A 144,179-nucleotide genomic window follows, 5' to 3' on the forward strand; every position below is an offset into this window, starting at 1 on the left:
ATGGAGTAGCAATAAGAGCTTGTGGTTGTGGTGTCTCTGGAGTAGCATTTTCAGTGCCAGGAGCATGAGCTTCACCTTGATAGCTCAGATCGAAGCGGTGATAGAATTTGAGGGCTGTATGTCTAGGTTTTCCACATACTTGACATGTGGGACGATTGGCAGTGTTGTTTCCATGACCAGAAAAGGATCGTCCTCCTCGTCTATGATTCTGGTAGCCATGACCACGAGATCCCTTATTAGAAGGGGGAAATGTTTGATTTCCATTCTTTCTGTTGGCAAAGGCATAGTTAGCTGATGGATTTTGGAGATCCATAGTTGCAACAGCATTGTGTTGTTCGATCCTCATCTCATGATTCTGGAGAGTAAACTGCAATTAAGGAAATGTAACGTTCTCTCTAGATGTCAGATTAACCACAACCAATTCATACTCTGGACCTAAGCCTCCCAATATATACAAGATCAACTCCTCATCAGTGATCACTTGTCCTGCTGCCATGAGAACATCAGCGATGCATCGCATTTTGAGAATGTATTCATCAACGGCAGTGGAACCTTTCTTGGTCATTTGAAGGTGAGTTGTGAGTTGAAGAATGCACGCACGTGAATGACTAGAGAAGAGTTGAGTGAGTTCATACCAGATTTCAGCAGAGGAATTGCATCGAGCCACATGTCCAAGCATATTTTCTGAGATTGAGTTGAACAACCAGCTCATAAGGAATTGATCAAGCCTTAACCAGTTGCTGAAGTCTGGATTGGGAATTAGATGAGTAGGATCGGTAAGGTCAGTAATCGTCACAGGAGGTCTGATGCGATCGCCGGTAAGAAAGCCTTCCAAATCTTGAGCACGAACAGATGGAAGCACCTGAGAATGCCAATACGGATAGTTCGTACGAGTTAGACGAAGGTTGAGAGGCGCCATGTTTTCTGGAACAGCGAATCCAGGAGTAATAGGAAGATTGGCCTGAGCCGGAGGTTGAGTTGCAGGCTGATTCGTCGGAGTTGGAGTGCTGGAGGACACCATTGGAGAGAGATCTGAAAGATACGATGAGAATCGAAGAAAGAAATCGACCTAGGTGCTCGGATACCAGTTGTGAAAATAGAAAGAATCAAGAAAATGGTTTGACTGAAAAGTATATTCGTCTTTATTGAATGAGATGAATATATATAGTACAAGTGTGAGCTGTTATTACAGCTGTAAGAAAACTAACAATCTGTTAGAATGAGTAACCATCTAACTGAATACCAAAATGACAGCTGGAACTAAGACTCAAGAATGGAATTTGTTATATTCCTAACATGTACAGAGCATCTTAAGAGTAATATAAAGCACTATTTCATACTCTCTTTGTTTTCCATAGTCATCTCTTATAGTTCTTCATCACTCTAAGTCTTTATATACTCCACTTTGAGGATCATTTGGGATTGGGAAGGTAGACTTAGTATAACGAACTGTGCTAAGTGTCGCACAATTACTAGTTAAAGGCAAGGAGCGTGACAGTTGGTACCAGAGCTAGGTTGAGCGATTCGTTACTCTGAAGCTTTGCTACTTTGAGGCTTTAAATAATTATGGCTCCTAAGGAAGCTCCCAAGACCTCAGAGGCGCTATCTAGCTTGGAGGGATGAATGGAGAACTTGCATTATGTAAATGTGCATTGGCTTTGGGGCTAAACACAACCACCGTTGTTGATGCGAAAAAGGTTGAAATGCCCAAGCCAAAGACCTTTAATGGTGTAAGGAATGCTAGGGAAGTTGAAAATTTCCTATGGGGTCTTGAGCAGTATTTTGAGGCCACAAGCATGATGGGTGATGTTGGAAAGATTGGCACTGCAGCCATGTACTTGGCCGATACAATTATGTTATGGTAGATACGTAGACATGGTGATATGCAACGAGGATTGTACACTGTAAACTCCTTTGAGGACTTCAAGGAGTTTAGAGGACAATTTAGCCTGATAAATGCTGAAGAGGAGGCTAGGGTTCGTCTTCGATGTTTGAAGAAATCGGGAAGCATAAGAGACTATGATAAGGGCAATTTGGATATTATATTTTTTATCCTTCCACATTTAGATAATGTTAATTTCTAGTTTTTTTAGGTGTTCTTAACTTTGTTTTAAGAGTCTTTGATTTTTAAGCCATAAAATATTTTATAAGGTATTATTGATGAATTTGATGTATTTTTGTGGTTAGGAATTGATGTGCAACTATAGGACTCAAGAAAATGAAGTTTAGGATGAGTTTGAAGTGTTTTAGAAGTCTCTACACCCGAGGTTCGAGCTTAAAGTTGAAGATTACGAAGAAAAAGCATGCAAGCAGAAAAAGGCCTATGGCCGCGGCCATCAAGAATCACTGGCCCTTGCCTCTTCAGAGAGAAAGTCGAGGTCGAGAGGCTTGTTTAACTTCCATATCTAATAGAAGCAGTTGAAGCAGATTTCTTCGTAACAAGCCAGATCAGCTTCCTTGTCTTATTTCAACTCTTCATTCTCTAGTTTTTTTTTTCCAGCTCATCTGTCAACATCTTGTTGCCCTGGATTTGCTTGTTGTTCTCATCATCCAACTCTTTCAGAGATCTATCCCGGTCAGCAACTGCTTTTTCTGCCTGCTCAGTTTTTTCTTGGAGATATTTCTCAGACTTTGTCAGAATTTCAATATTTGCCTAGGCTTCCACCAATTGATCATTTAAGACTCTGACTAGCTCCTTATAGTCAACTTCTCGGCGTTGAGCATGACTAACAGTGATGAGTCCCTGAAATAGATAACAGAAAGAGTATTCAAAATAAGAACAATCAATAAGAAAGTAGATGCTTTTTATGATAAGATACTTACACTCATTATTGTAGTGAGGCCTTTGTGAAGGACAACTTCAATGCTTTGTCGGGGTAAAGTCTCAAATGTCTGAGTTTTCGTTGCATGGTGAAGAGTGTGGTCTAATAACTATTTTCCATACTCACCACCAATGTGAAGGAGCTCACTCAAGCCGATTGGTAGGGTAGTTTTTAGGCTAGCAGAAGGTGGAATAGACGGAGGAGTCAAGCGTGGGATAGAGACTAACTGGTCAGATGGTCTCCCCTGGTTGGGTGGTACAATTCTCACGACCTTGCTTGGAGGATTCAAGCTGCTACCTTCACCGATTTTCCTCTTTTGGGCAGAGGAAATGTTGAACTGCTTGAACATGGTAGGATCTGTAAAAAAGTAAAGCAAAATCCTGATCAATGGAAACAAGAAATAAATATAAGTGAATGAAAGTTTTACTGTGACTACATGACTCTACAAACTTTCATCATAATCATTTTCAATATGTAATCGTGGTTACTGTCAGTAGAAAAATATGAGTTTAGAATTTCATCAAAAATGTCGTCCTCGTCTTTCGACGATGAGCTGTCTTCTCTGAGGACCTCAATGATTTCTCCTTTCCTAGGCATGATAGGAAAGGCGGGTCGGTGAGGGTTTTCAGGAAGAGATTCTCTAATGATAAGATCACCTAGAAAAAGTTTTCGACCTGCGACATGAAAAACATGACATAATATGATTGATGCAACAGATCAGCATTGTTTGGCACGAGTGTTGGTTATTATAATACGTAAGAGTTGAACAATATATATAAAAACAAAAGTAAAGCAATTGTTTAGTAAGTTAATGACATGGTCGGATCTATACTTTGTTGGAAAAAACACTGTTTATATGGAGAAAAGTATATATATATATATATATATTTCTAAGGTTGTTATATATTTTGAGACATCAACTACGACATTTCTATTTTCCAACCAAATAAGTTAATTGGAACGTGCAAACAAGTAGTGACGTTGGGTTGTTTTGTTCTATTGTTCTTACATTTTTATAAAGAGAAAAGAAGAAGAAAAAAATGTATGTTGTTTTTAAGCCAGCTTAATTTCTTAAATTCAAACAAAACAAAAACGATATATAGAAAAAAAAAAAAAAGAGAAACAACTATTTTCTTAATTATAAATTAATTGTCAAACTTGTTTTTTTTTAATTAAGAAAAATTGACATTCTATGCTCCCAAATACACACAATTAAATAAATATTTTGTCAACATTAAACATTATAGATAAAAGATACATTTGGAATAAAAATAGACAAAATTGTTCCTTTTATTTAAAGCTTTCTCTGATTGTATCTCTCTTTCTTATTTCTCCTTCACCTTCTCTCCTTTATCTTTCTCTGTACCAACGACTATTAAAAAAAAAAAAAGAGATGATGAAGGAGAAAGAAGAAAAAGAGATAAGGAGAAAAACTTTGAATGGAAAGAATAAATTTGTCTCTTTTTCTTCTCACAAATGTATATTTTGACTATAATATAAGCATATTTATTTAATTGTAGTTATTTGAGTGCATAGAGTGTCAAAATTTCCCTTCAATTAATCATCAATCTGAAATCAATATATAGATATATATTAATACTATTAACGCTTTAAATCGGTCAGTAAACTCATGAATTTGTTAAAGTTGCTATTGTTAGTGTATAATGTAAATGAATAATAATAATAATAAAGTAAAATTAGTATAACCATGTATATAGATCGAGTTACTGAATCAACGATCAAGTAAAAATGTACAAAAATCAAAATGTAATTTTTCTACCAAATACAAAATCTGCTAATTATTTTATTCAATTACTTTTTTTTTTCCAATAGTCTGTCCATATATATTTATATGGACTTAAATTATTGCATATACATTTATATTCCGCATACTTTATTAAGAGCCTTAATCAGCTCTCTCTGAATAGAAATAATTAAGAAGCCAAATCCTCTGTTCAAAGGGGAAAAAAGTATAAAATAGTTTCCTTATTATAAAATGATTCTATTTGATTTTATTTTAATGAAATAATATTGTTTTAGTCATTAATTTGATGACTAATAAACCAGGAATATTCCACATATACCTAGAACATATAAAGAAAAAACAAAGAAAAGTTTTCAAGTTTTATCGTATTGTGGCCCGAATAAACCAATATTTGAATTTCCTCTTCCATATCAACCACTACTCATACTTTTTTTTTTAGTTTTAAAATTATAAATATGTATTTATTTTTATTATTTTTTAATTATCATATTAATTTTAAATAAATAAACAATATTATAAAAATAAATAAATAAAATATATTTAATATAATATATAATATAAATATATTAAAAAAATTATAGCAAAACATTATTCATAATTTTAATAAAAACCGGTTCATTTTTTTTCAATATATAATAGAATAAATTATATTTCTATAGTATATATAAATATTTATATTAATAATTTCTACATATATGACATCTAAACACAGCACTGACATAAATATATATTTTACATAACTACATGACAGATATATAAATTACGAAAATATTTAAAAAAAAATTAATAATAAAATAAAATAATAATAGAAAAAGTCATAGTGTAGAGTAGTATACATACATCAACTATTTTTAGTTTTTAATGTAACTCACAATGTCTTTTGCTGAATTTGATGAAGAAAAAGAGTTCCAATCACTTGACAAAAAATAAACTATTACACAAATTTATAAGATTAAAAAATTATATGTATGACTTTATTATTTTTAAATAAATATGATTTAATTATTTAAATTATCATAAAATATCTTATTTTAATTTATTTATTTTTGTTGAAGTTTAGTATTGTTGATATAATATACTAAGAATAGTAGATTATATTATGTTATATGTTTAATATGATACTATTATAATAAGTGAAGTTTAAGTTTAAATTTAATTAAATTTTCTTTAAATTATAAAACATATAGTTTTATTAATTTTAAATAATTGTTATTGTAAAACATCATAATTATATCATATTTTAATTTGTATAATAATTTATTTAATTTAATTTAAATTTAAATTATATTTAAAATATAAGTATATTTTATTATATATAAAAATATTTCATTAAAATTACCGAAAAAATAAAAAAATCTTTATAATCAAGAATGTGCTAGTTATATAATAGAAATAATTCTGCCCTATACATCAAAGTTTGGAACATATGGCCATTATGTACACGTGTCCGGACAAGCCACGTGTAACATACGTATATATATGGAATATCCCATAACGTTTAATTAGCCAATGGTCACGATCAGCGCATGATATGAAATCTGACCGCCATTAAATTTTCTGCATAAATGTTCACACGAGAAAAAGGACAAATGTAACTAGCAAATCCGATACTATATATATATATATATTTTTTTTTTTGATAAAAGCAAATCCGAGAATATTACCAACAATTATTATATAAAATGAAACTCTGTGGGTAGCGCTACCGCCACCGGTTGCTCCACTAGGGAGAGAGTTTTATTCTTCTCCTCCTTAACTATTCTTTATTTTTTGTTTTTGAATTCGAAAAAACCAGTAATACTAATAATTATGAAGATTATTGGAAAACAAAAAATGGTTCCGCTGTTTCTGGCGTTGGCTATGGCTTGCGCGATCTTGCTCTCCGGCAGTGTACACTCGTACAACCGCCCACCGCCACGAGAAGATATTAGGGTTGATTACACCAAAGACGATGATGAGCCTGATTCTTCTCCACAACAGGTACATATTTATTTTTTCTGGTTAGTATTTTTTTTTTTCATTTGATTTGGTTCGTAAATTTGTTCTTGCGATCAGTTGGATAGAGACTTGAGTACATTTTTGTTTGCTCTATTTTTCTTTTCATAGAAAAAATGGTATGTAATTAATGTTGGAAAGGTTAGGTTAACCAAATCAGTTTCATTTTCAAACTTTTGGTATGGAAAAGAGATCATTGGCCGTTATTATTTCTTATGTATTGTAATATCTATTGAATTTTGATCAACTACGATACAATATTCTTAAAATGGAGCCAGTATGCCAATCTTTCGATTTTTTTTTTTTCATTTATCAATCAATTTTGTGACATCAGTTCAATATTTTCTCGTCTGTTTCTTTGCAAGGATTCGAATTTTTTGTCAAGTATAAAAAGACACCTTGCCAACTATTTTGATTTTCCCCCCTCAAATTTGGGTCTTTTTCTTTGTTTTAATTTTTTTTATTTTAATACATAGAGAAATTTGTGAAAATAGCCTTTTTATTAGTAGTAGTTTGCACTTTTGATAATTTTTTGCAAAATGACATTTATCTAAAATTTGACTAGTTGTCTAAATTTTTCGATCAGTTGTCTAAAATTTTTGATCTAAATTGTCGACTAACTCTCTAAATTATGAGATGTCATTTTGCAAAGAATTATTAAAACTAGACTAGAGTGCAAAATGACTTTAAAAAATAGGTCATTTTGCAAAAAAAAAAAACCAATTTTAATATTGTTTATAGTACTAGTTATTTATAGGTGAGCGTCAACTTAACAAGACAAAAGATGCGCCTGTATAGGATTTCAGTATAATCTAATAATTTGGTGTATATTAATATCTCTTCTGTATAATAAGTGTGTAGATAAATGAAATTTTTTATTTTAACGATTTTTTATTTTTTTATGTTAACTTTAAATGAATATTTTTATATTTAATAGAATATTATGTTTGTAAACATCACTTAAACTTAAATAAAATAAAATAATTAATTAAAAATAAATAAAATGAGATATTTTTGAGATATTTTATAATGATAATTATTTAAAAATAATAAATAATTAAACAAATTAATAATATAATATTTTTGGGATATTAATATATATTAGTTATAAGCAACATGCAATACACACGTTTGCTTAGTTTTATTTATAGAATTTATTAATTATTTTTATTAAATTTATATTAATGTCATAAAAATTTCAAATAAATATCCTATTTTAATTAAACAATCCATTTATTTTTGTTTAAGTTTATGTTTGTTCTAGTTTTTGAATTTGGGAGTGACAACAAGAGATTATATATTATATGTTTAATGTAATATTAAATATTCAACGTGGATTTTAAATTTAAGTTTTTCGCTAGTTTTTTTAAAAAAAAAACAATTTGTTGCTAATTCATAGTAAATTATACTATATGTTTAATACGATATTATTCTAATAAGTAAGTTTAAGTTTAATTAAATTTTATTTAAGTTATAAAACGTATGATTTTATTATTTTTAAATATTTATCATTGTAAAATATCTCAAAAATATTAAAAATTAATGTGTTTAATTATTAATTATTTTTAAATAATTATCATTCTAAAATATCTCAAAAATATCATATTTTAATTTGTTTAATTATTTATTATTTTTAAATAATTATTATTGTAAAATATCTCAAAAATATCATATTTTCATTTTTTTAATAATTTATTTTATTTAAGTTTAAATGTTTACAAATTAAGTATAAAAATATTATGTTAAATATAAGAATATTTCATTAAAGTTAACATTAAAAAAATAAAAAACTGTTAAAAGAACTTCCATTATCCATTACCTAGGCAGTTATTATATAGAAGAGATATTCCATATCCAACTATCTTTTTAATTGTTGGGTTTGAGTGCATGTCACTAAAACATTGGTCTAAATAATGTGGAAATTGTTTTTCTCTTCGAGTGAAGCTTAATTTTCTGCTATTGTTTATTCTATATGAATATTGATATTCTAGCTAATAATTAAGAGAATGTAATAGGTCCAATGATTTTGTCAATGCAGGGCCCGGTGAAAGGCCCATGAGAGTACTCATTCAATTCTTGAACTGAGAAATAGTCTTGTTATTTATGGATTAATAAAAGTAGATTATATATGGTGTATATTTTTAGGTACATATATCTTTGGTTGGAGAAGACCAAATGAGAATATCATGGATAACACAGGGGTCAGGTCCAGCAACAGTAGAATATGGTGTATCTCCTGGGGTTTATGGATATACCAAGAGTGGATCTACTTCTTCGTACCGCTACGCAACGTACGAGTCAGGTTCCATTCATGATGTGGTGATTGGTCCCTTAAGCCCAAACACTGTATATTACTATCGATGTGGCGATGCCTCTTCTCCTGAATTCACTCTCAAAACCCCACCAGCTGCCTTCCCCATCAAATTTGTACTTGCAGGTATACCTACCTACCTATTAATTTACTACACTTCAATTCATTTATTCCTGCTTATTATTCCATGCCATTAAAGATTTGCATGTGTTCGTCTTGCTTTACAAGTAATATCTTTTTATAAGACATAATATATTAGTACTATAAGATTAGAGGGTTAATAATTTTTTGAAATAAAATATATATATAGATGTAGTGCGTAAATATTAATAAATAAATGCATGCATATGTAAATGTATATATACGCAGGTGATCTTGGGCAAACCGGTTGGACAACTTCAACTCTGGATCACATAGCAAAATCAAACTACGACATTTTGGTACTTCCGGGAGACCTCTCCTACGCCGACATCATTCAGCCCAGGTGGGACTCCTTCGGCCGCCTGGTGGAGCCACTCGCGCGCCAGCGCCCATGGATGGTCACCCAAGGAAATCACGAGATCGAGAAGATCCCCGTCGTCCACAACACCCCCTTCACTGCCTACAACGCCCGCTGGCCCATGCCCTTCCAGGAGAGCGCCTCCGACTCCAACCTCTACTATTCCTTCGACGCGGCGGCGCGTGGTGTCCACGTCATCATGCTTGGGTCGTACACCGATTTTGGCAAGGACTCCGCCCAGTACAAGTGGCTGGAGGGAGACTTGAGGAAGGTGGATAGGAAACAGACTCCGTGGTTGGTGGTTGTTCTCCACGCGCCTTGGTATAACTCGAATACTGCTCACCAGGGCGAACCCGAGTCAAACGACATGAAAGCTGCCATGGAGGAACTTCTCTATAGTGCACGCGTTGATGTCGTTTTTGCTGGTCACGTGCATGCCTACGAACGTTTTGTACGTATTCCTACATCTTATTTTCTTACTTTTTTTTACAACTATTTTATTTTTATTTTTACATATTCGCATACAACAATTTATTTATTTTTAAACAGAAAATTGCATTCCTTATAAGGATATTTAATTTGCAAACTAACATCTTTTCAAAAAAATAATCTACAAAGTTATTTTGTAAAATAAAATTAGTATAGGTAATTAATACCAATTTTATTTTAATTCTATGCGAAACTAACTTTTACTTTTCACCTTCTAACAAATTTTTTTCTCATTTATGGCCCGTTATAGTGTGCTACTTTGTGATATTTTTATGGGGTTTTTCTAAATTACATTTTTTTATACATTTTTATGATCTTTATTTTTTTTTCAATTTTATTAACTTATGTTTTAAAAATATGATTTTAAAGTTTCATAATTATAAAAATATAGTTTCAATAAAAATAATTAATAATCAACTAGAAAACAAATATACAACAATTTACTATATCAACTCAAAATAAATTAAAATACAACTTGAAAACATAACAAATAAAATAAAATAAAAAGTAAAACCGTAAAAATTTATTCAAAATAGTAAAATTGAAAAAAAAAAAACTGTGTTGAAATTTTTTTGGCAATTTTTTGTACATTTCCCTATTTTTATTATGTTTTTTCCCACTTTTTTAGCTCTATGCTTTTATTATATAGCTCGAAATTTTATATAATTAAAAGTTAAAGTTTAGATAGATATTCGAAACCAAAAAAAATATTACAATTTAACTCTAAATATAACAATGTTCTTTAAATGAGATTTTAATCTTTCTTTCTTTCTTTTTTTATAGACCCGTGTATATAATGACAAAGCCGATAAGTGTGGTCCAATATATATCACAATTGGAGATGGTGGCAACCGGGAAGGCCTTGCTACGAAGTAAGTTAGTTCTTTATTTGATTTTTTGTTTTATGCATACATTAAAAAAATTATTATTATTAATTAATATGTTTCTAGCTAATTGATTTGTTGAGTTAATTAATGAATTTACTGTTAGAATACTGTAATCTGAATTTAGCCCTAATTAATTCAAAAGAATCAAACAATAAATAGCCAAAGGTTAGCGGAAGCGTACCGGAGTCCATTGAATCGCTTGAAAAAGGGTATGATCTTCCAATTTTGCATCAAAACCTTTGAAGCCTTATTTTCCTGATGATGGGGATTCAGGGTTCTGAAAAATACGATACGATGCAAAAATGGGGACTATTACCCATTATATTACCAACTGCCAAAGGAGTTAGTAATATTTATTAACTATTTCTAATTTGGCCCCTCATCAAATCAGAAATTGTCTAATTGGTATCCACATATTAAAATCATGACAAATATACCCTTAAGTCATAAACTTTATTCCAAAATAGACCACATAAATTTGACTTATTTTATTTGATGACCCAACACACATTTTATATATACAATTGTGACCCCAATAAATTTCTAACAATCTCCCACTGGGCCACATATTTATATATATAAATGTGTTAACCTTATTGAGCTCATAACTTTGTCATCATAACCATAGGCATATGCAATCTCGTCCATTAACTATATCAACATAGGATCAAAGCGATTTTCGTTGTATCAATCACAACTAAACCCATCAATGGTCACATACATCAACATAGCCAAATGACATAGATCAATCATGATAATGTGGTATGAAAATTACATGCATGGTGATCTATTCATGTCAATTTTCAATTGGTCCTACTTTACTTTATAGAGATCAAAACTTTAGCTTAATGTACAAAGTGAAATAAACTTAATAACATAAAGTCTGATCAGAAAAATATCTAAATACATAAGTTTCATGAAACTAATAAAACACAAAGGATAATAAAGACAAACTCCCACTGAATCTAGATATCCTCATACTCTAAAACACCCATACGAGCAGTGTGCTCACGAAAGACCTTGGGTGGCAAACCCTTAGTAAGGGGGTCTGCAATCATGGAGTTTGTACCTAAGTGTTCTATACAAATCTGTCCACTCTGTACCCTTTCTTTAACAACAAGGAACTTGATGTCAATATGTTTTGACTTCGTCGAGCTCCTGTTGTTGTTGGAATATAATACAGCTGATTTATTGTCACAATACAACTTAAGTGGTCTTTCTATTCCATCCACAATGCGCAGCCCGGTGACAAAATTTCTCAGCCATATACCATGGTTGGATGCCTCATAACATGCAACAAACTCTACTGCCATGGTAGATGAAGCTATGAGTGTTTGTTTTGCACTCCTCCATGATATAGCTCCACCACCTAACAGATATATGTAGCCTGAAGTGGATCTCCTACTATCTTGGCATCCCGCAAAGTCGGAGTCAGAATATCCAATGATCTCAAAGTGATCTGACCTCCTATATGTGAGCATGTAATCTCTTGTTCTCTTCAAATATCTCATAACCTTTTTGGCTGCTTTCCAGTGATCAATTCCTGGATTGCTTAAGTATCTGCCTAATACTCCAACAATGTACGCTATATCTGGACGCGTACAAACTTGAGCATACATTAGACTCCCAACAGCTGAAGCGTAGGGAATCTTTTGCATTTCTTGAATTTCAAGGCTTCCTTTAGGGCATTGCTTAAGACAAAATTTGTCTCCTTTAACGACAGGGGTATCACCTGGTCTACAATCTTGCATGCCAAACCTTTTGAGTACTTTATCGATATAGCTCTTTTGTGATAATCCAAGAATACCCCGAGAACGGTCTCGATGTATTTGAATTCCTAAAACAAAAGAGGCATCACCAAGATCTTTCATCTCAAAATGCTTAGATAGAAATCTCTTGGTTTCGTGCAATAAGCCTATATCATTAGTGGCAAGCAATATGTCATCGACATATAGAACTAGAAATATGCACTTACTCCCACTAAACTTGTGATACACACAATCATCAACATCATTTATCTCAAAACCAAATGAGAGAATCACTTGATGAAATTTGTGGTACCATTGACGGGAAGCTTGCTTGAGTCCATAGATGGATTTTTTTAATTTGCAAACCATATTCTTTGGGTCACCACACACAAAGTTTTCTGGTTGCTCCATATAAATTGTCTCATCAATGTCGCCATTGAGAAACGTTGTTTTAACATCCATTTGATGTAACTCAAGATCAAAGTGAGCAACAAGTGCCATTATTATCCTAAAAGAGTCTTTCGATGAAACCGGAGAGAAAGTCTCTTTATAATCAATGCCTTGTTTCTGAGTATAGCCTTTTGCTACAAGACGTGCCTTAAACCTCACCACATTACCATTTTCATCCCTCTTGGTTTTTAATATCCATTTACAACCAATTGGTTTTACACCTTCTGGTAATGGGACAACTTCCCAAACTTTATTGTCTTGCATAGACTTATTCTCTTCATTCATGGCATCATTCCACTTTTGAGAGTTGGAACTTTTCATGGCTTGATGAAAGTTGATTGGATCATCCTCCATCATTCCAATGTCATCCTCATGTTCTTGAAGATACACTATGTATTCATCTGGATTAATAGCATTTCTTCTTTCTCTAGTGGATCGTCGCAAAAGCACTTGTTCTTGAGGTTGTTGAGTTTGTACCTCTGGGGTTTGATTGACTATGTTTGGTTGCTCTTGATCTAAAACTTGATCAATATCAGGATTGGAATCCTGAACATTGTCAAAAGCAACTAATGGAATAGAAATCAACTCATCTTCAAGAAGAGTGGTTGATTCTAAATCCTCCTCAAAAACAAAGTCCTTAACCGTATTTCTCCCCCCAAACTCAATATCCTCAAAAAACTTTGCAGTTCCCGTTTCAAATATATTCTTTACTTTGGGATCATAAAACTTGAAACCCCTAGATCGCTCAGAATATCCAATAAAGTAGCTGCTCACAGTTTTGGGTTCCAGCTTCTTTTCATTTGGCCTATAAGGCCTAGCTTCAGCTGGACATCCCCAAACGTGAAAGTGATTAAGACTAGGCTTTCGCCCCGTCCAAAGCTCATAAGGTGTTTTTGCAGTTGCTTTAGTTGGTACCCTATTCAAAATGTAGGCTGCTGTCTTAAGTGCCTCTCCCCAGAGTGATTCTGGTAAGGTTGAATGACTGATCATACTCCTTACCATATCTTTAAGAGTACGGTTTCGTCTTTCAGAAACACCATTCATGCTAGGAGATCCCGGCATAGTGTACTGTGGGACAATTCCACACTCCTCTAGATATCTGGCAAAAGGTCCTGGATGTTGTTCACCTGATCCGTCATATCTACCATAGTACTCACCACCACGGTCAGACCTGACTTGCTTTATTCTTTTGCTAAGTTGATTCTCAACTTCAGCCTTAAAAGATTTGAACACGTCCAAGACTTAAGACTTTTCATGAAGTAGAAATAGGTACGCATATCTCGAGTAATCATCTATGAATGATACAAAATATTGTTGACCATTCCAAGAAGGTGTAGGAAATGGCCCACAAATGTCCGTATGTATCAACTCTAAGACGTCCATAGCTCTTTTCGCACCTAATTTCTTTGTTTTGGTCTGTTTGCCTTTGATGCATTCAATGCAAACATCAAAGTCTGAAAAATCAATTGAATCCAAGATTCCATCAGACACAAGTCGCTCAACTCTATTTCTAGAGATGTGACCTAACCGTTTGTGCCATAAGGAACTTGATTTTTCATTATCTATTTTACGCTTAGTACCACGTGATTCCACATTTAAGGTTTCATTATAAGAAGCAACGGTGTCAAGCAAATATAAGTTGTCATAAACCATAAGAGAACCAGTTCCAACAGTATTTGAATTAATAGATAAACTAAAGCAGTTGTTTCCAAATGAACAACAATAACCTAATTTGTCCAAACAAGAAACAGAAACCAAATTCCGCCTAAATGATGGTACAACAAAAGTATCTATTAAGTCCAAATAGTAACCAGTACTTAACAACAACCTAAAATGCCCTATTGCTTCCACATTCATCGACTTGCCGTCTCCCACATAAATGCTTCTTTCAGCATCACTTGGCTTTCGGTAACTCAGGCAACCCTGCATTGAAACACTGATGTTAGTAGTAGCACCGGAATCTAACCACCAAGTGTTTCTTGGTACTGAAGCTAAATTTACCTCAGAACAGACCAAAGTAAGAAATGTACCTTTCTTTGCTCGCCATGCAATGTACTTAGCACATTCCTTCTTCACGTGTCCTTTCATGTTGCAAAAGAAACAACCACCATCGTTGTTGGCTTGAGTTTGTTTCTTATGTGTTGGACCCTTATCATTAGCAGCCTCATTCTTCCTTTTCTTGCCCTTATCTTTAGAGGTGCTTGCCAAATGAGCACTTTCAGTCTTCTCTTGCTTCAATCTTTCTTCCTCTTGAACACAAAATGAAATGAGCTCTGATACCAAATGTTAGAATACTGTAATCTGAATTTAGCCCTAATTAATTCAAAAGAATCAAACAATAAATAGCCAAAGGTTAGCGGAAGCGTACCGGAGTCCATTGAATCGCTTGAAAAAGGGTATGATCTTCCAATTTTGCATCAAAACCTTTGAAGCCTTATTTTCCTGATGATGGGGATTCAGGGTTCTGAAAAATACGATACGATGCAAAAATGGGGACCATTACCCATTATATTACCAACTGCCAAAGGAGTTAGTAATATTTATTAACTATTTCTAATTTGGCCCCTCATCAAATCAGAAATTGTCTAATTGGTATCCACATATTAAAATCATGACAAATATACCCTTAAGTCATAAACTTTATTCCAAAATAGACCACATAAATTTGACTTATTTTATTTGATGACCCAACACACATTTTATATATACAATTGTGACCCCAATAAATTTCTAACATTTACAGGTACATAGATCCAAAACCGGAAATTTCAATCTTCAGAGAGGCTAGTTTTGGACATGGACAACTGGAGTTTTTGAATGGGAGCCATGCACACTGGACGTGGCACCGGAATCAAGATGACGTGGCAGTTGAGAGTGACTCATTTTTGTTTACGAGTCTTTCATTTGATCCTACTTGTAAATTGTAATAATCAAAACTAGTTTGGTGAAACTGAACTTTAAATAGTTTTATATAATAATAATTTGCTGATGAAGTTTGGTTAGATATAGTAGCTGTATTGTTCTCGGACTAGTACTTGAATTGGACCACATTCAAAAACTGAAGTTGTTTAATAAAACAAATTCAATTTACATTTCTTTATTTAATTATTTATTTACGTCTTTTTCCAATCCAAGAGGAATGATTACTTCTTTTTTTTTTTTTTTTGAAATGGAAGACGAAAGATCTATTTTTTTTAAGGAACAAAAGTTCATTGACTAAAAGATGCTCATGGGAACCACAGGAGGGGTTCCATCCCTTTGGTTATATCCAACAATAGTGCTAGTCACTCTAGCATTTCTAGCCAGACCATCAGCCATTACATTGTTTTCACGATTAATGAAACTAAACCTACAACAATCGAAACTCTTAATCAAAGATAAAATTTCATAAAACACAGTCCATGTCTCACAATCCGGTGGTGTTTGCTTCTTGTTCACAGACTGCACTGCAATTTTAGCATCTGATAGAATGGCAATTGACTTCCACCCTTTCCTTGTTGCCAAATCCATTGTCAACTTGATGGCTAGAAGTTCAGTTTCCATAGCAGAACCTGCGCTATCAGAATTCTTTGAGATTGCTACCACTGCTAAGCCAAATCTCTTCCTTCCAAGCTGCATCACAGAACATAATGATGTTGACTTCCTCTGGTATTTTATCTTGCTCCACCATAGGTTGCTTGAGGCTTCCGTATGTTTCGTTCCATGCCCTTGCCGAATTAAGTTCTATATTTTTGTTTGCAATTACAGTGATCAAATCCTGGGCAGTTCGATGCTTCCCTTTGTATAGCCTGGTGTTTCTTTCAAGCCATATAGATTCAAATAGGCATCCTGCATGCATAGGCCAGTATTTCCATATCTATACTTACCTCATTACCTCTAACCAGTTTAGAAATGAACTCTTCCATTGTGGAAGCTTGAATATTGTTGGCCCGTACCTGGATAGGTAATGCAAACCAGAGAGCTCTAGCCAATGGACATTCTTTGAAAATATGAAGATGTGTTTCCTCATGTTCACTGCAGAAAATGCATTGCTTGTCCACTAAGAACTCGAGGTTACTCCTTGTGGGAAGTGATTCCGACATGACCCTCCACAACATCATACTTGTCCTGATATGAATCTGAGGCCTCCAAATAACATTCCAAATTCTGTTCGGTTTTCTGAATCTCGACTTTTGATCTTCTCTGTATGCAAATTTGTCAGAAAACTTTCCTTTAACTTCTCCTTCCAAACTAGAGTGTCTCTTCTCTCTTTATTTTTGCTATCTTCTCCCATGTGTCTTGTCCAAAAATCTTCCTCAACATTGTTAGGTTCCATTCATTCTTTATGGATACATCATCCACTGTGTTAGGCCTCCTATTCGGTTCACTTATGCTAGGAGAACCAAGTCCACGCACCAGGGGTAGTTTGGTCTATAGGAAGGGGCTGTTTAGTAATTGTAGATAATAATGAGGAGTAGCTTAATATATTGAGTGAGGAGGAAAGAGAAGGTTATGCATGTACTAGCTTTTGCTAATTACAGCTGGAGAGTCCCAGGCTCTCGAATCCCTGTGGACTCTGTATCAATTTGGTTGATTAATACACATTTCAAAGCTTCTTGATCAGCTTGGATTATTTGTTCTGTTCTTTCTGTTTTGGTACTGTTTTGTTGGGTTATTCCAGAATTGCAGGTAGTCGGGCCTAACAAATTGGTATCACAGCACTCGTCAGGGTGAATGACGAACACGCGGATGGATTCTCGACTTGAATCAGTTGAATCTCAGTTGTCTGCCCTTCAGGACACGGTGACATCGCAATCGCATGATATGGCGGTTCTTACCGAGAAATTGGAGTGGTGATTAAGGGCCAGGCTCTTATCGCCTCTGAGTTGGCCGCGGGCCGTTTTGGTGCTGACCGTCCCTCCGGCGCAGGCGAGCACTCTTCGGCCGGCTCTCCTCCATTGGGTGGGTCGTCTTTTCGTGGGGGCGAGGGTGGCCATCGATCGGATTTCCGAGCCCGGAAGATCGAGCTGCCTGTGTATGCGGGGGCTGACCCCGATGAGTGGACCTATCGGGCGGAGAGGTACTTTGGGTTGCAGCGGTTATCGGAGGCTGAACAATTGGAAGCTGCGGTGATGTGTTTGGAGGGGGCGGCCCTCCATTGGTTCCGTTGGGAGAATCTTCGGAGGCCGATTGCTTCATGGGAGGAGCTGAAGTCGTTGATTGCCAAACGGTTTCGGCCAGTCGCGGAGGGTTCCCTGTAGGACCGCTTGCTGAACCTTCGGCAGACATCCTCGGTCCAGAATTACAGACGGCAATTTGAATCCATTGTGTCCACGCTGGGGACGATGGAGGATTCCATGCTGGTGTCCACGTTCCTCAAGGGCCTGAAGATGGAGATTTAAGGCCCACTACACATCCTTAAACCCGCGGGCTTGGTCCAACTCATGGAATTGGCAGAGGTGATAGAGGCTAATTAGTCCTTGGTTCGGGCTTCTCGGTTTGGGCTTGGGCCACCCAAAACACACCCCAACCTTATTCGGCAATTGGGTCCCTTGCAGCTCGATACGTCCAGAGGTATTTTTCCCTCTTCGGCGGCTACATCGCCGCAGGCGACTTCTTCGACTACACCAGCGGCCGCCTATCGTCGCCTAACAGAAGCTGAGATTCAGGATCGGAAAACACGTGGAGTGTGTTTCAAATGTGAAGGCAAATGGCGTCGGGGGCATGAGTGCAAGTTCCCTGAGTTGCAGATTGTTTTGGTACAGGAGGATGCTCGGGTAGAGGAGGCCGACGAGCCGCTTGAGGAGCTGTTGGGTATGGGCGCTGCTACGCCACCGTCCACGGGGTTGGAGGCTCAATTGGTGGAGGTGTCACTGAACTCGGTATTTGGTTTGACTTCGCCCAAGACGATGAAGCTACTGGGCAGTATCCATGGACAGGACGTGGTCGTTCTTATTGATAGTGGGGCGACCCACAACTTCCTTACTGCTGAGTTAGCATCGAAGCTGCAACTTCCCATATCTCGCACTGAAGCGTATGGGGTCCAAATGGGGACGGGACAGGCAGTCAAGGGGGAAGGGGTGTGTCGCTCGGTTCCGTTGGCTTTGCAAGAGTTGGAGATTGTTGCTGATTTTCTACCACTACTGTTGGGCAGCACGGATGTAATTCTGGGAATTCAGTGGCTTGAGACATTGGGGGGCACGTACCATTACTGGAAGGACCACATTATGAAGCTGAACGTTGGCGGCAGAGCTTTTACGCTGCGGGGTGACCCCTCCCTGCATAAGACCAGAGTGTCCTTGAAGGCCATGCAGAAGATTTTGCAACAAGAACGACAGGGGGTTTGGGTAGAGTTGGGGATGTCCACGGTTGAGCCAAATGTGGGGGAGCTGCCGAGTAAAGCCAAGGCATTACTTCAGATGTACAGTTCATTCTTTGATGTGTCGTCGACACTACCACCACACCGAAGCCGTGACCATGCCATTTCCCTGCGTCCAGGCACCTTACCGATCAGCGTGCGGCCTTACCGTTACCCCCAAATTCAGAAAGACGAGATAGAACGATTGGTGGGCGAAATGTTAGCCACGGGGATAATCCGCCCCAGTACCAGTCCTTATTCCAGCCCCATTTTACTGGTTAAGAAGAAGGATGGCAGCTGGCTTTTCTGTGTTGATTACCGAGCACTTAACCGAGAGACAGTCACCGACAAGTTTCCTATTCCGGTTATTGACGAATTGTTGGATGAGTTGCATGGAGCCAAGATTTTTTCCAAGTTAGACTTACGTTCGGGCTACCACCAAATACGAGTGCGACCGGAAGATATTCACAAGACGGCTTTTCGCACCCACGAAGGCCATTATGAGTTTGTTGTCATGCCGTTTGGGCTGACGAATGCCCCTGCCAATTTTCAGTCCCTCATGAATGAAGTTTTCAGGCCGTTTTTGAGGCGATTTGTGCTGGTTTTCTTTGACGACATCTATGTTTACAGCCCGGACAGCGACACACACTTGGAGCATTTGGATTTGGTCTTCCAGACGTTAGCACAGCATCAGCTATATGCTAATCTCAAGAAGTGTTGTTTCTTCCAATCTCAATTGGAATACTTGGGACATATCATTTCAGCGGAGGGGGTCGCCGTTGACCCCACAAAAGTTCAAGCCATGGTTGAATGGCCGCTACCCACAACGCTTAAAGAGCTGCGGGGTTTCTTGGGGTTGACCGGTTATTACCGAAAGTTTGTCGCAGGTTATGGGACCATCGCACGGCCTCTCACGGACCAACTGAAAAAGGACCAATTTGGGTGGTCAACGGCTGCCACGGAAGCCTTCTTAGCACTCAAGACAACACTAGTATCCGTGCCCGTGCTGGCTCTTCCAGATTTTACCAAGCCTTTCGTGGTGGAGACAGATGCCTCAGGATATGGCATTGGGGCAGTACTCATGCAAGAGGGACGACCCCTTGCATATTTCAGTCAAGCACTTAAACCACGCGCCCAATTGAAGTCAATTTACGAGAAGGAGCTCATGGAAATTGTACTAGCCATTTTGAAGTGGCGATCTTACTTGTTGGGTAGGAAATTTACAGTGCGCACAGATCAGAAGAGCTTAAAGTTTCTGTTAGAGCAGCGTTTAGTGTCGCAAGAACATCAGAAGTGGTTGGTAAAAATATTGGGTTATGATTTTGAGGTTCAATTTCGGCCAGGGGTGAGTAATAGTGCGGCTGATGCACTTTCACGGCTGCCACAGGTGGATTGCGCTGTTTTGTCCTCTACTACTTGGTTGGATTGGGATGTGGTATCATGGGAAGTGCAGTAAGACAAACTGTTTGGGAGAGTGATTGCCGACCTTACCCAAGGGAAAGCAGTTCCGGGATTCGCTTGGGAGAGTGGGCGACTATTGTATAAGGACAGATTGGTTTTGACAGCCTCTTCTTCTTTGCTGCCAGAATTTTTGCGGGACTATCATTGCTCACCAATTGGAGGACACTCGGGTGAGTCGTGTACTTATCAGCGATTGCGACGGGATGTATATTTTCCGGGTATGAAGAAGGCAGTGATGGATTTTGTGCGTCAGTGTGAGAGGTATGTCAGCGGAACAAGAGCATGGCCATGTCCCCTGCGGGATTATTACAACCACTACTGCTGCCCGAGCGGGTTTGGGAAGATGTGTCCATGGATTTCATTGAGGGGCTGCCCAAGTCAGAAGGGGTGGATTCGATATTGGTAGTGGTGGATCGACTGAGTAAATATAGCCATTTTATTGGCCTAAAGCATCCTTTTAATGCCTGGATCGTTGCTGAGAAATTCCTTGACTTTGTGGTCAAGTTGCATGGAGTACCGCGCTCGATAGTATCTGACCGGGACCGCATTTTTCTCAGCAATTTTTGGACAAAATTGTTTCGTTTACAAGGTACCAAACTGAAGCGGAGTACCGTGTACCACCCCCAGACCGATGGCCAAACTGAAGTGGTAAATCGCTGCCTTGAGACATATTTACGCTGTTTGGCATCAGAGAAGCCGAGGGTGTGGGCGAAGTGGCTGTCTTGGGCTGAATATTGGTACAATACGACGTTTCACTCAGCTCTGGGGTGCACCCCTTTTTAAGTACTTTATGGCCGAGATCCTCCAACTTTGATTCGCTATGAGAATGGCAAAACAACGGCAGTGGCTGTCGAGCAGTTATTGGAGGACCGGAATGCATTTTTAGACGATTTAAAGATACATTTACTGTGGGCACAACAGAAGATGAAGACAGCGGCAGATTTGTCTAGGAGACATGTGGAGTTTCAAGAGGGGGATTTGGTGTTTGTGACACTTCGACCCTACCGACAGAAGTCCTTGGCCATTCGAAAGAATGAAAAACTGGCTGCACGTTTTTATGGTCCCTTTAAGGTGCTGTCTCAGATTGGGGCAGTAGCGTATCGCTTGGACCTGCCCGCTACTTCAGCCATCCACCCTATTTTCCATGTGTCTCAGCTCCGCGCTGCTGTCGGGGCGTCACACTCTTCGCCCACTTTTCCTCCAACATTGACTGCAGATTTAGAGCTGATTGTTGAACCTGAAGCGCTCCTCAATGTCCGTCATGCCAAGGACGACCCCAACCAGCAGCTCGAAGTGTTAATTCAGTGGAAAGACTTACCGCTGTTTGAAGCCACTTGGGAGAAGTTTGAGACCATTCGCCATCAATTTCTGTCTTTTAACCTTGAGGACAAGGTTAATGATATGGGCGGGGGTAATGTTAGGCCTCCTATTCGGTTCACTTATGCTAGGAGAACCAAGTCCACGCACCAGGGGTAGTTTGGTTTATAGGAAGGGGCTGTTTAGTAATTGTAGATAATAATGAGGAGTAGCTGAATATATTGAGTGAGGAGGAAAGAGAAGGTTATGCATGTACTAGCTTTTGCTAATTACAGCTGGAGAGTCCCAGGCTCTCGAATCTCTGTGGACTCTGTATCAATTTGGTTGATTAATACACATTTCAAAGCTTCTTGATCAGCTTGGATTATTTGTTCTGTTCTTTCTGTTTTGGTACTGTTTTATTGGGTTATTCCAGAATTGCAGGTAGTCGGGCCTAACACACTGCTTTAACATTAGGGGCCCTAACTCTACGAGCCTCCAAGAACTCTCTAAACTCAGTATAGCTTAACCATGGTATCCTTGGCTGGAACCAAGAATGAATTGAGGAGTCGTCCCCAATTACCATTTGACAACCTTTTTTCAAGATATTCTGAGCCTCAAGAATACCACGCCTCATGGGAGAGTTTGTGGTCTTGCTTTTAGCACCCTGGCAGTACTTTTCTCTTAGACAATCTATCCACAACTTCTTATCTCTTGAGGAGAGCTCTGTTTATGTCTTCAAACCTTCTAAAGCCAAGGCCACCTGAGATTTTTGGTTGGCACAACCGATCCCAATTCTTGAGAGCCTCGAATCTCTCTTTCTCCATGTTCCCCGTCCACCAAAAATTCTGCATTGCAACGTCCATTTCTCCGCAGATTGTAACTGGGACTCTAGTTGTGGACATGTTATAAAGAGGCAGACTCATAGCTACTGACTTAATGTGTATTGTTTTTCCCGCAAAGGACAATAGCTTTAACTTCCACCCTTCCAAACGTTGCATCAGCTTTTCTTTCAATCTTAGGTAATCCTCTCTTTTCTTTCTTTTAAAAATGAAAGGGCTCCCCAGGTATCGTTCGTCTCCTTGTGGAGGCGCTATCTTTAAAATCTGGTGCAAAAGTCTCCTTCTACTTGCTGGTAAGTTATCTAAAATAAGCACATTTGATTTGTTCTTGCTACACAATTGACCTTAGACTTCCTCATACTTATTGATGCACTCCATTAAATGTTGAGCCTCATCCTCATTAGCTCTTGCAAATAGGATTGTGTCATCAGCGAACATAAGGTGAGAAATAGAGGGAGCTCTCCTTGATACAGTGATTCCATGAATTAATCTTCTATCTTCTTTTCTTTGAATCAGCTTGGAGAGGATCTCATTGATAAGGGATACCCCTGTCGTAACTCTCTTTGAGGTTAAAACTTTCTCAAAGGCATCCCAATTAACAAAATTGAATAGGATACCATTGAAATACATGCCCATATCATCTTGCAAAAATGCGGGTCGAATACATTGGCTTCTAGCACCTTCATAATAAAGTTCCATTCCATTCTATCATATGCTTTGTGTATATCAAGTTTGATCGCCATCAACCCTCCTTGTTCCTTCTTTTTCCGAATTGTGTGAACTATTTCCTGAGTAATGATTCAGCAATCCATCTTCCTGGAATAAATGCCGACTGGTTGGATGAAATTAATTTATCCATCAAAGGATGCAATCTGTTTACTAGTACTTTGGAGATGACTTTATATGCGAAATTACACAGGCTTATGGGTCTAAAGAGCTCCACTCTTTCTGCATTTTCTGCTTTCGTAATGAGGCATATATACGTGAAGTTGAACTGATTTATCATCTCCCCTATAGTACAAAAGTCCTGGACTTCTTTTATCACATTGTCACCTACAATTTCCCAGTACCTCCTGTGGAAACAACCCAGCATCCCATCCAGGCCAAGTGCTTTGAGGGGGTGCATGCTTGCCACGACTTCCTCCACCTCCTCTTGAGACGGTATTGCACTTAATCTTGTATTATCCTCTGTGGTCACACCTCTCAGAATTAGTTTCACTATCTCTTCAGGAACAAACTGACTTCCTAATTTGAATAGAGGACTCCCATCCGTTGCTCTACTTCATCCTCCTCAAAACACACATTTTTCTATTTTGCCTCTAAGTTTTACATTTTACCATACATTAGATTCTCTATTTTTTTTCTCTATATCATTTAAATATTATATTTTCAAACATTTTTTATTCATTTAAAATATTTTCTATAACTATCAATAATATATTTATATATTTCAATGTTTACAATATCTACCCATATGTAATATCACATAATTATATTATAATTTAAAGTCATCCAAATTTATAAAATAAACTAAAATATCAATTATTCTAAAAAAAATTACAAATAAGAAATTTTATTATTCTCAAAATATATTTTGGGAGTTTTCATTGGAAATATTTAAATATAATATAATATTGAGAATATATTTTTTGGTATATTCTATAGATATTCTTCTTTAATATATATATATATAATATTTTGAAGATATTTTTTGGTATATTCCATGGATATTCTTCTATATTCTTCAGTATATACTAAGAATATTATTTTGATTTTCTCAAAACTTCACCTATAAATAATATCATTTTTTTTACAAAATTTTACAAACACTTTCATTTCTTTCTTTACACACTTTTTATTTTTCTTCTTTCTATATAGTTCCTATGGATCCCGACTTTGAGATATTTGACTCTTCGTCATTTGAGGAGGAGGAGGAGGAGGAAATAATTTTAGCTCTTGCTATTGAAGAAGAACGCTTGGGTAATGAAAGAGGCTCAACATCGCATCGTAGGTCTATTCCCCGACGTGCATTCATTCAAAGAAATTCGCTTGAAGGCCATCAACGCCTCTTTCAAGATTATTTTTCTGAGTCCCCGACGTATCCACCGAATTTATTCCGTAGGAGGTTTCGAATGCAACATCATCTTTTCTTGCGTATTCAAGCCAAAGTCGAAGCATATGAACCATATTTCGTCCAAAGAAGAGATGCTGCTAAAAGACTGGGTCATTCCTCGCTTCAAAAAATAACTGTTGCAATGAGAATATTAGCTTATGGAGTCTCTGGAGATTTTGTAGATGAATACTTGTGGATTGCAGAAAATACAGCAACCAAGTGTTTGAAAAAATTCATTAAGGCTATCATTGGCATATTCTCCCATGAATACTTAAGATCCCCAAATGAGAACGATATAGCTAGATTGTGCGCAGTTGGAGATAGTCGTGGGTTTCCTGGGATGTTAGGAAGTATTGATTGCATGCATTGGAAATGGAAAAATTGTCCAAGTTCTTGGAAAGGAATGTATTGTGGTCATATTCACGAGCCAACTATAATTTTAGAAGTTGTAGCGTCATATGGCCTCTGGATATGGCATGCATTTTTTTGATTGCCAGGCTGCCATAATGATATTAATGTCCTAGAACACTCTTATGTTTTTAGAGAGCTTGCTGAAGGACATGCTTCAAAGGTCAACTACTCAATAAATGGAAATGACTATTCGATGGGTTACTATCTTGCCGATGGTATATATCCTTCATGGTCGACGTTTGTCAAAACAATTCATGCTCCACATGTCCGTAAAAATAAACATTTTGCAGCAACTCAAGAATTAGCAAGAAAAGATGTAGAACGAGCTTTTGGAGTGCTTCAAGCTCGATTTGCTTTTGTACGTGGACCGGCACGATTTTATGATCGACAAACACTTAAGGAGATTATGATGGCATGCATTATTTTGCATAATATGATCATAGAAGACGAGCGACATACTTATCTTCGAGTAGAAGACTTTGTTTATGAACAAAGCGATGAAATAACCGAAGAGCCTATGTCCCATGAGCATACAAATGAATTTGTAAACTTCATTCAACGCCATCATCACATTCGAGATCGAGGAATTCATTTTCAACTTCAGTCGGATCTTATTGAACATTTATGGGAAATATATAGTAAATCTTAAGTATTTGCATTTTATATATTACTATGTTTAGGCTAATATTTGTGTTCATATTTTGAGGAAGATGTAACTTTAGTTTCTTTCTTTTCACTATGTTAAGCCTAATATTGTATTTTTGTCTTATTTTATTGTATTTCCTTGGGATATAAAATATGTAACCTTAAATTCAAGATATTAATCATCAAGTCAACAATATTGTCTTTTACATTAGGAAGCTTTTACAGCCAATATAAACTATTGCAATAAGCATTTTATGCAAAAAAGTTTCTTTTAAGAATAAAATTTTTCATCATTCAAGTGTTCTATACAAAAAAGTTATCAAAAGTAACCATCATTGAGCTTTTGTTTTGTACCGTGCAAATTTCTACATAGAAAAACTATGGGTAATTTTCAATACAAAAAAAAGAAGTTATTGGGCTGCTAGTTTATGCAAATTTATATGCAAAAAAACTATGATAAAAACCAGTAAAAGAGAATTCCCAAAAGTGGTTGCATTGTTACCTTTCAAGAATACCAAAAATACCAGCCCAAACACCATCTAAATCATGGCTTTCTAGACTTTTGTTTCTTAAGTATTTCCAATTGGAGGGTACGAAAATACTCTTGTTGCGTTGGAGATAAAGTTGATACATCTACTCTCATAATTTCTAACTTCCTCCTCATGATTTCATTCTCTTCTTTCTGTTTATCCAATTCAAGCCTTTCTTTTGCAATGCGGGCATACTCTTTCCTAATTTCTCCCTTCTCAACATTAGATTTGATTCTCTCCCCTTTTATTTCAATCACCAGATCAGTAAGATTGGTAGAGTTATCCTCTTGCCTCTTTCGCTTCTTTGCATCCTTCTTTCCAATTGGTCTCTCTAAATTCACATCTAAAGATGGTGCTGCAGTATCTTCATCTATGAACTCTGGTGCATGACCATCTCGAATTATTGATCTTCTTTTAGCTTTCATACTGCTACCCTCAGCCACAGATTCTTTCCATTTTGGATGGTGTCATAGAATAGTCCAACAATGAAGAAAGTTGATTGAAGTGGGATGGATACTTCGGTAGAACTCTTTGGCTTTCTCAATCTGAAAAATCAAGTAAAAGAGATGAGAAATATATAATTCAAAGTGTTATAAACAATATAAATTATATTATATTATTCATGCACCTTATCTTGCTCATTAGCCCCACTTGGAGACCTTCTTTCAATTTGAGCTAAGGCCCCACAAAACTTATTTGTAGCAAGTTGGATAGTAGACCATTTATTTCTAATAGAGCATGAACTACGTTCAGAAGATATAGATTTTTTGTTTTTCTCATAATATTCATGAACTCTAGACCAAAATGAATATTTTGATTGATCAACCCCATTGATTGAGTCCATACTAGTATTCAGCCAAGCTAAAACTAGCAAGTTGTCATCTTCTGTGCTAAAATTTCCTTCTCTAGATTTAGTTTTTCTACTACTCCCATCTTCTGGATTGGATGGAGTATATTGCGACTCTAAGTCATTCAAAGATGGGAGATAGTAATTGTAACGCCCCAGCTCCAGGGACCGTTACGGTGTGCCTTGTAAACAGTGCTAAACTCGCTAATCGAGTCATTTGGCCAAAAACGTGTAACTAAGTATGATTAGCGGTTTAGGGATTAAACATATTGGTTAGGGTGTAACATTTCACTAGAACGTTTAATATTTACATTGGGATCCCGAGAATAAAGTTTCAGAGTTTATTACAGAAAATATTTACAACAGGCCGTTCTAAGCGGCAAAACAGGGTTCAACCCTAGTTCCACTTTAAACCTCGGCCGTGGCGGACGAGCAGCTGCATATGTACACATCATCACCTAAGCTCTCCAACTCAAGGATGGTCCAGCTTCCTCTTGCCTTTACCTGCACCACATAGCACCCGTGAGCCGAAGCCCAGCAAGAAAACATAACACTATACATAAACATTATCAAATGATTATCATTAATCACACTAAGCATAAAGTTTTCAAACCAATGAGTGAACATCACATGATTCAAGTGGGAGAGTGGCTGCTAGGTAAGCCACTAGCCTCCAAGCACTTATTTCATTCATCGACCCTCGAGGTCGGTCTGGCATTAATGCTCTTTGAGTCATTCAATGATGATGGTCGATTAGATCTAATCTCTGTTGGCTTGCGTGATCCACGCTACGGCCGTTCTGACTAATAAGTCAGCGCTATGTGACCAGTGTCCAGTATCACTGCCGAACCTGACTAATAAGTCACAGCTTCACAGCTGATACTAACACCTTTGCCAATTCTGACTGACGAGTCAGTGCAACGTGACCAGTGCCCAGTACCACTTCCGAACCTGACTAATGAGTCACAACTTCACAGTTGATACTAGCACCTTTGCCAAATCTGACTAATTAGTCAGTACCATGCACAAGTAAGCAATGCTATCAATATGTATCATATGCCAGTTATCCAAGAATAGGGCATTCAGCATGCTTACTAAACAGTTGCTAACATAACCATGATCATGCACAAACCCAGAGACTCAAGCTCTGACCAATCTCATATTCATCATTCATGGCATGCCCTAATCACATGTTTCTCGTGCATCACATTTAATCACCCAGCATGCCTCAATGATAATCATATGCAAATAGGAAAGATTGCCAAGCATTCATTATGCTATCAATGTTTACATTTAAACATCCAACATGCATCAAACATAACCATGCATGTCACACATGGGGTGCAGTTTTCTTACCTTGGGTTCGAGCGAGAATTAATAAAAGAAACGACCTTTGAGAACGATCAGCTTTTAGTCCTTTAGCGGTCACCTAGTCATAACCAAACATATAGGATACCATTAATAAAAATGACCAACATAAGTTCCCAAACCAATATCTAGCCTCCGGGACATCAATCCACACTTAACCGAGTAGTAGGATCAACCCCGAGGCCTATGGCAAGCATCCCCACGTCAAAAACCCTATTCTGGCCAAATCAACCCTGATGGGTCGCGGCTCATCTCCCTGACAGAGGCATTTCTGCCTCTGAAGCCACCTTAGGTCGTGGCACACAAAAGCCAGGCCGCGGCTCATTACCCAGATCAACCAAAAATCAGCAACTCACCAGCTCGACCTCCCCTGTATATTCCCCTAGAACCATGCCTTCAAACTAGTTCCAAACCTTCTCCAAACACACAATTAAACCTCTAAACATCACCCATAACCTCCCCTCATCAAAACCCAATCTAACCATCAATCAAAACCCCTTTAAATCCGAACTTCCAACAAGAAATCAAAATTGAAAAACTAAAGAAGAAAATAGAGTACCACCTGAATTCAATGACTAAAACTCACCTCAAACACGGTTTTGAATCCCCTTTCATGGCTGAATCAAGTTCCTAAGCTCCCACCTTTGATCTCCTAGCTTTACTCCTCAATTTGGCCTCTCAAAATTTAAAGGGAAGTGAAGGGAGGAACATGTACGAGAGAGAAGAAAATGATGAGGTTGATGCTCTGTTTTATACTTTTCCACAGCCTTCCAAACTAAATGAGCTGATATAAATCCTTAAGGTCAAAAGACCATAATGCCCCTAGGCCAATTTAAAAGCTTCTAAACACTCCCAAGGGTAAATTCGTCATTTCCAACCTATACCGTTAATTATAATTAACGCTCTCCGATTCCCGCTAATCTCAACATTCTCAAATACCAATAAATCATAACCCATTACCCTTTAATTCCCGGTAATGCTCTAATCATTAACTTCACCCCGAGACTCAACCCGAGCCCCGAACTTAAACCCGTTATGACTAGACCGAACACTTACATCTCATGATCGTCTCATGTCGAAAAGCTCGAACCAATCCACCTTATAATGTGGCTATATTAATTAATCACAATCTTGCACCCAAAATACACAATTATGCCCACAGTGGCCAAATTACCAAAATACCCTCACAATAATAAATTCTCCCATATGCATGCACTCACCATCATATAATAATATAATTAAAGTAAACATGCATATAACCATTAAATACCATATTAAATCAATTATGGCCCTCCCGGCCTCCTAATCAAGGTCCTAAACCTTATTAGGAAATTTAGGGCATTACAGTAATTGTAGCTTTCTTCCCCCTCTTGTAACAGTGTAGTGAAGGAATGAACCCTATGGAGTTGTGAGTCCATCTTTCAAAATCTGACAAGAGATAATCCTAAATTTCATCCATATATAATATGTATGTTGCAATGCTTTAAATGCCAACTAATTCTCAATAATTTAAAAGAGAGAGAGAGGAGGATATGTGATAAAGTTAAACCAACTTTGTTATAGGAAGATTATGATCAATCTCATTTATTCTCTACATCAACAAATTCAAGAAGCTAAATAGTTTATAAATCAAATCCAAAAGCCCCAGACTTGAGCAATGTACTGCTAAACCTTCTATAAATTACTATATAAAATTTAAAATTTTAATTTGGCATTGAAATATTTATATATTGCAGGGTATTACATATGAAAAAGTCATAATCGAAATTTAATTAATAATGTGCTCAGAGATACCTTGGAAAGCGACATCTTTGATAACTTATTTAAGAGATCAATTTGGCTTTAAGCCTATACATATACATACACCATTTGCCATCTATATGTAAATATACATATATATACAGATATACTCAGTTGCATCATTTTGTACCCTTGAAATATATTATATATATATACATATATTATATAATGGACAATAAATTAATGACTTGTTCTTAAGCGAAATGTATGAATCTCATCCCACTGCATGAAAATGAGGTTAAAGACCATTTAATGATATGAAGAGAGAGATAAGTGGTAAGGAGATTCCCAACAACATTGGCTTCCATACAATTATTACTATGATCTTGAGGTGGGTGAAAGTTGTCTTTTATTGCATTAAGATAAAAACATATAAATATGGTTCTTTAAAAACAAAACTTGTTCATATAAGCAAGCAATAGAATACCAGCCCCAAAAAAGATGTCGGAAACTTTGTTTTTTCCCATTAAAAATGATGCTCTGCAATAATGACTTATTGATTAGGTGATATTACCATCAAATATCTAAGAAGAACTTTGCAGACGAGTTTTGATCCATGACTCCAGATACTTGAGCTCTTCAATGCTTATTGAATGAGTAAGACCAGAATAAGCCTGCAAATAATAAAGCAAAGTTTGTCACGGGTCAAATATTAGTACAAAAAGGAAAGGAAAAAAAAGAAGTCAATTAATCTATTGACCAGCAGTTATCTTACCTTAAACTCGCAGCTTATACCAGCTTTTTCAAGGAGAGGGGGGCCAGCTTGTCCTGCTTCCATCATCCATTCCATGTAACCACAAGATAGGTGTCTGCTTCAAATATTTATCTCAATATTACATATCAATATTGCACGTTATAAAATCTACCATAATTGTTGCCACCATTTTTCTAACGCTCATTTTTATTGCAGGGTATTACATATGAAAAATTCATAATCACATTAAGCTTATTTAGCTTATAGGGATTTTTATTGCAGAGGAAAAAGTCCTGAGACCAACACCATGAAAGCTAGGGGCCCAAGCTTCAACACTCAATATTTTTATATAAAAGATAAACCTTAGCCTTTTCCCCACTTAACAAGATCAAGCCATCATCCCCCTTTTAAACGCCAAAATCACCATCAAAACTACACAGCCCAAAGGATTACAATACTATTACCCAAATCCAAACAAAAGTAATTTTACCTTGAAGCACTATAGTCGAAACCTAGGGTAATTTTTTCCAAACATAAAATTCACGTCAAGAACCTATATGATAATCTATCCATTTAATAACATTAAAGATGATCAATCCTACATTGTTCTTGGGCACATTTGCATTGGCCTCTGCCAAATCTTACAATGATCCATATAATAAGAAAAGAGAGGCAGAAACAAGAAAAGTTTACAATGATCCATATAACAAGAAAGCTCCAAAATTTACAATGATCCATGTAACAAGAAAAGAGAGGCAGAAACATACACTTCAGTAGAGATGTATTCAATTCTCTTGTGCACATTTGCATTGGCCTCTGCCAAATCTTACTTCACAAGAGCTGAACCAATCAACTTGTACACATTTGCATCTTCTTTCAAAAGGTCTAACTCCTAAACCAAAAATAAAATAAAATCAGATTAACAATCAGAAACCACATATAAATATATAAATAAGTGCAAAAGAAAAAAATGATAACAAAACTGGGCATCTTCTTCATTTTTATCCTCAGTAATGGGTATTGAAGAATATAATTGTGAAAATCAATATAAAGCACTTCCAACTATGAAATATACCAATAGAACTGAATTGGGTAGAGCTCTAAATATAAAATATCACCTCAAAAACAATTATTTACACAGGAACCAAACATAAATTTTAAAATAGAAAATGAATTGGAAAGAGTGTAAATGACCTTGAAGACAAGCTCATTCTCGCCAAGCTGAATGGTGTACTTTCTCACTTGGTGATTCTTTGAAATATCTAATAAGCACTAAAGAAATACCATTTCAGATAATATTCCTACATAATGGTTTCCATGTGTTTGTATAAATGCATGAAAAGAAATTTCTAAGATAATTAGGTATAATGGTGAAATTTGAAGAGGGTAGAATCAAGTAGTTCCATAGTCAAATTACCAGTATATATATATTATATGCAAGACTTGCAGTACCAAAATAAGAACTTGAGTGTGCCAATTCCAAAATAAGAACTTGAAATGTGTAGAATTTGTGGTATGGTAACCTCCCCAAGATTGACACCCCTAAATGGTCTTCAAAACTCTCTATTTATAGCCAAAATGAGTATATTAAAATAATCAATTTAAATGAATTAAATTGATTAAATTAATTAACTTAATAATAATATGGCAAATATAGGTAAATTATAGGGTGTAATGATGATGTTTTGGGATAAAATGTGTAGAAAATTTTGTGTAAAAAGTTGGTATTTTGGAGAAAAGGAGACAAGGGAACAATGATGTTTTTTGTTGGCTCAAGAGAAAAGTGCAGCTGGACCGAATTGGCTTGGGTGTGTTGGGGGTTTTCTGGTGGACTGGGCATTGGCTTGGGTGCCTTTGGTGCTGGTAGTGGTGAGGCGGCTGGCAGGAGAGAAATGCTGGCGTTGGGAGGAGTGCTCGGCTAGGGGAAGACTGCAATGTTGAAGTGTTGATGGCTGGCCCAGGCATTGATTGGAGCTTCAAGAGGGCTGAAGAGGTTGGGTGAGCCATGGGGCTATTGGACTGGGCCAGATGTTGGGCTGGGCTGGTGGTCTTAAAAAATACCAGCTTTTCATTTCTCAAAAGTGCCACTCTTTATCCTCATCTTTATTACTTTTCAAGAGCAAATAAATTACAAAAAATTCCCTATAAAACAAACACAAATTAAATTAAAACTAAATATTTTCAATAATAAATATACAACAAAAGTTCCATGAAAATATTAATTAAAACTTAATTTACTTAAACATTTAAGCTCAAAATTACATCTTTTTCTCCTAACTTAACAATATTAATTTTAAATAATTAAACTATAACATTTTACAATAATGTAACTATAAAAATACAAAAAAATCTATAAAATTAAAATAAACCTAATAAATTCAAAATTACTTAAAAACTTAATTAATCAATTAAAAACTCAAGAATTAAGCAATAATTAACACATAAAAAGTGAAAAAATAACTCTATTTTGTAGAGTTATCAGATATTTATGTTTATTTTTGGTGCTGAGACTTATGAAGAAAGCAGAAGGAAAAGAAACAACAAGAACTCTCAGCTCACCCTCTCTCTCGCACATTTTTCTCTTTCCCTCTCATGGTGCTTGAGGAATTTGAAGAAACTTGAGGATCTTAGGTTGAAGAATTGAGGGGTCATGCTTGTTGTGCTTAAAGGAAAAAACTCCGGGGAGGAGATACCAAAGAGGTAAGTGTTAAATCTGACTTGTTTTTATTGAATTTTGTTGTTGAATTCTGCCATGGAGGGGAAGCTTGCATAAGAATTGAGTTTTGATTTGATTTTGAGTGTAGGTGAGGATTAGGAAGTTGTTTTTAAGTGGTTATGATGTCTTGGTTGTATGGAAAAGGAATCTAGGCTCAATTATGGGTTTAATTGGTGTTTGGGGTGAGAATTAATGGTTTAGGTTCAAGGAAATATGCAGAGAAAATGATGGTTTCTGGGTTTCGGAGGCCCGAGCCGCGACCCTGTTCTCCAGGTGTCGCGGCCCGCGTGTTTGAAGAGGCTGGAGAAGCCTCTGGTTTGCCCAAGTGTCGCGACATGGGAGAGCATGTCGCGGCCTGTGTCCTCCAGCAGGGAGGGCCTTGCCCTCTGACCAAGTAGCAGGTCGCGACCCTAAATGGAAAATAAGGGAGGTTAAGGTTTATAGCTCAGGAACTTGAATGTTAAGGCTCGGGAAGGATCCTACTATCCGGGTTAGTAGAATCCAAGCTCACGGAGGCTAGATTAATATTCCAAAGTTATTTATTTGTTTAGAACTTGATGGATGGTTATTATGAATGCATTGTGACTAGGTTTTCAATGAAGCTCGGGATAGAGGACTGTGCTCAAGATCGCGGTATTCAGAAAGCTCGAGACACAGGTAAGAAAACGGTTGTACCCGTAGAGCAAGGCGTGGCCCTATTGTTTGAATTGTAGGGTATTGACCCTCGATTTGGTCAACTGACACGAATTCAAACGCTTGAAGTGGATAGATGTGTTGGAATAGATTTAATGACAAAAACAGTAAAGAACACAGTAAATTATAGTGGTTCGGCCCCAAGAACTGGTAATGACCTACGTCCACTTATGCTATTATTGATATGAGCTGTCAAAGGAGTGATCAAAGAACTAGGGTTCTTTGAGTTTCACAAGCCTGAGAGAGATAAACAATACCATCGTAATACAATCACTCTAATTCTCTTGTAAGTGTATAGCTTTAATCAACTAAAAGCCAAAAAAAAGTCCCTCCCTTGAGCTATCTTTCCCTATTTATAGGCTCAAGGAGGATTACATGAATTTGTTACAGATATTCTCTCCTAATTAATCGGATAATCAGGAATCATAGGAGATAATCTCAGAATTGATTATGATTTACCCAAGATCATCTTGAAATATGCAGAGTGTACGACCATGCTGGTCATAAAGAAACTTCAAATGTTACGCCAGGAGAATCTTACTGGTCGATGGTTGAACAGAACTTCTGCCAGGTATCAGCCACATGTTTAAAAACGTCTGCCACATCACCCGTGCCTGATTTTTGGATAACATAGGGCGTGTCCCTAATGTTTATGTTTTGTATGCGTTTAATATCTATGTATGCTTATGAATGAACAACGAGGCCGAGAACAGCAAGGGCCGGGAACGACGAAGGTCAAGAACGGCAAGAAGCCGGGTACGGCAAGGGGTCAGGATTGTCATTGAGCACGCGGAGTGTGGGCCGTTAGGGCGAGACCCTCCTAGGGTGCTGCAGCCACCCTCTCGGTGAAGACCACGAACCCAGAGCCCGGTAAAGCACCTAGGATGGAGCCAACCGCTATATGTTTAGTCAGTTGGCTGTTTTGTTGTATACTGTGGATTGTCATATATATGTTAAATGTTTTGTGTTGAGTTTTCTTACTGGCCTTCAGCTCACAAGTGCTTTATGGTCCAGGTAAGGGCAAAGGAAAGGTCGACCAACCATGAGTACGGAGAGCATGGAGCGACGGGTACATGTTCAGCCTACCTGGTTGCCACGACTAGGGTTATTTTGTGGGATAATGTATTGTAATGTTTATTTTGTCGCCTACGTCGACTTTAATTGTATTTTTAAATTGTAAAGCATTTTCTAAACACTATTTTGGGATCCCGTTCGTACAACTTTTCTATAATTTCAATAAATGTCCAAATTTTATAATTTTTTTCATTAAACGAGTTTAACTTTAGTTTAGTCACACTTTTGACCTAAAACCTTTATTAGTGAGCTAATGGCACATTTATAACTCACATAGTAACGACTCTAAGGAAGTTGGGCATTACAATTAATGTGCCAATAATAATCGACAATTTATTTCAAATTATCCATAGTATATGCCTAAAATAATTTATAATAAGAACAAAATTCACAAAATTATAAAAGACATTTATAACAAAAGTATGGAAAACAAATCGAGATTGACCTTGTATGAGATTAAATTAATTAACAAGATTCCAAAATTTGTAAACCTAGACTCACGACAGATGAGTACACAAGGATAAAAGTTCGTCACAATTCTTACAATTTTATGATTGACAAGAATTGACATGCTCAAACTCACAATAGGTAAGTACATAAGCACTCAATTAATTATTTAATAACATAATAATATTTTCACAAAATGTCAATATCAAAAAATAATTTTCATGGCATGAATATAATTATGCTTATAATCAATGAATAATGCATGCTAAAATTGTGAGATGATAATTATTAGAAAATAATTTAGTTTAATTTAATTGTGTAATTATGTATCAATTAATCATTTAATTGACCAAACCTAAAATATAATTACACAATTAAGTGGGAAAATAAAAGAGAGTCAAAATGGTAAAAATTTGTTCCAAAAAAGACCATGCACGTGCCCCCACGTGCCATAAATCTTATGGTTTTTTTTTTAATTTGTCGCCTAGAAACGACATGTCGTTTTTCACAAAACAACGAGGACCCATGCGCCAAACGGCGTGCCATTTTTCGCTTGACATGGGCTAAACAACGAGTCATTTTGACTGTCTTCTATGCCTGGATGAGGCACACCGGTCGTGATTCGAGTCCTCTCGACCCAGTTTCCAATCCGCTCGTTATTGGGCTCTTCGACCACCCATTTCACCGATGACTATGGGGCTTTTCATCCCCGACCTATTTCTAATATTCCCCAAGCTCCAAAACAACCAATAAATGCCTAGAAAATTTAGTTTCAGATTAACATATTCAATGCAATTTTCATGCTTTAAAAACTGGATTTTTCCCATCTTCGCTTGTAATAATGCAAAAAAATACTTTTACCGAATTTGTTTCAACAACCCAAGAACATTAAACCCGAATAATGTCCGAAAAATTCAAAATTAATTTTTTTCTTTTTGCATATGGGTCTCTAACAAAACCGTGGGTATGGAAAAATTTGGAGAACAATAGGTGTTGACCCTCGATTTGGCCAACGACACGAAGTCAGAAATATGACAAGAAATTAAATAATAATCAAGAATGTAATCTAATGGTAAAGAATAGACACAGACGATTTATAGTGATTCGGCCCCAAAGAGTGGTAATGACCTACGTCCACTTAATGCTATTATTAATATTGAATCCCAGTGTCGTGATAAAAAAACTAGGGTTCTTGTGTTTCACAAACCTTGGGAGAATTACAACAAGATGATGGATAATCGCACTGTATGTTCTTTCTCTCAGTATTCAGGAAAAAGATTCAAAAGTCCAGAAGTCCCTTCCTTGAGCTATTTCATGCATATTTATAGGCTCAAGGGGGGTTACATGGGCCAATGGTCCTTAACTATCCTTAATATATGTGTATCAACTCAATAAAGAGGAAAATAATCCACGTAGTTATTACAAGATTACAATCTTTTAAGGATATAAACTGAATCATACGACCAGCCTGGTCGTATCTAATCGTGAGGTTTGACGAAGCAATGTGTAGGTGGTCGATAATCGAACACATCTCCTTATTTTGACTCTGCCACGTGTCAACCACGTGTGAGAAATCCTTGCCACGCCATCAGCAGCCATTTTTGGGTAAACATTTTCCCCCCAAGTTGACTTTACTGCGACCAACATAAAGTAAACTTAGGAAACTAACCCTTCGCTTACCCCACCAAATCTGTCAGAGTCGCCCATGCCTTCTTGAAAAAAGGTAACCAATCATGTCCAATCAAGTTTTTTCAATTTCCCAAAAAATTGTCTAACGGCTATTGCACTTCCCCATACTTTGAAAAAGGTAATTCCATAAGTACCTCTTTTACAGCGCCACGATCACTATAAATAATACCCCAAAATCACATTTTTACTTTTTACCTTTCACTCGCCTGCTCTTCTTCAAGAACTTTATAAAACTTCAACCTTCAGAGCTTAGAAAACCCAGAAGCTTTCATCGCTGATCTAAGGAACGTTCGCTCAAACGTTCAAAACATTCGTGCTCATACTCCAACTTTCATCCAAGTAAGTTTCCCAAATCTTTCAGTCGTTTGAGATGCCATGCAAAACCATTTTATATCTGTTTCATTTCTGAGCTCTTGAATGTTCTTGGCTAAAAAATTTTTGGGGTAAGTGGGCATACTGATCGATGTTCGATAAGGTAGTGAAATAATGTTTTATAGGTGATAGGAGTCAGTTTGGTAGTTAAGATTGTAGATTTAGGGCGTAAAATCAAAGTAAAAATTCGATTTTTAAGCTAGCTGAAAAACAGGGTTTTTCCCGCCCTTACAGTGTCGAAAAAGCTTTTCCTGAAAAAAATTTCACTTCTGCTTTTTAATTTATTTTCCAAACTGTTCACTTGAAATACAGTGTTTCTTATCATAATGCTGCTGGTCGAATAAAAGCTTAACTTTTATACACGAGTAGCGTTATTCCAACTTTTAAACACATGGTTTTAGGCCTTAAATTCCCATCTCCTCCTTTTTTGTTTGCAGCTTTTCATGCAAGATCCATGGGGAGGTGAGAGACCTATCGACGAAGACTTGCTAGCCCAATTGCTTGAGGACGAGGAGCAACCGTCGCTGTTGATACCAAAAATTCCCTTTTCTCGCGTCACTCCAAACACTCCATCGACCCACTTCAAAATATAGGTCGAGTAAAATCCAAAGCACAGAAAAAGAAACCACCCGCTTCCCCTTTAAATCAGCCTGATCCTCAGGCTGAAACTCCTTCAACCAGTGGTCGGGAAGAAAACACCCCTGACCCTGAAATCCAAACTCAAGCCCAACTTCGAAATGTCATTCAACCAGATGTTGAATGGTACGTTGCCCCTCCTAGCCGAGTAACAGTTAGGATGATTGCAAATTATATTAAGAAATACGGACTTCCTGGGGTGACCCTAGTCCAACCTACCAGAGACTATTGGGCGAATCTTCTGGAGGCACCTTCAACGTCTAGTTGAGATATCATATCGAGGTAGGAGCGATCCTGCCTCTCCATCCTTTTTTCCAAGGAGTGACCAACTACTTTGGGGTCGTTCCTTTTCAAATAACCCCAAACGGGTATGGAATGCTTTCTACACTCTATATCCTGTATAGCCATAAGAAATGTCCTATCCCCACACTACACGAGATCAACTATCTGTTCGACCTAAAATCCAACCTCAATCAAGAAAACACAGGGTTCTTCCACTTCTGCCACCAGGAAACGTCCCGCACTTTCCTGAGTGATACAACCTTTATATCCAATGTGGGGAAGTACCATTTAGAGTACTTTCTGACTATAGATATGGTTGCCAACAACCTGGCCTTCACCCAAGGAGGTAATATTCTTACTCCCCTGGTCGTTTATTTTTCTTTAATTCTTCATGCACTTCCCTTAGAATTTTAGTGCATTTCAAGCCCGTGGCTACAACCGGCTCCCACTCCAGACATGGAAGTCCGATCAGCACTCTTGGCCAACATGACTGATGTAGAAAAGAGGGTCAAGCATCTAGTCATAGAGGCTAACCTGAGGCTGGTCGGGCTATTGGCACCCCACCAGGATGTGAGGGAGTCAACAGCGGGAAGTGCCATCAACGAGGAGATTCCCAAGTAGCACCCAAACGTGTCGCAACCTCAAAGGAGGAGGACGACTGGAGTGACACTCAGGGAACCCTCCAACACCCCGCGAGCTGCTGCTCCCCCTACCCCACTAGGAAAGGGAAAAAAGAAAGCCACTGAACCCTCTGCTCCCATCGACGAGTCCTTAGATGTGAACGGTACTGTTTTCTCATTCTCAGATAGTTTTCCAATTCCCTGTCACTTATTTGATGGGGACGGTAACTTTAAGTATACTCCAAACTTAAATTCAGATTTCTTCTAGGCAGTAAGTAATGTAGCGACCAGTAGTTGTAGCATGGGTAATTTACTTAAAATCTCCTTACTTTCTTTTTTAGTTCTACCTATATATCTTGTCTCACTGCTCGTATTGTTTTCCTTTGTGTAGATATGTCGTCTGAAGACGTGTTCAAACATTACAAGGCTGCTACTACTTCCTCAAGCAGGAAGAAAGACAGCAAGAGGACTCGGGGAGAGAGCAGCAAAATTGCCTCATAGAAAGCCTAAACTGAGGGTCCTTCAGCAGCCATTCCTTCGAAGGAAACCACGCCACCTCCATCTCCACTCGACCAGCCAGCCTCAACGCCACCGGCCGACCAGCATTCCACTCCTCCAGCATTGGTCGATCAGCATTCCACTCCTCCAGCGCCTTCCAACCAGCCACATCGCACTCAGGCCGAAGGCTCTCTGTCTAGCACCGTGGTCAGCTCAGCCAGGGAGAGAATATACAAGCTCTCCAAACACAAACGCAGTCAAGAGGCCCTTGATGGTACCATCTCTATGGAAACCGACAAAATAATAAATCGAGGGTTGAATGAGATAGTTAGTGTAAGTTGCTTTCTGTTGTTGAGTAATTTACTTTTAATTTTCTGCCATCACCTTATTCTTCTCTTCTGGTTGTAAGGATGACCATGACTGCTAGTTGGCACCGCGCGGGTGCAATGGTCTCCTAGACCAAAATCTTTGACATCAGGCACGTTGAGGCAATGAAGGCGCTCGAGGGAAAGAATGTCGACCTGCTCAAGAAAAACACTGAACTGACCAAACAGAACAGTGAACTGCTTGAGGAAAACACAGAGCTGACCAAGCTGAATGATGAACTGCTCGAGCATAAAGCCACGCTGACCGAGGAGCTATTGGAAAGTCGGGGCGCCTTGAAGAAATCCAATGAAGATAAAGAAAAATTCAGGGAGAGTGCCAAACTTAACCACCAACAATCCAAACAGCTTGAGCTCGATCTGATTGCAAGCAGGAATGAGACGGAGGAGCTGGAAAGGCGCGTGAAGGAGCTTGAGGAAACTGATGCCAAAAACTTGGAGAAGTACAAGGAAGCCACCCACCTTTGCCTCTACGAATTTTGGAAGCACAACTGAAAGGCCAACTTTAGCTATATGTCTGAGCGCATGAGGCGGATTCTAATGTCTCAATGCGCCATTCGCCTGGAGGAAGAAGAAAGGGCTAGAATTCCTGCTTCCCCAGAGATTTCCCTGGAAACGGGGATAGACGGCGCGGACAATGAAGCTGGCGCTACTGTCGACCAGAACGCTCCTCAAGACCCTCCAACCTCGTAGTCTTTTTCCTTTTTTCTCTCTATCTTTTGACTACACGACCTACGGGTCATGATGTAAAGACAATTACTCTTTTAATTATTAATTTTTATTGCTGCATGGGCAGCTTTTACTTTTAACAAACAATTACATCCGAGCAGCGACTGCTCACGGTGTAAAGGAATTCCTCTAAATATTATAATATTTGCATTTTATCATAGCATTTGTTCGCATGACCGAACCTAGCATAGTACTTTGGTTTGATTTATCAAAATACAAAATTTTGAAGAATTACCCTATCATGCTTTCACTTATTTTTCTCATGTGTTTACATACCTTTCGATATGCTTTGCTTAATAGATGCCTTATATGCCCCCCAAGAGATTAAGGAGCTTTAGGTCCTTGGTCACTTACCTTGACCATAACCTGATCGAACATTACTGCTCGGAGCAAAGATTTTAAAACGATAATACAGCAAAACAACACATGTAATGAGCAAATACTTGTAATGAATACAATAATTGGCAAGAATGACTGGCTGCGTGTCACGGGCTAACATTTTGACAGCAGAAATGCCCGTGCGTCACCTTGACTCCTCTGAGCCAAGGTTAGCCTTCCAACCATTCGAATAACAATGGGCACATTTTTCGCGCGACCGTGTGCCTCTGCACACTTCCGTCTCTCGAACAACTCTCGCTGAGTCATGCTCTCAAGCATCTATGAGTGCAATCATGCATCAAGGCTATCTAGCCAAGACACTCACACTGTCCATAGGTTCTCACTATGGCAAGGAAAAATCCCAACACCGATGCTCACCCAAACATTCGCAAGTCAAGGTAGCATGTGTGGCTAAGAGTCAACACCAAGCTGACGGGCCAACACCTCCTATCATGTCCCATTCGATACTATTCGATTAGCTCATGTCACAGACCAAGGACTCCCATACGTCCATGGTCCAATCCTCAAGGCACCATACCATCAGGCATGTTGGCAGGCCCTCGAGACTGGCTGCCAGACTAGTAGCACACACCAGACCTCCGTCCTACTCAAGCATAGTGCACCTTCCAATGCTTGCATGCTAACAAGTCCCATGAATGACTTCCCGTGCCATCTCGTGTTGAGATTCGTGGCCATGGCACACCACGACATCTCTCGAAAGTTTGGGCCACGTTCCATGCAAGCGGCATCCCGGCAAGCCAAGAAAACCGTACCCTTAAACCTCTGGTAGCACACTTCGACGCACTACCAGGGCGGCCCGGTAATATCCATGAGTACTCCTACTCATGGAGACATATGAGTCCCCTCGTGGTCCTCATATGCCCGCCCTACTAGTCCTCCCAACTAGTAGTAGCTCACTTGACGCACCTGCGCCAGGGGGTGGTGGAGAGCTGACACCAGATGCTCCCCCTACGAAGAGCCTTCTGAGCTTTTAGCTTTCTACCAGGAACATATATGATTTTTGCTTGGGAGACATATTTGGCTTCCAGCTCGCCAATTCTCCGAATCTCCCAAATCTGATCATACCATTGCGTTCATTGACCCTTCAATATGGAACCTACCAAGTCCCGTCCATTTCCGGGCAATATTGAAGATATTTACAAAAATGCCATTGCCGTACAAACTAGGCATCAGCATGCTCACTAGCCTTCACCCTCGCGTGCGCATCTGACCGAGCGCCATCCTAGCTTGTAACGTGCCATCAAGGCCGGCACGTTACACTGCGCATAGTCCCTTATATTTCTCATAATAAATGGACAAAACATGTCTGTACGAGTGATCAATAAGATCTTACACTTATAAGCGACCAGTCACGTAAAATGACCAACCCTTTTTCATAACTTGTAAAAAGTAAAACTAATACAAGCCAATTCTTTAAGAAGAATTTTTTATTGATAGTACTTGCGCAGGTGTTCTCCATTCCAATAGCGAGGAATGAGATCTCGATTCAAGCAAGCAAGTTTATAGGTGCCTGGATGGAGGACTTCTTCAATCTGGTATGGTCATTCCCAATTAGGTCCGAGTACTCCAGCAGCCTGGTCGTGGGTGTTAAGGAAAACTCTTCGAAGTACTAGATCTCCGATATTGAATTTCCTTTCACGTACTTTAGAATTGAAATACCGAGCAACTTTTTGTTGGTAAGCAGCTGCTCGGAGTTGGGCTTGCTCACGTTTCTCATCGATTAAATCCAGGGATTCCATCAATAGTTGGCTATTAGAGCCTTGAGTGTACGTTATTCTGCGATGCGACGGCAGATCTAACTCAATAGGCAACATAGCCTCATACCCATAAGCCAAGGAAAATGGAGTATGCCATGTTGTTGTTCGGTGGGAAGTTCTGTACGACCAAAGGACTTAAGGCAATTGTTCTGGCCATGCCCCCTAGCTTCTTCAAGTCTTTTCTTCCGAGTATCCTTTAGCATTTTATTGACTGCTTCGACTTGTCCATTTTCTTGGGGATGAAAGACTGAAGAAAAGCTCTTGATAATTCCATGTCGTTTGCAAAAATCCATGAACAGATCACTATCAAACTGCATATCGTTGTATGAGACAATTTTTCTTGGTGATCCATAGCAACATGCGATGTTTTTTACCATAAAATCCAGCACTTTCTTGGTCGTTATGGTTGCGAGTGGCTTGGCTTCAGCCCATTTAGTTAAGTAATCGACAACAACCACAGCATACTTGATGACGCCCTTTCCTGTGGGTAGAGATCCAATCAAGTCTATACCCCAGACTGGGAATGGCCACAGACTTTGCATCTGTTTTAGCTCATTTAGGGCTGCTCGTGGAATTTTGGAGAACCTCTGGCACTTGTCGCACCTCCGCACAAATTCCATCGAGTCTTCATTCATTGTTGGCCAGAAGTATCCTTGCCTTAGGATCTTTTTTGATAAGCTTTGCCCCCCAGCATGGTCCCCACAAAAGCCTTCGTGTACCTCTTTCATCAATTCCTTGGCCTTCTCTTTCGAAATACAACTGAGGAATGGCATTGAGTATCCCCTTCGGTACAAGATTCCATCGACCAGGATATACCTAGCGGCCTGCCGCTGAAGGGTCCTGGCTTTGTTTCTGTCCATTGGTAACACGCCTTGTGTTAGATACTCTATGTATGGTGCCATCCATGTATCTGTCACCTGCATCACCAAAGTAGTCTCCTCTGTTTGGATGCTTGGCACAGAAAGTCGTTCAACTGGCACTATGTTTAGAGTATCAGCATCCTTCGCACTTGCTAATTTTTCCAAAGCATCAACATTTGAATTCTGGTCGCGAGGTACTTGTTGAAGGGTGTACTTGTCAAACTATGCTAATAAATCCTTCGTTTTGTTTAAGTAAGCGACCATCTTTAAGCCACGGGTCTGGTACTCTCCCATGACCTGATATACCACCAGCTGAGAGTCAATGTAGATGTTAAGTGCCTTTATGTTCATGTCCCTGGCCAATCGTAACCCAGCGAGCAATGCTTCATGCTTAGCCTCGCTGTTAGAATCAGTGAAGTCAAACCTGATTGCGCAGTGAAATTGATGCCCCTTAGGTGTTATCAGAATCACACCTACTCCTATGTGATGTTCATTAGAGGAGCCGTCCGTGAACAACTTCCATGAGGGAGTCTGGTTTTGAGGCTCAGGTTCTTCAGATGCTTCTGGCTGCTCGCTATCTGGAAGTCCAGTGAACTCTGCAATGAAGTCAGCCAGGGCTTGCCCTTTTATCGCAACTCATGGCAAGTAAGAGATATCGAACTGCCCAAGTTCAACCGCCCATTTCAATAATCTGTCTGCGGCTTCTGGATTTTGCAGAACTTGCCGTAGAGGCTGGTCAGTCAAAACCATAACTAGGGGAGCCTGAAAGTAAGGTCGCAGCTTCCTGGAGGCTAAAATTAAGCAATAGGCTAACTTTTCAATAGGTGGATATCGCAGCTCCACTCCAATTAGCCTCTTTCTTATATAATAAATAGCCTTCTGCACGCCTTCTTCTTCTCTTACTAAGACAGCACTAGCAGCGTATAATGTGATCGCCAAGTAGATGAACAAAGTTTCTCTATCAACCGGCTTTGATAAGGCCGGTGGTTGCGACATGTGCGTCTTCAATGCTTGAAAAGCCTGTTCGCACTCCTCTGTCCATTCAAATTTTTTGTTGCCTCTGAGTAGATTAAAGAATGGGATACATTTGTTCGTTGATTTGGAAATAAATCTACTTAGAGCAGCAATTCTTCCGGTCAAGCTTTGAACATTCTTAATCTTTGCTGGCGATTTCATATCGACCAGGCTTTGATTTTTTCGGGATTAGCCTCAATTCCTCGCGAGTTTACTATAAATCCAAAGAACTTCCCTGATCCTTCTCCGAAGGAGCACTTGAGGGGATTCAGCTTCATCTGATATTTGTTCAAGATGTTGAAGCATTCTTGCAAATCCCCTATATGCCCTTCTTCCCTCTTCGACTTAACCATCATGTCATCGATGTATACCTCCATGTTTGTCCTGGTCAGCTCCTTAAACATGTGGTTGACCAGTCACTGGTAAGTCGCACCAGCGCTTTTCAAACCGAAGGGCATTACTTTGTAACAGTAAAGCTCTGTGTCAGTCCGAAAGCTAGTGTGATCCTCGTCAGGAGGATGCATACTAATCTGGTAATACCCGGAGTATGCATCCATGAATGAGAGAATCTTGTGCCCTGCAGTGGCATCAACCAACTTATCGATTCTGGGGAGTGGGAAACAATCCTTAGGGCAGGCTTTATTAAGGTTTGTGAAATCTACGCATGTTCGCCATTTTCCATTCGGCTTGGGAACGAGCATGGGATTAGAGACCCACGACGGATAAAATGCTACCTTGATGAATCCATTCTCCTTCAGCTTCTCGACTTCCTCCTTTAGAGCCTTTGATCTATCTTTGTCGAGGAGCCTCCTTCTCTGTTACACTGGTAGAAATTTTTATCTATGTTCAGGACATGGATAATGACTGCAGGGTCTATTCCGACCATGTCTTTGTGCAACCAGGCAAAGACTTCCTGGTTTTCCTTCAAAAATTCCTCCAGTGCTTGTTTTGTTGTTGTCTCTAAGTTTTTACCGACTTTCACAACCCTGGTCGGATCTTCTTCATCGATTTGGACCTTTTCAAGGTCCTCGATGGGTCCCATCTCTTCATCAAAATCCCCAAAGCGAGGATATAAGTCTCTATCCTCCTTTGGGCAACGCCCTATTTGGTGACATTATCACCTTATTGGGTTTATACATCAACGACCATTTGCAACTCTTTTCCGAGAACTTCCTTCGATACACCTTTCTTCACCTTAATTATCGAGGCATTGTAGCACTCCCTCGCTTCCTGCTGATTTCCAAACATGTATCCTACCCCTGCATCTGTTGGGAACTTCATGGCAAGGTGCCATATTGAAGTGATGGCTCGCAGGTCGACCAGAATATACCTCCGAATTACAGCATTATATGCTGAAGGACAATCAACTACTATGAAAGTAGTAAGTAATGTCTTGTTAGCAGGTGCAGTACCTGCTGCAACTGGGAGCCTAATTGACCCAGTTGGGGCGAGCCCTTCGCCAGAAAAACCATAGATGGTTTGGTTGCATGGCTCCAAATCTTTAACGGACAACTTCATTCTTTCGAACGAGGACTTATATAGGATGTTGATCGAGCTTCCTGTGTCAACCAACACCCTCTTCACCATCATGTTGGCAATTTGCACGTCCACAACCAGCGGATCGAAGTGTGGGAATCATACGTGCTAGGCATCTTCTTCAGAGAAGGTTATCAATTCCTCTTCTGTTTGAGCCTTCTTTGGTGCTCGATCCTCCACACTCATCATCTCGATGTCCAGGTCGTGGCGTAGGGTTCGAGCGTATCGTTCCCTTGCCTTCCCACTATCCCCTGCAAGGTGTGGGAAATCACATATGGTAAGTAACGTGCCTACCACATGAGCTGGCTATAAAGGTGGCGAGCATTGGTGTGCAAGGGCCTGCTCGTTGCCACCTTGAGCCTCTCGCTGAGACCCTCCTGCGGCTCACGCATATCTCCTTAGATGTCCCTACCTGATCAGGAACTCAATTTCATCCTTCAATTGGTTACACTCATTAGTGTCGTGTCCGTAGTCGTTATGAGAACAACATAATTTTGTGGTATCTATCTTAGAGATATCCTTCCTTATAGGCACAGGTCGCTTATAAGGCACGTTAGAGCTGGTCGCCTGGTAGACTTCCGCTCGACTTTCAACAAGGGTCGTGTAGTTGGTGAATCTTGGCTCATATCGATTGCCTCTAGGGCGTTTATTCTCAGAAGCTGAGGGCTCATTGCTTGCCCGCTTTCCACCATTCCTGCCATTTTCGTTCCCGTTGCCCTTGTCGTTGCCATTGGGCTTCTCCAACCCGTTAGCGGCCTTGGCGGGTTCTTCCTTTGGCCCATTTTCCTTTGTTGGTGATTTCCCCTCATTGGCAATCGTGCCCTCAAACTTGATATATCGATCAGCTTGATCCAAAAACTCCTGGGTACTTCTTACCCCATTCTTTCTTAGGCTACTCCAAAGGGGGGAATGGCGCCTAACCCCAGCAGTTAGAGCCATCATCTTGCCTTCATCACCCACTGTCTTGGCTCCATCCGTTGCTCGCATAAAGCACTGGACATACTCCTTCAAGGGCTCAACCTCCTTCTGGCGTATCTCGACCAGCTGGTTGGCCTCTGTGGGGTGTACGCGACATGCATAAAATTTTTCATAAAATTTCTTCATGAACATCTCCCAGGATACTATGCTGGCATGAGAGACCTTAAAAAACCACTCCTGGGCAATATCGGACAGTGTTGTGGGGAAGATCCTGCAACGGGCATCATCTGACACCTTCTGAATGTCCATTTGTATCTCAAATTTTTTGACATGGGATACTAAGTCTCCGTACCCATCAAAGTTTGGCAGTACAAGCATTTTGAATTTGCTGGGGGTTTCTGCCACAGCAATTCTCTGTACAAACGGAGTGCCTCTCCTTCGATCGTACTCTATGTGGGACGTTCGACCCCTGACTAGCTGTTGTACCAGCTAGTTCAAAGCATCAATCTGAGCCTGAACCGCTTCTGAGATCACTGGGTCGACCAGTGCCAGGGGAGCATACTCATCGTGCCTCTCACGACGGTCATTGAGTACATCCCTTAAATCATCATCCCTACGTCTCTACTCACTAACTCCTAGCCGATCAAAGACGTTATGCTGCCTGGGTTGTCCCCCAGCGTTATGGCTTGCTGGCCTATTTTCTCTAAGTGGGGGGCTTCTTCCTCCACCTTTTTCCTCATTCTTCTGACCAGCATTCCCTCTGCCAGAAACGTCTTCATTATAGTCATGGCCATCTCTAAACTGGGGCCGACAACGGCGTGACCAACTATTCATGTTATTTCCTCCTCGGGCTAGAATTTCCCAAGCGTCAGGGGGAGGCCTGCGCTGGTCGTTGGGTCCCCGTGCATGGTTGTGCCGTGGGGGGCCCCTGACCGCAAAGCCTGACTTGTTGTTCCTTCTGTCGGCAGAAAGACGCTGCCCCTGCTTGATGGATTTGGCTCTTCGTCCCCCGGGCGTCTAGGGCTGCGGGAAGGGGGGCTACCCGGCCCTATTCTACCTCTGGCGCTGGGGATTGCCTCGACCAGCCTGAGATGAAGGCTGCTGCTCAGGATCCCTAGCTGGGACATCATCCTGAGCCACAGGCGGCTGCTCCAACCTTTGAGGGCTTGCTGGCTGGAGGGGAGGACTGGAATTGGGAGCTCGCTGTGGTGGCACGCTCAGTGGCTGATTCGGCTGAGAGGCCGGTGTAGCCTGTCCTCGAGCCATTTGAATGGCTGCTTCGAGAGCGTCCATGGAATCCCTTTGTCGACGGTCCATGTCCGCCTGCCGCTCACTCAGCTCCTGGTGCTGAAGTTCAATTTCTCTCTGCTACAGCGCCATTGTCTCCACTGTGTTCTCCTGATTGGCCCTCATATTGGCCAACTCATCCTGCAACACCCCCAGTGTTGCCCTTAGTGTTTCTGTATCCAACTCCTCCTCTTCAAACTCTAAATGTGGTTCATTCTCTGCCACATTTGGAGGAGGTGGCTGAGATGATGCAGCGCCAGCGGCTGGTCCAGCTTTCTTAGATGTCTTTGCCATTAGATTCTCTTACAGCTTCTTGATCAATCTCTCAATGAAAGCACTAGAATGTTGACCCTCGATTTGGCCAACGACACGAAGTCAGAAATATGACAAGAAATTAAATAATAATCAAGAATGTAATCTAATGGTAAAGAATAGACACAGATGATTTATAGTGGTTCGGCCCCAAAGAATGGTAATGACCTACGTCCACTTAATGCTATTATTAATATTTAATCCCAATGCCATGATCAAAGAACTAGGGTTCTTGAGTTTCACAAACGTTGGGAGAATTACAACAAGATGATGGATAATCGCATTGTATGTTCTTTCTCTCAGTATTCAGGAAAAAGATTCAAAAGTCCAAAAGTCCCTTCCTTGAGCTATTTCATACATATTTATAGGCTCAATGGGGGTTACATAGGCCAATGGGCCTTAACTATCCTTAATATCCGTGTATCAAGGCAGTAAAGAGGAAAATAATCAATGTAGTTATTACAAGATTACAATCTTTTAAGGAAATAAACCGAATCATACGACCAGCCTGGTCATATCTAATCATGAGGTTTGACGAAGCAATGTGTAGATGGTCGATAATCGAACAACATCACCTTATTTCGACTCTGCCACGTGTGAGAAATCCTTGCCACGTCATCAGCAGCCGTTTTTGGGTAAACAATAGGAAATATAAAACTAAAAATAGATGTGAGCCTTAAAATCAGATGACTTGGCTCCTGATACCATTTGTTGAAAATACATTGAGCATTAAAACATAATCAATGATCATGATCAAACAAATATGCTCATCAACATCAATCAATCTCATCTTATTTAAGGCATCAAATTTGATAGTAATAGAAGCATTGTTGCCTTATAATATTGGCAGTGAATCCTCAAGCTTCACCTTGTGCTCATCACATTCCATCAATCTACACAGACAAAAGGAAAACAAAAGTGCAAGGGTTTGATGAACACTACTCTCTCACTCTCTAAACACCTATTTATCATCTTCATACCACAATGAAAAGAGTATGTACCCTTTTATGAGGGGAAATTTCACTATTTATGCATAATAGTGGGTATAATTACTAAATAATACCAACACTAATAAATTTTTCAAATTGGTGCTAAACTTTCACCAAGTACCAAAAATACCCCTCTCATTTTTTTCCACTCAATATTTTTCCCACACAAACTCTCTTACACTATCTCTATTCAGTCTCTCAATCCCCGAAACCCAAACCCAAATCGAAAGAAACCCCAAAAACCAAAGAAAACCCAAACCCGTCGATCTCAAGCTCTCTCTTTCTCTTCTCCGAAGTCGGCCACCCAGCACTGTCGTCGAACCTGTCGAGCCAACGGTGACAACAAAGCTCGAAACCCACGTCGTTGAACCGGCCGAATCCATTTTCTCATTAAGTTATATTCTTGAACCCTCGTGATTATTTTTGTTGTTTTTATCCCTTTGAATCTGGTGGTGTGGAATGGGTATGGTAGTTCTTTGGTCTGGGTTTTTCTGTGTTTTTTTTCTGGGTTTGAACCAGTATCTCGATAGGTTAGATAGAAGCTCGATGTTATCCATGGTAATATATGAAACTAGCTCGATAGGCTCGATTATGGTTCGATAGTAGGCTCGATAGGGTAGTTTGAATGGTTCAATGGTGGATCGATAAGGGCTCGATGGATTGTAGTATTAGGTTAAAAGGGCCCGATAGGTTCGATAAGGGTTCGACAGTAGGCTCGATGGATCTGTGGTATTAGATTAAAAGGGCTTGATAGGTTCGATAATAGGCTCGAAGGTTATTTATGTAGATAGATTTTTCTTAGCTCGATAGGCTCGACACTGGCTCGATAGTGTATGTTTCTGCTCGATTATAGCTCGATAAAGCTCGATGACACCTTATTTTAGTTTTTTGATGAAATTTTTTTGAATTCTTTCCTGATTATGTTTAACATTCTTTTTTCGTACTAATTTTTTTTTCATGTGTTGTTGCAGATGCCTAAGTTGCTTATTTCGTTCAGTGATCACTTTCCTGGTCGAGTGACATATCGGGGTAGTAGTACTTTAAATCACATTAAGACTAGGTTTGTGGAGCTCGGGCTGCCTTAAAGGGCTAAGAAATCCCCTTTCAAGCAGTTATTTTTGGCTTCGGAGTTTAATTTCTCCGGAGTCTTGGTACATCAACTGTAGTTGAGGAAAATCACCAGCAACAACGAAGATGAGGTGCATTTCTTCTTGGGGTCGAATTCTTGTAGATTTGGAATGGGAGAGTTTGCCCTGGTGACGGGGTTGAATTTCAATACCTTCCTGTCACCAGAAGAGTTAAAAGGGCGTAATCTCAGCGACCGGTTGATAAAGGAGTATTTCAACGATGCTGAGAAAGTAAAACTCTCACAGGTGGACCATGCTTTCAAGACTTGTATTGTTGTGGAAGATGTGTACAAGCTTGGTCTATGTTTGTTGATTGAGGGGGTTCTGAATGCCATTGAGGGCAAGTTGCACATTTGGCGAGATATTCTGAAAATTGTTGAGGACGTAGAGTACTTCTTCAGCTATCCATGGGGAAAGTACTCTTATAGGAGGCTATTGCAGTCTTGTAAGAAGGATATGGTGAAGCAAAATGCCAACTATGATGCCAAGAAGGATGCCAAGGTGCAGCAAGAGTCCAAATACAGTATGTATGGTTATGCCCCGGCCTTACAGTACTAGGCATATGAGGCTATCCAGCATCTTGTGACGGAGTTTGTTGTGAGCTCGGGAAACATGGTCCCGAGGATGCTTAATTGGTCGCATCGGAGGAACAAGGATTTCACCAAGTCCGCCATCTCACCAATGTTATCGAAGAAGAATGTAAGTTATATTTTTTTTTATCTATATGCTTATCTTTTATCATTATTTGTGTTAACCAAATGTTTTATGTTGATTGTCCTTCTGATGTTGAAGCCTCAACCAGCAGAAAAAGACTATTATTTGTCTTTGGCAGAGGGAGATCTTCTCCTTTATCCTGGGCTTGGCCAGGATCCCTCGGAGGCTGATGAGGAGGAGGATGCCACTTTTGAGAAAATCGCAGAGATAGTTTCTCAAGCAAGAAAGGCAGCCAAGATATTTGATGATGCTGCATCGAGGGAGGAGGTTGCAGGTCGCACCCCTCTTGTTGCCCCAGCCTCAGCCCTAGCCTCAGCCTTCGCCCCAACATCAACCCCAGCCTCAGCCCCAACACCAGCCTCAGCCTTAGCCCCTAAGCTCGCCGACTTGATTGAGCGATTGGACAGAGCTGAGGGTCGACAGGAGACCCTCCTGAAGAACCAGTTAGTGATCTTGGACGTAGTCAGTCAGATCTGACATTTATTAAGGAGAAACCGAGGGGCTCCAATGAAGATTCACACTCAGAGTCATTAGATATTCCTCTGAACTATGTTGATGATCCAACTATGCCTCCTACTATCATTGTGACACCTGATGTTGGAACTCCGGGAGTCGTTATTGTCATCCCTAAGGATGTTGCTGGGGTTCGGTTTCAGAGGACTAGACAGATTAGTTTGAGGACTACACTGATCCCACGAGGAAAAGACCTCGCACTGATGCAGCTGCACTAGAAGAGGAGGCTACACAGGTGCTGGACCCTCTCAAGAAGCCAGATCGCAAACAATATAGGACAATGTGCAAGTGGCTGCTTGGAGAGATCCCCAACAAGTCCTCGAGGGATGTAAAGACTAGGAATCACGGTCCAGTGTGGTTTCTGAAGTGGAAGACACCCCAGTCGTGGCTTAATGATGGGTTAAGCCATTTATACCTAATGACTCGATAGTGGTAGAAATTATGTTTTGTTTTCAATTTTACAAGTTCTGTTTTTATTGACTCGATATGAGCTCGATAGGAGCTTGATGGGGGGTTCCAGGATCGATATGAACTCGATGGAGCTCGATAGGCATTCGATATGGGTGTTAAATTAGGGTTGTTGTTTACTGTTTGAGATTAGCTCGATGTGAGATCGATAGAGCTCGATAGTAGTTCAATATGGGTGTTAAATTAGGGTTGTTGTTTACTGTTTGATATTAGCTCGATGTTTGCTCGATGGAACTAAATTGTAGTTCAATATGAGTGTTAAAATAGGGTTGTTGTTTACTGTTGGAGATTAGCTTGATGTGAGCTCGATGGAGCTCGATAATAGTTCAATACGAATGTTAATTAGGGTTGTTGTTTACTGTTTGAGATTAGCTCGATGTGAGCTCGATGGAGCTCGATAGTAGTTTGATATGGGTGTTAAAGTAGGGTTGTTGTTTACTAATCGAGATTAGCTCGATGGAGCTCGACAGTTGCAATTTATGATGATCTTTGCTAACTTTTTATATCGTACTCTCTTTGTAGCATATTGATGCGGCAGAACACATGCTTCGTATGCGTCGCAAGTATTTTCCCAATATATATCGACAAAATGCAGTTGTGATGACCATGTATTTCTCACAAGTGATACCTGCCTGATATGATCAGTACAAGAAAATTGCCTACAAAACAAAGTATACGTGGGATTCTGACGTTATTTCCATGTTGACCGGCATCGAACAGCAGTTTCTGGCATCTTGGGGAGGAATTGAGGATGTATATTGGTGCCAGAACTATGGACAACAACATTGGTTTGCCATTGAGGCTTCCATTTCTAGTTGGACCCTCACTATTTACGATTCGGACAACTTGGTGATTAGTGACGCAAAGTTGGAAGAAATTATGAATCCATGGTGCTTTTTGCTTCCTTCTCTGTTAATGCAGAGTAAACTGTTTACTGATAGCTTGATGTTGAAGATTCCATCAGCAGGAAAGTGGCCGCATCAGTTCACATGGCATCGCAAACAGAAACACGAGCTCACTCAGTCAAAGAGAAGGTAACAAACATCATCTTCATACTAAATTTGTTTCTAACTAAAATTATAGTAATGTACACATAATGTTTACTTTTTTTTTACATTGGGGATTGTGGTGTGTATGCTGTTAAGCATATTGAGCATCTAATGGTCGGTCTTCCATTGGAAACTATCTGTGATGAAAATATGGAGGTGTTCAGGAACAAGTGGACCACAGACTTGTGGTATCAAAATTTGTTACCTTGATGGTTGTATATATACAGGATCTTTAATTGTGCAGTTTTTTGTTCCCATTTTTTTGTAACTTACATATGTCTGTTATCGAGTTCATATCGAACATTATCGAACTAATATTGAGCTATATCGAATTGTTATCGAACTAATATCGAGCTTCAATTGAGCAATATCATTTTCAAAACCATTATCTAGTTGTTATCGAACTAATATCGAGCCATATCGAACAACTATCGAGTTATGCCGAATCATTATCAAACTATTATCGAGTTATTTGAAGTTTAGAAGCTAACAAACTTATTATTGAGTTCATATCGAGCTACTGTCGAGTTAATGTCGAGCTACAATCGAGCTCATCGAGTTTACATCAAGCTTAACATAACTTTTAAGAAAAATTAAATAAGAAAGAAGGGAAAACAACATAGGTTATTAATACAACAAGTCCAAATGGGAAAAAAGAGTTTATAGTCTAGCTTTGCATGTAGCCTTGTTGTGACCAAGCCCACCACATATGCTACATTTGCGCTCTTTGCGAATGATTTTGCCACTACCCAATCATCCTTGTTGGTAGTTGGGTAAATTGTTTCTTTGTAAGACTCCCTCCACATCTCAGTAGTGTAATATGGTGAACACAGTGAGTAAATGTTGACACCGCGCAAGATGGCTGCAGCCACACCATGAACACAAGGGTAACCCATTATTTGAAACTGGCCATAGGAGCATGATTTGGTCATCAAATTCACCTCACCATCACCTTCTGGGTCTACCACATGAAATTCGAACTATCCAAGAGGATGGACTTTCAAGTACCTTGCATCATCCGCAATGCCTGAGACATCTTTCTCATATATTGTTGCTAATCTGGATGTGCACTTCTCTACCTCCTCACGACGCGCGGCAAACCATGACTGAATTATGAAAACGAATGAATTGCACAAAAGTAGTGACTGGGAAGGTTCTTGCGTCTCTGGTTTTGTTGTTGAAACTTTCAGCGTAGTTTCTTGTCATTACATTGTATCGATTCCCAGGAAAGTAAGCACGAGTCCACTTATCGAATCCAATACCCTCGAGATATTAAGCTATGGCATGATCCATTTGCTTTATATTGTTGAAGAACCTGTGAAATTTTGACTTCTGAAATGCATATGTCGCATTCCACATCTCCTTGTGACAGTGATCGGTCTTGAACTTAGCGATTACATTCATACTTATGTGATGGTAGCATGCGTCGTGGTAGGCATCAGGGAAGACCAACTCAAGAGCATGAATAATGCTAGCATGCCTGTCTGATACAAAAGACAGATTATCAACAACTTCAATGGCTTCCTTCAATTTCATCATGAAATACTTCCACGAAGCATGATTCTCACTGTCAACAATCGCGAACGCAATTGGATAAATTTGGTTATTCGCATCCAATGTGACAGCACACAACATGTGGCCACCATACCTTGACTTCAAGAAAGTGCCGTCCACACATATAAGAAGACGACATGATGTAAATCCCCTTCTACAAACTCCGAGTGAGAAGAAACAGTAAAGAAAGTGACCGTCATCTGTGACAAAATCAGTTATTGTACCTGGATTCTTTTGCTACAGCATGTACAAGTAAGAAGGTAACTTGGAGTACGATTCTTCAAGTGTCCCCCTGACACAACCAAGTGCCTTCTATCTGCATCTCCAAGCCTTCATATAACTCATATCGATCCCAAAATTATTCTTCATGTCCTCCTTTATGCTGTTTGGTGGGTAGCTAGTGCCATCAGTAGCATATTTGTTCTTGATAAGGGGCCCAATGACAGAAGGTGCTGCTTGATGGTGGTCTTTTTGTCACAATTCTAGTGAGCAAGTATGTACACTATTATAAACAGTGATCTCAAACATCTCCGATCGCTCTACTTTTTTCCCTCTTATTCTCCAACCACAATCAGGATCCTTGCAGGTGATATACAACACATCAGTACCAGACTTCTTAACCATAAACTCAAAATTATTCTTCATTGCAAAGAGAGCCGCTTTGGTTTTCAAATCCATCTTGTTCTCAAAGTCTTCCCAAGATGTAATTCCCCCAACGCTACATTGGATGATGGTGATTCAGAACGACTAGAAGCCATGATATCTTCTTTTGTAAACATGGGAGCACTCCATTTTTTGTGATCTTCTGTTGAACATATTGGAATGTTCCCTGTATAGTTATATTCTGTTCCACCAGGACGACTAGTGCTGGTGCCAGGTGTTCGAAGTCCTTGACTTGGTGGGTTCGCCCTGCAATATGACGTATTGGTTGTTCTTGTGCTTGTTCTACTTGCAAATGTTCAGCTACTGGATCGTCATTCACTGAATTGTATCCTAAGTCCTCATTATGTTCAGCTACTAGATCATTATTCACATAGGGGTTGTACTCATACTGGTTGTCCCTCAGGTCACCAATAGGACATACTAAAGTATTGGATGCTCCCTCAGGTCCAGGAGTGGAATATGGGTCTGCAATGACAATCTTTTTAACATGAGTGACACACAAGGCCAACCTTTCTTTAGATGCTACTCCTAAGAATGCACGGACACCAAGATCACTTTCAACATGATCGGGTGTAAACAGTTGGTCGCTGCATGTGTAAGGAACCTCCAATTTCAACTCATATATATGTTTATCAACTTTAAGCTCCTTGTGCAATATGTCAAGAAGTTTCAAGTAAGTTACAGTATCCTCCATCGGTATCACCATGCATTGAGGGTCCTTGAAAATCCACGTATTCCCTTGTAATTCCCAAACACCATTGTAGGATACAAAAACGTAGACAATAGAACCTGTGTTGGGAAAAAAAACATTGAAATTGTCAAGAAAACCGTCATTTTTTCAGAAATTCATGAAAAAAGAACATTATCGAGCTATCATCGAACTTTATTGAGTTAGCATCGAACCCATAATCGAGCTCTTATCGAGTTACTATCAAGCTACCATTTCATAAACCGAACATAAAATCTAACCAAAACCTTCATCAAACCCTATCGAGCACATATCGAGAAAACAACTACACTAAATATTCTAGGGTCCAATCGAGCCTTTATCGAGTTGCCATCGAGCACAATCGAGCAACAAAACCTAAACCTATCGAGCTATAATCGAGCTCACATCGAGCTACATAGAGCTCATAAAAGACCTTCTTCTACATACCATCGAGCTCATATCGAGCTACTATCGAGCAAAAAAGTAGCAGAAAACCCAAAAAAAACGCAGATCGCGAAATCTCTCTAAAAAACCCAAAAAACACACCAATATAAGCTCAGATCTGTTAAACATAGCTAAAAAATGTAAACAAATAATACCCAACACATAAAATGTACAATCTTATTACCCATGGTTTTTCTCCTCCAAAAACCCTCAAAATAGATGTTGCCTTTGATATTGACGACTTCACAGAGACAATGGAGATGACTAACAACGATTTTGACAAGAAAATCATACAAATCTGTAGGTTTTAGGGATGATTTTGTGAGAATGAAAGAGAGAGAGGGAAGAGAAGGTTTTAGGATTTTTGATATAATGGGAAGGGTATTTTGGGTATGAGAGGAATGTTTAGCATCAAATTGAAAAGATTAATAGTGCTAGGATTTTTTAGTAATATTAGGCATTATTAAGTATTATTTGTGAAATTTCCCTTTATGAGTCAAAATGGGCCTAGATACCCAATGAGAGAGAATTAGTTGTTTTGGCCCAATGGGTTGACCAAAGACGTTTTAGAGCATGTCCATGGGCCCCAAGCATGTTAGTATGTTATGTCCATCCCGTTATGACCTGATAGTAATATTATGCAATACTAATTATGCAGTCATCCTTATATACTAATAATGATACTACATGAGCAACACTTAATTATGTCAGTCCATATAAAATATTCTTACACATATGTGTTGGTAATTAGAGCCTGTGATATACACCCAATAGCCATTATCACAACTTTATCATGTAGCAAATAGCTAAAGAGAAAATTCAGCATAAAAACTATAATTCCCATAGTTTGTGCACACATGTTTTAAAAAAGAAATAGTTAAAATACCCTGAAAAGTATATACCTATAAGTAGACCTGTAAATGTGGGCCGGCCCGGCCCACATTTTCGTGCCTCTGAATAATTCGAGCCGAGCCAGGCCCATATTCAATTTGTGTCGGGCTGGGCCGGCCCATATTTGAAAGAGTAAGTCCAGCACGGCCCATGGGCCCAACCCATGTTGTGTTGGGCCCAAGTCGGGCCGACCCACTTTCCTTATTCGGGCCTAAATTTGGGCCCATTTTATTATTGCCAAAAAATGTGAGGATGTGGAATTGAACCCTCCACCTCCTCTTTAACAATCAATAAACTCACCGCCAATCAAAATACATTTCTTTGTTTAAATTATAGTTTTATATTTTTTTATATACTTTTTAACAATACTTTACACAAAATTATATCAAAGATAATTATTAGAATTTGAATACCTACTAATAAATGCTAAAAAATTTAACTTACAAATCTTAAAATAAATTAATATAATTATAAAAATATAAACATTGAGAAAAATAATAGACTTGTATTATCATTTTAATTTATAGATAATTGACAATAAAAATTTATTATCATTATTAATGTCAAAATATCGAGCTTTTTATTGTGTCGTGCTTTCAGGCTAGTTTGTTCGTGCTTTCGTGTCGTGCCTTCGGGCTTGTCGTGTCGTGTTGTGCTTAGGCTCATGTCGTGTCATATCGTGCTGTGCCAATTTCCAATTTGTGTCGTACCTGGCCGAAGCCCATATTTTCTCGTGCCGTGTCGTGCTTGTGCCTCCCGCACTCATGTCGTGCTAGAAAGCTCGGCCCGTATTTACAGCTCTCCCTATAACTGACCAAAGAAGTACATAGACAGTTAAAAACAAATATGGTTTATAAGGATGGTTCAATAATGGAAGGAAAAATAAGCATAGAAATAAAAATTGTAAACAAAAACAAATGGCCTCCCAAAAAAAATACATGCAAAAGTATTTTAATTTCAAATGGATTACATTATATAACAACATTATAGATTCAATTCTAAAATCAAAAGCAAGTTATACAAACCAAAAGTTTCAATAATTGAAGAACACATCGGTCATTTCTGTTTCGGATCTTTGTGCCACTAAACCAATATCCCACACACAAAAAAAAAAAAAAACTTACTCAGCCATCCATCCTTCTCCCTAAAATAAATATGTAAAGCAAAAAAATAAAAAAAATCTTGAGACAATATCCTCTCCGTCTTTCCTTGAAACCAAACTTTAATATGACTTGAATAAAATGAGGTCAAAGCTTGGTACTGTTGCTCTCATGGGTACTGTGTAACGACCCAAAATAACTAATATGGCTTAAGGGCCTTGATTAGTGTGTCAGGAGTGCATAATTGGTTTATGTGTGAATTTATTGATTTAATGCATAATTACATGATAAGCATGCTTGTATGATTATATGAATATAAATGTGATTAAATGTTATATTTGTGAGAACCACATTATTATGTGGGTAAATCTGCAGCAGGCGACTTGAGGCGATCTTAGGGAGCAAGATAGCGGGAAAGTCACGACGGGGCTTAATATTTGACTTTGGACAAGTCAAGGGGTGTTTCAGGTATCAGGTGGTTATTTAGATTATCGGTTTATGAAAATAAATAATTGGAGATATATTCGAGGTTAGGAAGTCTAGGTGGGAATATTGGGGAATTTTACCATTTTTCCCTCAGGGACGTTTCCGGTACCCCGAGCCTTGGAATTAACTTGATTGCTTAAGGATAGACTTAAGAATATTTTAGAAAACTATGGAATATAGCAAACCGACCCTCTCTTCCTTTCTCTCTTTCTCTCCCAAAGAAGAACACAGAAACTTAGAGGTCTTGGCTGGAATTCTAGGAATTGAAGCTGGAGTTTAGAGGATTATCTCAAGGATTATCAAAGGAACTTAATCAAGGATGAGGTAAGCATTGAATTCCATTTTTTGTGGTTGAAATTCTGTGATTTTGGTTGTGTTCTAAGTGGTTTTTGGGTTTTGGATTTGAAGATTAAATTGAGGCTGGAACCTTGGAAGTTAGGCCAGAAAACTCTTGGAGGATTGGTTCTGTAGCTGAGGTAAGCTCTAATTTAAGGTTTAAAGGTTGAGTTATAGTGTTTCCATGGCTGGGTTTTGAGTTCTTGAGTTAGAAAGTTTCAGTGATTGAAGTGGGTTTTTGATGGGTTTCTAGTCTAGGTTTCAGCTGGGTTGTGTTGTTGGAATCTTGTGGGAAGTTTTTGGGTAATTGAGGTAGTTTTGGGTGAGTTTTCATGAGGTTTGAGAGTTAAAAAATGGAAGTTTTTCTGGGTTCGAAGGGGTCGGGCCGCGGCATAGTTCTTAGTGAGCCGCGGCCCTTCGAAGCTGATGTGTGCTGAGGAAGGAGGACGGGCCACGCCATGGTCTGAGTAGGGCCGCGGCCCTTAGTTGTTTTTAGGCATTAGGAGGTCTCTGGTTGGGGCCATGCCACGGCATGGGTGGCTAATGGCGCAGCCCTTAAGGGATTTTGGGATTTTGAGATTCTAGACTTGGGAATTTAACCTAGGGTGCTCGGGATTGAATCTTTTACCATTTTGGTGAAGTTCAATGTTCCAGAGACTAGAACTTTGTCTAGAAGCTCATTTAAGGTTGTTGATGGTATCCTTTATCTTGGTTGTGACTAGGTGCTAAGCTAGGGCTCGGGGATCGGATCGCACTCAAGGAGCATCGCTCGTCACTAGTTCACTTGGAAGCCAAAGGTAAGAAAACTGCACCTGGTTGTGTATTTGTAATGGGACTAAGGGTTCCCTAATATGTGTGCATTGAAAAGGATGGTATTATGCCATGTAAATAGTAAGCCAACGGCCTAAGAGTGCCAAAGGTTACACTTGCGCACAGGGCGCGGCTCGGCCACTGGTAGCCGAGGACAGCTTATTATGCACTGAGCTTTGTTTAAGCGGGTCGGAGTTAGTGGGGTAAACAGAGGGTGCGGCCTAAAGTGTCGGCCCTAGTTATTATGGGATTTGACTATTATTAATGATTGGTTGCATCTTTGATTCTGATTACATGCTATGTGATTAATGTGGAATGTTAAGTGGTTGATCATGCTTGATGAATTATTCTTTTGATATGATTGTTGAGATGTGTAATATGTTTTCTTGCTGAGCCTTAGCTCATGGGTGCTACGTGGTGCAGGTAAAGGCAAGGGCAAACTTGATCAGCCCTAACTTGGAGAGCTCTGTGAGCGAAATGTACATGACCAGCTGCTCAACCACCACGGTTGAGAGGATAACAGGAACACAAAAGCTATAAATGTCTATTTTCCTTAGAATGGCTGATGGTAGTCTGTATTTTGGAAATTTTGAAACTAATATTTAACGCAGTTCCTTTTTGGGATCCCATATGTAAATTTGTTTAAGTATATGAAATGTATCTTTTGAGACCAAAACCATTTTATCCTTAGCACGTTTATGGTTTAGTGACACGTTTTGACTAAATGACTTGATTAGCAAGTCCTGCACCTTTATAAGTACACAGTGTAGCGGTCCTGGCTATCCAAGGCGTTACATACTGTTTTCTTGATTTTTAGACAATTTTTTCGTCCTTTCTTTTTTGTGGAATATTGATGTGTTTTATGTGTATAGTTTGCCATTTAGAGTGAGCAAAAGAAAGAAAGACTACTGACTTTTCTTTAAGCCCAGTCTACCTTTGAAAAGTATGATCACTGAGAGGTCTTCGTCCTTGTAACCCAGCGGATCTGGCGTGTGAGATAGTTTTGTGATTATTATCATAGTGATTTCATTCTCTCCTTCCTAGTCCTACTACCAACTCTCTTCGTGTCTATCCCATTGACATTAATTCTCTCTGAATCTTTGCTACTGATGGCTGCTTAAATTGTGGTGGGAGCTCTTGTGTTTGCTTCCTTGAACATTTTTCTTGAGAAGATTGCTTCTCCGTATGTGGTGGAGTTCTTAAAGGGGAAGAGACGATCTAGTTTTTCTAGTCGTCTCTACGACATGAAGAGGAACTTCTTGGCTCTGTCTGTAGTCAAGTTTCATTAGTTATTGATGAATTCAACGTACTTGATGCTCAAAACAGCTTTATTGTACAAGAAAGTGTTTGAACGATCAAAGCTACGTGATCCAAAGTATAAATGTCTACCATCAGAAAATGATTGGATTAGAGCTCAGAAATTATGTGAGAAGTTGGAAGTATTTTATGAGGTGACAGAGTTATTTTCTGGAACTAAGTATCCTACTGCTAATCTTTTTTTCCCAATGATATGTAAAATTAAGATGAAAATTGAAGCATGGATGACATCAGATGAGTTGTTTATTAAGAATATGGCAACTCAAATGATGTCTAAGTTTCAAAAGTATTGGGAAGAGATTCATGGACTTATGACTGTTGCAGTTGTTTTGGATCATAGGTACAAATTTATGTTGATCGAATATTTTTTTCATAAGCTTTATGGAAATGATCTATATGAGATTGAAATTGAGAAGGCCCGCAAGCCTTGTTATGATCTATTAGATGAGTATAAGTTTAAATGTCCTGATTTGAGCGAAAGAAGTCAGTAATTGGATAATGCATCAGCATATTTTTCAACACAGGATGATCTATCTAACTATGATACATATGTTATAGTTGCTTCTGGTGCAGAGATTGTGAAGTCAGAATTAGATGCCTATTTGGATGAGAAAGTGCTACCTAGGACTGATGAATTCTTGATATATGCAATTATTGGAAGGTAACAGGATTTAAATATCCCATGTTGAACAAGATTGCCAGAGACATATTTGTTGTGCCTATTAGTACTGTTACCTCAAAGTCTGCATTTATCACTAGTGGTAGACATGTGGGTTCACATCGATCGAGACTTCATCCAACTACATTGGAGGCATTTGTCTGTACTCAAAGTTGGTTGGTGAAAGACAAACAAGGTATTTATACTTATCTTTTATTTTATATATAACCATTTGGTCTGTACTCAAAGTTGGTTGGTGAAAGAGAAACAAGGTATTTATACTTATATTTTGTTTTAATATTTTTTATAGTTAATGTTTGATATATTTTTTTTGCAGGAGCGACTAAACTAGTCACCATTAATAATGAAGATAATGGCGTAGATCCAACTATGGTAATTATTTTAGTTTTTAAAATAAATCAAATAAATTATTAATACTTTTGTTTATTTTCTTTGCAGGACCCATACGTAATAGATCTTGAAGATTAGGGTAGTATATGAAAGTTTTATAATTGATTTAATGTAGTTAATGTACTTCATTATTAGTATATGTGGTGAATTCTTAATATAATTAATGATTTAATGACTTTGTTTTTAATGATATAATATACTTCATTAAAACTTTGTTTTTTTTTTAAATTTCATTTATACTTTAGTATTTTTTTAATAGTGCTATTGTGTGATTATTAAAAAAAAAAAAAAAAGCCTTGTCGGATCAGGTCGGATCAGATTCGATCCACTCCAAACACTTATCGGATCTGATTGGGGCGGGGCGGAAGTGTATTCGGATCGGGTCGGATCACTACCAGGGCGGATCAGATCCGCCCCATTTACATCCCTAAGTTTAAGAGAGACAAACAAAGTTTAAAAAAAAAAAGTGAACGATTTGTTGGTGTTTAAAGCTCAAACCGGCTATACATGGATCAATATTGTAATATTATGTAGCTACCCCTAAATTGTAGGCTGCAAATATCAGGTCAGGAATAATTTCAATTCCACTTCCCAACTACACGTAATAGTCGTTTGATTAAAAACAAGGGTTTATCCTTTTTTAGACATTATGTTTTGTCTCATTACCTGTTTGGACCTTATGTTTTAAAAAATTACTTTTTGGATCCTGTGTTTTCTAAAATAGTTCAAATAGACCTCTAAACCTAATTTTGATCAAAGTTTTTTAAACTAAAATCACAAATAATTCATCAAACTAACAACTAAGAACAAAAATACAGTCATTCTGCCTAAGAACTGTGATGTTATATTTAATTTTTTGTTCATCAAAATCATGTTTAGGGGCTTATTTGAACCATTTTACAAAACACAAGGTCCAAAAAATAATTTGTCAAAACACAGGGTCCAAACAGATAATGAACTAAAACACAGGGTCTAAAAAAGTATAAACCCTAAAAACAATATAATTGATGGATGTACGAACAGGACATCATCTTGGTCCCTATATTTATATGTACATATATAAAACTAGATAATATATTATATATATATTAAAAAAAAAGCTTATTTTGTTTATTATTATTAATATTACGTTTTAGTTAAATAGTCTAATTAAATTGGAATTTCAATTATATATATTGTTGAGATATATTTCGTAAATTATCTTAATTAATTAATAATTATAAATTAGAAAATGTATAATAACAAAAGGAAAAATAAATAAATAAAGTAAATTGTAGAAATATAGATAGATAGATAGTGCCCCTTCAAAATTATATTATATCATGTAATATTTTAGAATAAATTTTGGGCCCTATTTGTTATTTTTTTATCCAATTATTTTTAACATGTCCGATGGATCAACTTTGTAATAACTAAATTATTGTGTAATAATTTATTGGAGAAAAATTAATATAAAAGGTATATTAAAAAATAAAAATAAAATTATTAGTTTGGTAGTCTTGGAAAATTTTGTTTTAAAAATATAATTTTTAGGTATTTTTTATTTAAAAATTATTATACCTTAAAATTCGAGTTTATTTACATTTAGCCCAAGGGGTTTATTCTTAGCTCGGATATTTCTTTAACACAAGAAGTAGTATATTATCAATCTTGGACACTTAGCCAAACATAAAATATGTTCAAGACTTCACAAGGCACTCATGTCATTATTCATCTATTTAGTTAAGGATCGATTTTGAATCGCGACAATGACCTGAAGATCTATATTCAGTTCGCGACAAGGATCTATAGGAAAGATTGAAAGCTTCTTGACCGAAGGATTTAACAAGAAACAATCCAATCAAAGGTAATTTAAGCTTTAAGTTTTGAGTTTTAAAGTTTCTAAGCTTTGATTTGTATTTTGTGTATCGATGAGTTTTTGATTCGTTTAAGCCTCGGGATAAGATGATTTTGGATCATTGGGAAGTTTGGGAAGTTTGATTTTTGGATTTGGAGATGTTTAGGTATGTTTTTGGAAGGTTTAAAATGGGAGAAAATGGAGTTATGGCAGGTTTCCCAGGCCCTGTTATTGGGCGCCGCAGCCCAAGCTCGAAGATGAAGACGGTGGGGTTTTGTGTGTTCTGGGGGTCGCGGCACTGAGTAGAGTGCGCCACATCGCTTGCTGGCTGGGGACCGCGACTCATGGGGATTTTTGAGGCCAATTGGGTATTTTGATCATGGGAACTCAATTTTAGGCATCGGGATCGTTCCTACTACCCGATTTAGTGGGGTTCGATGTCCCGGAGGCTAGATCTTGGTTCAGGAACCTTTGTTATTCATTTTATTGATGTAATCTCATATTTGGTTATGACTAAGTGACCGCTAAATGACTTAAAAGTTGATCGATCTCAAGGGTCGTTCTTTTACTCATTCTCGCTCGAACCAGAGGTAAGAAAAATGCACCCTGTGTATATGACATGCGTGGCTGTTATAGAGGCATGTTGGCTGTTAAATGTGGACATTGATTGCATATTAAATGCTTAGCAAGTCTTGCTTACTTGTGTATGGAAGTGACTATTCAGAATCGGCACTGGTCGTGTTTTACTGACCTGGGAGTCAGAATCGGCATAAGCGTCTTGAACGCAGAGCCGATAAAAGATTAAATCTAATCGACATTAGCGTTGAATGACTCTAAGAGCATTAATGCTGGACCGACCCTAAGGTCGATGAAAATTATAAGCGCTTGACTAGTCTAAGGCTAGTTACTCAGAGCCAGGACCTAAGGCCTAGGTGACTATTTGTCACGTGGCTAGGGAGTGGATTCCCATGGTTGTGACTCTATGGTCATGCGATAGGTTATATTGGTGACTACTTCATCGAACACCTATCTTGACAAGCTAGTGAAAGGATCACTTATTTGTAAAGCCCGGGTGACCCTATCGTCACATGGCTAATGGGAACGGAACCCACTTTAGTAACTTTTCCAATTGTCACTCCTTTATTTTGGACTGAAAGTCCTTAATGATTATTATGATCATTGTTGATATTATATTCATGCAATATTGTGTTTTCTTGCTAGACTTTGGCTCATGGGTGCTATGTGGTGCAGGTAAAGGGAAAGAAAAGCTCACCTAGCCTTGAGTGGAGAGCTTAGGTGGTATGGTGTACATATGCGGCCGCTTGACCACCACGGCCAAGGAGTTCTCAGAGGAACTAGGGGGTTTACCTTATTTTTTCCGCTTAGGTCAGCGGGTTGTAAATTTAAACTATAATGACCATTCGTAGTTGTAAATAACTTGTAAATATTTTGATGGGCCCATGAACAGTTTTATGTTTTAAATAAAATATATCATTCCCTTTTGATTGGTTTTTCACCTTAACCTGTTAATAACACCTAAAATCACTTTTTTTTTAACCAAAGAACTCGGGTAGCGAGTTAAATTCACGGTTCAACATTCACCATAACGGTCTTGGGGTAACCAGGGCGTTACAAATAACCTCGGCACGTCCGCCCTTTGAGCTACGTCTTCATATCCTTAGTAACTCGGGTTACGTCTTCATATCCTTAGCAATCCCTTTTTGATGTGTCGCGTTCATTACGCTAACATCCATTCATAGCATACAACATTCATACAATCCAAACATATCATCATGTCAAGTATTTCATAATTCATAGCACAAAGCATCATAACACTTTCATTCGTACAACCAATCTTACCGTTCACAGCATAAGTAAATGAAATTCTATCTAACTTTCTTACCTCATGTCCAAGCTAAGTAAAACGACAACTTCTCAATGACCTACACCATAATCAAAATGACATTCCTTAGCTTCACATAATCACTACTTTGCCCACTCATATAACTCATGTGTGCATGAGTCATGCACACATGATGAGAATTACTCACAACAAATATGCATAGTTACACATAATGTCATAAAAGAATAATGCACATTCTACCAATATTGCATGCATGATCTTTCTATAAAAACTACATAGTTGCATAATAGACATAATTTTGGACGTAAAAGTGAATTTGCATGTAACATGTATACGTGGGAACGTTGCGTAAATGTGGCATTTAAAACGATAATTCTACACGTCTTCTATCGTATTCAAATTAATAAACTTGTAGCATGTTTTGTTTACCATTTTTTATCTTCTTAAAATTACTAGGTTGATTAAATCTCTCAGGACATTATTTTTATTTCATAAAAATAATTTTATTTAGCCATTAAAAATATATAATAAACCCATTTATTATTTTCAAATTACAAAGAAATAACAAAGGCTTGAAATTTATTTAAGATACTTAAAATTATCATGTTTTCTTAGAAAATAACCATTTAATTTAAGTTAATAGAATTACATAATTGATGTGAGAAAAATATAAGTTTTAGGTGTGGGAAAAATATATTTTGCTTGAATTATTTTAAGACTTAATTTTGTGTAATATAAATTCATATGTGAAAATCAAATAATTATTTTAAATTTATTAAACTAAACTTTCAGCCATCATTTAAAAAAATCACAAGTGAATTAAATTCAACATTTTTCTTAATCCAATTAAAGAAAAATCATAACTTGTAAAATAATCACTCATATTATATTAAAAATACCACTTTTAATTTTACCATAGTTTAAGGTATTAATTTATTCCAAAATACTAATCAAATTCATTTTATTGAAACACACTCTACAATTTTTTTAACAAAAACTCCAATAATCAAAATTATCATAAATTCACCATTTTCATATTTTTAAAACTCATATTTTCATCAAAATATATATAAAAAAAAAAAAAAAACTGAAGGTAATTAATTGTGCAAAAATATCATTTTAAGTGTAAATTAAAACATCATTTTATTCTCACAAATACCGCATATCATTAGAAACATTTCTTATGCATGCACATCATTATTTCATCAATCTTTTCGTCATTTAATCACAAAATCAGCAAGCATGAATCATCATGAATTTTATCTTTTACCTCATGCCTCACAAAATTCATACAAAGTCATACATGTTTAATTAACACAATTAATCACAAATCCTAACATGCTTTTATTATACAAATAATTCAAGAAAATAACTCACACATATTCAATTACAACCTTCCAAAACCTTATTCTTTCTCCAATAAGTTCATACATGCAACCCAACAAAATAATAATACAACATGCATAAATAACATAAACACCAATATTCATATATGCATTTATATTAAACCTAACATGTTCCTATCATTTTTCATGCATACCATAATTTATTGATACATAATCTCATATACACCCTATCATGTTTCTAGAATCACAATTGATTTTAAAACATACAAGGAAAATAATCATGCTTGAACATCACCCCTAGGCCGAAACACCTAGGATACCCAACAAGAATTGACACAAAATCCTCATCTATATACACATGAAACCTAGCATGTTTCTAACATGTATGAAATACAAGAAAATCAAACAACCCAATATGCCCAAACCCCATAGGCCGAAACATACATGTATAAAATCATAAAATATCATCAACATCATATTTCAATAATCATCTCATTACACACATTATGAACATACAACAATAAAAATCAAATCAACACCATAAACCCATACCCACGCCTAGATCAATCTCCATCAATATGTTGAAAATATCCACAAATCCATGAACCAAAGAGAACACCATAGCATTAGGGGTAAAGATTCAATACCTCTCGTGATTGTAAAATCAAGAACACAACTTGATCAACACCCAAGTGATAATCACCCTTGAATACCCTAGGGTTTTTTTGAAACCCATGAAGAAGAAGAACATAGAAAAATACTTAAGATAATGAGGAAGATAAACCTAAATCTTAAAACAACAAGGAATCATAAGAAAAACCATACCTAAGACCTCCTTCTTTTTCTTCCTTTCTTCTTCTCTTTCCCTCTCCTTCACGCCACTCTCTCTCTCTCTCTCTCTAAAATTTGGTAGCCACAAGAAAAATGGCTCTCCTCTTCACCTCATTCCCCATTTAACCTAATTCTCTCCATAATGGTCCACTCAAGAGAAAAGGTAAGTTTCCTATTTCTTATTTATTTTCTTTTAATTTCATTATTTGTTTTTTAATCACAATTGATAGGAGATAAAGATGATCACTCCCTTTCCTAAAATAACAATTTTCTTCTAATCTTAATTTATTTACTTTAGAAAATAAATGGAAAAACTCGCTTCCTTTCCCACTACACATACACGTCCAACTCACTTGCCATTTTCTTTTTCTTTTTTTATTTCTTTTTTTTAATAATAATCAATTAAATCGAATATATTGAAACTATAAAATGTGTAGAAAATTGTACACATGTGCATCATGCTACCATGCGCTTGCACACACTAAATCACTAGGGTACATCACTATCTACCATGCACCTTAGTGCATACAAACAAAACTCACATAATCACATTTTTAAAACAAAAATAAATAAATATCATTTAACAAATAATTTCACAAAAATTCTACAAACAATTCTAACACTTAAATAAAATAACAAACAATTAAATAAAACAAACAACAACTAAATAAAATAAACAACATTTAAATAAAACAATTCACCACACTTAACACTTAAATAAAATAAAACACAAAAATTTTAATAACTAAAAAAAAAAAAAATTGGTGCACTACAGTGTGGCATTCTAAAACCCATCGGATATGTGACCGCTACAATATTTGGAGCGAAAGGCTCGAGTTCATCCTCTGAGTCACAATCGTCTTTATCTTTTCCAGATAGAAGCTTCTTCATATGCTCATCCATCAGAGCGAACATAAGTATGGGCAAATGGAGGAGGATTTCTCCTACTATCTCCATAAGCAGGAATGTCCCACGTAGGGAGAGGTGATGTTGGATGTCTAACAGGTGATGGGGGATGCCTTACTGGCGAGGCAATCCTTGTCTCATCAGGGCGAACTAAATTAGCCTGCCTTTGTTCTGCCTCATTATTTCTAGCTCTCTGCGATTGATGATCCAATCGTGATGCATGAGGGTTTGCTGGAACATTCTGTCTCTGTGAGCCTGTCCCAGCCGCTCCTCGTGGGTTGCCGTGGGCATTCCTAGGCACTTGTGAAGGAGGCACCGAACTTGGGGTCGCAATTCTAACCGATCGACTAACATGCTGATGACCCCTATGAGGGCCACTTGGTTGAGCATTTTGGCGATCTTGCACTGTAGGGACAAAACTTGGGTGGCAATTCTGACTGACCGACTTGGTTTGGATCGGTTATTCCTGTGGGACTTATGAGACCCACTTTGCCTCTTTCCGACATTAACGTCGGTTGCAAGAGGGGGTAACCGAGCCAAAACCTCTTCAATTTTCTTGTTTGCCTTAGCAAGATGTCTTCTTAACTGCATATTTTCCAACTCAACTGCAGTTAAGTAGTCTGGGTTTGGATTCGGTGGCAATGACGCCGAACTCCCAGTATCGTCGTGACCCGCTGGTTGCTTTCCTGGACATTGCTGGACTTCACGGCCATGCTCGTTTGAAACAGCGGTATAATGGGCCTCCTGCCCACCAGGCTGTTCTATCTCATTGTCGTGCATTGAGCAAGTGAGCACCATGATGAGATTTGATTGGGATTTTGATGAAAGCACTAATTTCCCTCTCAATGAAAGCACCAAACTGTTGACGCGATTATTCACCAACAGTGTATTAAGAAATAATAAGGTTGATTAGTGCTTAATAATAAACCGTAACGAAAGATCAAATGAATTCGCAAGAACACAAATCTTTTACGTGGTTCAGTGGTTAAAATCTACCTAGTCCACGAGTCTATATTATTGTTATTTCTCTCTCTATTTTGGCAGAGTCTTAGTATTACAGAATAATGGTCCCTTTCCTTGTCCCATATTCCCAGTATTTATAGAGAAATTCCATGGAAAGATTTGGGTAACCGCGTGAGTCAATCACGAATTTACATATTTATTACATTTAAACATATATACTTCCCATTTATAATAGGATATGATTTGATCATAAATTAAATGTTCTCCTAATATTTGGGACATTAAATATGACAACCTGGTCATAAATACCGTATAAAAGTACCCGGGTCTTTGGGGATCTGCGGGTACACAATATATTTGAGTTACCACAAGCTGGATATCTCTCCAAGCTCGTACTTCAACAGCTGTTTGAATATCATGAGCTAACGCTTCACCATCTCCGGATCCCTAGCTCATATGACCATTGTGCAAGCTGGGCTGCCTACGTGAATAATAAATGGATATCTTCCTTGGTTATTTTTTCGTATATTTATTTGCCAGCTGTACCCGATCTGAGTGAAGGATTCGTGCTGAAATCAGGGTACAACATATGTAAAAAAATTCAAATCAAAATTTTCAACATTTTCTTTTTGCTGTAACACTTATAGGAACACCAAATTTTGGAAAGAAAACTAATAAAAATATGAAAACATGAATGGGTAACCAGTTACCCTGATAGGAACATTCAAATCTAGAAAAAAATTATATGAATAAGATGGGAGAAGGGAAAGGAGGTGGATCTTATTTTATTTTTTTTGTCTTTAGATTTGTGGTAACTGGTTACCTTTTGATTCTTTGTGAGTATATTTCTGGGGGTAAATGGTTGCCTTCATGTTCTTTGTGTGTATATTTATGAGGGTAACTGGTTACCTTCACCATCTGATGTGTATGTATATTTCTAGGTTCTTTATGGTAATTTGTTACTTATGTTACTAAAATCATAGTTACTTATTCTTCCTTTTTTTAATGAAGTGCTCTTCCTCTTTTTCCTTCAAATTTGACGTTTCTTTTCATGTTTAATATGAGTAACCCGTCACCTCTCTTATGGTAGCTGGTAATCTATCTTATGGAAGAAAGTTACTCCACTCTGGATAACTGGTTACCCCTCCTGGTACATGTTATTTAACCTAGCTCTAGGATTTTTTTTACATAATTGTCAAAGATCGATCAAGTAGTTGGTTACCTTACTCAGGATTTGAAAAGAAAAACGTACAATCTAAAAAAAAAGGAAAAAATGTTTATAATAAATAAAAAATAATTTTAAACACAATTCATATTACAAAAAAAAAAATTTGCAAAACAACCAAAGAAAAATTTAATATAAAATTTTTAATAAAAAAACAAATAAACTAAAGTAATAATAATAAAATTACAAACATACTCTTCCAAAATAAAACTTGATTAAGAGTAAAATTATGACATAAATCAACTTTTATAAAAAAAATATGGGAAAATAAACCCATAAAAGTGAAAATTCTTAAAAAAAGTCATAAATTTACTTTTTTTGAAAAAAAAGTTATATTTTTGCACACAATATTAAAAATCTCAAAAATGTAATTTCCTCAAATAAAATAGTGAGAGAACTAGATACAGCGTAGTTGGGTGGGTCTTTTACATATGGGCCAAAGTTGGGCCCAACCTCAGTACTAAAGATCGGCTTCATCGTCGTTCTCCTTCAAAACGCATCGTTTCAAGAATTTAAACGCGAACACTAACCGGACTCACTGTCCACTGTGCAGTGACTACAGAGCAAGAAAATGGAGGCCGTTGGAGCTGGTATACGAGCTCGAAGATCATCTTTCTTCTTCAGGAGTATTGGAATTGGAATCGATGGAATCTTGGTCCTAGCCTCAGGTGGAGTATTCAGTGCATGATTTGGGCAAGCTAGGGTTTTACATCATAACCAAATTCTCCGTCATTTCTTAATAGCCAGGACGCCACTTCCTGCGTATTCGATCTATAAGGTCTCTCTCTCTCTCTCTCTCTCTCTGACAATTCAAAAATTTATTTTGAATATTACTTGAAATGAAGCTTCTGAATTTTCAGTAATTGAGAGAAATGCGGGAAAAGTAAAATGATTTTCATTTTAAAATTAAAGTCCTACTGAATACTGATTGACTGAAATTGTAAATGTTATGAATGATATTAGGACTGAACTTATGCCAAATGTTTAGTTATTTTGATTTCATAAAGAATATTTAGACCAGCAGTGTTCAAAAAGACCGCCAACCCGTATAGATTGTCCGCACCGCACTAATTCGGGTTGGTATTGATTGTATTTTTGTCAAATTGTGCAGTACGTGTTTGAACCATATTAATAAAATTTCAACAACAATTTTGATTAGACTGTACTGAACCCCACATGTATGTATTAATGTCAGTTTTTCAATTTTATCTCGAGCTCGAAGCTTAATTACATTAGCCCTTTAGACTTTTGTTTTGTCTTAAGCCTTAACTTATTTAAGAATTTGGTTAATTGTGTTACAAGTTATTTAAGGCTTGTTGTGTTTTAGTTTATACTTTTTAACCTTATTCTAGAATATAGACTTTTCATTGTGACTAAACTTTAATTTGTGAACCACTAAGTTTTGATTAGTTTAGAGTTTGAACTAGTTTATTTTGATTTTAAGTATAAATTAATCTAAAATTTTAAATGGCTTAAACTGTCCACATCTTACTGCAAAATTATGGTTCGAGTTGGGCGATTTGGAGTAACAAATTCCAACTGCACACTTGCAGTACGATTTGTCAAAAGAGACTCAAACCGCCCAACCCACACTGCGAACAAAAGGTCGATGAAGTGAATATGCAATTTCATTTTTGTTATAGACTGACTGTTTGTATGTTGTAGCACATTTTAATGGCATAATCAGTTAATTAAAAGCCCTTTTCAATATAAGAATAAAAAAAATACAATTACTCTAAACTCATTCTGAGTTGGATTAATTGACTACTTGTATGCATTTTTATGTTTTTTGCTAGAAAATGTTTAATGGGTTTTAGTTTTGGTGGTTCGTGCATTGCATTTCACCATTTACAACATGAAAAGAAAAATTACATAATTATAAGACGTAGAATAGAGATTTTATCTTAGGAAAAGAATACAGACCTCTAATTTATTTTGTGGATCCTTATTGCTTTGATTTGTTCTCTCTCTCTCTCTCTTGTATTATTATTTATTGGGTTCCAGTGTTGGTTTCCTGAAATGGGGCAGGCAAGGACATTTGCAAAGACAATTGTCGGGTCACAATTTTTATCCTTATGCATATATAACTTGCTTTGAGTTTGAGACCCTTCTTTGACAAAGAGGGATCAGCTTTTTATGCTTCATACATTTTTTAATGCAATGTATTTTTCTCTATACCACCCTATTCGGTATTTTTTTTTCCCTTATATACATATTAAATACATTATATGTGTTCTGAATTGGGTTTTTAATGAGAGAAACAATAGATTGCCCATTTTACTTGGTTTAATTTATTAGCATTTTCTGATAGTGATATGCAATATCTATACGGATAAGTTGTGTTGTGTCATAAATGTTCAGCCTTCCATGGCTCAAAATGAATGTAACAAGAGTGCATCTGAAACAAGATGTGCTCTGAATGATTAATGTTTAACTAGGTTTTTTCATGCATTGAAGGTAGCCCAAGTAATAACCTAGTATATTACAGAATTGGGTCATTTTTTCAGAAATGTTTTTATAGATTTCAAGAAGGCAAAGTCTTCTCCATGCGTAAACTGTAATTATTTCTTCTACTGTATTTTGCTTCGGACAAACTTGATATACATACCAGTATGGAATCAAATTTCAATGTGGCAGGAAAAACATGCTTGTTTGCCTTATTTTATTATTACCCTATACAAAAGTATTCATTTTTTTATAACATAGAAGGTACTAAAAGATACCATAGCACTGATAATCAATTATAGTTAATGATTAAAACCAGTACAACATTTTCTTTCTTCATTAATTTCTTAAAATTTTTTGGGGTGTATTGTTTAAACGTGATGATTTCTAACTAGTTTTCCTTGCATGTATTTTCTTGATTCATATCTAATTTTGATTCTTATTGATACCATTTCAATATAACCTTAAACAAACTACAAATTTTAAGGACGATTTGTTATTTAGATCCCTGATACTGAAGCGAAAAAAGATTTCTACCACAGCTAATCTTTTTTATTATATTGCAGTGTAGCCCAACCACAAGCAAAATAAGATTCCTATTGTTCCCAGGTAAAATTCTTAAGGACAAAGTTAAGTATATGTAAGCTGTTCCTACCTTTAAATGTGGCCTCCATCGATATCTTGTAATAGTTTGTAATTATGATAATGCTAATGTGACTTAATTGAAGACCACCACATTTCCATGCCCCCTAAATTTTAAGCATTATCCTTTTGGTTTCATGACGATGTTTTTTAAAGTCAAATGTGTTCATTATTTCCTTATTTATGAATGTTGCTGTGATTTGAACTTTTCATTTGTTCAACGAGTGAATATGTTATGGTACTTCCACCAAACGGACGGAGGATAAATAGAGTTGCACCTTTTGGTGGCCCCCTATTGGGTTTGGATAAAGAAGCATATTGGATGATTAGTCTAAAGTAAAAGAAGATTTTCTCATTTCTCTTTTAATGATATCTTTTCATAGAACTGGATCTCTTTGGATGGAATATACAGTAAGATGCAATGTCTCTGTCTTTGTGTTTGTGTGTATATGTATACATACACAATATTTGTCAAAGATTTCTAGCAAAGGGGTTCGTTGCCATTGTTATGTTAAGAGTGTACAAACAATACACGGTGTGAAGCTGGAATGATCAGTGATATTAAATATGAGAATGGCATTGATGATTGTACTCTTTCCAGTGAAACATTGTTCAAAGTATAGCCGCCCTAGTTATAATACTAGAGCCGGAAATTGCCAAACTTAACATGAGCATGCATCCCTTTGAGATGAAATGATTGTGTAGGAGTGTAACTTTAGAAATTGAGCTTCTTTCCAAGTTTTGGTCCACCTATTCACCTTCTTTAGCCGACCATTAGCCGCATTAAGTATTGAGAATCAATTCACCAATACTACCTCAAGTAAATGAGTTGGCTGTGATTGATTACACTTGGAAAAACTTGGTTTAGGAATTGTTATCCCTAATACCCTTTTTAAAAAAAAAAAAAAAGACAAGATATAAGAGTACCTTCTGTATTAGTAAGTGACATAACTCCCATCAGCACTTTACTTTCTTAATCATTGTAGTATATACTAAACGAATTAGCATTAAGTTATTAACCTTATACTTGAATGCATATAAAATAACATTTTATATGGACTTTGTCATGTTTAATTAGGAAAATTAAAGAGATTTATTTAAGCCCTTGATAGGTTCCACGTCAACCTTTCATGCAATCATTTTAGAAAAGAAACCCAATGAAGACACTTGAAGTTGAATTGAAACCCTAAGCCAAACCAAATATCAGTGTGAAACAGTATTGGGATGGAGAGGTGGAGGCTCTTTTCACCTTGTGGTCCCCTAAGTATAGTAAATTACGACCCTAAAGTTGAAAAAAAATTATCAACCCCTAAGCTCACGTGTAGGGTTCGAAGCACTTAATAACTATAATAATTGTAAAAAATCCATCATTAGCCATGCAGGCAAATGATATTATTATGTGAAATCATTAAAAAAAAAAGATCTCAATAAATAAATAAAAGGGGTAGTATTAAAAGCTTTTGTGTATGTTGATGAGGTCATGGTGTTGAGCTGGTTAAAATAAATCACCCCAACTCATTACCTGTGGGTCACGTAAACTAAGGCCTTTAACCAATTATATCACAAACTTACCTATTGATGAAAATGGGGTCTAAAAATTATGAAAATCTTAAACCTTCACGTGTCTTCCATCAAACGCTGTCAAATCAAATTCCATGGGGTGATGCAATCATATAAATATATGTATATATATATTATATATTTGTGTATATATAAATATCACTTTCTTTGAGTAAATGAAGGGCCATTACCTAGATGGGTGGCTCTGCATAATTGTAATTATAGGCAATGTACATGATGATGGTTGTTCATGAATGCCTGTTATCTGTGGCCATGCAAATCTCTTGACCACTGCCATTACACATTTATGAAAACAAACCACCCCTAACCCCTTTAAATCATTAAACCCCATTCTACTTTTCTTTTCATTTTTTTTTTAAATTCTTTCTCAAATTTTCATAAAGGATGAGAGTCAAATTTGCTGCAAAAAGCAAATTTGCTATTTAAGAGAGGGGGTGGTGGTGATGGTGGTGTGGGTGTGGGAGTGTATGAAGGATTATTACTAGGGTAAGAGAACCATTATTATTGGGGTTTTGCCATCATTGGTTGCTTCAGACCAGATTTATAAGCCTTAAATTTGTCACAATTTACTCTCTCTCTCTCCTATATTTTTTCTTGTGTTGACTGCTTGAATATTGTTTCCAATGACGAATGGATTGGCCCGGCACATGATGTAGCCACAGTAGTAGTACCCCCTCCTCTCCCTTTTGTAGATGTTAACTATCATCATTGTTACTAATTAAATCTACCTAATACGATTTTATCCACAACTCTATTACATATATAAAATAAAAAATATTTCATTTTTAGTGGATTTTATTGTCTTTTTTTTTTAAAAAAAATTTAAGATTATATTTATTATATGTGGGTAGGGTGTAAAGTATTTAACTAAGAGGTGTCATATACTCATGCTATGGTCTTAGTGTTGCTCGTACTACACATTATTCGGCGGCTTATTAATTAGCAAAATACGTTCTTTGATTAAAATTTAGAAGAAAGCATCTTATTAGGTTTGTGTTTTCATGCACTTTCTTTAATTTAATACATAAATAATTGTCTATATTTTTTTTCATATCACTAATATTTATATTTAAGTTATTTTTAATTTTGATCCATATTTTTTTAATACTTATTATTTCAGGTCTTGAAAACAGTTTTTATAGTGTCTAAGGGCCTGTTTGGCATTGTTTTCTATTTTTTATTTTCAAAGTTGTGTTCTCAGAAATGAGAATAAAAAACTATTTTTGTAGTTTTCAAAAAACAAGAGGTGTTTGGTTAATGTTTTCTAAAAACAATTTTTTAGTTTTATTTTTTTAAAATCTTAAATAAAATATTAACAAATATATTTACAAAGAGAAAAATATTTTAAAAGTTTATAATAAATAATGAGATAAAATAATTTGAAAAAAAAAATTATGAAAAATAAAAAGTGAGAAAGTAAGGAGAGAAAATTTGAAGAAATAGAAATTGAGAAGAGAGAAATTGATCCAAGAAAAAATGAGAGAGAATATGATGAGAAAGAAAGTGAAGAGAGAGAAGTGAGTAGAGAGAAAGTGATGAGAGAGGAAAAATGATGAGAGAGAAAATGATGATATAATAAGTGACGAGAGAGAAAGTTATGTGAGAGAAACTAATGAAAGAAAAAATTATGTGACAATAAATGATGTTAGATAATAATAAATAAATAAATGATGTAAGAAAAAAAAAGACAAATAATTTTTTTTTTAGAACAACAGAAAACAACTTTTTGTTGTTCTCAAAATTTTCTGTTTTTTGTAATTTTGTTTTTAAAAATTGTTTTCTGGAAACAACGCCAAACACCCCAACTTATTTTCAAAAAACAGATTTTAGCTTTTAAAAACAAAAAATAGTTTTTTTAGTTAAGATGTCAAACACCCTCTAATATTTTAATCATGCATTTTCATTGGTTTTTTCTTTTAAAAGTCACATTTTTCGCATATTAATATTTTGTCCTCAAAATTTAAAAGTATCATATAAACTTGTTTTCTCTTTTTGGATATAGTAGATTTTTTCTCAATTTCTTTAAGTACTAATTAGTTAGAAATAAATTTTACATTAATTTATTTAAGCCAAATTGAAGTGCTGAAAGTGAACAGGTAGATTTTAGGACTGTAAATTTGACAAGAATGAGTAAGTTATAGAAATTCAAATGCTAAAAGAATCTAATTGTAATAAAGAATATAAAAAAGAACCGAAAATAAAATTAACCAATTACAATAGGGAAATTTCACTTTCTATGTCTAACGGGTCTCTTGATTAAAAAAAATATCAGCACTATTCATTTTTTCAATTCGATGCTAAACATACCCAAACTACAAAAAATATTCCTCTTATTATATCAAGAACATCTCTTTTCACTTTCTCCCTCTCACAAAACTCTCACCCAAAAGCCACGGTTTGCACTTTGTTTACAATCGCAGCCATATTTTGTTCTCAAATTGTTGAAAGTCATCTTCATTGTGGGTGTAAGGATCCCAATATCAAAGGCAACATCATTTTTGAGGGATTTTGGAGGAGAAAAACTATGGGTAAGAAGATTGTTCATTTTTTTGTGTTGGGTATTCTTTGTTTACTTTTTTTTTTTGGCTATGTCGAGCAGATTTGAGTATAGGTTGATGTGTTTTTTGGTTTGTTTGAGAGATTTCTTGATCTGCGATTTTCTGGGTTTTCTGCGTGACAACTTTTTTGCTCGTTAGGAGCTCGATAACAGGTAGACGATAGTTTTTTTATGAGCTCGATTATGGCTCTATAAGTATACCAATTAGTTCTCGATGAGTGCTCGATAGAGTTCAATTAGTATTTTCTCGATTGTGCTCGATGAGTGCTCAATATGAGCTCGATGGCTATACTTGTTTAGGGTCAGGTTCGATGAAAATATTTGTTACTCAATGTAGGTACGATAGAGCTCAATAGTAGCTCGATCATAGGTAGTCGATAGGTTTTTTATGAGCTCGATAATGGCTCAATAAGTATACCAATTAGTTCTCGATGAAGTGCTTGATAGGGTTCGATTAGTATTTTCTCGATGAGTGCTTGATATGAGCTCGATTGCTATACTTGTTTAGGGTCAGGTTTGGTGAAAATATTTGTTGCTTGATGCAGGTTCGATAGAGCTCGATATAGGCTCGATTAAGTTCTTTTGACAACCTGAAAAAAAAATTACATTTTTTTCAACAATTCCTTGTTTTTTTTTCTTCATCACAGGTTCAATTATTTACTTTTTTGTATCTTACAATGGTGTTTGAGAAATGGATGGGAAGAAGTGCATTTTAAAGGATGCTAAGTGCACAGTGATACCGATGAAGAATGATGTAACGTACTTGCAACTTCTTGACATATTGTACAAAGAATTTTGTGTTGATAAAGAGTTGTATGGGTTGAAATTGGGGGGTCTCCTTTCGACCCTCAACTCTCTCCAACCGTTGTATCAACTCTGTGAAATCAGCTAGAACGAAGGCTACAGGAGGGTCAGGGCTTGCAACCTCCTCCTTGTCACAGCCATCATCATAAAATATTTTCGCTACTTGGGCAACCTGAGAAACCTTCTTGGCCACTTTCTCAAAACCCAGGGTCGTCTCCTCCTCCCCATCAGCCTCCTCAGGATCCCGGCCAAGCTCGGGATACAGAGGAGCATCTCTTAGAGTCAGGACATTGTAATATTGGACATCTGCTGGTCGGGGCTTCAAAATCGGTAAGACAATCAACTGCAAACAGCATAAAACATTGATTTAAGTCAAATTATCATAAAAGATAGACATATAACTAATATAACTGCTTATCGTCAATCAAATATAACTTACAGTGCTCTTCGTAAAAATTTGTGAAATGATAGACTTGGTGAAATCCTTACTCTTTTGGTGCGACCAACTGAGTGTTGGTATTAAATGATCAAATCAAAGGTACGCATCGGAATATATGGACTCATTTGAATCAATATTAATACTAGCCAAGATCATACACATATATAAATATTAAATCACATACAAATAGATCAGGGATTACCTCTTGTAGCCTGTCAAGTGTCTTTGAGTTTTTTTGTATAAATCAACGATCTTCCTATCCAGTATTCTGAGATCTCACACCCTGAACCTCCAGACCAATCATCAAACACACAAGGACGTGTGTGGGCACATAGGATTGAAAATGTTGATATATGTGACTCCGTATATGTACTCAAAACATGAGATCTACAGAGTTTTGACAGAGAGGAAGTTTAGAATAATTTTCAGGTTTAGAGAAAATTATCGCTTAGAGAGAGAGTCTATCTTTTTATTTTTCAAAATAATAATCAAGTATTATTCTGACAGTCATGTACTATCATTCATGTACAAATAGATCAGGGATTACCTCTTGTAGCCTGTCAAGTGTCTTTGAGTTTTTTTGTATAAATCAACGATCTTCCTATCCAGTGTTCTGAGATCTCACACCCTGAACCTCCAGACCAATCATCAAACACACAAGGACGTGTGCGGGCACATAGGATTGAAAATGTTGATATATGTGACTCCGTATATGTACTCAAAACATGAGATCTACAGAGTTTTGACAGAGAGGAAGTTTAGAATAATTTTCAGGTTTAGAGAAAATTATCGCTTAGAGAGAGAGTCTATCTTTTTATTTTTCAAAATAATAATCAAGCATTATTCTGACAGTCATGTACTATCAGACTTATAAAGATATTTAATATAATTAAATAATCTTTATTTAATTAAATTATATTTCAAATTAAAACTGATTAGATATTTTTATTTAAATCATATTTAAAAAGAATAATTGAATAATTAATTAAACAAAATTATTTGAAATTCAAAATTCAAATCTCAGGGATTAAATCCCTGATGCTAGGCGCCACACACTATACAATACACTGTGTGTCACCCAAGCCTGTATCAGGTTTCCTTTATTTTCTCATTTGTTTGTTTAATCTATCTTTAAGACAATATATTTATCCCAACATAAATATTAGTTAATTCAAAATTAATTTTATCTTAAAATATCAGTTTTAAATTAAATAAATAAATATCATATTATAAATAAGATATTTATTATTCTCTCTCTTTATATTAATCCAAACAAGATTAATGTTAATTTTAATCTATCGTTTTTCAAAATAAAAACTATATAGTTAAATAATTAATTAATTCACAATTAATCAATTACCCATAATTCTCACATAATTATTTCCTTGCCCTAGAAAATTAATTCATTTGCAATTTAGTCATTTCTCTTTACAAATATTTCTTTTGACATCCTTACCCTTGACAGTGTAGGACAGAGGTGATCTGGGAACCATAGACATATAATACGAAGCTCCAATAAACTAGATTAGTAATTAAACTCTTTAATCTAATAATATTATTTATTAAGTTCATGATTACTCCACTATAAATATGAAATTACACTCTAAGTATTTATAGAATTATATTTACAGAGTTTTCTCTAGTAGTCCATTGATATAATATATGTAGTTTTGTCCTCCATTATTGGTTCGTTAATTATAGTTGGTCAAAATTGTCATTTTACCCTTCTTAATTACCTCTTGATCCTTCACTACCATTAATTCACTAACGAAAAATTAATCTATAATATAATTATAGATTTGAGTTCAATAACTATTCAGTTCTAGAATCAACTCTTAAGGGAACCAATATTCGATGTTAGGAAAGCATGAATTCTATTATTGTAATTCATGTTCCTAGTCATCCATAATATTGAATCTCCAAAACAAAAGTCATTAGCCTCATTATTCTAAGAGACCGTAACGAGTGAACCAAAAGATGCAATAAACATAAACATGAGTTCATGAATACTCATGATTTATACTGATCTACAAATGATCATCTATTATGATAAGAATTAAATCTTTATGTCAAACAACAATTTTATAAAAATAATTAATTTTCATCGGTCTTGTCATATATAATCTTTATTATATACAACACATTTACTAAGATGTCTATCCACATCAGTAATCCGAATCTAGATTACTTGCATCTCGTATGCTTAGCAAACCGTACCAATAACCATTCATTAAAGATTCCTTACTTTAATATGTTACTAACTATTTTATTCATTATATATGATCGTAATTCTCTCGTACTAATACAAGATCATATTCTCACGAATGAATATGGAATTTTCTTGATATTAATATATAATTAATTCAAACAATAATTATAACATTCAAATATCAAATATAATAAAATTGTACTATTATTTAAAAATAATAAAATGTCTTTACATCCTTTTAGGGCATTAATCCTAACACTAAGCATCCTCGGGACCATATTTCCTGAGCTCACAACAAACTCTTGCGCATGCTGCAGAATGGCCTCGTAAGCCCAATACTGTAACTCCGGGGCAAAACCATATAAACTATACTTCAACTCTTGTTGCACCTTCACATCCTTCTTCCTATCACATAACACCTTCTGGTGATGCATGTCCTTCTTACAAGAATTGATAAGCTTCTTGTAAGAGAACTTCTGATAACTCTTGAATAAAAAGTTATTTCTTGTGCTTTTGACAGTATAAATGTGGGAAAATCGAGAGTGATGTTAGTTTGTTATTAACTGTTGTAGCTAATTTTTGTGTTTTTATGATTTTAGTTAGTTTAATTTGTTTGTGTAGTTTTTAAGAGCTAAGGGGTTGAAAACAATATTTTCATGAATATATATTTGTAAAGAATAAAACTAGAATTATGAAGTTATGTAAGCTAAATTTTGATGCTTAAATATTAGATTTGTGGTAGCAAAACATATTTTGGTGAAGCATTTTGATCATGTTTCATTTGGAATTTTATGCATGCTAAGGAAGACTGATTGACAATTCATCAAGTGAGTGGTTGAGGTGGCAAGTACATGGGGCATTAGTCAATGTGGAGGCAATTTTCAAAGAAGAAAAGGAAAGGAAGCTCACGTGTGAAAGGAAATAGGGGCAATTTTGTACTTAGACTACTAAATTGGGTAACCTAGAGAAAAAGAAAAAAAAAAAGGGAAACCAGCTGCATATAAAAAGAAAGCAGTCACCATTTGAGAGAATTATTCTAGAGTTGCCATTAGAGAAAGAGGAAAAAGGGAAGTGAAGAAAAAGAAGAAGAAGAGGAAGAAGAAATTCCAAGTTTGAAGAGAAGAATCCAAGGAAGAAAAGGAAGAGGAGGAAGATAAGATTATTAATTCAACATTTTTGGCTTGTTTTCTCATCTTTAATCTCATTTAAGTTTGTAATTTCTTTTAACTTTTTCTATTTAAATACCCATGAGCTGTTTTGATTTTGGATTTGTGCTCATGATATCAGCCATGAACTAAATCTTTTGAGGCTTGAATTATTGATGAACTCTATGTCTTAATTCTAATTTTCTAGCATTTTATTTTAGCAATTGACCCATTATTCATTTAAATGTGCTTATTGATGATTTTTTGTTGTTGATTGGGCACCAATGGCAAGATATTAAATTATATTTGTGCTGGGAAGTTTGAATATAATTGATAAATTTGAATGACACAAGTGAATAATTTTGTTAGGTTATGTTTGTAAATAGCATATGAATGTGTTATTTACCCTGTGTAACCATTATGAATTGATGCTTAAATTCTGAGTTCTTAAACTAAATTGGCATAGGAATATGATAAATTAGGTGAAAGAATTAATACCATAGAATTTGGAAAAGTTCTATGAATTAATTTGGAATTCTTGTTAACCCTGGGTAATTTTGCTGAGATTTTACTGCAACAAAACGTACAGGTCACCTGTCATAGATGAATTTAATAATTCAAGACCATTTCACCAAATTGAATTCTCTTGCTTTTAGATTGTCATCTTAGTTTATTTTGAAGCATTTTCAATTTTTTTCATCACTATTAAATTGTTTGGTAATTGATTTGTGCACAATTATTTGATAATTCAATCCATGTGGAGATGATATTCAACTTATCATTATATTACTTGTTGACTGTGTACACTTGCATATTTATGATCAAATTAAATCACAACAACTTCCCTCATGGATAGCTAAAGAAGTAGTCTATGTCCTCAACTAGCTTCAGTATATCTCACCATATATTCAACTTTCCATCCGGGGCATTTAGAACCCTCTTAACCAAGAAACAAAGACCCAACTTGTACACATCTTCAACAATAGTGTAGGTTTTGAAAGCATTCTTCAGCTGTAGGAGCTTTATTTTCTTAGCATCATTAAAATACTCATTTATCAAGCATTCACTAGTCAGACGCTCATCCAACTCTGATTGTGACAGTCCAGAATTGAAATTCAACCCCGTCACCAGAGCAAACTCTCCCATGCCGAATGTACAAGCCTTCGAGCGCAAAAAGAAATGCACATTATCTTCTTTTTTACTTGCTAATTTTCTCAATAATAGCTAATGCACCAAAACTCCTGAGAAATTAAATTATGAAGCTAAGAAGAACTGTTTGAAAGGGGATTTCTTAGCCCTTTCTATCAGCTCGAGCTCCACAAACCTATTCTTAATGGTATCCAAATGACTACCAGCCCTATATGTGACTTGGTTAGGAAAGTGATCACCAAATGGTATAAGAAACTTTGGCATCTGCATCGATACATGAAAATAATTAGTGAGAAAACAGAAAGTTAAACAAAATCAGGCAAAAATTGTCAAAAAAATTCATAGTAAAACTGAGTTCAAAGCTGCTATCAAGCTGTCATCGAACTGCCGTCGAGACACTATTGAACTATAATCGAGGAAAAAAGTACACATCTATTTAGGTAACCATAAAGCTATTGTCGAGGCTAATTATATCAACCCCATTGATAATTCTTCAATAACTCATATTGAGTTGCTATCGAACTCAATTGAGCTCTAATCGAACTAAATATGTTCATATTGAGCTTGCATCGAACCTATCGAGCAAGATCAGAAAAACCAGAAGAAAAAAACCTAGAACTTTGAATCGACATACCCATTCTACAGATCTCACTGAAACATGATTTTACCTAAAAAAAAATGGACGAGTGTTCATGATTTTACTTTAAATCTCTCGTGAGGTGGTTCGATGGAGGCCCTTTGTTTGATTCGACACTGTGGGTCTTGCTTTGATGAAGAACCGTCGCTGGGAGGAGCTCTGCAAGGTCGATGATGAATGTGGGTGGTACCGGAGGAAGATATCACCGGGATGCAGAGGGAAATCGGTAGAGAGATAGATTTGGGGTGTGGGTTTTGGTTTCCATTTATGGGTTTAGGTTCGAGCGAGAGAGAGAGATTGGTTCAGTTTTTTTTTTTTGTTGACGAGGAGAATGAGAGGGATATTTTTGATAGATGGGGGATCATTAGCATCAAATTGAAAAGGGAATAGTAGGTGACATTTTGTTTTAATTTAGGTATACTATATTAGAAAGTGAAATAAGTAGAACATTTCAATCAACATTTTATTAGTCTATTTTAGTTAAAATATACATATATATAATCTAATATAAGAAGCCCTTGATTAGTAGAAGTTTTACTAAATTTACCATGTCATATCTTCCAAAAATATCACATTTAAGATAACATAGATGTAAATATATTGACCAAAAAAAAAAAAGATGACTTGACCTTCTTGTAGTTTCCTTTTAGTTATTTTAGTTAAGCAGTGTTTGGGATTCTCAGAAAGATAAAGCTTCCCCAAATGTATAAAATCTAAGCCTATCAAATGATTTATTCTCTTATTTTTTAAAAATTTGTCATATACTTATAACCTTCCATTCCATATACTTACAAAGCCGAAAGTACCACTCGACAACTTTGAGAGCAACTCTACTTATGACCAGTATTTTAACAAGAAAAACGCCACCATTACATGTCTTCACCTTTTTGTTTTTATTTATTTCTTTATTAAGTGTTCAAGATTGTTGCTGCTTTATTTTTATTTATTTATTTATTTTTCAATATTTAAACTCCATAAAGTTGATGAAATGGAAGTGTAGTAGTAGTGTAGGTCTCTAGAAAAAAGAAAAGAAAGTGTTTTGTTTTAGGTTTGGAAAATCAGCTGCGAGGTATGCAGTGATGCACATGGCATGATGATATGGCATATTTGGTTTACTTAAGATTGGAGCAATTAAACCATCTTATCTTAAATGAAAGAAAAGATATGAACTCAAAGAAATGAAAAAATTGGCCCGTTAAGGGTAATTTGGTAATTTCGAGCATTGCCAGCCCATGAGTTGAAATTTAATAATTACATTGATGTAAGCATATAGACCCTAAAGAGAAGTTAAGTGAACGAGCTCCACGAGGGGTCAACAAAAGGAAGTTGACGATTTTGCCCCTCGTATGTGATTTTTGCATTGCAAACTTACACATACCCATCCAAAACATCATCTGTCAGCCGTGATGTTTCACGTTAAGCCACTCATATCCCATGAGGGTTTTGAGGCTGGCTTTTGGCCCCTCAAAACACATTAACTCTTTGCTCTTCTTGACTCAATTGCTAATAAAACTCACACATCCTTAAGTTAAGCCCCAAAAAAACAATAAAAATAGGTGATTATGATTACAATAACGGAGAAGGAATGCAAAACGATGCAAGTTATGGTAAGAAATGGGATAATAGTGATTTGGGTTACAAGCTTTTTGACAAGTTATAGTAATAGTAATGATAACAAAATTGGATTAATGTGGTAACATAACATAAACTCTTTTCTTTTCTTGGTTTTATTCAAATCTTTTTACGAATAATAATAATAATGGGTTCCTTCCAATTTTGCCCCCATTCATGTAAATCTTTGATGTGACTTATTAGATACAATACAAGATTATACTCGTTGCAAAATTTGACTAAATAAGAGTATGCAACAAAAAACCAACCCCATTAAAACAAAGAGACATTATGGTAAAGAGAGAAGAAAGAAGGGTTTTGATAATTGACAAACAGTTCCCAACACAAGAAGAAAAATAGAAATAATAAAAAGAAGAAAAGTATTAATAAAAACAAAATAGTAATTGATTATGTTGTATATATAATAATAATATTTTTATTTTTATATATGTGTATATGTGTGGAAGAGAAGAGGTGAGGTGATGATGGTTCGAACCCAATCCAAACCATCATTGCGAATCTTGGGACGGCCTAGCCCACCATCATTTTTTTACAAGCCCTAGCCATAAGTCCCATAATTGTCCCTCTCTCACCCATAATGTCTCTTTTTATTCCCAAAGTACCCCTAACCTCTCCTGCCAAAGCCCAAAAAACCATCATCATTCACATGACGCCATTTGCACCATCACACAACCAAAACACACTAACTAATAAAATCTTCTATTCTATTTTTTAAATAAATTTTTTTATATATATATATATTTTAATTTTATTATTTATTTTTTTATTTTTCAAAACAATAAGAGTCTTAACCGGCCGCCTTCCATGCTTACACTTGCATGATTGTTGTGTCAGAGAGAGAGGGGCATGTCCCCTCCTCATGAGCTTCCTCTGTTTTTGCTTTTTTTTTTTTTTATTAATCTCAATAACTTCATTTTGCACTCCCTATAAATTACCACCATTCTTGTTCACTTTGCATGCTCCTCCTTATTTCACTTCTTATCATTTTTACTTCTCTACCACCATATTACCTAGCCAAAAAAAAAAAAGAAAAAAAGAAAGAAATCACAAAGCTCTTACTACTACTTCTTCTTCTTCTCTTCTAACCAACCAACCAACTTGAAAAGGTGATCTTTTTTGAAAAGATAAAGAGAGAAAGACAGAGGCCCACACTTCTCTCTCTCTCTCTTTTATATACATATTTTTTCTTTATTATCTATTTGTTTTTCTTCAGATTATGTTTGCTTACTTACTTTCATTAAGAGAGACAAACATGGTGTTTGAGAGTTTTGTATGGTGTGCTATATATATTTATATATATGTATGTGGTCTTTTCTTTTCTTTTTCTCTCCTACATTGGATTGTTTCTGGTAGAGGGAGTTTTCCCATTGCTTGGTTCTCTTTTTGGCTTTTCTCACCTCATTTTGAGGAAGGAATGTTTCTCTTCTTGGATTCTCCAACATCCAACTTTTCATTTTTTATTTTAATGATTTCTTTGTACCTGTCTAGATGGGATACTATTTTCTATTATAATTATTATTAGTGTTGTAAGTGTGACTGTTATTGTTATTATTATTATTCATTGGTTATTCAACTTTCGGTATATTGCTTTATTTTTTTTCAAAGGAAACCACCCTCCTAAATCCCAGATAAGAGCAAGAACTGTATTTCAGAAATTACGTCTAGTTAATATACACAAGTTCAAATCCTAAGTCATGATTTAGTCACAACTTTATCCTTTTCTTTCATGTTTGGAAAACCGAAAGAAGCCTTTTTTTTTTTGGTAATGAAGTGTAGTTTCAGTCTACTCTTATTCCTTCTTTCTCTTCCTTTTTTTTGGCCATTTCTCAAATATACCCACTTGCTCTATTTATTTGCCTAAGTGGTCCAAATTCTATAGAGACAACATCACATGCCCTGGCATTCCCTCCTTGTCCCCTATTGCCAATTATATATAGTAGAACTTGTCACTAGAAACTGAGATTTTTTTGCGAGGAAGAGTAATTAATTGTTTGCTTGCAGTACATTCTAACCTGATCTTTTGACCCTTCTAAGTTAGCTAGATCTACTATTCAATTCTAAATTTCTTAGTCTCCAACTCTTTGGTAAACATTTCCATATCCACATTACTTTCATTCTTTATAACATAGTATTTTTCAGAATGTCCCATGTATGTGTTATGATTTCTTCTTCTTCTACCTGCTATAACATTAGTTTTTTTTTTTGTTTTTCAGGGGCATCTTTCATCTTCACAGGAAAATCTGAAAAGGGTTTGTTTGGTTTGTTGTTTTCATAGCAATGGAAAGACTGAACTCGAAGCTGTACTTGCAGAACTGTTACATAATGAAAGAGAACGAGAGGCTTAGGAAGAAAGCTCAGATTCTGAACCAAGAGAATCAAGCACTGCTTACTGAGCTGAAACAGAAGCTCTCGAAGACCAACACGAAAAACAATGCTAAAAACTCTATCCCTGACCTTAATCTGAGCTCAGGTTCTGGCCAAAATGCTTCCAGTTCCAACAACTGATCTTTATGTGACTATGTAGCTGGTTTAAGAATGAAAATATATGTCATGACCCCACTAAGGCTTACTTTTTTTGTGAAATACCTTAGTCAACAGCTGTAGTGTTCCAGTAATTAGTTTATATAAATATATATATTGGGGGGGGGTTTAAATGTTCTTCTATTTCTATCTTTCTTTTCTTTTTTGGAATGGGGGGTTAGGATATGAATATCAGAAATACAGGGGGATGTATCAGCCTATATCTGCTAGAAAGCAATATAATATCATTGTAGTTTTTTAGTTCTGTCTCTGTGTCATTTATTCTTTTCTAAGTTTAATGACCATATAATATTAATAATAATAATCAACAGACCATGCAATACCAAATATTTTAAGAGATGTATAACTGGCAATTGGATAAGAGGAAAAGGGGCTTAAATTCAAATGCCAAAATTTTATATATGCCATGTAGTGTCATATAGATGAAATATGTTGTGTGAGTTTTTTTTTTTTTAAAATTATAATAAAAAATGTGTATTTATAGATATGAAAGGGGACTTTTCCTTCAGATTCTGTCTGAGGAGTGTGATGGGAGGATCTATTGGGAGGGCGTAACGTCATCAAAGATTCAGCATAAGAATAAAAGAAGTCAATGAGGTGTTGTTTGGTTTGAAAAAAGTGGCACTAGAAATATAACATACAATATCAAACTCCATGGATATGACAAAGGTTGACCCATCAAAAGAGAAGACTCTTCTGATAAAAACATAAAGAATGTCTAATCAGATTTCTGAAGTGTGAAAGTCTTCATATCTTCAACAAACCTTATAATAGATAGACCCCTATACATAACCCTTTTCCCACCACCTCCATTTCTTCTAAAGCCACCAAATTTAATACTCAGATTATACTGTACCAACCAAAAACCTAAATGGGTATTATTTGAATTTTTATTTGTTACATTAATAAGAGAGATTTTTCATAGTTAAATGATCTCAAGCTTATCTGTCTTATATGATGAGCAACAGCCTGTAAATTTTATCATTAAAAAGTCCAGTCCAAATAGCAGCAGGCAGGAGTGGCACTGGCAGGTACTCATGATAACAAAATCCTTCAAAGGCCAGAGAAGAGACAAAAACTCATATGTCATTTGAAAACAAGAAAGGTCATATCAAGGGATTCCTAAATTTTTGAGCAAATCCAAGATTATCCTGTGTTTTTAAAGGGAAATTTGACTTTTTATGCTTAATAGTGTAGTGTAATACAAAATAATGCTAGGCATTTTTAACATTACAAAATAATGCCAAATTTTTTGCTAGTACCCAAAATACCCCTGTCACAATTCCCCCCATCCCAGTTTTGATTCTCCCTCTCTCTCTCAAACTCTCGGTCACAAACTCCCAACCCCCCGACCATTGAACTACCCAAATCTCCCCATCGGTTTCTCAAGCTTTCTCAAGCTTTCTCTCTCTCTCAAGCTTTCTCTCTCAAACTCTCGGTTCGAGTCCCCGTCGCGCCCCCCGTCGAAGTCGCGTTGCCCCCCGTCGAAGCCGCGTTGCCCCCCGTCGAAGCCGCGCTGCCCCCCGTCGAAGCCGCGCTGCCCCCCGTCGAGCCCCCGTCACAGCCCCCGTCGAAACCCCGCGCCTCCGTCTTGCCTCTCGCCGTCTGTCATCCAAAACCCACGGTTCAAGTTTCTCCATACCCAAAACAAAGGTAAGCTTATTGTTTGTGTTTGTGTGTATGTGTATGGATTAGTGTGGAATTGTTTGTGTATGGATTAGTGTGGGATTGTTTGTGTGTATGGATTAATCTGGTTTGTTTTGGGTATGGAATAGTGTGGGTATGTTTTAGTGAAGCCTGGGATTTTTGTGGGTCTGTAAGGTTGCTCGATGGGAGGTTCGATGCATGCTCGATGGGGGTTCGATGCATGCTCGATGGGGGTTCGATAGGTTAAGACATTAAGGGTTCCAAGTTTAGGTTCGATGCTCGATGGGGGTTCGATGCATGCTCGATGGGGGTTCGATAGGTTAAGCTGTTAAGGGTTCCAAGTTTAGGTTCGATGCTCGATGGGGGGGTTCGATGCATGCTCGATGGGGGTTCGATAGGTTAAGCCGTTAAGGGTTCCAAGTTTAGGTTCGATGCTCGATGGGGGATCGATGCATGCTCGATGGGTTGTGTATTTTTTGGGTTCGATTCATGCTCGATGGGGTTCGATGCATGCTCGATGGGTTTGGTATTTGTTGGGTTCGATGCTTGTCGATGTTGGTTCGATAGGATAGGCCTTAGGGGTTCGATGGGGTAGGCCCATTATGGGTTCCGGGTTTAAAACTAAGAAATTAGATGCATGCTCGATGGGGGTTCGATGCATGCTCGATGGATTGGGTCTTATGTTGGGTTCGATGGTGGTTCGATGCATGCTCTAGGGGTTCGATAGGGGGTTCGATGGGTACTCGGGTTGGGGTTCGATGGGTGTTCGAGATGGGTTCGATGGTTGCATGTATGTTTATTTATGGATTTTTCATGCGACTTTATTTAAGTGTATTATTGTTATCTTTATTTTTTGCAGATGCCGAAGTATCTTTTACCCTTGACAGATCACTTTCCTGGACGAGTCACATATAGGGGCAATGGTTACTTTAAAACAATCAAGGACAAGTTTGAGGAGCTCGGGTTGATAGAAAGGGTGAAGGAATCCCCATTCAAACAATTTTTCATGGCTGAGAAATTGGACTTCTCTGCATCTCTCATGCATCAATTAATGTTGCGCAAGATCCAGTGCTTCAAAGAGGATGAGTTGCATTTACATTTGGGATCTAGACCCTGCAGATTTGGTAGAGGCGAGTTTGCTTTGGTTACGGGGTTGAACTTCAGTTCCGGGCCATCTGAGACTGATTTGAAGAAACACTTGACTAGTGACCGCTTAATCAAGGAGTACTTTAATGATGAAGAAACAGTGAAGTTAATGCATTTGGAGGCTGCTTTAAAAAACTGCACTATAGTTGAAGATGCCTACAAGTTGGGCCTATGTTTCTTTGTTGAGGGGGTTTTACTTGCACGAGAGGGCAAGTTAAATGTCTGGATAGATTCGCTGAAGATGGTGGAGGACACTGAGTACTTCTTTACTTACCCATGGGGGAAGGTGTCTTTTAACAAGCTTATGGATTCATGTAAGAAAGACATGCATCATCAGAAAAGGAACTATGAGAAGAAAAAGGAAGTTAAGGGGAAACAGAAAGAAGCAAAATACAGTTTGTATGGTTATGTCCCTGCATTGCAGTATTGGGCATATGAAGCCATCCAGCAGTTTGCACGTGAGTATGGTATTAACCATGGAAACCAGTTTCTGAGGATGCTTAGTTGGTCGAGCAATAAGGAGCGTCCTATTTCGAAGGCCGACCTTGCACCGATGTTCAAGAAGACGAGTGTAAGTTCTGCTATATTATGTCAAAATAGAGTATTCTTTGGTGGTTTCAAACTGACTTAATGCTTTGTATTTGATGCAGTTGATTGTGTTGTCCATGTTGAAGCCCCGGCCTTCGGAGATAGATTATTATAGCGCTCTGACGGAGGGTGATGCTCCCTTGTATCCCGGGTTGGGCCAAGAAGAAGAGGTAGAAACTCCCACTGATTTTGAGAAGGTGGCGGAGATAGCTGCTGAGGTTGCGAAGGCAGCAAATATTTTTGTTGATGGCCCTGATGATGAGGATACCCCAGCCCCCATCGACCCCACACCCTCGGCCCCAGCCCCATCGGTACACCCCAGTCCTGATCAACCTGATTTACGGGAGGTGTTGGAGAGGTTGGAGCGAGTCGAGAGTCGTCAGGATACCATCCTAGAGAACCAGGCGGTCATCATGGATGTTGTCAATAAGATCTTGACATTCGTACAAGATCTTCCAAATGATTCTGATTCTGATTCCGACTCACTTGACCTCCCAGATGATTTTGTCTCACATGACATAGGCACTCCTCCCCCGATAGTACTCACAGCAAATCCTGAGACCCCAGGTGTTGCTATTATAGAACCTGGGGATGTTGTTGGTGTAGAGTTTCAATTGGCCAAGAGGAAAAGACGCAAACCTAAGAAATTTGAAGACTACACCGACCCAACCAGAAAGAAAGCTCGTTTGGATGCGATTGATGACGTGCCATTAGTCCTCGACCCTCTAAAGAAGCCACTTGCTACACAGTACAGAACGGTCGGCAAGTGGTTGCTTGGAGATATTCCGAACAAGACGAAGAGGGATGTCCAATCTGGTGTGTATGGTCCGAGTTGGTTTCTGACGATGAAGACACCACAGTTTTGGATCGATGATGGGGTAAGTAATTTTATTAAATTTATTAATATTTGTTATCTGGTATAAGCAGTGGGTTCAATAGGGGTTTCGATAGGCTGATTAATTACTTTCCAATCATTTTTGCAGCATATTGATGCGGCCATGCATATGCTACGTAGGCGTCGACAGTTCTATCCCGGGGCGTATCGGCAAGATGGTGTTGTGATGAATATTATGTTCTCACAAGTGGTACCGGCTCGTTATGATGCATATCAGACTGCCAAGGAAGCGGATAAGAAAAGGTTTTTGTGGGATTCAGATGTGATATCAATGATTACGGGAATTGACAATCAATTTCTGGCATCGTGGAAGGGAGTAGACACTGTATATTGGTGCCAGAACTACCTTCAAGCGCATTGGTTTGCAGTTGAAGCCTCCATTTCTACTTGGACTCTGAATGTTTATGATTCGGACGTGACCGTGATAAGTGATAAACAACTGCAATCTTTTATGAAGTCATGGTCTACTTTGTTCCCATCGTTGTTATTACAGTCACAACTTTTCAAGGACGACCCTCGGTTGACGATTCCACCTGGAGCTAAAAGATGCAAAGAGTTCAATGTGCACCGCATGCCAGTTGATTCAGTACCCCAAACCAAAGTCAGGTAAACAAAAGTCTAGTTTTTATTCAAGTTTTTTAAATTAAATTCCATGTTGATTTTGTTACTAATGCAATTTATGTTTTGGTTACAGTGGAGATTGTGGTGTGTACGCCATCAAGCACATCGAACACTTATTGGGTAGGCTACCACTTGACACGATTTGCGATGACAACATGGAGTTGTTCAGAAACAAATGGACAGTTGACTTATGGTATCAGAATGTTAGACATTGAACATTCTCATGTTATATTTATTTGCTTAAAATGTAGATTTTTAAGAAATTTTTTTGAGTCGAGTATCTTTTTATTAACGACAATTAACAACCAAAATTCATTAACGACAATAAAAAAAGAAAACGAAAAATAACCTTCAACTTCAAGTTTAAATAAAATACAACAAAAAATAAACTCAAAGCCGAGCTTTGCATGAGGATTTGTTGTGGCCACGACCACCACATCTACTACACTTACGCATTGTAACTGGTTTTTCCCCGCCAGATGGCCAACGATTTGTCCTTGGTCTTCCTAGCTTTGGTTTTTTTGGGCGACCAACTTGTTGTTTCTCTATGGGTACACCAACTACCATATTCTTAATGTCATCTGGAAGTATCCAGTCATCCTCGTTCCCAGTTGGGTAAATGGTTTCTTTGTACGAATTCCTCCATGACTCAATGGTGTAAAACGGTGAACACAAGGAGTAAAGGTTCACTCCACGCTCTATAGCTGCTGCAGCTGCATGGGGACAAGGTGTGCCTATGAGCTGGAATACCCCACATGAGCATGATTTCGTCATCAAATTCACCTCAGCATCGCTGTCTGCACCAGTTACATGAAACTCGAATTGACCAAGGGCATAGACATTCATGAACCTTCCTTTGTCAGCATTGTTCGATACATCTGCCTCCATCAGGGTGGATAATTTGGTGGTAGTCTTCTCTGTCACACTACGTCGTTCAGAAAACCAAGACTGTAGTGTGAACCGAATGAATTCTAAAAAAATTGTAACTGGAAAGGTTCTTGCATCCTTGGTCTTGTTGTTGAAGCTTTCAGCGTAGTTGCTAGTCATTATATTGTATCGTTTTCCAGGAAAGAAAGGACGAGACCACTTATCGAAACCAATTCCCTCCAAATAGGCAGCTATAGGAGGATCCATTCGCTTAATATTTTCATAATGCTTTAGAAATTCCGTCTTCTTCCATGCATAGGCTGCTGCCCACATCTCACTGTGACAGTGATCAGTCTTGAACTTGGCTTTCACATTCATACTGATGTGATGGTAGCATGCGCCGTGGTAGGCATCAGGAAAGACAACCTCTAGAGCATGAATAATACTCGCATGCCTATCTGACACGAAAGCCAAGTCATCAACGTCCCCAATGGCTTCCTTCAACTTCGTCATGAAATATTTCCACGAGTTGTGGTTCTCACTATCCACCAACCCGAAGGCAATTGGATATAAATGACTATTCGCATCCAAAGCAACGGCACATAGCATGTGGCCACCGTACTTATTCTTCAAGAACGTGCCATCCACACATATCACAGGACGACAAAATCTGAATCCTCTCCTACAAACTCCAAGGGCAAAGAAGCAATATAGGAAACGACCATCTTCAGTGACAAAATCAGTAATTGTACCTGGATTCTTTTGCTGCAACATGTGCAAGTAGGATGGCAACTTGCAATACGAATCCTCATATGTCCCCCTAACATACGTAAGTGCCTTCTCTCTACATCTCCATGCCTTTTCATAACTCATATCAATACCAAAATTTTTCTTCATATCCTCCTTTATGTTGTTTGCCATGTAACTGGTCCCATCAACTGCGTATTTGTTCTTTATGAGGTGTCCAACGACCCACGGTGCAGCTTGACGATGACCTTTTTGTCGCACTTCTAGTGAGCATGTGTGTACGCTCTTGTATACCGTGATCTCAAACATGGGGGACATTGGTTGTTTTTTCCCTCTCAATCTCCAACAACAGTCAGGATCTTTGCATGTGATATACCACACGTCAGTACCAGACTTTTTCACCATATACTCAAAGTTATTCTTCATTGCAAATAGAGCAGCTTTGGTTTTTAAATCATTCTTGTCCTCAAAAGTCTTCCCAACATATATTTCTCCCATTGGTCCACCAGATGATGAGGAATGGGTTTTAGCAGATGCCTCAATATCTTCTTTTGTAAACATTGGGGCACTCCATCTGGTGTGATCTTCTCTTGATACAATTGTCTCCCTCCACCCAGTGTTATCTTCTGTCCTAGCAGGTTGATTACTGCTTCGAGCAGGTGCTCGGCGTCCTTGAGTTGGGAGAGGTGCCTGTGCAAGAGGCAGTCCTGACTCTTCTTCTACTTGTTGGGCTTGGGAAATGTTTAACTCCTCATTTGAAACATCTGCACTATAATACGAGTCATCCTCGGAACCATCATCATTATCTTCAAAGCAATTACCAACTGGATCATCATTCACATAGGGATCGTACTCATATGCCTCAAGCACACCTGTGGGACCTCCTTGTGGTATATCAAGCTGAATAGTAGCCATCGGATCAGTAACTGGAACAAAAGTGCCCACCTCGCTAAGATGCTTGTAACTGCTACCTGCAAGAGATGGATCGATACTAGTCGTGTCTTTTTTGTTCACACTAGGAGAAGGATCTGATATGAAATTCTTCTTAAGTGGAGTCACACATAAGACTACCCGTTCATTCAAGCTTATTCCTAAGAATACACGAACTTGACGATCATTCTTCAATTGAACCGGTGCAAATGGTTGCTCGCCGCATACGTATGGCACCTCGAGTTTCAATTCATACACCTCTCTATCCACCTGAAATGTCTCGTGCAGTATGTCAAGTAGTTGCAAGTAAGTGACATCATTCTCTACTGGTATCACTTCACCTTCAGCATCCTTAAAATACCATTTCCTACCATGCATTTCCCAAACACCGTTGTAAGAAACAAATACGTAAACAGTAGAACCTGAAATAAAAAAACACAAACACAAATGGTATTTTAATGATGTTGAAAAACATGACCATCGAGCTTGCATCGAGTAGCTACCGAGTAACCATCGAGCACATGCAACGTAAAAAAATATGTGCAATCGAGCTTGCATCGAGCATCTATCGAGCATGCATGAAAAGTGAGAATGCACATTACCATCGAGTACCCATCGAGTAGGTATCGAGTACCCATCGAGTACAACATGCAACGTAAAAAATGATGTACCATCGAGCTTGCATCGAGCAGGCATCGAGCATCTATCGAGCATGCATGAAAAGTGAGAATGCACATTACCATCGAGTACCCATCGAGTAGGTATCGAGTACCCATCGAGTACAACATGCAACGTAAAAAATGATGTGCCATCGAGCTTGCATCGAGCAGGCATCGAGCATTTATCGAGCATGCATGAAAAAGTGAGAATGCACATTACCATCGAGTACCCATCGAGTAGGTATCGAGTACCCATCGAGTACAACATGCAACGTAAAAAATGATGTGCCATCGAGCTTGCATCGAGCAGGCATCGAGCATGCATGAAAAAGTGAGAATGAACATTACCATCGAGTACCCATCGAGTAGGTATCGAGTACCCATCGAGCAGAACATGCAACGCTAAAATTGGTGTGTCATCGAGCCTGCATCGAGCAGGCATCGAGCATCTATCGAGCATGCATGAAAAAGTGAGAATGAACATTACCATCGAGTACCCATCGAGTAGGTATCGAGTACCCATCGAGCAGAACATGCAACGCTAAAATTGGTGTGTCATCGAGCCTGCATCGAGCAGGCATCGAGCACCCATCGAGCACAACACTAACCCAGAAAATTCCCAGAAAACGCAGATCGACAAAAAACCAGAAAAAACCCAAAAAAATGTACAAATATTGCTTAGATCTATACGAAATGCTCAAAAAGTTTAAAGGAAACATCACTAATCCAAGTATTTAAGAAAAAATTGCTTACCCATTAAATTTTTCTCCAAGATTTCTCAACCCTTACTTTAGTCTACAAATGGCTTTCTTAGTGGCGGTCCCAAGCTCTACCGTGGTCTCTTAGTGGTGGTGTGAGGTGAGGTGAGGTGAGTGAGAGTGAGAGTGAGGAAGAAACAAGAAGAAGGAAGAGATGAGGAAGGAAGAGAGGGGGAGGGAAGAGATGAGATAGTTGTTTTTAGGGGTATTTTGGGTACTAGCAAAAAATTTGGCATTATTTTGTAATGTTAAAAATCCCTAGCATTATTTTGTATTACACCATGCTATTAAGCATAAAAAGTCAAATTTCCCTTTTTAAATGGGGTTAACTCTGCCTTTTGACTTTTTTTTCCAATTGGGTATAAAAGACCATGGAAACTAATCTCCCATACGTATTTTTTTTCATCCCTTTTGTTTTTGCAGAGTATCTTGTAATGTAGATTGGGTCATCATAACCATATCTTATACAAATGAAAGCGTGTAAGCTTAAATAATACAGGCAGGCTGGCTCTACCAAGGCCAAGTATATATAATTATCTCTAGGGTCGTTTCATAACACCGTACGTCTAAATTTCATTGGTCAGTCTGTCATTTCATTTTTATTTTAAACAAAATATTAGGTTGAACCAATTTCAAATTGTGTTCAAGATTGAAAATAGTACTTACATGATTTGGCTCGGATTATAGCTTTCATAGGGTTAATAGTACTAACAATAATAACAACTTGATCAATCATTACACATGCTATATTACAGGTTTTGTATCTTATTAAAGTTTTATGGCAAAAATTACCACATAAAACCGAGTTAAAGTTCGTTTTACAAGTGAGGCGTAAAAATTAGCCTGATTTCTCAACAAATAAAATTTGAGAAGCTATCAACTGGAAAATGAGAGCACATGGTGTGTTAGCAATGGTGCAAGGTTTCATTTTCGTTAATGATTTACAGTGAAGACTTTACAGGTTCACTCCAAGAGCAATATCCATGCCAACATTTGCAGTTATTTGTTCTATCATTGTACAAATCTGGCTGTGTCAACGGAAAAAGAAGCCACATGAAACCAAACAATCCAGCTAGAAATGCCACACTGACTATGCCTGAAAAAGTAAAGAAATAAATGGATGAAAATCACAAGCAAAAGAAGAAGTGTTGGATGCAAATACCCACTGTCAAGCAAAGCAGGAAAAAGAAATGTGCAAATGCATAATCAGAAACAAAAATAAGAAAGAGATAACCAAGCAAGAATCACTTTTCATTAGCCAGCCATGTATGCAAGGCTCCAAATGACTTTCCTAGTCATACCTTTGCTTCTTGAGAAAAGCACTGGCAATCCCATAAAATTGCAACATATGTGAGCTACCAATGGAGCGAGAAGATTCCCTGCATAGATTAAACATCTACATAAATTCATTTACTGTGGTAGATAACAGATATCAGGAAACAAGACAAGCACTAATTTTTTAAGCCCAGAAATCCTTAAAAATCACTTAGCAGACCCAAGTTCAAACCAGCTACTAACACCCACAAAATTTTTGAAGCAAGGACTATAGTAATTGCTATATTTGTGCCAAATAGGGACTTGAAGCTTAGACATTGTGGGAGCAAACCACAGGCCTAATCATTTGATCACTTTTTGAGCCACCAAAACAATCATCGACCTTTGTATAACAGTAATTAACTCAACTTAAACTATTCTTCTTAGGCAATTTAACTCAACTACTCTGTTCTCTTTATGAGTAAGGATAACCGCATTTAGTTTCTCCTGGTCAACAAATCAGTGATTGGCTACAAAGGATACAATGTTAAAAATCCACCCGAAGATGAACAATACTCTATCCAATACATAAGATCTGCCACTACACTTACCAGTGCGAATGAAGAGAAAGGACGCGTAAGAGCCAAAGATCAGGGTGTAACCCAGCTGAAAACCTGCAAAATGAAGTTTGGTCTATCAGACATGAGTATTTTGTGTTAAATCACTATTATAAGATACAGCTACAAAGACTTGCTTTTCAGACCTCTTACCCATAACTACTCGAACTATCCTCAAGTGTCATTTGGGCATGAGAATGTTGAAACAAAAGATCCCAAAAAGAATGAAACAAACAAACAAGAGAGAGAGAGAGAAGTAGAAGATCATTTTCTTTAATTTTATTTCAAAATTTAAACACATATCTTTATTTTATTGCAATTGATTCTCTAAGCTAAAATTAAAAAAATCAACATTCACTGGGGGCAAGAAGTGAAAGGATTATACCTACAGCCAAGAAAGATTTAATGAAGTTATAGTTTTGCTTGCTGTAGACCTCCATAAAATGGTTTAAATGAGCTGCAATATAAGAGGGAAGATATTAATGATATAGCAAGAGTGGCTTATTAAAAAGTCAAAAGCATTGAGATAAAGAAAGGATAACATGCATTGCGTGTTAGGCAATCTGATGCAAAATAGACTAAAGCTAAAACTTGCACTATATAACTCTTTCAAGACGATTTATGATTGACAATAAGTACCTATTGAATTTGTTTCAGCTTTTCACTCACTGCAACATGTAATTTCAAAGAAGAAAATGAGTGCCTTTAAGCCACGACTTACTCAAACTACAAATTTTAACAAGCATAAATGCAAATCAATGTATATAATACAAATATCAATCTAAGCGGGGATATCAGGTCAGACATTCTTGCTCATCTTCTATACAATTCTAACCATTAGTTAGTAAGGCCTGAAGACTTTGCGGAAACAGGTGAAAACTTTAAACTCATTAAGCGTTATTGTAAATTTTGATGTGCTAATGTTAAAATTACAATACATCCTAGCAGCGGCTAAAATATGACACTAGCTTACCCAAGCTGAAGAAAACAGGGCATAGGAATATGACGCTGCTTATTTTGAAACCTCCACAGAGAAGCAACGGTACCATACATGCTCTAAACACCAGTTCTTCAGTAAGTGGAGCCTGTTCATAAAGTACCATCAACATTTGATACAAAGGAAGACTTCTAAGGTTCAATCTTTCCAACAACAAATATAAATATAATCATAGAACATTCAAGAATGACTCAGAACGTCTTTGATCAATCAACATTTCAAACAATAAGTCAAGTAAAAACTAATGAATTCATTAGGATTTTCACTTTCAGAAAAAGAAGCAAGACAAGGCTATAAATCATGTTTCATAAAATATCAGAAATTGTATAAAACTGTCGAGTCTCTCATTTTTACTTCATCTAATTTATGAACAGATTCTAATTCAGTAACTTGAAGAGCAAAACATATGCTATTACAGTAAATCATATTTGTATAGCCCGGTGTTTCTCCTAAGATAAATCCCAAGAAATTGATTTCAGTCGCCCAAAAGATGAACAATACAACCTCTAGTGTTTAACCCAAAATAACATTTATTATTTGAAGTGAACAAATATATTTATACATATATAGAAAAAAAATTAACAAAATAACAAAAAAGTAAGCATCTTTTATATGGCCATTGTGATATCAAAGTAATTGAAATTCTCCCCCACTTACATAATAAATCATTATAGTTTAGCTCTATTTAAGGTTGTGTTGATGTGCCCTATTATATCATATTGTATTATGATGAATTGTTTTTTATAACATATTTTTATTTTTATATAGTAACACTTTCGGTATATTATACAAGTCAATACCAAACGTGTTACTATATAAAAATATGCTATAAAAAACAATTCATTATAAACCAAGCTTACCCTAAATGATATATTATATACATATACTCACCACGACATAATTGCGCCAAGCCAAAATATTGGAAGTAATCGAGAGTCCCCATTCTAGTAGACTTTTCAGGGCATATTTGATACATCCACAAGCAGTAACTCCGCTAGAATTCGCGTATCTACTAATCGAGTCGATCAATAACAGAGACTTGAGGACCAATGATCCAGCATACATTAAACAAGTCAATGAGAGAGGAAACACCACAGCTTGCCACTGTTTTACAAACACAAAATTTCAATTTCAGCTGGCAATATTTTGACAAATCATGCTCTTTCCGCTCTTCAAATTACATAATACTATAAAAACAAGACTACCCATATCACAAAAAAGAGTTCCAATCTTGAATTTCCTTAATTCATAAAGAATGATAAAATGGGCAATGAGATGCTCACAATATGATCCAGTCGAATGCCCAAAGCGCCAAGAAAATATGAGATTTCCCTGCTTCTCAACTGGCTTTACACGGTGAGAAAAATGTAAGTTTAATTCTAAAAATAATTGAAATTAAAAAGAAACCCATTAAAGAAAGAAAAAATAGTAAGCGAACGAGCTTTAAACCTAAAGCTTTAAGAAACAGTTTTGTCATCTCAAAATTAATGGCAACGAAGTGGAATACGAGTTATAACAATCAGAAGAATAATAATTAGTACATTAGAGAAGCTTACGGGAAGGATAAGATAGCAGAAGACAACAGAGACAAGAGATGAAGTAGCGGCGCATATGAACCGTCGGATCATGAAGTCTTTCACGGAAGGCGGTGGCCGGAGGCGAAGGACTAAAGTCGGAGCGTAGAGAATGGCGACATAGGATAAGGCCATGGCCGCGCAAGCCACCGCGGCCAGTGGTTTCGAAACGGCTCCTTCCTCCATTATTATGCTATGCTGAAGAAGCTTCTGATAACCCAAAAGACAGAAATTGAAGACAAAGATCTGTGGTTTATGGTTTATACTTTTGTTGACTTTCAATGCCGTGCTTGCAGTTTCATCTTCGAATCTCTTGTCAGCCTGGGTCTTGGGCTGATGAGGCCAGATTTTGTTCATATATGTCCAATGGGCTTCTAACTATTGGGCCTCTCATTTGATTTCATACTTAGCCCGTCAGGACATTTTTTTAAAGAGAATTTTATATAAATATGAGAAAAATATATATAATTTCTAAATTTATGGGAAAAAAAATAATTGTACAAAATATGGTAAGTTTTGGAAAAAAAAAAGTTTAAAATATGGTAAATAAATTACCATAAACTTAATATTCTTATTTTCTCTTCTCTCCTCACGATCTCTCTCTTCTCATTTCTTTCTTTCTCTTCCCCAATTCAATGGTCATCTCAGATTTCTTCTGGCGTTGCTACCTCCGCTGCTGTCTCCGACGACGACGACGACGAACTGCTTTTCTTCTTCTGCTTCTTCTTTCTTTCTTTCTTTCTTCTTTTTCTTCGTCTTCTTTCTTTCTTCTTCTTCTTCTTCTTCTTCTTTGGTCTTTCTTATTCTTCTTTTTCTTTCTTCAAATCTAGTTTTTTTTTTTCACATCTGATTTTGAACTTCATATTTGATTTTTCTGGGTTTTTTTTTTCTAAATTTGTTTAAGTAACTAGGTACTTGACTTCATATTTGATTTTTCTAGGGTTTTTTTTTCTAAATCTGTTTAAGTAACCAGGTACTTAACTTCATATTTGATTTGATTTAAGAAATGTACTTAAGAAAAGTTAACTGCTATTATTTAGTGTAGACTAGGGTAGTATAAGAAGCTAGGTAGTTGAATATTTTAGGGTACTTTTAACATATGAAAGCTTAGGTTAGCTGATTAGTTTTTTTGGTTGAAAAGGACAAAAGTTGTCAAAAGGTTCTTCTATGTGATGTTTAGATCAATAGGTTTAGCAGCCAAACATTCATCAAATAAGGTTCTAACATAAATATTTATGTGTTTATTGATTATTTAAAGAAATAGAACTAGAACATTTGCTCAAAAAATGTATCGATATGTTTACAAAATTTATTTATAATACAAGTACAAGAAATAAAAAAACAAGCAAACAAAACTTTTGATTTTTATGAGTTTTTTTTTTCCAAATCTGTTTAAGTAACTAGGTACCATGACGCTTGAATCATTTTATTCATATCAGATTTTTTTAGACCTAGGTGTAACCAGTTACAGTAGCGATTAATTTAGATTTGATTTTGCTTTCACACCTGACTAAGTAACCAGGTACCATAGCAATTGGTTATTTTTTTATATTTGATTTTTTTTTTCAAACCTCGCTGTAACCAGTTACGATTATGATTAGTTTATATTTTTTGTTTGAATCTTATTTTTTTTTCCAAGACTGGCTAAGTAATTGTTTACCATTGCAACTGTCTCTGTTTTTTTTTTTTTTTCCAGACCTAGTTGTAACTAGTTACCTTCAAGATCAATTTAGTTTATTTTTTTTCATATCAGTTTTTTTTTTCCAAATCTGTTTAAGTAACCAGGTACCATGACGCCTGATTCATTTTATTCATATCTAATTTTTTTTAGACCTATGAGTAACCAGTTACGATAACGATTAATTTAGATTCTTTTGTTTAGATTTGATTTTGTTTTTACACTTTACTAAGTAACCAGGTACCATAGCAATTGGTTTTTTTTTAGATTTGATTTTTTTTTTCAAACCTTGTTGTAACCAGTTACCATATCTTCCTACTAAGCTTTGAGCCTCTCAGCCATTTTTTCTTCTCCTCATTCTTTAGTAGTTTAATTCATCCCCCATCCTCTTCACAAAACCTCCATTAAAATTCCTTTCTTTTTACTCAATTCAATATATACATATATATATACATATTTTTTTCCACAGATAGATCTAATCTAATCTTAGCTAGATGTTACTAACAACCAAAACCAGTAGAAGATGTCTCCAGTACTCAGTGAAGTTCTTCTTTCTGGGTATATGATAAGCTCCAGCCCCAGATCTAGCCTTGCCCTTCGCCAACCTCCCCAGATTTTTGCATCGCGAGCATCACGATACCATGACCATGCCTGAGCGCCTCTGCTTGCCCGTCGACGGAGATCGACATCTGCCTTGGAGCTTGCTGCAATATTGACAATGCAAGAAGAAGAAGAAGAAGAAGAAGAAGAAGAAGAAGAAGAAGAAGAGGAGGAGGAAAAGGCGTACAAGAAATAAATTGGAAAAGGAATACAAATTGATTTTCATTTTAGGCTTTAAGTTTAATTAAATTGTTTTATTAAGTTGTGATGGGTCTGAGTGGTCCTTTGTCAGTCTCTCTCGGTGTGGCAAGTCAAGGAAGAAATAGATTAAAATATTTTATCAAATATAAATAATAAAAATTAACACAAATAGATTAAAATTATAAAAATAATCTCAAAATAATAAAAAATAGGTACTAAAAAAAGTATAAAAGATAAAATATGGTATACAAATAAAGTTTTACAAAAATATGGAAAAAAAACTCCCATAAAAATGTAAACAAATAAAATATACCATAAAAAACTTAAAAAAAAAAAACTGCCATATTTTTCAAAGTTTATAAAAAAATCCCATATTTGGTGTAATTTAGTCAACACAAATATGAGATTTTGAAGCTTCTCCTAGGAATAACATATTTTAGTTTAAAGTATACAAACAAAAATACTAAATTGACCCTTGAATTTTAAAAAATTACTTGATTGGACCCTGTATTTTGTTATATTATATTTTAGATTCTGTGTTTTACAAAATAGTATCATAAACACAATTTTGATCAAAATAATTTCAAATATAAAATTAATTGTTGGGTCCTCAGCAATGCAATAAATTCAGAGAAGTCAAAAAGTGGTTGAGGAGAAGACAATAAAATATTATATTTAAAATTATTTTGATCGAAATCAGGTTCAAGTTCAAGATGTTATTTTGATTCATTTTGCAAAACACATGGTCTAAAATATAATTTAACAAAATACAGATGTCAATTTAGTATTTTTTGTATCATATTTTGTATTTTTTTTTATAAAAATTAGTATTAATTTTTTTCTATTAGTTTAAGGTTATTTTTCTTATTGTATATTTTGTTATTATTATTATTTTTATAATACCACAACCCTGCAAGATAATGAATATTGTCTTTTTGTAGCATTTTGGGCTTAATAATTGGGCTTGGGTACCCAATAAAAGTTATTTATAATTTTTTAAGGATTAAGGTTGATATTTAAATATTAAAAAAATTATTTAGATTTGGGATATTAGTTTTTGTCCGTGTTTTCACCAAGTGACACGTGACACAAATGAGTAATTAAGACTCCACTGAAGCTGATTAAGTCCTTTGGAGCCTGCCTTGAGCTCCACGGGTGGTCAACCTTGCCATCAATCATAGTTCACCACTACCGGATGATTATGTCCTCGTGGAAATGCTACTTTCGGAGAACCATGTTCCAGGATAGCATTCAAGTCTCAGTTCAAGGTTATCTCCTCTAGTCACTTCCTCCAGGTCTGCGAGAAGCATCCTCCAGACATGGAGTAGAGTTGTCAGGTGTCAAGCACAGTGACCCTGGACCACAAGCAGCTAACTCACAATTAATGTTACACATATCACTATGTCGATCTCATACAAGCGACAAGCCGAATGTCTCACGTGTTATGATTTATGTCCGAAAAGCATGTAAAAATATTTTATTGATTTAAATAAAAGTACATTTTTATTATATTTGAATGTTATAATTATTGTTTGAATAACTTATACGAATATCAAGAAAATTTCATATTCATTTATGATGATATGATATTGTATTAGTATGAAAGAATTAAGATTATATACAATAAATAAAATAGTCAGTAACATATTAAAGTAATGAATCTTTAATGAATGGTTACTAGTACGGTTTACTAAGCATACGGGATGCAAGTAGTCTAGATTCAGATTACTGATGTGGATAGACATCTTAGTAAATGTGCTATATATAATAGTGATTATATATAACATGGCCGATATGAATTAATTGTCTTTATAAACTTACCGTTTGCAATGCAAATTTAATTCTTATCATAATAGATGATCATTTGTAGTTCAGTCTAAATCATGAGTAGTCATGAACTATTGTTTGTGTTTATTGGATCTTTTGATTCATTTGTTAAGGTCTCTTGATATAATGAGGCTAGTGAATTTTGTTTTGGAGATTCAATATCATGAATGACTACGAACATGATTTACAATAATAGAATCAATACTTTCCTAACGGATTGAATATTGGTTCCCTTAAGAGTTGTTTAACCAAAAACGACTCATGATGACGTGGCAGGATTTACCTGCACGTGGTGGGCACGTGACGACTTTAAGTGAATGAATCCTGTTTGACCATCAACCAGAAAGTCATTGATTTATCAAGCATCACGCTTAGGTACGACCAGTCTGGTCGCATACTTTCATTTACTTCCTTTTGGATATGCAATCTTTTAGTATTTGCATTAATTATAATTTCTTTTATTACCTAGATTCGTGAATCTTACTGATAATTAAGGCCCATCGGCCCATGTACTTTTCTTGAGCCTATAAATAAGAATTAAAGGGCTCAAGGAAGGGACTTTTGAACTTTTGATTTTGGTACTCTGAGAGAAAAGTATAGTGTGATTATATAACGAAGTTGTAATCTTTCCAAGGCTTGTGAAACTCGTGAACCCTAGTTCATTGATCACAGTGTTGGGATTCAATATCAATAAGAACATTAAGTGGATGTAGGTCATTACCATCCAATTGGGGCCGAACCACTATAAATTGTTTGTGTCGATTGCTTTCCATTTTAATTTCTTCTTGTTTTCATCTCATCTTATATTGTTTATTTGACTTTGACCAATTTCAGGGTCAACATTTTGGTGCTTTCATTGAGAGCTGAACTCAAGATTTCAAGAAAATCAAATGGCAAAAACTTCCAAGAAGACGGGGCAGACTTCGGGCGCTGCATCTGCCCAGCCTCCTCCACCGAATGTGGCTGAAGATGAACCACAGTTAGACTTTGAAGAGGAGGAAATGGATTCTGAAACCCTGAAGACAACACTAAGTGTGTTGCAAGAGGAGTTGGCCAATTTGAGGGTCAATCAAGAGAATGCAGCTGAGACGTTGGCGTTGCATCAGAGAGAAATCGAACGCCAACGCCAAGAGTTGAATGAGTGGCAGGCAGGCATGGACCGCCGACAGAGAGATGCCACTACCACCCTAGAAGCATCCATTCAGTTGGCCTGGGGGCATACTGTGCCAGATTCTCAACCGGACCAGCCACTAAGTGCACCACCGCAATAGGCCCCAAACCCAAGTCCTCCGCTTCAACCGGCGAGCCCTCAAAGGCTAGAGCAACCGCCTGCTGCTCAATAGGATATCCCATTTCAGGACCATGAGTAGCAGCCACCTTCTTGTGCTGGTCGAGATAATCCCCAACGTCAAAGGCAGAATAGGGTCGGGCAGCCTCCCGAAGCCCTAGACGCTCAGCAGCTGAGGAACCAAATCCACCGAGCAGGGGGCAACGTCCTTCTGCTAACAGAAGGCCCGCCGAATCAGGCTCTGCGGTCAGGGGACCCCCACGACATAATAATGCCCGGGGACCCACTGACCAACGCAGGCCTCCCCCTGACACTCGAAAGATGCCAACTAAAGGAGGGAATAGTGCGACCAGCCGGTCGCGCCATAGTCGATCACATTTCAGAGACGGGCATGACTATAATGAAGCTGATTCTGGTAGAGGGAATGTTGGTCGGGGTCAAGGAGAAAGAGGTGGGGAAAGGAATCCCCCACCAAGAGAAAATAGGCATGCGAGCCAGAACGCTGGGGGGCAGCCCAGGCAACATAACGTCTTTGATCGATTGGGCGCTAGCGAGCAAAGGCGCAGAGATGATGATCTAAGGGACGTGCTCAGCGACAGGCGCGAAAGACACGATGAGTACGCTCCTCCGGCACCAGCCACCCCAGCGATCCCAGACGCCGTACAGGCCCAGATCGATGCATTAAACCAGGCTGTACAACAGTTGGTAGGGAGCCGGACATCCCACATCGAGTATGATTGGAGAAGAGGTACTCTGTTCATACAAAGAATAGTTGTGGCGGAAACCCCCAGAAAATTCAAGATGCCAGTACTACCCAATTTCGATGGATATGGGGACACAGTATCTCACGTGAACAAGGTTGAGATACAGATGGACATCTAGAAGGTGTCGGATGATGCTCGCTGTAGGATCTTTCCTACCACCTTATTTGACACCGCTCAGGAGTGGTTTTTTAAATTCCCTTATGCTACCATAGTGTCATGGGAAATGTTCATGAGAGAATTCTATGGGCAATTCTACGCTGGTCGTGTGCACCCAACTGAAACCAACCAGCTGGTCGAGATACGCCAGAAGGAGGGAGAATCCTTGAAGGAGTACGTCCAGCATTTCATGCGAGTGACAGCTGGGGCTAAAACAGTTGGCGATGAAGGGAAAATGACGACCCTTACTGCCGGAGTAAGGCGCCATTCTCCCCTCTAGAACAACTTAAGAAAGAATGGGGTGAAGAGTACTCAGGAATTCCTTGATCGAGCAGACTGGTACATTAAACTCGAGGATGCGATTGCCAACGAAGGGAAATCACCTGCGAAAGACAAGGCACCAAAGGAAGATCCCGCTAAAGCCGCCAAGGGTTTGATAAACCCAATGGCAATGGTAAAGGCAACAGGAACAATAAAAATGGTGGAAAAAGGGCAAACGTTGAGTCGTCGACGTCCAAGAATAAGCGCCCTAAGGGCAACATGTACGAGCCAAGGTTCACCAACTATACGACCCAGGCGATCAGTTCCAACATCCCATACAAGCGACCAGCACCTATAAGGAAGGATATCTCCAAGATAGATACAACAAAATTTTGTCGTTTCCACAACGACTATGGCCATGACACCAATGAGTGTAACCAGCTGAAGGATGAGATTGAGTTCCTTATCAAACATGGACACCTAAGGAGATACGTACGAGCCACGGGGGATTCTCAGCGAGAGGCTCAAGGAGGCAACGAGCAGGCGCCTGTACGCCAATGCTTGCCACCTTTATAGCCAACTCTCATGGCAGGTACATTGTTAACCATCTGTGGCAGCCCACACCTTGCAGGAGATAGTGGGAAGGCAAGGGAGCAATGTGCTCAGACCTTACACCATGACCAGGACATCGAGATGCTAAATGTGGAGGAGCAAACTCCCAAGAAGGCTCGAACAGAGCAAGAATTAATAACTTTCTCTGAGTTTGACGCTCAGCATGTCCGATTTCCTCATTCGGACCCCCTGATTGTGGACGTCTAGATAGCCAACATGATGGTCAAAAGGGTGTTATTTGACACATGAAGCTCAGTAAATATCTTGTACAAGTCTTTGTTAGAGAGAATGAAGTTGTCAGTGAAGGACCTAGAGCCATGCAACCAAACCATTTATGGTTTTTCTGGCGAAGGGCTCATGACAACATCATCAATTAGGCTTCTGGTTACAGTATGAACTACGCCTATGAACATGACATTACTCATTACTTTCATAGTAGTTGATTGTCCTTCCGCATACAATGCTGTAATTGGAAGACCTACTCTGGTCGACCTGCGAGCTGTAACATCGGTTTGGCACCTTGCCATGAAATTCCCAACTGACGCAAGGGTAGGATGCGTGTTGGGAAACCAACGAGAAGCGAGGGAATGCTATAATTCCTTGATTATTAAGGAAAAGAGAGGTGGATCGAGGGAAGTTGCTGGAAAAGAGTTGCAGTTGGCTGATGAAACACAAGCCGATCAGGTGAGCACGTCACCAAATAAGGTGTTGCCCAAAGTGAGGATAGGGATTTAGACCCTCGCTTTGGGGATTTTGATGAAGAAGTAGGACCAATCGAGGACCTCAAAGAGGTCCAACTTGATGAAGCAGATCCGACCAGGGTTGTGAAAGTCGGTAAAAACTTAGAGACAACAATAAAGCAAAAGCTGGTGGAATTTTTGAAGAAAAACCAGGAAGTCTTTGCCTGGTCACATAAAGACATGGTTGGAATTGACCCAACAGTTATCAACCATGTCCTTAACATAGATAAAAGCTTTCTGCCAGAACAACAGAAAAGAAGGCTGCTCGACAAAGACAGATCGAAGGCTCTAAAAGAAGAAGTCGAGAAGTTAAAGGAGAATAGATTCATCAGGGTAGCGTTTTATCCATCGTGGGTCTCTAATCCCGTACTAGTCCCCAAGCCAAATGGAAAATGGAGAACATGCGTGGATTTCACACACTTAATAAAGCCTGCCCAAAAGATTGTTTCCCTCTCCCAAGGATCAACCAGATGGTTGATGTCACTTCAGGGCACGAGATCCTATCATTCATGGATGCATACTCTAGGTACAATCAGATCAACATGCATCCACCTGATGAGGATCACACTAGCTTTCAGACCGATACAAGGCTTTACTGTTACAAAGTAATGCCCTTCGGTTTGAAAAACGCTGGTGAGACTTACTAGCAATTAGTCAATCACATGTTCAAAGAGTTGATTGGTACAAACATGGAATTATATGTTGATGACATGTTGGTTATGTCGAAGAAGGTAGAATAACACATAGGGGACCTGCAAGAGTGCTTCAACATCTTGAATAAATATCAGATGAAGCTAAATCCCTTCAAGTGTTCCTTCGGAGTTGGATCAGGGAAATTTTTTGGGAATTATAGTGAACTCACGAGGTATTGAAGCTAATCCTGAAAAAATCAAGGCCCTAGTCGATATGAAATCACCAACAAAGATAAAAGATGCTCAAAGTTTAATCGGGAGGATCGTTGCTCTAAGTAGATTTATCTCCAAATTGATGGACAAGTGCATCCCATTTTTTAATCTACTTAGGGGCAATAAAAAATTAGAGTGGACGGAGGAGTGCGAGCAGGCTTTCCAGGCTTTGAAGTCTCATATGTCTCAACCACCGATCCTATCTAAGCCGGTTGAAAAAGAAACTTTGTTCATTTATTTGGCGGTCAGAGAATATGCTGCTAGTGCTGTCTTGGTAAGAGAGGAGGAAAATGTGCAAAAACTCGTATATTATATAAGAAAAAGGCTAATAGGTACAGAAATACGGTATCCGCCCATTGAAAAATTAGCCTACTACTTGATTTTATCCACCAGAAAGTTGCGGCCATACTTTTAAGCTCACCCCATCATAGTGCTAACTAACCAGCCCCTACGGCAAGTTCTGCAAAAACCAGAAGTCGCTGGTCGATTATTGAAATGGGCGGTCGAGCTTGGGAAGTTTGAAATCTCCTACTCACCACAAGCAGAAATAAAAGGACAAGCTCTAGCCGACTTTGTCGTAGAGCTCACTGGACTTCCAGACAGTGAACATACAGAAGAGCACGAGCCTCAAAGCCAAACTCCCACTTGGAAGTTGTTTACAAATGACTATTCTAATGAACATCACACTGGAGCCGGAGTGATTTTGGTAATGTTTGAAGGACATTGATTCCACTGCGCAATCAAATTCAACTTCACAGTGTCTAATAACGAAGCCGAGTATGAAGCACTGCTCGTAGGTTTACGATTAGCCTGTTGAATGACTGTTCGCACCAAGCATCAGAGCAGAAGAGACCTCTCTGGTAATTTAGGAAGAAGATATGTGGATGGCACCTTTCATTAAGTACTTGGCGCATGGAATGTTGCCAACGGACAAAAACAAAGTGAGGGCCCTCCAGAGGCAGTCTGCATGATTTATCCTGGTCAACGGAATTCTATACCGAAGGGGGTACTCAATGCCACTCCTAAGATGCGTCTCCCAAGAAAAGGCCAAAGAATTAATGCGAGAAGTTCGTGAAGGTTTTTGTGGAGATCACACTGGGGGGCAGAGTTTATCAAAAAGGATCCTAAGGCAAGGATACTTCTGGCCAACAATGAATGAAGACTTTGTGGATTTTGTTCGGAATGTGACAAATGTCAGAGATTCTCCAAGATACCATGAGCAGCCCCCAGCGAACTAAAGCAGATGCAAAGTCAACAGTATGGGGAATAGACTTAATCGGGTCTTTACCCACAGGAAAAGGCGGCGTCAAATATGTCATGGTGGCTATTGATTACTTAACGAAGTGGGTCGAAGCTGAGTCACTTGCAACCATAACGACCAAAAAAGTGCTGGACATTGTTGTAAAAAACATAGTGTGTCGCTATGGGTTGCCAAGAGAATCTGTCTCAGACAATGGCACGCAGTTTGATAGTGATCTGTTCACGGATTTTTGCGAAAGGCACGAGATTATCAAAAGCTTTTCTTCAGTAGCTCATCCGCAGGCAAACGGACAAATCAAGGCTGTCAACAAGACATTAAAGGATACTCTGAAGAAAAGGCTCGAAGAAGCAGAGGGGGCATGGCCATAGCAGTTGCCTGAAGTCCTTTGGTCGTATAGAATGTCCCATTAAACAGCAACATGCCATACTCCATTTTTCATGGCTTATGGATATGAAGCTATGTTGCCTGTTGAATTAGATCTGCCATCACATCGACGAATGGCATACGATCAAGACAGTGATAGCCAGTTATTGGTGGAATCTTTGGATTTGGTCGATGAAAGGCGCGAGCAAGCCCAACTCCGAGTAGCAGCTTACCAGCAAAAGGTCGCTCGATATTTCAACTCTAAAGTATGTGAAAGAAAATTTAATGTGGGAGATCTGGTACTTAGAAGAGTTTTCCTTAACACCCGCGATCAGGCTGCTGGAGTACTCGGACCTAACTAGGAAGGACCATACCAAATCGAAGAAGTCCTCCATCCAGGCACTTATAAACTTGCTCGCTTAAATGGAAATCTCATTCCTCGCTATTGGAATGGAGAACATTTGCGCAAGTACTATTAGTAAACAATTCTTCTTAAATAATTGGGTTGTATTAATTTTACTTTTTACAAGTTTATGAACAAAGGTTAGTCAATCTTGTGACTGATCGCTTATAAGTGTAAGATCATATTTTTGATCACTCGTACAGACACGACTGTCCATTTATTACGAGAAATAAAAGGGATTGTGTGCAGCCAGTCAATCTTGCAACTATTGTATTTATTACAAGTTATTGCTCATTACGTGTGTTGTTTTGCTATATTATCATTTTTTTTTTATAAATGTCTATTACGAGCAGTTATGTTCAAATAGATCTTGGTCAAGGCAAGTTACTGAGGTCCTAAAGCTTCTCAATCACTTGGGGGCATATAAGGTATCTAGTAAGCAAAGCATATCGATAAGTATATGTAAACACACGAGCAAAATATGTGAAAGCATGCTACGGTACTTAGAGTATTTTTCAAAATTTTGTTAAATCAAATCAAAGTACTATGCTAAGTTCGGTCATGCGAACATATGTTATAATAAAATAAAAATATTATAATGTCAAGAGAAATCCTTTACACCGCGAGCAGTTACTGCTCGGATGTAGTTGTATGTTAAAAGGAAAAGCTGCCTATGCAGCAATAATAATATAAATTGTCTCGACACTACGAACCGAGGTTTGTGTGTCCCAAATTACAGAGTTAAATAAAAACAACAAAAATTATGAAGCAGGAGGGTCTTGAGGAGTTTGCTGGTCGACGGAGGCCCCGAGTTCCTCTTCCACGCCATCAATGCCCGTAGCCAAGGAGATTTTGGGGGAGGCTGGGATTTGCGCTCTCTCCTCTTGCTCAAGGCGAGCAAGGCACTTGTTTATTTCAGATTGCCTCAGGCATTCGGAGAGATAGCTGAAGTTTTCCTTGTGGTTATGCTTCCAGAACGTGTAGAAGCAGTTGAAGGTGGCACCCTTATACCTCTCCAAGTCGCTGGCATTGATCTCATCGAGCTCTTTGATGCGCTCCTCCAGCCCCTCCGTCTCCTTTCTGCTGATGACCAAATCATCTTGAAGCTTAGAGGCTTCCTTGAAATTAAGCAAAGAAGCCTCCTTGTACTTCTCTTTAGTTTTGATGGCTTTGATCAAAGTAGCCTGGTGATGTCTCAGCTCTTCGCCCAACTTAGCCTTTTGTTGAAGCAGCTCAGCGTTTTTCTTCTCGGCTGCCTCGAGCTATTCGATGTATTTTGCCTCAGCCATCTTAAGCTCCTCAGCGTGTCTGGCCTCAGACGCTTTAAGTTCCTCAGTGTGTCTGTCCTCGGACGCCTTAAGCTGCTCGCCAAGTCTCTTCTCATATTGAGCAGTCAGGGCTCTCGAGCGGCTCCAGCTGGCGTTCATAGTTAGCATTCCCTACGATCAGAGAAAAAGATAAACTAATGGCGAAAAATGAAAAGATAAACAAATGAATCTCAGCAAGAAATGGCAACTTACGCTGGCTATTTCATTCAGCGCACGGTTAATTATCTGGTCGACCTCCATGGAGTCAGTACCAATGATGGTCTCTCGGCTGTGTCGATGCCTCGATATTTTAGTCATCCTCTCCTTGGCCAAGCTGAGCACGATGCTCGTCAAGGCATCTCCTGTTTGATCAAGAGGTGTTTTTTCGGCAGGTGCGGGAGAAGGTGTTTGGTCGGCAGGTGCCTGAGGAGGTGTTTAGTCGGCATGTGCTGTAGGAGGAGTCTGATTGTCATGGGCTGGGGGAGATGTCTGGTTGAGGGGGGGGGGGGGGCGAAGGTAGTGTGGTTTCCCGAGAAGGAACTGGCACTGGAGGATCCCTGGTCTGAGCTTTTTTTGTCAGAGGGTTCTTGCTGCTTTCACCTCGATGTGGCCTACTCCCTTTTTTCTTGCTCGAAGGAGCAGCATGTACAAGTTCACTGTAAAGCTCGAACATATCTTTAGTTGACATGGCTGCAAAATAGAAGTGAACAGTTAGATAATATGGATGGAGGTATCCACTAAATCAAGAAAATAAGATCAAGGAAATTATAAGTAAGATACCCGAGATACAACTACTGGTCGCTACACTATTTATTGTACTACTGCTACACTCACTCATTGCCTTGAAGAAGTCTGAATTTAAATCAGGCGTGTATTTAAAGTTGTCGTCCTTGTCAAATAAATGACAGAGAGTGGGAAAATTGTCTAAGAGTGAGAATTCAGTACCGTTCTCATCTGAAGATTCAAGAAAGAGTTCGGGGCCCTCAGAAACCTTCTGTTTACCTTTTCCTGAAGGAGCAGGGGCAGCAGCTGCTCGCGGGGTGCTGGAGGATTCCCTGATAGTCTCTCCCATTTTCCTCCTCCTCGGAGGTTGTGACACATCGTGGTGCTGCTCGAGAACTTCTCCACCGGTAGCACTCCCTACAGTTGTTTCCCTCACATCCTGGTGAGGGACCAAAAGGCCACAACCTCAGATTTTCATGCACGACCTGTGGGGAGCTTGTCCGTGACCAGTTCTTTGATGTTTTTTTCTATGTCGGTCATGCTGGCTAGGGAAGCTGCTCGTTTCTCCATTTCTGGAGTGGGAGCTGGTCGGTGCCACAAACCTGAAGAATACCAAAGTTCTAAGGAACGTGCAGAAAAGCTAAATGAAATTAAACGACCAGTGAATAAAATAATTTACCTCCTTTAGTGAAGGCCAGATTGTTGGCGACTAGGTCTGGAGTTAAAAATTACTCTTGGAAGTATTTCCCCATGTTGGACTTGTGGGTGATCTCACTCAGGAAAGTGCGAGCAGATTCTTAGTGGTAAAAGTGGAAGAACTCCGTGTTGTTGTGATTGGGGTTGGACTTGACATCAAATAAGTAATTGACCTCGTGTGGCGTAGGAATGAGCCACTTTTTATGGCTGTACAGGATATAGAGTTCAGAGAGCACTCTATATCTATTTGGGGTGATTTGGAAGGGGGCGACCTCAAAGTAGTTGACCACCCCCTGGAAAAATGGATGAAGAGGCAAGGTTTCCCCTTCCTCGATAGGATATCTTGACCAGGTGCTGAAGGCATCCCCAAGAAGGTTTGCCCACTGGTCGACGGTAGGCTTGATTAGGGTTATCCCAGGAAGTTCGTACTTCTTGAGATAATTCCCTACCATCCTAGCTGTGATGTTGCTAGGAGGTACCACGCACCATTCGACTTTTGGTCAAAGGATGTCCAGAGGCTGGGCCTTTGTTTGACTTTCTGGTTGAGGAGTGTTTTCAGTTTATGGGCTGGTCGAAGGATTTTCAGCCCGAGGAGTGGGCTGTTTGGCAGGAGGAGTGGCTGTTTTCTTTCTTTTCTGAGCAATGAATTTTACTCGACCCATGTTCGATGGACTAGTTGAAGGTCTATTAGAAGGGTTATGAGAAAAAGGAATTTCCGGGATTAGTAACGACGGATGTTCATGATCTTCGAGCAGCTGGGCGAGCAAGTTGTTGTCGATCAGCCTCTCACCTCCCGCCAGGTCGTGCATGAAAATCTGCGACAGAGAAGGGGAGATGAGAATCTACGACCAATAGACCAAGAAAGTGGAATAGTTGGAATAATGTTGTTCGTATATAAAAGTTAAGCTTTTATATGACTAGCAGCATTCTAACAAAACACTAAATTCTATGTGAACAGTTTGGAAAATGGATTAAAAAGCAAAAGTGAAAATATTTTCAGGAAAAACTTTTCGACTCTGAAAGGGCAGGAAAAACCCAATTTTTCTACATGCCTAAAAATTGAATTTTTACTTCGATTTTACGCCCTAAATCCATAATCTTAACTCCCAAGCCGATTCCTAAGCCTCATATCATGTTTTTTCTTTATCCTATCATGCTAATATCTATGTGCCCATTTACCCCAAATCAGATTTTTAAGAACATTCAGGAATTATAAGTCCAAAACAAACCAAAAATTAAATATTGTATGGCAGTCTAACGACAAAGAAGTTTGAGAAACTTACTTGGATGAAGATTAGTACAAACTTTCGAGACGATGAATGGCTGGGCAAAAGTTTCGCGGGTCGTTGGGATCATTTGGGTCTTCTGGGTTCAAAGGGTTCCGTTCTTCAGTGTTCTTGAGAAAGAGATAGAAAGTAAAAGGTGAAAGGTAAATATGAAGGGCTATATATATATTGGTCAAAGCACGGTTACAGAGGTAATCATGAGGGGTGATTTTTTGAGGCATGGGAAAGCGTAATAGTCGTCAAATCACTTTTTGGGAAACTACAAAGACATGATTGGTTGCCTTTTTTCGAGGAGGCATTGACGGCTCTGACAGATTTGATAGGGCATATGAATTTGTTGTCTAAGTTTACTTTATACTGGTTGCAGTAAAATAAACTTAGGGGGCAAATGTTTACCTAAAAACGGCTCCTGATGATGTGGCAGGATTGACCTACACGTGGCGGGTACGTGACGACTTTAAGTGAATGAATCCTGTTCGACCATTGACCAGAAAGTCATTGATTTATCAAGCATCACGCTTAGGTGTGACTAGTTTGGTCGCATACTTTCATTTACTTCCTTTTGGATGTGCAATCTTGTAATATTTGCATCAATTGTAATTTCTTTTATTAACTAGATACATGAATCTTAATGATAATTAAGGCCCATTGACCCAAGTACTCTTCTTGAGCCTATAAATAAGAATCAAAGGGCTTAAGGAAGGGAATTTTGAACTTTTAATCTTGGTACTCTGAGAGAAAAATATAGTGTGATTATTCACCGAAGTTGTAATCTTCCCAAGACTTGTGAAACTTGTGAACCCTAGTTAATTGATCACAGTGTTGGGATTCAACATCAATAAGAACACTAAGTGGACGTAGGTCATTGCCATCCAATTGGGGCTGAACCACTATAAATCGTTTGTGTCGTTTGCTTTCCATTTGAATTTCTTCTAGTTTTCATCTCATCTTATATCGTTTATCTGACTCCGAGGCGTTGACCAATTTGAGGGTCAACAAGGGTTAATTCTAGAACTGAATAGTTATTGAGCTCAAATCTATAATTTGATTATAGATTAATTATTCTCTAGTGAACTAATGGTACTTAAGGAACAAGAGGTAATTAGAAGGGTAAAACGGTTAGTTTGACCAGCTCTAACTAAAGAACCAATAAATGGAGGACATAACTACATTTATTGATTATATCAATGGACTACAAAAGAAAATTCTATAAATACTTAGAGTGAAATTCCACATTTATAGTGGATTAGTCATGGAATTAATAAATAAGAATATTATATTAAATAGTTTAATTAATAATCTGGTTTATTGGAGCTTCGTATATAGGTCCATGGTCTACAGGTCACCTCTGTCCTACACTGTCAAGGGTAAGGATGTCATAAGGAAGATTTATAGAGAGCATGACTAAATTTCAAAGGAATTAATTTTCCAAGACACAGAAATAATTATGGGCAATTGATTAATTGTGAATTAATAATTATTAAACTATATAATTTTTATTTTGAATTTTTTTATGTTAAAATAAATATTAATCATGTTTGGATTAATATTTAGGTGAGTTTAATTATTATCTTATTATAAGATATTTATAATAAGACATTTATTTATTTGAAACTGATATTTTAAGATAAAATTAATTTTGAAATAACTGATATTTATTTTGGGATAAATATATTATCTTAAATATTAATTAAACCAACAAATGAGAAAATCAATGATAGCATATGAGTGGCTCACGCCACACTCACTGTGTTGTATAGTGAGTGGTGCACTCAAGGATAATATCCCCGAGATTTGAATTTTGAATTTCAAATTAATTTGTTTATTTAATTATTCCTTTTTTAAATATGGTTTAAATTAAATAATTAAAATATGTTATATCTGATCATTTTTATTTAAATAAAATAAAGATTAATTAAATTAGTTAATTATCTTTATAAAAACCTGAAAAGAAGCAATACTTTTCATAATAATAGAAGTTTACTTAAGTAGTTGTTATCAGACTCTCTCTAAGAAAAGAAACAACAGAATTTCCGAAATTTGAAATTCTAGATATTTCTATAGCCTCCCTTTTCTCAATCCTCTCTAAATCTCATGTGCTGAGTATATTTAGAGAGTCTAAATCAACATTTGAATCCTACGTGCCCACACACATCCTTGTGTGTTAGAGGATTGACTTGGAAGGCTAAGGTGTGAGCTTTCATAATGATAGGAAGATCGTTGGTTTTACGAAAAAGAATCCAAGACACTTGATAGGCTACGAGAGGTAATCTCTAATCTATATATGTGTTATTTAATATATCTATATATGTATGATCATTGCTGGTATTAATGAAAATTTTAAAATCCTTTTTTTTTAGATAATTCTGATGCGTATTTTGATATTTTTCTACTTTAATACCAACATCATGACACCGTCTGACATGGGAAAATGTACTGCTATCATTCTGACACTGTCAGGAGCATGTTTTCCAATAAAGTAGTGGGCTGGAATACCTCGCATTGGGCCCACCGATATACGCAGGAGCCTACCAGCTCATTTATTGGAAGAATTACCATTTATTGTGTATTTAAGCCCCCATTAGGATGTAATGATTGTAATTAGCCTTCATTAGAGAATTAATTTCCCTAGCCATCTATAAATAGGGTTAGGACACACTTTGTAAATTGATTTTCTTGTTTTCAGAGCATGCCTATACGTTGCCTAAAAATCTCCATAAGAGCATGACATTTACAAGTTCTTAGCATCCTAAATACAAGCGACTCATGGACTAGGGTTGATTCACAACTTGAACCACTTAAAAATATGTGTCTCAATCTCTAATTCTTTAAGCTTTAAGTTTATTAGTTGTTAGTGAAAAAACTAGTCAACATTTTGGTGCTTTCATTGAGAGCTTGAAGAAAGCTTGAGATGCAGTAATGGTGAACACTATAATAAAGCTCCTCGAAGATGCTCCCCCCACCGTCGTTGTGGGAGGAGAACCAAGCCAACCACCTCCACCAGCAACTCTGGAGGTGGGTGATAATAATGGTTACGACGATGAGAACAGAGACGACTACGACAATGAGTGCTCACAGTTGTACCAAACGCCATAAGTGATAGCGCTAAAAAGCCAAATTGCATTCCTGCAACAGGAGATGGAGGCTCAAAAGGATAACATCACCGCCTTACCGAAGGTGGTAAACGCCATGAGGGCTACTTTGGCAACTCAAGGGATGCAAGTGAACCCTTAGGGTGAAATACCACATGGGCAGCTAGTTGGTGTGCCACTTGTGCACCCCATCGACGTGGCGCAAGATCGACCAACTAGCGTGTTACCTGTGCACCCAGGTGGAATACCACCTGTGCCTCTAGCCCATAGGGGAGAAAAGGCTAAGGCTCCCCCTAAATGAAAGATGACTCATCGGGCTTTTGAGCCCCTCGATATCTCGAAAAGGTCATATGACCCTGAAGAAGTTCACGGGGTCTGAGGAAATAGCCAAGCCCACAATGTCCGAGAAGCTCAGGGATTTCCACCCAGGTGCGTTGCAACAAACCGTGTCAGGTCTGGAGAAATAGAGTCTTTTATGCCTCAGTAGCCCCAGGGAAACCCCGGGTGGGGAGCCAACAGAAGAGAAGTCTCCATGAACTGAGGAAAACGAATCAGTGTCTCTATCAATAATGATTATGTAGAGTCTGATGGGAAGTTAGAGGTAGGATTCCATGAGGATGGCTGTCATAGGGGTGCATAACTTAATTTTTGGGACAATCTTAATGCTCGCAAAAACAGGCCGATCCCGAGGACCTCCCCGGGAGGTACCCACAACCGAACCTCAGAGACAATCTAAATGCTTGGAGGAAAGAAGCAATGCCCCGACCAAGTGGCATACCCAGCACACAGTGCCAACAATGATCCTCTCTACACAGAGTTGAAGAGTATTAAAAAAATAATGTTGAAGATGGCCAAGAGACAGGGCCAAGATTATGATTTGGAGGAGGAGGATGGGGAGCCATGTGCTCCACACATCGTTGAAGCCCCATTACCTCGAGGCTTCAAGATGCCAGACATTACTCTTTACAGTGGAGTTACGGACTCTTCTGACCACCTGTCCAAGTTAAATTGAATGATGTCTGTGCACCGCCTCTTTGACTTGTGCCCAAGTCCCAAGTTACCTAAACTTAGGCACGAGTCCCAAGTTGCCTAAACTTGGGCAAGTAAGACCTGAGTCGCCAGACTTGGGCACAAGATCCAAATCACACAAGTAACCTCGATGACTCAATTCACACCTCGAGGACTAAGCGCCCTTGAAAAAACAATAAGTTCTCGAGGACTGAAATTGTGGGTGAATGTTGTGATTTGTTAAATACAAATTGGTTAGGCATGAAGAGGTGCAAAAACCATAACAATTTCACAAAAGTAAACATGTGAGAGTTAACTTTCAGTATAGACATTTATAAATCATCTTTTTGGGTCCAAAGTATTTCTTTAGAGTATATGAGAGTACCCAAAAAGTTTCAGAGCATTCGTGGATGTTTCGAGAAAATTTTTGGAGTGTCATTACAGAGGTATCAGCGATGCATTGCCTCTGCGAGGTGATGCATTGCTTGGCCAAATTTTCATAGACCAGACGACGCATTGCCTGGGTCGTTTGTACGTGTCCATACAGTGACGTGTTTTGGCTCTAAAACTCAAATTAAAATGCTCTAATCTCATTGGTTGAGTCTAATGAGGTTCCTATACTTTAAATGGTTCATTTGAGTTAATTGGTAACTTGATCACTCACTTCTCTCTCTTTAGCTTTCAAGATTACTAGTTTTCTCCAAGATTTTCATCAAGAAAGCTTAACTTGTATGAAGGATCAAGGTTTATTAATCTCAATCTCATTCCATTGTAGCAGCTTTAAGCAATTCCAAGAAAAGGCTATGAATAAATATTTTTGGACAACAAATCTATATTTATGTAAAGTCTTGTCACTTTTGTGTTTCACATAAAATCATAGCTTTGTGATTTTGTGTTTGAAGGTTGTCTTCAAGAAAGGTCCACTCTACACTTTGATTCTTTTGTGTTTATGTAATTTGTGATTATCTATCTATAGAGTTAGATTACTTATTGTTTATTGATAAGTTCATTGTTCTATATATATATATTTTGTAAGTTCTTTTGTATATGGATTATGCTAATTTTTGGTGTAAGAGATTTTAGCTTCTTTTTGTAAGTTTTCAATATTTAAACTAAGTTGTTGTGTTTGTTGATAACACTGATATATTTGATGAAATTTTGGTGTAAGAATTTTATAGGCTACAAAAAGGAGTTGCAAGATGAAGTTGAGATGTAATTATAATGAGTTTTGAAGTCTCTAAGCATATATGGTGATGTTGCGATGAATGAAGCTTGAGTAGTGGCTTACAGAATCAAGTGAAGTGAAATTTGGAGTGTTGGTTGTGACTCAAAGAATGGTGGCCGCAACCTAATTATAAGGACTTAAGATTTCAGAAATAGTAGGTTTTGGCCGCGGTGAGTATTCTTTAGGTAGTGGCCTAAATCCGAATGTTTAAGAAAATGTGTACACTGGTCACAGCCACTACTTTTCCAGGTCGCAACTCAAGGCGTTTTTTCTCAAACATGAGGCACACTGGCTGCGGTAACCACTTTTCCAAGCCGTGACCAGTCAATGTGATTTCAATTTTTTAGGATATTTTTAATTAGATTTTTAAGAGAATTATAAAAGGTTTTGGGGCTAATGTTTTCAGTAGTTTTTAATTGTGAATTCTAGAGATTAGAAGAACAGAAAGGAGGAGATGACAACAATCTTTCCTACATCAAAATAATTTTTCCTTCTTCTCTTTAAAACTCTTTAATTTCAATTATGATTGTGATTATGTTATTGGTTATGTTTGTGATTATGGAATAATCTTCTTTTAGGTTAAGGGTTATTTCAAAACCCAAGACATGAATTCTTGATTTTCAATAATGAATGTTATTTCTTGATTTCTCCAATATTAAATTGCTTCTATTCTTCTATGATTAATGTACGCCCTGATTTTCCCATGGGCTGATTAGCAGGCCGAGTTACTGACTAATCACCATTAGTCCATGAACATCCCCAAGACCGGAGCTCCCGCTTCGAGGTCGTACCTTCTTAGCTCGAGCAATCCCTAAGGACACGCCAAGGTTGCCCAGGACTGGGGGAAAGAACCTGAAGGCCGAAGGTCGGGTCAGGGGAGCAGCTCGTGGCATGAGCTATATACGGAGCTCTGACCCTCTGTAAAGTCAACACACGCAAGATAAACGTGCATATATTTGACATCACGTGTCCGATATCTCCCTGACTTCTCGGACACGCAGCAGGAACGTGCATGTTCTGAAACCCACGGCTGGGTTGGGCCGTGCGGCCCATTATCTTCTTACCTATCGTTTTGACCATACTTATGTGTCAAGTTTAGGAATTAATCATGAATGTCACAGAGATGATATGACAAATAATAAGGTCACAGGATGACCTCCTTACCAACTTCCAGGTGCCTTCTCCTATAAATATGGAGAACCTGGGAGTTGATAAGGGTTGGGAAAAATAGTCTCTGAATAGATATATGCTTTGTAACCAGATACCCAGAGTATATCAATAATATTGACTAGTGGAGTAGAAGGATTTTAACCTTTGAACCACTTAAAAACGTGCCTTGAGTCACCTAGTTCATTCTCTAAGATTTTATATCTGCGACGGTTCTATATTCAGCACTAATCCCTTTCTCTTCTTCTCTTAATTACCTGTTGGTGAAGAACCGCGTCAACAGTTTGATGCTTTCATTGAGAGCAAGTTTGATTAGTGCTGCCACAAACATCCAACTATGGTGACTACTCGATCCAGGCATGGCAACAAGACAGAACAGCATGATGGGCAGGAGGCTCATCATATCGCCATCCCTGATGAACAAATTCCTGAAGTCCAGCAGCGGCCAGGAAAGCAGCCAGCGGGCCAAGACGATACTGGTAGTTCGGCGCCCCGGCCACCTAATCCGAACCCGTGTTATTATACTGCGGTGGAGATGGAGAACGCTCAGCTGAGGAGCTAGTTGGCCACTGCTAGTCGACAAATCCAGGATATCCTGGCCCGATTACCCCCTCTCACAACCAACGCTAACGTTGGAGAGAGGCAAGGTGAGGCTCCTAAGTCTCGCCGGGGTAGTCGGTCCAGGCATAGCCGTTCGGATAGACTTCCAGCAGCCAACTCCACCCCTTCATCGCACCATCGAGACGCAAACTTCGGGGAAATGCCTGGGACCAGACAACAGCAATACAGTCGTTCGGTTAGGACGTCGACTCCTAGCTCTCAACCATCCACGAGGACGCCCAGAAGAGCTCGAGGAAATTCCCGGAGGAGATCCGAGGAGGGCCAAAGACGTCAGCCCGTCCCCGAAGATTGTCCTGCGCCTCGTCCAGGTCGCCCGGCGCGGGACCAGCAAGCTGGCAGAGCCGAAAGGCCCCCACCAAATTTGATCCGTCCAGATGGAACCAGGATCGCTTCTCCAGTCAGGCATCCTCCATCTCCGATCAGATATCCGTCTCCTCCTCGGCCCGTCCGAGACATCCCAGCTTACGGGAGTAGTAGGAGAAACCCACCATCAGCAGGACCTTCCCGGCGTAGCAGGGCGCCGGAAGAAAGCCCAGGTCCTCACCACCAAAGACGGACTCCAAGTCTGTCCAGCAGGAGTCATTGGACCGGTAGTCGCCGGAGTGATCTCTCTGGAGGAGATCTACGTCAGCGACTAAGTTTGGCACAAAGCCACCAGACAACCTAGGGAGGCGACCTTCGAGATCACCTCAACGCTCACAGAGAGGACAGGGCTAGAGATGGTAATCACGCTCGCTCGGGGGGGGGGGGGGGAGGCCCGATCCGAAGTACGTAACGGAGGGAATGTCCCAAATAACCTATCTCAAGATAGGAGGGGCAATAACCCACCTAATATGTACAATGGATCCGGAGTTGCTGAACAACCCCGGAATAACCAAGGATCTCAGGATCAAACCCTCGAGCACCTCACTCAGATGGAGGAACTGATGAAGAAGCTCTTATCAGAAAAGGAAAAAGACGAATATGATTCAGGAGACGAGATGGAACTCTTCGCCCCCAGCATAGCAGCGACGGCATACCCACCTGGTTTCCGTATGCCTCATTTATCAAAGTTCAACGGGGACAGAGATTCGTCGGACCATTTAGGGATGTTCAACACCTTAATGATGGCCCATAATATTGGCCCGAAGCTGAGATGCTTGATCTTCCCCTCCACACTGACTGGACCTGCCCGACAGTGGTTCAAGCAAAGTAAAAAACAGTCAATCAGCTCCTGGAAGGCCTTCTCAGCCGACTTCAAAAGGGCATTCCGCGCCTCCCAGGCCGCCCATGTTCAAACCGACTCCCTGGCCAATGTGAGACAGCAGCCCGGCGAGACGCTGAAGGCCTACCTGAGCAGATTCGCGAACTTCGTTGCTTGAGCTAGGGACGCGGATGATAGCTCCAAGCTCATGGCCATGAGAACCGGAATCCTTGTCGGAGGAGACCTATGGAAGGATATACAGAGAAAGGGAGTCAGCTCGGTTAACGAATTCCTTAACTTGGAAGAAGCAGAAGCCTCAGCCGCGGGAACCAGCCAGGTTCCCAAGCAGCCCACCGGAGTAGGGACGGAGGTCGTGGTAGTGACCCCAGGCACCATACAGAACAACCAACCGGGTGGAGGCAAAAGAAAGGGAAATGGCGAAAACAATCAGCAAGGCCAAAAGAAGAATAAGTCTGTAGACAAGTTTAAGCCCGTGTTCACGACATATACCGAACTCACCCAGTCTAGGGAAAGTATCTTCCTGGCCAACTCTACTCGGGTCCCCTGGAAGAGGCTGGAACCATTGAAACACCACAAGGGAAAGAGAGATACTTCCAAGTTCTGCCGTTTTCATAACGACGTCGGCCACAATACCGACGATTGCAGGCATCTCAAAGATGAGATAGAGACTCTCATCCGAGCCGGCCCCTTGGCTCAATACTCACGGAACAGGGTCCCAGCAAGTCGACCTGCTCCAGACGTCCCAACCAGTCAGCCTGGGGCTCGGATAGATCAGGACGTCCCTCCTCCCGTGATCGGAGGAGAGATATCCACCATCTCTGGAGGACCACATATGGCTGGCACGAGCAGAGGCGCCCAGAAGAGATACGTGAACAAACTAAAAGCTCACAACGGAGTGGAGTTCGTCCCGGAGCAGCGTCAGTCAAAACAGCAACGATTAGAGAGGCAACCGATCACTTTCACAGAGGAAGATGCAGGCCATGTCCAGCTCCCTCACAATGATCAGTTGGTTGTAATAGTCCAGCTCGCCAATCGGAAAGTCAGAAGGGTGCTGGTGGACAACTGGAGTTCGGTGAACCTTTTATTCCGATCCACCTTAGAGAAGATGGGTCTGACTGTCGCCGACCTAAAGGCGACCTCCATGATGCTGTATGGCTTTTCGGGAGAAGGATCGGCAGCAATAGGGACGATCGAGCTGGTGATCACCCTAGGGGAAGAATCTCGGACAGTCTCTAAACTACTTGAGTTCGTGGTCATTGACTGCTCCGCTGCCTACAACGCCATTTTGGGCCGACCTACGCTCATAGCTTTCGAGGCTATCACTTCCATTCGACACCTCACCATGAAATTCCCTACTTCAACAGGAATCTGCACCATCAAGGGCGATCAGTTCGCTACCAGGGAATGCTACAGCATTTCCATGAAGGGAAAATCTAAACCCGGGTAGCTGGCTATGGCCATTCTGAGTGAAGAGGAATCCCAGGAGCCCTTGGCGGCTCCTGAGATTGAAAACCTCAAAACGCCCAAGGGGAAAGTGTCGCCCTTAGTGAGGACATTGACCCCCGAGTAGGCGAAGACAGGTCTGAGCTCCAGGCTATTGAGGAGCTCGAGGAGGTGAACCTTGATCCACAAAATCCGTCATGAACGGTCAAGCTCGAGAAAAACCTCTGTAGCAAGAGGAAGGCGGAGCTGATTATGTTCCTCCGGGCTAGTTTAGATGTATTCACATGGTCACACGAAGACATGGTAGGGATCAGCCCGAGTGTCATCATGCACAAGCTCCATCTGGACAAAGCGTCCCTGCCAAGTCTCAGAAGCAAAGACGTCTAGGAACAACCCGAGCTGAAGCCCTTGAGGAAGAAGTGGCCCGACTCAGAAAATGTGGTTTCATCCAAGAAGCGAAATTCCCTATTTGTGTCGCCAACCCCGTGCTAGTTCCAAAGACCAACGGGAAATGGAGGACCTGCGTTGATTTCTCCGATCTGAATAAAGCCTGTCCCAAGGATTGTTTTCCCCTCCCAAGGATCGATCAGCTGGTGGATGCCACGGCGGGACACGAGCTCATGTCCTTTATGGACGCGTACTCAGGGTACAATCAGATCGCGATGAACCCGGCGGACTAAGAACACACCAGCTTCATGACACCGACTAATGTTTATTGCTACAAGGTCATGCTGTTCGGTCTGAAGAACGCCGACGCTACCTACCAAAGGCTAGTAAACAGAATGTTCTCGGACCAGATCGGAAAAAACATGGAACTGTATGTCGATGGCATGCTCGTCAAGTCAAAGACTGCCGACAACCATGTTTCCGACCTGGAAGAATGTTTTAAAATACTACGAGAATATGGCATGAAGCTCAATCCCCAGAAATGCACTTTTGGTGTCGCATCCGGGAAATTCCTAGGGTTCATAGTTAATACCCGGGGAATCGAAGCAAACCTCGACAAGATCAGGTCATTGCTCGAGCTTCCTTCGCCTAGGTCGCGAAAAGATGTCTAGGGTCTGACAGGAAGAGTGGCTGCACTGAACCGGTTTATTTCCAAGTCAACCGATAAGTGTTTGCCCTTCTACAACCTGCTCTGCGGAAACAAGAAGTTTGAATGGACAATAGAATGCGAAAGCGCATTCCTCGATCTGAAGGCGCATCTGGCTGAACTGCCCGTGCTATCCAAGCCCAAGGCGGGAGAGCCTCTTTTCCTCTACCTGGCCATCACTGAGGGCGCGGCTAGCGCCGTACTAGTACGAGAAGAGGACCAAGTTCAGAAGCCAGTCTATTACATCAGCAAGAGACTCCTCAGGGCAGAATCACGATACCAACTGATGGAAAAACTGGCATTCTGCCTAATCACGGCCTCACGAAAGCTCAGGCCGTATTTCCAATCCCACTCGATACACGTCATGACCGATCGACATTTAAGGCAGGTTTTGCAAAAGCCTGAAGCATCGGGACGTTTATTAAAGTGGGCGGTCGAACTCAGTCAGTTTGAGATGTTCTATACTCCACGAACTGCCATAAAAAGTCAGGCCTTGGCCGGCTTTGTGGCAGAGTGCACGGGATTCCAAGAGAATCCAGCGGAGGACTCATCTCAGCTCACTTCGCCCCAATTGTTATGGAAGATCTTTGTAGATGGTTCATCCAACGAAAACGGCTCCGGGGCCGGAATCATCCTGATATCCCCCGAGGGACATAGGTTCCACTCGGCGCTAAGGTTCAGGTTCAAGGCCTCCAACAACGAGGCAGAATACGAAGCTTTGCTGGCCGGCCTAAGGATAGCCAGGGAGTTAAAGGTGAGCTCAGTCCAGTGCTTCAGTGACTCCTAGCTCGTGGTTAACCAGGTCTTGGGTGAATATCAGGCGCGAGGACCCAAGATGACCGCCTATCTGTCGAAGGTAAAAGCCGAGCTGTCCGTGTTTAGGCGAGGATCGATCGAACAGATACCTCAAGAACAGAATACCAATGCAGATGCTCTTGCCAAACTCGCCACCTCGGGAGAGACGGAGACCCTGGGGTTGGTACCAATAGAATTCTTGGAAAAGCCAAGTATAGAAGGATATCAGGCAGAGGTCGAGATGGTCGACGCCAGGTCGACCTGGATGACCCCTATTCTTGAATATCTCGCCGAGGGCAAGCTGCCCGAAGGATGTAACGACGTTCGGCGAGTCCTATATCAAGCTCCGAGATATACGACAATCGATGGAGTGTTGTACCGACGTGGGCACTCTTTACCTCTCCTCCGATGCGTTCTTCCAAATGAAGCGAGGGCCATCCTGCAGGAAATTCACGAAGGATTCTACGGAGACCACACTGGGGGGCAAAGCTTGGCCTTAAAGGTTCTCAGGCAAGGCTATTACTGGCCAACTCTGTCCAAAGACGCGATCTCATACGTGAAGAAGTGCGAAAAATGCTAGCGATTCACTGCAGTTGCCCGAGCTCCTCCAGTCGAGCTGAAAATGATCTCGGCCCCTTGGCCGTTCGCCGTTTGGGGGATAGACTTAGTAGGCGCCCTACCTACCGGAAAGGGCGGGGTCCGTTACACCGTGGTAGCCATCGACTACTTCACTAAGTGGGCCGAGGCCGAGCCGTTGGCAACCATCACGTCTAAAAAGGTGCTTGACTTCGTGATTAAAAGCATCATCTGTCGCTTTGGCCTGCCCAAGAAGATCATCGCCGATAACGGCACTCAGTTCGATAGCGACCTGTTCACCGAGTTTTGTGAAAGGCACGGAATTATGAAAAGCTTCTCCTCCGTGGCCTATCCTCAGGCAAATGGCCAGGTCGAGGCTGTCAACAAGACTTTAAAGGCGAGCCTCAAGAAAAGATTAGATGAAGCAAAGGGAGTCTGGCCGGAACAGCTCCCCCAGGTCCTGTGGGCATACCGGACCTCGCATCGGACTCCTACGGGTCATACTCCTTTCTCCCTAACCTTCGGGAGTGAAGCAGTCCTCCCTGTTGAAGTTAAGGTTCTGTCGCATAGAGTTCAGTCCTACGACCAAGATCGAAACCACGAGCTCCTATGCCATTCCCTAGACCTCGTTGATGAAAGGCGAGAGGATTCGCAACTCCAGCTCGCCCATTATCAGCAGAAGATCACTCACTATTTCAACTCTAAAGTCAAAAAACGCGCCTTTAGCGTTGGCGATTTGGTCCTAAGGAGAGTTTTCCTGGTCGGGAAAGATTCCAAAGAAGGAGTTTTGGGACCAAACTGGGAAGGACCATACCAGGTCATCGAAGTCATCAAGGAAGGAACTTGTAAGTTAGCCCGACTTGATGGAGGAGCCATACCACGGACCTGGAACGCCATCCACCTAAAGAAATATTATCAATGATCCACTTGTAAGGCCTGGAAGGCCACTTTCTATATATTAATCAAAAATCTGCTTTTTACACACATTTGCAATTGTAATCTTAAAGTAACCACGAAAGACCCTTTCCCAGTTACTTGGGGGGCATATGGTACCTGGATATAACCAGGTCTCCTTAACGACTTAGATGTTGATTTTTATCTATGGATCGTTGCTCTTCCTAAAGAGCTCGAGACACGGATAAGGGTTAACGCCAACTAAGTCCTATCCTGGTTTTAACTGGGTCATAAAACTTGGAAGTTAACTTAAATTTATTGATCGTGGTTCTTCTTAAAGAACTCGAGATATGGATAAAAGTTAACACAAACTAAGTTTTCAAAATAAGTTCCTGGTTTTAACTGGGTCATAAAACTTGGAGGTTAACTTAAATTTATTGATCGTGGTTCTTCTTAAAGAACTCGAGATATGGATAAAAGTTAACACGAACTAAGTTTTCAAAATAAGTTCCTGGTTTTAACTGGGTCATAAAACTTGGAAGTTAACTTAAATTTATTGATCGTGGCTCTTCTTAAAGAACTCGAGATATGGATAAAAGTTAACACGAACTAAGTTTTCAAAATAAGTTCCTGGTTTTAACTGGGTCATAATACTTGGAGGTTAACTTAAATTTATTGATCGTGGTTCTTCTTAAAGAACTCGAGATATGGATAAAAGTTAGCACAAACTAAGTTTTCAAAATAAGTTCCTGGTTTTAACTAGGTCATAAAACTTGGAGGTTAACTTAAATTTATTGATCGTGGTTCTTCTTAAAGAACTCGAGATATGGATAAAAGTTAACACGAACTAAGTTTTTTCAAAAAAAAAAATATATATAATGCAGCCAAAAGCATGAAAAAAGCCTAAGTTAAAAAGTATGGATTAAAGGCAAAGCGTCTCGAGGTGGATACACCTCATCCAAAGGTTACACAAAACACTTAAAAATATTTGAAGGTAAAGAAGGAAAAAGCGTCCTAAGCCCCATCGGCTGGTCCCTTGGAGGTCGCCGTCTCACCATGCTCCGCCGCGCCAGAGGCTTCCCCAGTCTCCGAGGGCGGGGCCTCTTTGTCGAGGCGAGCTTGGAACTTCACCAGCAGGCGCACCCAGAGACTCGGTGGCATGAAAGAGAAGTCAGCCTCCGGGTTGTGGGCCCAGCAATGGTAGAACAGATCCTGCATGGACTGATCCGAGGTGGTCCGTTCAGCTTCCAGGGCGGCCTGGGCCTTAGTCTTCGCTGCCTCGAGGTCTATCCGCGAGGTGGCAAGGGAGGTCTCGAGCTCTTGGACCTTAGAGCGTGTCCTCTCTAACTCGGCCTTCGAGGTCACCAACGCATCCTTTGCCGCCTGAGCCTCCTGGAGATCGGCCTGGTGCTCGGTCCTCATTTCCTCGAGCTGAGCTCTGGCCCTGGTAATGCTCCGGTGGATTGCAGCGACGCCCTACGAGAAATGAAAGATAAATTGGCTAAGTGGAAAAATAAGGCGATATGCAGAGTTGAAAGTTTTAAAAGAACGGGGCAGCTTACCGTTAGGGTCATGCCCATTGAGGACTCTATTACGTCAACCGGGCTCATTGTCTCAATAGCCCGGAGCTCCTTCTCCTTGAACTTGTAAAAATGGCTGACGGCGTAGTTCGCCGATTCGTACACCGTTCCTCGGAAGGCCTCTGGGATCTTCTCCAGGTCTTGGGGATCGACCGGGATGCGTACCTCGGGGGCTACCACGACCGGGGTCCCAGTCTCCATTCCTCCGTCCTGGGGGGCAGGCGGAACTTGCTGAGGTGGTTGAGGCATTTGTCCCACTCCGGCAGCTGGAAGGATCGCCCCTAAGACCTGGGCTGGCGGGGTTTTCTCCTTCTCCTTTGCTGGAGATTTCGTGGAGACTCCAGCGGAGCTCTTGGAACCCCGGAGCCTTTTCAGTCTTGGCCCGGCTGGGGGGTTCCCCCCGAAGACTATGCCCCGCAAGCTATCCTCGGGTTGAGACATCTCTTCTGTCAAACAAAAAACATGGTTATTACAAGTTAGCAATCATACAAAGATAAGGACAAAAGTTTAAAGCTAAAAAGCATGTGAATGCTGAGGGAGCCCTACCCCCCGAGCTGGAAGAACCTAAGAGGATTATTTCACGAACTGGCGCAGGTCCTAGGTCCGGTTCTGACTCAGGGCTAGACTCTTCTACATACTGCCTAAGCCCCGGAGCATAGATACCCCTCTAGAGTGATGGCCATGTGCGTAGATTGGTCCCATACTCCTCGAATAAGATCGACCTAAAAGCTAGGGTGTTATCTACTACTATGGTACCCCTAGGCCGACTCTCTTGGTGATCCAGCACGAGCTGGTCAACACAATGGAGCAGGAGTGTGTTCAGGTTTGGGTCCCTTCGGTGACGGTGGACGAGCTGCCAAGGATTGAACCTAACCAGTCGGGGGTCTACAGTGGCTCTATCTACATGCTTAAACAAGTAAGGGTTACCTTGGCCGGAAGGACCCGCGGCTGCTCCGGATTGGATCCTCTCCTCCAAGGCCCTCTTCCTATTCCTCACGAGCGGAACTTCGGCCGCCTCATCCTCCTCGTCTTCCTCTACCGCGATCTCCTCCACGATGATAGGTCTGTTGTCGCGGGCTGGGGGCGGCCCACGGGGTCTTTTCAGGTTCAGGGTCTGATTTGGGAAAATCAGTTTGCAGAACACCATCGTCTCGTCCGTCACGAGCATGCGATAGTCCTTCTCACTGGGGGGCAAGCCCGCCAGTGTTTCATATTGGCCCCCGAGGGTCACAGACTTTTCGGTCCTCGCGTTGATGGCTGCAAGATTGGCTTGAATCAGAGTGGAATTCGAGAGAAGCTAAGACAAAATAACACTCAAAAGGCGAGCTAAGATTGGAGGTTACTTACGAGGATGATTGAATTAGTGGTGGTCGCAGTTCCGGAACCCAGTTGACATGAAGAACTGGTCCTTGAAGTCATTTGGGTGGCTGGGCAGCTCGATGACCGCCGCCGTATTGGGAAAACGGGTTAAATAGTAAAACCCGTCACCTCGCCCCCGCTGATCCGGGCTGGCTTTGAGGCAAAAGAAATATAAAATATCAGCAGGGGTAAGGACCTCCCACTCCTGCTTCTTGAATAAATACCTCAACCCTGGTAGCAGACGGTAGGAGTTGGGGGGGGGGGGGGGAGCTGAAAAGGGGCTAACCCCACGTAGTTCAGGAAATCAGCGAAGTACTGGTCCAGGGGAAGGAAGGCCTCTGCCTTGAAGTGTTCACCACTCCAGACCGCGAATGATTCATCGAGCGGCGTGCAGCTCCTCTCACCATCCGAGGCAGGTCGGGCAATAACGGAGGCTTTCCCCAGTGGAATGTTGTGACTGAGGAAGAGCTTGTTGATCTTCGTCTGGTCGGTTATCTTTGAGACGATTCTCTCCGCCTCAAAGAATGCGTTGGGGGCCACCTCGACCTCCTTCTCCACGGCCGGGCCGAAGCGGGGGATCGGGGAGCTGAGCATCACCGCCTTTCCCTTTTCCTGCCGGGAGGCTGAGCTTCCAACGTTCTTCTGGGGAAGGTTCTTTTTTGGAGCCATCTGGTCGCCTAGCGAACAAAAGAAAACACTTTAGAAAAGGCGACCCAAGCAGGAGAAAGAAGCAATTATTATTTGCACGAGCTGAGGTAAGCCCAGCCCGTGGAGAGTGGAACCACGCGGTTCAGTGAACACGCGCGTATACTCCCAACAGATCCCAGATTACACGGAATTCGCGTGTCAGGGGGTTCAGAATAGAATTTGCCTTGGGGGGGAAAGTTTCAACAGGCGGAAAATTACAAAACCGCTTAAAGGTGTGTTCCCTAAGCTACCTGGTTTTGCACCCAAAAATTCCCAAAACTCCTACCCAGAAATTTTTTCCAAAAAAAGCATCTTGAAACCCATACTCTAAAGCGATTTCCTACAACAAATGTGCCCTAACCTAAAAAGGGCTGTCACCCCCCATATTCACACAACCCAGAAAACCCTTGCATGCGGCAACAGTGAAATTTTTTACCTAAGCTACAGTAGCATGTTTTCAAAGTGAACAGGGTCAGGAAACTTACAGTGTATGGCTGGGAGGTAGACGAGGGCGTTGCGTTGGTAGGAGCTTCGTCGGTGTAGTAGCTTCCAAAGCTTCGGAGAAATCCGTGCGCCTCAGCTTCGTGAATGATGAAAATGGCAGCAACAGGGTTGAGGGTTTCGTTCTTCTAAAATATGGAGAGGGAAGAAGAAAGGAGATTTGGAAAATTTCGAATGAAAGGGTGGCCACCCCCTTTTTATATACGTGAAGGATCACGTGTAGAAGGCTCTTGGATGACCCTGGTGAGGGATCCGAGGCCTTCCACTCGAAATACGAAACGACGGCTGGGCATAGGCTAGGCCATTAAATGCGGTTCTCATAAGACGTACCGTCACCACCCACGCCGTTCCACGTATCAGATGCCTGCGTAAGGAGTGGAATGCGAGGAGTCTATGGGGAAGTCTAAAAGCCCCTACTGTGGTCTTATATACGACGTCATGTACCACGAGCAGGAGCTTGGGGGGCAGATGTACGCCCTGATTTTCCCACGGGCTGATTAGCAGGCCGAGTTACTGACTAATCACAATTAGTCCATGAACATCCCCAAGACCGGAGCTCCCGCTTCGAGGTCGTACCTTCTTAGCTCGAGCAATCCATAAGGACACGCCAAGGTTGCCCAGGACTGGGGGAAAGAACCTGAAGGCCGAAGGTCGGGTCAGGGGAGCAGCTCGTGCCATGAGCTATATACGGAGCTCTGACCCTCTATAAAGTCAACACACGAAAGATAAACATGTATATATCTGACATCACGTGTCCGATATCTCCCTGACTTCTCGGACACGCAGCAGGAACGTGCATGTTCTGAAACCCACGGCTGGGTTGGGCCGTGCGGCCCATTATCTTCTTACCTATCGATTTGACCATACTTATGTGTCAGGTTTAGGAATTAATCATGAATGTCACAGAGTTGATATGACAAATAATAAGGTCACAGGATGACCTCCTTACCAACTTTCAGGTGCCTTCTCCTATAAATATGGAGAACCTGGGAGTTGATAAGGGTTGGGAAAAATAGTCTCTGAATAGATATATGCTTTGTAACCAGATACCCAGAGTATATCAATAATATTGACTAGTGGAGTAGAAGGATTTTAACCTTTGAACCACTTAAAAACGTGCCTTGAGTCACCTAGTTCATTCTCTAAGATTTTATATCTGCGACGGTTCTATATTCAGCACTAATCCCTTTCTCTTCTTCTCTTAATTACCTGTTGGTGAAGAACCGCGTCAACAATTAATGTTATGAATTATGTGATATCTTGTTACCTGGCCAACTAATTAGGATGTTTCATTGTTCTACTATCATCTTAGAATTACTATTCACTTAATAGTTTAGGGTTCCAAGTGTATGTGATAATTTGCAATTGATAGTATTATCATAGGTATTATTGATTGTGATGAAGTTTAGAACCTAGGTTTAACAAATTATATGCTAAATTGATTTATTGCTTAGATTAACCTATCTCCACAGAAATTAATGTTATTTATAGGTTAAATAGTTTACATGCTTCATGGATCTATTGCTTGGTATAAAGATTTAATTATTGAGCGCTTCGCCTTGATTAATTGTAATTGGGAGATTGCGATAATTGACTGTTTCTTATCTATGGGGTTAATAATTTAATTGAGAAATCAGAATAATGTTTATTAATGTTGGTCTTGAATGATTGTGGAGGGTGGAGAATGACTCTTAATTGTTTCTTTAAATCGTAATATCAACTCATCATTGCTTTTATGTTTATGTTATTTAAATTTCAACTTGAGAAAAAAATTCATTCTTTAATTTTTTTTGTTAATTCTTGAATAATAATTTGAACGTAGTCCTCGTGGGTTCGACTTGTATTTACCGTTATACTGATATAATTGGTGATACTAAAAAGAAAATATTTAGTAAATTTTGTACGACATACGACATGCACCAAATTTTTGGCGCCGTTGTTGAGGACTGTAGTTATTCACTTTATTATTCAAATTTATTTGTTTGCAACTAATTACTTTTTACCGTGGAATTGTCAGGGGTATATGTCTAGTGAAGACGATACACAAGATCGACTACAAAAAATCAAAGATTATCTTAAGGCATCGCCAACGCCACACTCTTCTAGAACTATCACTGATAATCCACTCTTTCAACGTCATTATCAACGTGTAGATTCTATTAAAGAGCCATTACCGTCTGACAACAAATCCGATTTTGACGATTCAGTTCGATCTTATAAAACAATGGCCCAGCAAAGGACGTTGAAAGAGTTGGCAGCGCCAGATGTTGACCAACAACCGCTTTGCATCCAGTATCCACCTTTGGATGTCAACTTTGAGTTGAAGTCGGGCCTCGTTCACCTATTTCCCTCTTTCCATGGATTGGTTGGTGAGGACCCGAATAAACATTTGAAGGAGTTTCATATTGTACGTGTTAGGAAAACTTATACAGGATCTTTATTTATTTTCATGTAGATATAATATTAAACAAATTAATATGAGACAACCTAGAACATGTTTCTAAAATTGAACTCAAAGAGAAATAATGATAAGAATAATTTTGTTATACGCAGCGGAATAATAGAGTCATTCCTTCAGTTTCTCTAACCCTTGTATCCTTTCTGTCGCAGAGTATTACCAAGAAACTGAACCGATCTTCATTTTTCTTCACAGTCTTCCAAAGTATCCTTACAATCACCTAGACTAGAGTGGGCAATTCTCAACACATGAGATAGGTACAGAGAGAAGAAGAATAGAAGAGAAAAATTGAGGCTTAGAAAAGACTTATGTAGTAGAGAGAATCTAAAACCTAATAGATCTTCTGATCTTCTCAGAAACTTATGTTTCAGAAATATGATTTCATCTCTCACTTAGCACTCCTTTTATAGACTCAATTAGGCCATTTAATTTAATTGAATAAAACAATAGATTATATTAGCCCTAGGTCGAAATTATCATGGTCATTAGGCCCGTAAAATTTCCCATTAAATTATAAGCATATTGGACTTAAAATCAAGGCCTGTATTATTTTCTATTGATTTAATTAATTAAATAATTATTTATAATTTTAACATTGATTTAGGCTTATTTATTAATTTAGATATCAATTTATCTTAATTAATAAATCTGCCCTAATTTATCTTTTCTTCTCAAAATTACACGACTCTGTGAAACTATCCAAAATTGACATGGCCAACTTTGATATTTCTAATTGATAATTAAATTAATTAATTGAAACTATCTAGATGATTCTATCCAAGGTGCAGTGGGGAACATGGGCCTATGAAATCAAGTTCCAATAAGTTATCATAATTCTAACAAATAAATTTACTAACTTATTAATTCCTCGTGACTCCACTAAAGACTTGGAATTGCACTCTTGAATTCATAGAATGCTCTATAACAAATATAGATACGCTATTAATTATCCATTGTTACAACCATAATTTTCACTTAATCCTCCATAAACGGTCTACAATGAGATGGGACTAAAATACCATTTTACCCCTCATTGTATTTTATCCTTAAAAAACTTAGTTCCTTGAAAATGATATTTCAGTAAACTAATATTAATTACTAAAATAAGATCTCTATCATTTAGCACCTTGACCCAAACTAAAAGGAAACCATCGTTTCACTTCTTCATCAGAAGCTATAGATGTTCACATCTATGATTAACTCTCCCACTCAATTATACTACTGAGTTCCCAAGATGTAACTATTTGCTAGTCTGTAGTGTAAGCTGGTAACGAACAACTCAAAGAACTCAAATAATACAATCAGTTAGAATACTAACCACTCATAATTGAGATTGAATTGACCTATGGTCAACTATATGATATGACTAGAATAAATAATAACGATATGTTTACTTATCCTATCAATTGTCAATATCGGTCCAATCCGATATAACAAATACATATGATTTTATCTATTTTGCTAATGTTCTGGAAAGAACATAACACTACAATGTGTAAGTAGAACATATTGTAGATTGGCAAGTCAGTGTAAATCCTACGCACTACTAATCTTAGGATTAACTTATATTTGAACATATAATCATATTTATATTCCATTGTGATTACGCCACTATAAATATGATTAGCTATATGCTTGGTGTTATCCCCAAAAATTGGAGATCGATGACGTGGAAATAGAGGTGACAAGTGGCAGTGCATGGTCCGTAAACGACACGTTAATAGTCAATAAATATATTGGCTCCTCAGAGTTGTGATAAAGTGATCTGGCTTAGGAGTGACCCGGTAGACCAATGAAGAGTTTTGACTGGCTAGTCAAGTGTCATGATCGATCAGGCATGACCTTGTCCTACCAGTCATAAGATTGTCTGCCCAGGCATGACCTTGTCTGCCCAGTCATGACCATGTCCGACCAGTCATGACCATGTCTTCCCAGGCATGACCTTGTCTGCCTAGTCATGACCATGTCCGATCAGTCATGACCATGTTCGACCAGTCATGACCATGTCCGACCAGTCATGACCTGTCTGCCCAGTCAAGTGCATGTCTGCTCAATTAAGTGCGTGTCTGCCCAGTGAAGGTTTGGTCGACCAGACTGAATGTGATATGGATCGACTAGATAGAGCAGGACTACGTCAAGATTCCCAGAAACGACTTCAACAAGAATCAGTCTTGGCATACACGGGAATCTCTCATTATTCCCACGAATATAGTGTACTGTTACATTTTGAATATTATTGTAATTTAAATAAAATGTGAATAATAAAATATCCCGATTATGGGGGATATCATCTGTACGATCCCGAGCCTATAAATACAAGGCTTATGGCATCATAAAGGGGACTTTTGGGGCTTTTAAACTTTTGATCCGAATTTTCTAGAGAGAGAGAGTACTTGTATTTGAGAGAATTCTTGTATTCTTGTAATCTGAACTGAAGAAACTCAGTTGACTCAGGTTCATCTGATCTTGAGTGTAGATCTATAATCACAACTCTAAGTGGATTAGGCTATTACCAATACATTGGGGCTGAACCACTATAAAAATTGTCTGTGTGGTTTATTTCTCTTGAAGGTTTTTGTAGTTTTGACGTCTACTCGTCGTTCGCCAAAAACGCGGTCAACATTTTGGTGCTTTCATTGAGAGCCTGAAGAGAAAGACAGATGGTCCCTGAAGTATTATGACGCCTAAGAGCACCAATGCAGCCTCCAAGAAGACAGACTCCTCTAAAGAGCCAGCTAGATCAGAAGGTCCTAGCCCACAAGACCATGAGAATGAGCCTAAGGTCATGCTCGAGGATGTGACCCCAGGAGTTGAAGAACTCCAGGAAGCCATGACCACATTCCAGGAGGAGATGACACAATTCCACGCCAGACAGGAGGCGTTCGCCGAAGAGATGGCCAGGCAGAAAGCCGCGTTAGAGCAGCAAGGGCGCGAATGGAGGCCAGGAACGAAGAGCTCAGACAACAACATGAGAAGGTCAACCGGAGACATCGTGAAGCAGCACTTGCTCTAGAAGCAGCTACCCAATTGGCCCAAGCCAATGCTCAAGCTGCAGCACAAGCAGCCACCCATGGAGCAAGAAATAATAACGCTGGTCGGAGGACCACTGACAGAGCTGATTCTCGAGGACCGGACAGAAGCAGGAGTAACCCCCCTGGTAGGGAAGATGATGGGGACCGATCCAGAACTGCCTCGACATAAAGGGAGCACTCTAGAACCCCCTCCAAGAGCCACCGATCAGAAACTTCGAGGTCAGGAAGTCACCGATCGGGCAGTAAGAAGACCCCACCCAGGCAGGATCAGACCAAGACTCCTCGAGAGAAGAGGACTTCACAATTCAAAGATGGGCATGTTCGTGATGAGGTTGATAGTCATCACACCGACCAGTCAAAGGAAAAGGAGGGAAATGACCAACAAGGAGGAACATACTGGGGGGCGTACCGAAAGGCCTCCACTGCACCCCAGCCAGCAACGTAATGGGAGAGAGCAAGTCCCGCGTAGTAAGCCCTCTGAAAAATCGAAAATTATGGTGTTTGATCGGGCAGGAGAGCATGCTTCCCGGAAGGATCTAAGGGATGTTATCATGAACAAGAGGAGGACCGTCCCAGTCGAAGGGAAAAATCTGGACCGCCTTGCCAGTTAAGTAGAAATACTTGACGATGGCGCGCCAGATGGTAATGCCCGATCGGGCGGTCAAGATCTTGGAACTTCATCAGCTGCACCAGCCATCCAAGCCCAGCTTGACATGTTAACAGCTGCAGTGCAAGGTTTGTCAAAATGACCTTCCGGGATAGATGTGATAGACCACCGGAGTGGCAGCCCATTTTGTGCCCGGATTAGAGCAGCCCAGCCACCGGCAAAATATAAAGCACCGGTTCTGCCAGTATATACAGAAAAGGCAGATCCCATCAGACATGTTGGGAAATTCGAGGACCAGATGGAATTGCTCGGAGTAAGTGACGATTATCGGTGTAGAGTTTTCCCGACTACATTGTCGGATACTGCCCATGAATGGTATTGGAAGTTGAAGCCAAACTCCATTACCTCTTGGGAAACATTTAGGAAGGAGTTTTGTAGACAATTCAACACTGCCCAGACTCCACCAGTTTATGCCAACCACTTAGCAGATATCAAACAAGGAAAAGATGAGTCTCTAAAGAATTATATACAGAGATTCATGAGAGAAGCCAATAGAGCAACTGCTGTAGGAGACGAGGGGAATATGGTTGCCATATCTGCTGGGATAACTTATCGGAGCCCTTTGTGGGACAGTATACATAGAAATCCAATTTCAAAACTTTAACAATTTCTTGACCGGCGGAAAAGTATATGAAATTGGATGATGCAATAGAGAAGGAGGAGAATGGCATAAACAACTCGGGTGGATCAATTGACTCTGGTGGAAGGAAACGTGGAAATAACGGGTCTGACCACCATGAGGAAAAGAAAGCAAAGTTGAATTCAAGTGAAAATCCAACCAAGTATGAGCCTTAATTCACTAACTACACCACTCTCTCGACCAGCCGAGCGGAGATATATCTTGCTAGTCATGAAGAGGTTCCATACAAGAAACCTCCACCCATTAGGAAACAGATGAGGAAGAGAGACATGAATAAGTTTTGTCGTTTCCATGGAGATTATGGTCACGACATGAATGAATGCAATCACCTCAAGGATGAGACAGAATTTCTTCTCCGGTCGGGAAAGTTGAGAAAATACCGGGCAGAGACACCTCAGGGAGAAGGAGGCAGCAGCAATCCTGGTTTCAAGCGACAAAGATCTCCACCCTTGCAGCCCGGACATGTGGACTTTACCTTAGACACTATATGTGGAGGTCCACACTTGGCTGAGGGAGGCAATGAAGTAAAGGAGAAGTATGCTGAGCGGGAGTGCTAGGATCAGACTCCACTGGAGTGGCGAGCATCGAAGGATATATTATTTCTAAATACCGCTTTCAGAGTGGTAGCTTGATTTTGAGTTGTTTGACTTGTTATTTAAGTTTGGTTTATGAGCTGGTTATTTGCTAGCCAATCATTTTATTTTTGAACAATTTTGGTTGTTTAAGACTCGTTATTAGACATGTTTTGTCCATTTTAATTTATGAGTAATAAAAGAGACTACGCGCAGCGTGGTCGATTCTATCTACAAATATGCATGTGTGTTAGTTATCCGAGCAGTGTTCAACTTGTCGATAAAATCGGACAGTGTTCAACTGGTCGATACGTTCAAGTAGTGTTCAACTTCTTGAATATTTTCAATATATTCTATGTGTTTCACGAGCAATTAACTGCTCGAACAGATTCAGTCAAGTAGCAAGTGACTAAGGATTTTTCAACCCTCGATCACCTGGGGGGCACATGGGGTATAATGATATATAATTTAACACAGGCAATAAGAGCACGAGTTAATATATTTGTTTTTAGGCTGACTTGTAAATTTTTGAAGTCCAAAAAGGCCATTAAGCTAACTTGTTTGACAAAGCATAAGTAACTTGGAATTTTTTAAAATTTCAAGTTAGAAGCAGATATTCATGTGACAATAAACATTATGCTCATAAAATATTAGAGCAATAAGAGTGAGA

General features: G+C 38.7%; 7 protein-coding genes and 2 long non-coding RNA genes across 10 annotated transcripts; 6 read left to right on the forward strand and 3 right to left on the reverse strand.

Moving 5' to 3' along the window:
• The first annotated feature begins 6,252 nt into the window (after positions 1-6,252).
• On the forward strand, positions 6,253-16,064 carry LOC133831329 (probable purple acid phosphatase 20). Its single transcript, XM_062261589.1, has 5 exons — positions 6,253-6,567; positions 8,728-9,019; positions 9,263-9,843; positions 10,665-10,753; positions 15,710-16,064. Exons 1-5 carry the CDS (start codon positions 6,397-6,399, stop codon positions 15,891-15,893), a joined length of 1,317 nt encoding a protein of 438 aa, XP_062117573.1. The 5' UTR covers positions 6,253-6,396; the 3' UTR covers positions 15,894-16,064.
• A 219-nt stretch (positions 16,065-16,283) lies between these two features.
• LOC133831330 (uncharacterized) lies at positions 16,284-22,722 on the reverse strand. Its single transcript, XR_009892487.1, has 2 exons — positions 22,522-22,722; positions 16,284-17,306 (listed from the first exon to the last, which is right to left on the reverse strand). It is a non-coding gene; the product is annotated as an uncharacterized LOC133831330 (long non-coding RNA).
• Positions 22,723-24,785: 2,063 nt separating this feature from the next.
• On the forward strand, positions 24,786-26,075 carry LOC133833004 (uncharacterized). The gene is made up of 2 exons (XM_062263269.1): positions 24,786-25,365; positions 25,513-26,075. Exons 1-2 carry the CDS (start codon positions 24,786-24,788, stop codon positions 26,073-26,075), a joined length of 1,143 nt encoding a protein of 380 aa, XP_062119253.1.
• Positions 26,076-26,615: 540 nt separating this feature from the next.
• On the reverse strand, positions 26,616-27,445 carry LOC133833005 (uncharacterized). Its single transcript, XM_062263271.1, has 3 exons — positions 27,230-27,445; positions 27,119-27,146; positions 26,616-27,049 (listed from the first exon to the last, which is right to left on the reverse strand). Exons 1-3 carry the CDS (start codon positions 27,443-27,445, stop codon positions 26,616-26,618), a joined length of 678 nt encoding a protein of 225 aa, XP_062119255.1.
• Positions 27,446-40,828: 13,383 nt separating this feature from the next.
• LOC133833006 (peroxisomal and mitochondrial division factor 1-like) lies at positions 40,829-62,674 on the forward strand. Its single transcript, XM_062263272.1, has 2 exons — positions 40,829-41,122; positions 62,558-62,674. The coding sequence occupies exons 1-2, from the start codon at positions 40,829-40,831 to the stop codon at positions 62,672-62,674; spliced, it is 411 nt and encodes a 136-aa protein (XP_062119256.1).
• Positions 62,675-73,171: 10,497 nt separating this feature from the next.
• Positions 73,172-76,258, forward strand: LOC133831331 (uncharacterized). Its single transcript, XR_009892488.1, has 2 exons — positions 73,172-73,521; positions 75,755-76,258. It is a non-coding gene; the product is annotated as an uncharacterized LOC133831331 (long non-coding RNA).
• A 12,556-nt stretch (positions 76,259-88,814) lies between these two features.
• On the forward strand, positions 88,815-90,768 carry LOC133831332 (protein LITTLE ZIPPER 3). 2 transcript variants are annotated; one of them, XM_062261591.1, is made up of 2 exons: positions 88,815-89,089; positions 90,197-90,768. In XM_062261591.1, the coding sequence occupies exon 2, from the start codon at positions 90,261-90,263 to the stop codon at positions 90,486-90,488; it is 228 nt and encodes a 75-aa protein (XP_062117575.1). In that variant the 5' UTR covers positions 88,815-89,089; positions 90,197-90,260; the 3' UTR covers positions 90,489-90,768. The 2 variants fall into 2 exon arrangements, with proteins under 2 accessions (XP_062117575.1, XP_062117574.1); XM_062261590.1 differs by lacking the exon at positions 88,815-89,089 and adding an exon at positions 89,212-90,067.
• Positions 90,769-92,052: 1,284 nt separating this feature from the next.
• On the forward strand, positions 92,053-95,713 carry LOC133831333 (uncharacterized). The gene is made up of 5 exons (XM_062261592.1): positions 92,053-92,177; positions 93,031-93,888; positions 93,968-94,783; positions 94,889-95,406; positions 95,495-95,713. Exons 2-5 carry the CDS (start codon positions 93,031-93,033, stop codon positions 95,634-95,636), a joined length of 2,334 nt encoding a protein of 777 aa, XP_062117576.1. The 5' UTR covers positions 92,053-92,177; the 3' UTR covers positions 95,637-95,713.
• A 4,419-nt stretch (positions 95,714-100,132) lies between these two features.
• LOC133831334 (CAAX prenyl protease 2) lies at positions 100,133-104,097 on the reverse strand. Its single transcript, XM_062261593.1, has 7 exons — positions 103,807-104,097; positions 103,142-103,354; positions 102,227-102,338; positions 101,639-101,710; positions 101,248-101,310; positions 100,684-100,761; positions 100,133-100,478 (listed from the first exon to the last, which is right to left on the reverse strand). Exons 1-7 carry the CDS (start codon positions 104,008-104,010, stop codon positions 100,324-100,326), a joined length of 897 nt encoding a protein of 298 aa, XP_062117577.1. The 5' UTR covers positions 104,011-104,097; the 3' UTR covers positions 100,133-100,323.
• Positions 104,098-144,179: the final 40,082 nt, after the last annotated feature.

This window comes from Humulus lupulus, chromosome 4 (assembly GCF_963169125.1).
Source record: "Humulus lupulus chromosome 4, drHumLupu1.1, whole genome shotgun sequence".
In the NCBI taxonomy this organism is placed as follows: Eukaryota; Viridiplantae; Streptophyta; class Magnoliopsida; order Rosales; family Cannabaceae; genus Humulus; species Humulus lupulus.

Excerpts from the sequence above, each read along its gene's own strand:
- LOC133831334 (XM_062261593.1), bottom strand. The coding sequence starts at position 104,010 with ATGGAGGAAGGAGCCGTTTCGAAACCACTGGCCGCGGTGGCTTGCGCG. Across the intron at positions 103,355-103,806 it reads TCTGCTATCTTATCCTTCCC|TGGCAAGCTGTGGTGTTTCC; the intron begins GTAAGCTTCTCT and ends TTTGTAAAACAG. Across the intron at positions 101,311-101,638 it reads TAAATCTTTCTTGGCTGTAG|GTTTTCAGCTGGGTTACACC; the intron begins GTATAATCCTTT and ends TTCATTTTGCAG.
- LOC133831332 (XM_062261591.1), top strand. The coding sequence starts at position 90,261 with ATGGAAAGACTGAACTCGAAGCTGTACTTGCAGAACTGTTACATAATG.
- LOC133833006 (XM_062263272.1), top strand. The coding sequence starts at position 40,829 with ATGAAGGCGCTCGAGGGAAAGAATGTCGACCTGCTCAAGAAAAACACT. Across the intron at positions 41,123-62,557 it reads CGGAGGAGCTGGAAAGGCGC|ATTGCTTCTCCGTATGTGGT; the intron begins GTGAAGGAGCTT and ends TTTCTTGAGAAG.
- LOC133833005 (XM_062263271.1), bottom strand. The coding sequence starts at position 27,445 with ATGGACTCAATCAATGGGGTTGATCAATCAAAATATTCATTTTGGTCT. Across the intron at positions 27,147-27,229 it reads GGGCTAATGAGCAAGATAAG|ATTGAGAAAGCCAAAGAGTT; the intron begins GTGCATGAATAA and ends TTGATTTTTCAG. Across the intron at positions 27,050-27,118 it reads AGCCAAAGAGTTCTACCGAA|AATCTGTGGCTGAGGGTAGC; the intron begins GTATCCATCCCA and ends CAAAATGGAAAG.
- LOC133831333 (XM_062261592.1), top strand. The coding sequence starts at position 93,031 with ATGCCGAAGTATCTTTTACCCTTGACAGATCACTTTCCTGGACGAGTC. Across the intron at positions 93,889-93,967 it reads CGATGTTCAAGAAGACGAGT|TTGATTGTGTTGTCCATGTT; the intron begins GTAAGTTCTGCT and ends TATTTGATGCAG. Across the intron at positions 94,784-94,888 it reads AGTTTTGGATCGATGATGGG|CATATTGATGCGGCCATGCA; the intron begins GTAAGTAATTTT and ends TCATTTTTGCAG.
- LOC133831329 (XM_062261589.1), top strand. The coding sequence starts at position 6,397 with ATGAAGATTATTGGAAAACAAAAAATGGTTCCGCTGTTTCTGGCGTTG. Across the intron at positions 6,568-8,727 it reads CTGATTCTTCTCCACAACAG|GTACATATATCTTTGGTTGG; the intron begins GTACATATTTAT and ends GTATATTTTTAG. Across the intron at positions 9,844-10,664 it reads TGCATGCCTACGAACGTTTT|ACCCGTGTATATAATGACAA; the intron begins GTACGTATTCCT and ends CTTTTTTTATAG.
- LOC133833004 (XM_062263269.1), top strand. The coding sequence starts at position 24,786 with ATGGATCCCGACTTTGAGATATTTGACTCTTCGTCATTTGAGGAGGAG. Across the intron at positions 25,366-25,512 it reads GTTTCCTGGGATGTTAGGAA|GCTGCCATAATGATATTAAT; the intron begins GTATTGATTGCA and ends TTTGATTGCCAG.